This window comes from Sprattus sprattus (assembly GCF_963457725.1).
Source record: "Sprattus sprattus genome assembly, chromosome: 8".
Taxonomy (NCBI): domain Eukaryota; kingdom Metazoa; phylum Chordata; class Actinopteri; order Clupeiformes; family Clupeidae; genus Sprattus; species Sprattus sprattus.
In genome coordinates, this window is record NC_137927.1 from 13,216,702 (window position 1) to 13,345,014 (window position 128,313).

The 128,313-nt window shown below is 44.4% G+C and overlaps 4 protein-coding genes across 7 annotated transcripts; 3 read left to right on the top strand and 1 right to left on the bottom strand.

Moving 5' to 3' along the window:
- Positions 1-20,054: 20,054 nt before the first annotated feature.
- On the top strand, positions 20,055-33,822 carry zdhhc1 (zDHHC palmitoyltransferase 1). Its single transcript, XM_080843824.1, has 11 exons — positions 20,055-20,492; positions 20,880-21,109; positions 21,509-21,684; positions 22,129-22,230; positions 24,114-24,238; positions 24,939-25,094; positions 26,435-26,556; positions 28,922-29,013; positions 31,310-31,418; positions 31,873-31,981; positions 32,724-33,822. The coding sequence occupies exons 2-11, from the start codon at positions 20,891-20,893 to the stop codon at positions 33,272-33,274; spliced, it is 1,761 nt and encodes a 586-aa protein (XP_080699950.1). The 5' UTR covers positions 20,055-20,492; positions 20,880-20,890; the 3' UTR covers positions 33,275-33,822.
- A 7,555-nt stretch (positions 33,823-41,377) lies between these two features.
- Positions 41,378-47,824, top strand: tppp3 (tubulin polymerization-promoting protein family member 3). Its single transcript, XM_080843357.1, has 4 exons — positions 41,378-41,550; positions 44,886-45,084; positions 45,294-45,447; positions 46,838-47,824. Exons 2-4 carry the CDS (start codon positions 44,897-44,899, stop codon positions 47,027-47,029), a joined length of 534 nt encoding a protein of 177 aa, XP_080699483.1. The 5' UTR covers positions 41,378-41,550; positions 44,886-44,896; the 3' UTR covers positions 47,030-47,824.
- An 8,844-nt stretch (positions 47,825-56,668) lies between these two features.
- Positions 56,669-62,655, top strand: LOC308369154 (BTB/POZ domain-containing protein KCTD19-like; the record flags this gene model as incomplete). The annotated part of the gene is made up of 13 exons (XM_080843499.1): positions 56,669-56,738; positions 57,080-57,268; positions 57,802-57,924; positions 58,096-58,300; positions 58,399-58,547; positions 58,648-58,763; positions 58,946-59,088; positions 59,185-59,268; positions 60,160-60,536; positions 60,798-60,935; positions 61,752-61,903; positions 62,136-62,234; positions 62,638-62,655. The coding sequence occupies 13 exons, from the start codon at positions 56,669-56,671 to the stop codon at positions 62,653-62,655; spliced, it is 1,863 nt and encodes a 620-aa protein (XP_080699625.1).
- plekhg4 (pleckstrin homology domain containing, family G (with RhoGef domain) member 4) lies at positions 62,496-121,572 on the bottom strand. Of its 4 annotated transcripts, none has more exons than XM_080843854.1 (24): positions 121,456-121,572; positions 109,003-109,200; positions 104,029-104,995; positions 99,382-99,558; positions 98,913-99,036; positions 98,633-98,726; positions 95,522-95,608; positions 94,549-94,665; positions 94,198-94,296; positions 91,665-91,813; positions 86,448-86,586; positions 85,719-85,841; positions 85,147-85,338; positions 71,321-72,288; positions 68,738-68,987; positions 67,551-67,640; positions 66,970-67,194; positions 66,372-66,542; positions 65,809-65,989; positions 65,406-65,522; positions 65,052-65,300; positions 64,528-64,724; positions 63,873-63,932; positions 62,496-63,673 (listed from the first exon to the last, which is right to left on the bottom strand). In XM_080843854.1, exons 1-23 carry the CDS (start codon positions 121,456-121,458, stop codon positions 63,894-63,896), a joined length of 4,956 nt encoding a protein of 1,651 aa, XP_080699980.1. In that variant the 5' UTR covers positions 121,459-121,572; the 3' UTR covers positions 62,496-63,673; positions 63,873-63,893. The 4 variants fall into 4 exon arrangements, with proteins under 4 accessions (XP_080699980.1, XP_080699979.1, XP_080699977.1 ...); XM_080843853.1 differs by having other exon boundaries at positions 64,528-64,685; positions 102,700-104,995; XM_080843851.1 differs by having other exon boundaries at positions 102,700-104,995.
- Positions 121,573-128,313: the final 6,741 nt, after the last annotated feature.

The following is a 128,313-nucleotide window of genomic DNA, read 5'->3' on the forward strand; positions in this document are numbered from 1 at the left end:
AAAACAGGATGGAGCATAACGTTTGGCTACCATACAAGATGAAGTGCCTTGTTGTTTCAACTTAACTTTGTTTCACAGAGTTCATTAAAATAAACCCAGTGTCTCTAGGTACCCTTTTTTTGTATGGGACTAATTCTGTGGTCTATCAACAATTCGGCTTTGCCAATTGAAAATGTATCCATGGTTTCATGGATGTCATGAACCCAGAGACTGTGTGACTACTGTGGCCTAATTTATCATAGGCTTATTGGTTCGTAGTTGAATTCCTGAGCGTAATCACACAATATCAGTATTTTTCTTTTGGCATGACATTGTGGTTGTACCACACTAAAAGAAAATCCCTCTCACAGGTACGTGCCATTAAGCGTGTTTGCACTGATGATTTTCTAATGGTATTGTGTTGACCGGCTGATCTGAGTTCTACTAATGTCACTAAAGTAAACTAAAGACTTATAATCCATACTGACATGTTTTTGGGCCTTATTTAACTGGCCAGCCATGAAACAGATGCAGGTTAGTAGTAAGGCTTGAAGAGAGGCTTAAATTGGTCGAAGGAGTTATAGGAAGTGGACATGGATTTACATTGAGGCAAGGAACACATAGAGTCAACTAAATAACTTTACAAATAACAACATCAAAATAGACCAACATCAGATACCACAACAGGAAAATACCTAAATTAATATATTGCATAACACAGTCACATATTTCTCACTACATTGCCTACAAATTCGTTGTTGCATAAACAACAGCATTAAGATTTGGCATATTAACATTCCTTAGGAATTATAACGTGTATTACCGGTTTGAGAGGATCTATTAGCAACCAGGCCATGATAAACGTGGAGAGGTTCTCTCCGCATTTATCTGTTGCTTTCTCTCATTTTTAGTTATTGGCAGTGTTTATTGCAATTTCTCCTTATGTATAGGTCATGCATAGCCTGGATACCAGCCCGAACCCCGCCCACAAATATTTTGGTCAGGGAGGTTCGGTCCGGCTCTATGCAGTTGGGGAGAGAGTATCAGAAGTCAGGATTCTGTCGTACCAATCAAATTGTCAGGGTGGGCTTTATACGATGATGGACAGATGACCAACCAACGCTTGAGTTGATTAGATAGATAGATTATAAATCGTACCGAGATGGCAGCGTTTTGGGAGCCTGTTAATGGGATATATTTTATGTGATTTAAGCTATCTACACAACTTTTTTTATGTCTACATTGACTCGGTTAGTTGTGTATGTGCAACACGAATGTTGCCGAGGATTGTAGGTCTTAACTGAAATGCTCTAGACCATTATTGATAGGTTATTGCTTACGCTTAGAAAAAAAATCCATTGAAACACATAGTAGCTAGCTATGCTAATAAGTACGTGAGCAGGCATATCTCACAGATATTGACAGCGCATTCATTTTGAAAGAGGAACAGAGAAATGCGATCAAGGCATTTGTCGATCGAAAATATATGTTTTTGCCGTCCTTCCTACGGGATCCGGTAAAAGTTTTAATGTATCAGATGGTCATACTATGTTGCTCTGATTGGTTGTAGGTATCCAATTGAGCGAAGAGGCATTTTTTTCCTGGTTCGTTGAAACACGCCCCATAATCACAGCCCAATTAGGGTTAGTGGTTGAAGACAGTGCCTCCTCCTCTCCTCTCCCCCACCATATGTCACATAATCCACCCAGCGGCTGGGTCACCTTAACTCGTTTCATTATTTGTGCTGTCACAAGTTAAAAAAACAGTAGTTACTCTTCCAACCACCCTGCTCATCAGTTTTCAAGTTTCAACATGCACTGGAAAATGCACAGTTTTGTAGTGAAATAAACCGTTTCCCACCTAACCCTTTGATCTGCTGAGACAAAGATGTCAAGGAGACTAGATTAGTAAGAAGTTGCTAGTCAAACACAATTATGTGCAGATACTTTTGATGGAACTGGAAATATTGCTATTCTATGTAAGGGATAATGTATAGAACGCAGGTCATTGTCGGTCAAATAAGCCCCGACAGGGAGAACAGCATCCCGACGCGAAGCGGATGGGTGTTGCTTCACCCTGAAGGGGCTTATTTTCCCGACAATGACCGGTTCTATACATTATTCCGCTTATTATAAGGCTACTTGCCAAAACAAAAAAATAACTTAACACAGTGTCTTTTTACAATGTATTTGTTACTATACGTAGTAGAGATGCACCGAAATGATAATTTGTGGCCGAAACCGAAACCGAAAAATAATTAATCGCTTGGCCTAATACCGAAACCGAAACCGAAAATGACAGTTCCGTTTAAAGTTGTCAAAACACTATTTTTTTACCCCTAAATATTGCTTGAATCTACTGCTTACAATAAATGTTTAGACATGTTTTTCAAGGAAAAATGTTTATTTGAAATCTTCAAATGTTGGAGAACTGATATCAGTTTCATTAATGCCCTTCAATTCATTCTGTTTTTTTTTTTCATATTTTTCATTTAAATTATTCACATTGCAAGAACGTTTAGTAAAATGGTGCGGCTCCTTTAAGAAGAGCACGTACAGGGAGGGAGAATGGTAACGCATAGTTTGGATGCAGCGACAAAGATTTTTGTGCTGTAACAGTGTTAACCAGTATGTGAGTAACGTGAGTTTTAATAAAGCTTAGCGTGTGTAATGTGTAGCTATTTCATTCCGTTTTGTAACTTTTCCTGCTGTCTGTAAAGGGAAGGGAGGTAAAGGAAAGGGAATTAACCCCGAAGTTAAAAACATCTAACTAATCTACTTCGGCCGTGGAGCATTTTCCTCCCCTGCAATCCCCAACTACGGGCAGACAGACAGCAGGAAATGTTAACAAACGGAATGAAATAGATACACATTACACACGCTATGCTTTAATAAAACTCACGTTTTATGATACACCAACGGAGGCACAAGTCTTTCCATTGAAGATCTTTTTGCACGCCGTCGTTCGTTATGAAACTATCTACATCTAACCATTGAGAGTTGCATCAATCAAATTTCATTAAAACGCTCATTCACTAGCTTACGAACGTTCGATTAAACATTCCCGCAGTTCATGGCGAGATAAGCAAAACAACTCACAACCCATAAAAAGCTAGAGGGGGTGGCGTCATTGTTACATTTTACTATTTTGAGATCGTATAGGTGGCCTGTGCTCCTTGCTTGTGTAATCAGACAAGAATGTATAATTTTGCGTCACCACCACTTTTCGGCCTCCGATTCGGCCACTCATTTGGCTTTCGGCCGAAAGCCGAATGTGTCTTTTTTTGCGTTTTCGGCCGAATTTTTTCGGTTGCCGCATTTTCGGTGCACCTCTAATACGTAGCATAAAGCAGAGAAATAGTTCGCCAAAGACGTTGAACTTCAAAGACGTTGAACATTCTTTAGAACACAGCTGCTCAACCGTCCGCTGAAACTCCATTGATGGAGCATTCTACAGCATTAAAAAGAGCCGTGTAGTAAACCCGTTGCCATTGACAGCACAGCGGTCATTATATGCAGGTCATTATATGAAAATAAGTACCTGCGAACGTTTGGGATGGCCCATTCAAATCAACGGGGCTTTTTGGAACGTTCTGAAGAGCCGCATAATAATGTAAGACATTAACTCCTTATTTTGTATCTGCAACTCATTTTGGATATGTCTCACTGAGACCTGAACAAATGGCATGTGAACCCCTTCCCCCCCAGATAGCCTCCTTCCTGCTAAAACCCTTTGTACCCTGGTATCACCCCCTCCCCCCATAGGTGAACCCCTCACCCCACTGTCTCCCCTTCCTCTCACCTAAAGGGTGTGGTCATCCCCTCCCCTATTGTATTCTACCTGACTGACTTGTATAAATGCCTACATATTCTGCTATCAGGTGGGCCTTTCTCTGAGCACCAGCTGAGAGGGGGTCTCCACGCCGAAATAAACCCCAGAAACCTGACTTCAACTCTCCGGTCCCTTTTTCAACTTTGGCATGCTCATTTAGATTCTATCACTTTAGACTGCCATGAATTAGACTGACATTAACACAATTAGACTACTGCCCATTTTGTAAGGAGCTATCCAAGACTAAACATGAATATGCAACATTAATTTACATTTACAGATACATAGTTTTGGGTGCTATAGTCATCTTAAGGTCAAGTCTGTGCCTTTCAGAGGTGTGGTTCACCAATGCAAGAACCGGCCTCTCCCTCACAACAGGTGGTGTAAGCGATGACCCCAGATGTGTTTAGCTGGTAGCGGGGGTTGTTGCTTCACTATACAATGCATGTCCTTTGTTGTAAGAACATCAAAGAGAGGTCATCTAATAAGCTAACTTTATGACCCCCTGCCCAAAGAGTCAGAATTCTGCGTCCATTGTTAGGATTAATTTCCTCCCTTAGAAATATAAACTTCTTGAGTCATAATAAAAGCCAAGACACTATAAAATACATCCTATCTGTTCCTTTAACTTCCAGACAGTATTCATCGATGATGGTCTATATACCAATAAAGTGAGTGTGAATATTTGCTTTACCCCCCTTTAGGGTGGTTTGTGGTGATGAGTAGGAGTACATCTTGGTCTGGATGTTCCAGTGTGAGTGAAGCAGGCTGTTGCTATGTTTCCCCCCTTCTCTAATTCCTTATGATCATGCTGGGTTATGTGCAACCCACAGAGCTCCAGTAAAAGTAGGTCTATGCCATCTGGCATTTTACGTATTTCCATTAACAACTCAAGTCTTTTTAAAAGGGAAAGTACAATATGTCCAATTTGACGTCTGACCCCCCTCCAAGTCTGATTACAAGAGAAAACTGTTTTAAATCCAACATCTTCGATTCTCAAAGGAAACTACATTGCCGAGAGTCACTGCATCTCTCATTTGCGAAATCTACTTGACACCCCACTGGCTTCCTGCCTACAGACTACAGTAGTGCACAGTTGACCCTTGTCGACATTCAAATAATAGTAATGACTTCAGCTGCAGTGATTTCACAGAAACAATTTCGGATCCCTGGATTCTTCACGGGTCTGTTTCATCCTGTCCTCTCCTTTCGCAGAACTCTCCCTAGCTTGTTCAACTTAAACTGTTACATCTGTGTCCCAACTGGCCGCATGAAAACTTGTAAAGAAAGATGACTTATTGAGAAACATTAGCTTTTGTTATGTAAGGTCAAGGCAAATGGCAATAATGTAAGCGGATTATAGTTTTCATTTACAGAACGCTGCAAATCACAAAACACGATCTACAAACAAACCAGCTGCTCCACATGACTCTGTACATTGTATCTGATTACACCTAAAGGAAGGATTTGTTTTGTACTTGAATAATTTCACTTTAGCTTTATCCTCTAATTTAACATAATCTGATGTTACAAGACAGGAACATTTTTTATATGGACAAACATTTGGCCACGCACCTGAGTGCTAACATTACATGGATATTCAAAAAATTAGAGTTGTCCGTTAGCCTGATAAATTGCAACTTACCTTGTATATCAGAGGGTCAACTCACCACATAAATCTGCAATCAAATCTGTATCTAGGAAGAATTATAGCAAGCATTTGTTGTAATAAGACAAGTATTTGTTTTGGTGAGCAGCAAGTTGTCAAATTTATAACTGAACATAACTTTGTGGTTTACTGTGAGAGACTCCTGCAAGTAGGCTTGTTCCAAGGGCGTAGGTTTGCATAGGGTCGATAGGGACTAGTCACGACCAAAGTTTGGGAAAGACAAAAAAGTCCCTACCAATATTTTGTTAATTTGAGAAAAAATGATTTTGCGGGAAAGGAGTCGAAGTGTCCTCTTTTTCACAAACTCAAATCTGGTCACCCTATAAACTGGTAGGCCTATATGATCCCGGATAGTCAGTGCGGGCACATGATGGCAGCACTCCGATCCCATCCAATTCTCTCCATGGGGTCTCCATGGGGGGTTAACTGCTCTATCTCAAAGCACATGGCAGTGACCAATCTAGATCTTGGCCGTGTCAGTTCAAATCAAATGCGGAATGTTTACATCTGCTACCGTTGATTATACAGTAAATACGTTGTGAAATGAAACAAAAACACACCACAGTTAAAGTTGTATTAGTATTGATTGATTCACATCGATATGAATGGATTACATGACTAACAACTGGTGGAAAGTAATATGAAAATATTTGTTCACTGAATTAGCGTTCTGTCCCAAACAGTTGCGTTCCAGTTTCAAAGTTTCAGTTTCGCTTTCAGTATTTCAACGTGAATGAGAGGGAGCACAAGAACTGAGCGTCTAGCAGCGTTTATCATATCATATACATTATATATGATGCATTTATATGTCTGTTGGCACGATCTCAAGCACGTGCAAAAGTTGTTGTTGTCCAATTTGAATCAGATACGAGAGACACATGCGCGCCCAGTCCAATTACCAGCGGAATCGAATCGTGTGTCCAGGGGTTTACATCGGAGTCCAGTGGGACTCAAGTCGGACACAATGAATCTAGTTCTGGGGAGACACATGTGTCCAATATCCAATTTAAATCGGACTGAAATCTTGAAGTCTGACTGGACTCCGATGTAAACCCCTGGACACACGATTCGATTCCGCTGGTAATTGGACTGGGCGCGCATGTGTCTCTCGTATCTGATTCAAATTGGACAACAACAACTTTTGCACGTGCTTGAGATCGTGCCCACAGACATATAAATGCATCATATATAATGTATATGATATGATAAACGCTGCTAGACGCTCAGTTCTTGTGCTCCCTCTCATTCACGTTGAAAATGGAAATTGGAAATACTGAAAGCGAAACTGAAACTTAGAAACTGGAACGCAACTGTTTGGGACAGAACGCGCTAATTCAGTGAACAAATATTTTCATATTACTTTTCCACCCGTTGTTTGTCATGTAATCCATTCATATCGATGTGAATCAATCAATACTAATACAACTTTAACTGTGGTGTGTTTTTGTTTCATTTCACAACGTATTTACTGTATAATCAACGGTTTTGTTTCATTTCACAACGTATTTACTGTATAATCAACGGTAGCAGATGTAAACATTCCGCATTTGATTTGAACTGATCTAGTTTTGTCACTTCCATGTGCTTTGAGATAGAGCAGTTAACCCCCCATGGAGACCCCATGGAGAGAATCGGATAGGATCGGAGTGCTGCCATCATGTGCCCGCACTGACTGAGTAATACAACTATCTCTGTTCCCTGTAATGTCTCTCGACCAATGTCAGCAGTCAACTCAGCATGGTTAGTGTCTATTGAATTGATTAATTGCTTTGCAGGAAAAACAGCAGCCTAATCAGCATAAGGGTTCAGATGAGACGTTTAATTGTCCATTTTGCATTCAATAGTGTTTTTTAAAGGGATGTTTTGACAATTTTACCCATGAATGTAATCAATCACACTGGCTATTTTGAGAATACATGTTATACTTGCAGGTAGTAAAAAGGTACAATAAATTGGGATGCCCAAATGTATGCAGCATATATTTAATACATTATTTCATTGCACTGCAATCCAGATGATGTAGGCTTAGTACAGCTCCATAAAACCTGAACCAATTACCTACATATTACAAATTAATTTCAGAACAAACAAATGCACTGCATGTACTTATCATTAGGTAATTTTGTTCATTAAGGCAATATTTTGAAATGCATTCAGGAAACTAAGAAATCCAGTGCAGATGTAGTGCAGGTTGAGGAAGAAGCAGCTGGACCATCAGGGCTTCAGATGATGTCTTACTCATGTTTGTGATATCCAAAAAGGACAACGAAAACAAGTGATGTAAAAAAAATGTGGAGAACGTTTAGTTTTTTTAATTTAAACTAAGGGTTTATTATAGCCTGACGATGTCATACTCATAATTCTAGTCAGAATATGAGTCTGAGACCGAACCATTGGGCTGTGATTATGGGGCGTGTTTCAACGAACCAGGAAAGAAAATTCCTCTTTGCTGAATTGGATACCTAGAACCAATCAGAGCAACGTAGTATTATTACCATCTGATAGATTAAACTTTTACCTGATCCCGTAGGAAGGACGGCAAAAACATCTTTTCAATCGACAAATGCCTTGATCGCGTTTCTTAATTAGCACTCAAGGCTAGAAGCTACCATTTGTTTCAATGTTTTTTTTGTCTACGCGTTAGCATAACCGATCAATAATGGTCTAGAGTGCTTCAGTTAAGACCTACAATCTTTGGCAACACTCGTTTTGCGGATACACAACTAACCGAGTCAATGTAGACATAAAAAAAGTCGTGTAGATAGCTTAAATCATATAAAATATGTCCCACTAAGCTCCCGAGACGGCGCCATCTTTATCCGATGTATAGGCTATTCTATCTATATCTGTCCATCAACGTATAAAGCCCGCCCTTACAATTTTATTGGTCAGATCACTTTTCGGTGGGCTTGAATCCCTCCCAACTAGCTCAACTCCAGACTGAATCTCCCAGACCAAAAATTTTGTGGGCGGAGTTCAGGCTGGTATCCAGGCTAGGTTTATTATTCTTATTATGTTTAAATCAGTTCCAAGTTCCACAAGTTAGTACACAAATGTTAATATATCCTAATAAAGTTTGCCTGTTAAATATAACATCAACTACATTTTTTAATTCATGGGGGGGGGGGGGGGGGGGGGGGTCTGCCGGGCAGTGTCCCTACCAATGCTGAGACCAAACCTACTTCCTTGTGGGTACCTCTATATGTACCATGCATGTGGCTTATTCCCAAATTATTAAGACAATTCGACAATTGGCAAATCTGTCATGACATTCCTGTCATGCTCTTTAGATGGTAATTGTTGGCAAGCCTTCTTTAAAAGTGCATGTGGAGTTTGCGAAAAACTCTTTTGTGAGAGTATTTGTAGTTGTGTTTGTGTGTGTCTGCTTCTTTGTTTGTTTGTTGTGTATATCTGCTTTGTATATCTGTTTTGGTGTACACAGACATACTGCCTGTATGAGCCTGTAGATTTTTTGCAGGAAGGCGTTTGTACATTTTCTGCACACTATTTGCAGGGGAGGAGGAGGAGGAGGAGGAGGAGGAGGAGGAGGAAGTGGTGGTGATGGGAGAAGGCCATGAATTCTTCCACATCTGCAACAAACAAACAAACAGGCATACCCCCCCCCCCCCCCCCCCTCCCCCACGTGGCGCCTGTATTTTGTAAAAGTCTTGGGAAACACTCGCTCTGCTCTCTTATTGTTCACTTGCTCATTACAACCCAGCAGGCGTGCCTCTAACACTGTCAACAGGACAGTATGGCTGTTTGTATGTGTAAAGTTGCATCTGAAATGCGGGCACATGAAGTGTATTTGTGTGACTGCACATACAGTACATACTGTATGCAGTAACAAATATCTTTGTGTGACTGCACATACATATGCAGTAACAAATATCTTTGTGTGACTGCACATACATATGCAGTAACAAATATATTTATGTGACTGCACATACATATGCATTAACAAATATATTTGTGTGACAGCAAATAATAATAATAATTGTCAGACTTTAATCGCACAAGCGACACACTGCACACGTGATACATGGAGGCGACACAGGACACACACACACGTACACGCAGGCCTTAGGTCGTTTGTGAATTAATCTACTGCATTTATCCCATCCTGGACTGTCCTTCCTCCAGGCAGGAGCAGTGGGCAGCCTTTAGGCGCCCGGGGACCAGGTGAGGTGAACCGTCTGTCTTGGTCAGGGACCGACGAAGAGTGTTCTGTTGCATGTTTTTACTGTTGGGGTTCTAAGTGGAGGAAACCCCTTGTGAACACGGGGAGAACATGCTAACTCCACACAGAAACATACATACATACATACACACACACACACACACACACACACACACACACACACACACACACACACACACACACACACACACACACACACACACACACACACACACACACACACACACACGTCACAGAACAAGGTTGAACAACCCCCTCCTTTGCAAGCAGTTTTTATCACCCAAGGAGCGTTGGGGAGAGGACAAATATGTAAGTCACACAGATGTAAGTCAAAAGGTAGGTTCAAAAGTATTAGCAATACTGTACATTACATCAACATCACTTACTTCCATTAGTAAAAGTACAGATGGGCTGTGTTTAGAAGTCACTGTAGTAGAGAAGACTAAAAGTTCACATTGTGGGTTGATGTATGTTGAGAGCTTTTGGGAAATGCACTCCAGCTGAACATACTGTTCCTGGTTTTTATTACCTGCCATATATGGCAGCCATATGGGCATGGTAATGTCTGAATATGGCACACTACACAGACTTAATGCTGACTACTCACATTAATGTATAAGAAATGCTCTGTTATTTATGCTTTAAGTGAAATACTCCTGGGCTTGTGTTTGACTTTCAAAATTACTAAAACCTGCTACTGGGCTGCTTTTCTCTCTCTTTCACGCTCTCTTTCTCTTTCTCTCTCTTTCTCACTCTCGCTCTCTCTCTGTCTCTCTCCGGCGCACGGGTCCTGGAACCTCGATGGAACATACTGTACGGAACACTAGGGGTTCAGCACATGGAGGGGGAGAGCTTGCAACAGCATCACCCCCATGATTCACATTCAGCCTCAGAAAGTAACCTCCCTCGGCGCCCACTTCCCCAAACACAGCAGTGGCCAGAAACCTCTCCTTTGTGTGGGACAGGATGAAACGGGACGGGACGGGACCCAAGCGGGGACAGAATGGGGGTGTGACGTGATAAGGTTCCTCACCATTTCGCTCACCAACTGGGACCTGGCATGACAAGTCCCCCCCCCACCATCCAGGCCCATCTCATTCCATTATGTTGCCAACAAATAAAGACTTGGCTACTGGCTGCCACTTTCATTCTTTTTAATTGTTTGGAGACAAGACATCCGGAGGGGTTTTGTTGCGGGCACAATCACTTCTGTTGTGAGAGCGACTCTGTTGTGACAAGGCCTGCAGAAGTGAACATTTCAAAACTAATAATGACAGAGTGTGATGACTAAATCTCGGTGGACAGTGTGCAGATATGAGTAAGAGGGTAACTGTCTGCTGCGGAGGTCGTCACCCTGTAGCCACACATGCTCCACAATGAACTTCCTGTCTGCTTACTCCATCGCAGCAACAGGTCACAGCACAGTTCATGATGACAACTGATAATACTACCCAAGCCTGCTGGCACACTACTGAAGGGGGGAAAGGAAGTGTTCAGAGGACAAGCGGAGAGATATGCACCATTGTGCTTACATCACTGCGTTTATGATATTGTTTGGGTTATGTTGTCACCACAAATAGAGGAGTGACTGCGAAAAATATGTAGAACAACAGAGGTTTCAGGTTTGGGCTTGGAAGTACTCTTTGTCTCTCACCAGCAGCTACGCTCCTGTAGCAATATGCTTTGAGCCAAGAATCTGGTAATCTGCCATGGCTTGCACTTAACTGAAAGGAGAGAGAGGACACGTCCAGGGAAATAAAACAGAATGATTCAGTCATTGTCTGCTGAAGAAAAATTCCCCATGAGCCCTGCCTTTTCCTTCCTCGGTTGGGGGAGTGTGGGTGAAAGATCTCAAATTTACCCAGAGAGCTTACACTGGTCCCTGGCCACCAAAGGGAAATGTTTGAGAGAAGCAATTTCCTTTGCAGTATTGGACAGGTAAGTGTCAGTACCCAGCACTTGCATCTCAACTTTAATCATGTGTTTGAACAGTATCATTACCACTCGCAGAAGAAAGCAAAACAAAAACACCCCAAATTTAGAGCAGAAATATTCAGTGCAGGTTGTTCCAGTAAGGGTACATTTCTAAGCAGCTTAAGCGGTTGATGTGTGTTCCTCATAGCTGGGTTTTCAGAGCTTTACAATCAACAAGGTACAAGAACACACAGCAATCATTGCATTATCCACTAAAAGTGAAGGCTGTTTTTTATGATTGTACAGTCAAAAAATCACTAGAACTACCACTTGAATGCAGTCAGCAAATAGCCACTGAAGATGTGAGGTTTGACTTCATAGACTCTAACAGATGTTAGACGTGTCGTTACAATGCGCAAAAAATGGCATAACTTCATCACATCTGGCCGTACTTGAGATCGGTAATGATGAGGATAATCTATCCTGAAATGACCCGGCGTTATTGTGAGCAGCAAGTGTTCTTGGTGGAAATCTGCAAACACCGAGCATGTGAATACGTGGACCGGGGCCAGTCATTAAGGCAGAGTTGTGAGCAGCGAGGCAAAAATAAAAGCACGAGCGTACCCTGACAAGTGTGCCTGACAAATCAAATCTGGGCTCCAGTCTCTGGGCCACCAGCGTCTTTAGGTCCAGCCCTCCAACCTGCAACGCAGTAAAACTATACACCCAGCTGTCACATTCAACTGCGGAGAGAGAGCCATTATTTACCCGTGTAGAACACTTCACGTTTTGTTCTGCTCCAAAATCTAAATATATCAGGCCAAGAAGTGGAGCTTGCCAGGGGCCTAACATGAGTCCCAGGCATGAGCTCTTGCCAGCTGCACAACAGGCTGGACACTCCTCCTGCTGAGGACAGCAGCTCTATGTTTAATCCACATCGTTCCACAACGGACAGAGGCCGGATCAGTGCCATGGAAGAATAAATTATCAATGTCAGCACCAGAGCATTCTGCAACATATTCTGTCTTGGATAACAGTATCTTATGTCTTTACATCTATCTGCGATGCGAGTTACTTTCCATTTCCATCCACCATTCAAACATTTTCATTGAGCAACTCATGAGTTTGGCTGTAGGAATTTCAGGCGGTCGCTCCAACACATCTCTTTTCATTGGCGATCTTGGGAATCCAAGCACGAACGCAGAGGGATTACCTCCCATGAACTCCTTGGGCGCGCTGAGAAAGCACACTGATAAACACACCTCTGCCAAAGGAAATTCACATCCGCCTGGTTAATGTGGCAGCATAAAGTTTCCAGTGACTGGAGGAAGGCTCCTTAATTAAGTCCTCTTTGACAGAGTGTACACAGGGCCAGCCCCACCTCTCACAGAACCCCTTAAACAAACCCTGTGAAGTCCACTTGTGAGACTCTTATGAAATACTTTTGGAAAGTGTTCAGAGGACCAAGCTGGATTCCTTGACCGAGGTAAATAATAGAGTTCAGTGCTGTAGATAAAATCTGCGGCGTCCAAGGCCCCCCCCCCCCCCCCCACCCCCTTTCTATCCCCCTCCCCTCAAAAAATACCATTCTGTATTGCACCTCATTTATCAACATTTCCTTCATCACAGAAAGAGTTTCAGGAACATCACCTTATCTGACCTGATAAAATGAACAGAGGCCAAGTGTCGGTGGCTACAGTTTCTCTCGTGGACGTGGGCGAACGCAGGTGCCTTGTGAGGTCACAATGCCTTTGCCAGCGGGGGAGTTTCACAGAGTGCAAACACTGTTTGATAGACTAATCACACAGTAACGACAAGCTGCTCCCTCTCTTGTCTCTCGCTTTCTCTCTCCCTCTATCTCTCTTTCGATCTTCTGTTAAAATTATGATCGAGATGTAATCTCTAGATGAGAGGTGCTCTGTAGAGTCAGCGTTTTAAGAGCCACGCTGGGGGTAAATTACAGTAAAAATAACCTCATCTCTGTCCCAGCTGAATTAAAAAGATGAGACAATAGACGATGGGCTCCAAGTCCATTTGATTTAAAGCTCCTCGGCGCCCCGCTAAGATGTCTTTATTTTGGCCTTACTGGTCAGTTGAGGTGCAGTGTATGGGATTTCACTCAGAGGATGACAAGCCTGGGAAAAAAAAGCACAGAGTACACGCTTGGGAGACCGCAGCTGAAGTGAGCCGAGTTGCAAGTGACAGGTCCCAGCAGAACGTCTCCCACCCCCCACCCCACTAGCCATGGGATATGCCTGCACTTCTGCAATAAAATGAGACAGACATAGATAGTGGTCTGAGGCCCCACCCCGCAAAGCATACTGAGAACACACACACACATACACACACACACACACACACACACATGAAACAGAACCACTGATTGGAAACACATGCAAAAATCTCCAGCCTCAAAGCCCCCTGAGTTCCCGTGTGGTTTACAATCACTGGAAATATAATTACTGGAAAATTGCATGTTTGTGTGTGGGGGAGGGGGGTGGTGCTGGTGGTCTTTAACACCTCTGAAAAACAATGCAACTTTACAAAATAACGGTTTGGTTTTCTATACATTAAGGTCCAAATGTTCATTATACAAGACTTATGAAAGCATTTACAAGGTTTCATAAATCATGCTATAACACACAACCAACTTTTCCCGACGGTAACATATGGCATGACGTTGTAAGAGTCTAGCAGAAGTTCTGTTGCACTCTGGGGTCTAACAAACACATAAAAATACACAGTTTATTAATTCCTCACATACTATACCAACAACTGCAATAAATACAACTGTTCAGATTTCTGTTCAAGAAATATATGGCGCAGAGATATGTAAGACATTAGTCATTAACAATGAACAAGCACAGAGATGAGTGGATAAAGTGTCCATCTATACAGTAAGTCAGGGAACATAACTTTATTTCACCACACCTGATATAAGGCATCTAGTTTGGACCCAAACCCCAGTTCCATCTCTGTCACCATGATTGTGGACTATGCCATGGCCAAGTGCTGCCCCCCTCTGGTGATATTTTCTATTGCAGAGACCCACCCCTCATTACTTGAATTTTGACACCACCTTACAATATCTTCAACGTTTTTCAGGCCAGGGACCCCCAAACTGATGGCGAGATGAGCAGGGACCCCCTACTATATAAATTGCATAACATTTTGTTTATAATATACTGGGCCTAGTGCCAAATAAACATAGTTACCCTGTTATTGTGTATTCAATACTAATCTATTCAAATAATACAAAGGTTGATATATTCATTTACATTTTAATTTTTTTACATTGAATTTAAGCTAACATTTTTGAACAACGAATTTAACTTAACATTTTTTAACATTGAATTTAATTTAACATTTAACAACATGAAAGGTACAGGGTGGCCGTGCCACTGCCATTTATAAACATACATCTTGCATACAACTCTGAGCTAACAATTAATAACAACTTATTAAAATAATTCACAGATATATGTTTTTATTTCATCATACATAAAAAAGGGACAGTGAATCCTCAAGCATCCGTCGATGGCACACATCCTCCCACATTAGTGAGATGTATCTTCTTTTCAATAACTCCTGACTGACACGATCCAACGGATGACAGAGGAGGAGTCTGGTGCATGGAGTTGTGTTGACAACATAGATGTTATAGTGAGATTGACAGGTCAACAAACCAATCACACCACTAGCAAGTTGTTAAGATTGTAGGTAGTAGCATGCTAACATTAGCTAGGGGGCTCATACACCTCGCAAATCCTCTCAGACTTATTTTTCAGTTACAATTAACGTTTTTTGACCTTGTACAGTGTCTATTTCCCTTTATTTATTTTTTAAAATCTAAGCAAAAAAAATTCAAACTAACAATTTATAGTAAGAACAAGACCAGCTATGGAGTTCTTCTCAATCAATTTATACGTTCGCTACAATTTGTTGGATTTATGTTAATGTAAATTTAAAGGGAATAAATAGAATTCTGATTCGGAAGACATTTAAATGTGAAAAAAATTGGTTGATTTTTTTTTTTTTATATAAATATAAAAAAAAATTGTCATCAACCAAAGATTTTGAGACCCCCCTGCAGTACCTCCGCGGACCCCCTGTTGAAGACCCCTGTCTTAATTAAAATTACCTGTGTCTTAAAACAAGTGACCTGATATTGGATGCTGCTTTGTTTGACAGCATTCAATTACTGTAAATTACTGTTATTTCAAATATAATGCAATGTATTTGAAGAAGATACAAAAAAGAATAGTTAGCTAATGAAGAATGAATTCATTCTTCATATTTACTTCATGACTAGCCTGGCCACCTGTCCTTTAGCTGAATACTTTGAGTACTGCCATATTGAGGTGCCTATATGTGTGCTTATCAGTGTGTGTGTCAAATGTGTGTGTGTGTGTGTGTGTGTGTGTGTGAAGTCATCACTTAAACTTCTCCTCACAGCTCCATGATAAATCTGATCAGGTACAAAACTTTGTTTAACAAACTGATCTTTGATCAGGACTATATTTCAGCTGTGCAGTGAGCTGGCAGTGACCGGCTAACGCTACTGTGTCAAAAAAACAGAGAGATGCTAAAACAGGCCGCCACTCACACCACATCATATACATTTAGCTCATGTTGTTGCTGTTATGAAGTGCCGCAGTGGGTTTAATAATAAGGGTTCAGGTTGAGGTTGCGAGGCGTTGACGTTGGGCAATTACATCATCAGGTTAGAAACTGGGCGGATCGGCATTTACACGAACACGGATCCGCTAGCGGGTTCGAATCTACTCACTCACTCTGACCGTATTGAAAAGGTTGCGGATGCAGCGACCCAATCAGCTGTGTTTGTGTAAAACATTTCTTTCCGGATTCAGGCAATAAAGGTGTAAACAGCACCTGAGTCTTTTACTGTGTATTTGTATCTTTAACTTCCATGAACCTGACATCCACACTGTAACTTTGGATAACAGACCGTAGGCCGTAGGATTAGTATCCGGAAAACAACTAATACAAATATAGCTGCAAGCAGCGATGGCGGTTTCCTCCTCCAGACATTGCGAACCAGGGAAAAATGTATTTTTGTGACAATTTGTCATTGTATAGAAAGATCCATGCTGCAGACTTGCCAATGGGATATTACATTTCAAATGCATTACTTTGAAGATCCTCAAGGGCCATGGCTTCAAGCTAAGAGTGAGAAGGGGTGTGTTCATCCCTACATTTCCTTAAATGTTGTGTGTGTGTGCTTGCACGTGTCAAAGGAGCCTGTCCCTGTCCCTGTGTGTGTGTGTGTGTGTGTGTGTGTGTGTGTGTGTGTGTGTGTGTGTGTGTGTGTGTGTGTGTGTGTGTGTCTGTGTGTCTGTGTGTGTGTGTGTGTGAGAGAGAGAATCTGGAGCACACACGCGCGCAAGACCAGAGGGGCAGGGGCAGAGAGGCAGACTTGAGAAACACCCTAGCAATAAGCCAAGCATGCGTATTTCAAATATTCACCAAAAATCTACTTTTCATCTTACAGTCAACTTTTTTCAGATTTGTGTTCTAAACATTCTCAAGTGTCTTCACATGACCTTGTGATTCAATCAGAGTATCACTTTTTGACCTGTTGATGTGTAAAGCATTGTTTTAGCGTTAACAATCTATCCAATTTGCTTTATATCAATCATTTTTCAAGATATGAAGTTGCCTTTGCACATTGGAACATGTTGTAGTGTCTTCCAGTGACATATCAAGTTTGGTGTTGATTTGTCAAAGATTTGCCAAGATATGACCTCACTTCCTGTTTGGCGACTTTTCTGCTGAATTTGAGTGGCTGTACCGGACCAACGGTTGTGAGGATCAAAATTCTTTCCATAACTTTTGTGAGGCTAGGTCTGAAGATCATCTCTGGTGATTTTGAAGAAGATTTGCCAAAAATTGTAGGAGGAGAAGGCTTTCAAAGGTTTTTGATAAAACCGGAAATAGCGGAAAATCTATATAACCGGAAATTGACGCCATAGGGTGTGTTGAATTCGTCTTGATCTAGGGAATCCAATGGTACCTCATTTTTGAAAATCGGTCATACGGTTCAAAAGTTGTGTGTGTTACAAAAGTCCAACTTTGACCTGTTGGTGGCACTAGAGTGGTCTAATGAGAGCCATGAAACTTGGTGTGAATGAAGAAGGGACTGTCCTTAATGAGTGTGCCAAATTTCACAAAAAGTTACCATATGGTTCTAGGGGCTGCCATTGACTCCCATTGCAGCAACATAATAAATATAGCTGCAAGCAGCGATGGTGGTTTCCTCCTCCAGACATTGCGAACCAGGGAAAAATGTATTTTTGTGACAATTTGTCATTGTATAGAAAGATCCATGCTGCAGACTTGCCAATGGGATATTACATTTCAAATGCATTACTTTGAAGATCCTCAAGGGCCATGGCTTCAAGCTAAGAGTGAGAAGGGGTGTGGTCATCCCTACATTTCCTTTAATGTTGTGTGTGTGTGCTTGCGCGTGTCAAAGGAGCCTGTCTGTGTGTGTGTGTGTGTGTGTGTGTGTGTGTGTGTGTGTGTGTGTGTGTGAGAGTGTGTGAGAGAGAGAGAATCTGGAGCACACACGCGCAAAGGAGCAGAGAGAGAGAGACCTTCTACTGAAAATCACCCTAGAAATTAGCCAAGCATGCATGTTTCAAATATTCACCAAAAATCCACTTTTCATTTTACAGTCAACTTTTTTTCAGATTTGCGTACTTAACACTCTCAAGCGTCTTCACATGAACTTGTGATTGAATAAGAGTATCACTTTTTGACCTGTTGATGTGTAAAGCATTGTTTAAGCGTTAACAATTTATCCAATTTGCTTTAAATCAATCATTTTTGAAGATATGAAGTTGCCTTTGCACATGGCAACATGTTGTAGTGTCTTCCAGTGACATATCAAGTTTGGTGTTGATTTGTCAAAGATTTGCCAAGATATGACTTCACTTCCTGTTTGGCGACTTTTCAGCTGAATTTGAGTGGCTGTACCGGACAAACGGTTGTGAGGATCAAAAATATTTCCATAACTTTTGTGGGGCTAGGTCTGAAGATCATCTCTGGTGATTTTGAAGAAGATTTGCCAAAAATTGTAGGAGGAGAAGGCTTTCAAAGGTTTTTGATAAAACCGGAAATAGCGGAAGATCTATACACCGGAGGCTTTCGCGGAGCGGGGACCGTTTATTCGTCTTGATCCAGGGAATCCAATGGTACCTCATTTTTGAAAATTGGTCATACGGTTCAAAAGCTGCGTGTGTTAAAACAAGTCCAACTTTGGCCTGTTGGTGGCGCTAGAGTGGTCTAATGAGAGCCATGAAACTTGGTGTCAATGAAGAAGGGACTGTCCTCAATGAGTGTGCCAAATTTCACAAAAAGTTACCATATGGTTCTATGGGCTGCCATTGACTCCCATGGTACAAGAATTTTTGCCTACAATAACAATAGGTTACCTCCCTACGGAGGAAACCTAATAATAGGAAAGCCTACAATAACAATAGGTTACCACCTACCGGAGGAAACCTAATGATCATCCACTTGGAGCCTCTGTTGCATAATATTTTTTTTAACATTATATACAGTGTGGCTTGTGACAAAATGCTGCAAACGTTCTATAATAGGTAGCTCGCTCAGTTGTGTCCTCTAGCATCAATGGGGTGAAATGTAATTGAAAAAATAATAATAAAAATGAATAAATAAAAAAAATCTACCCACCTGCACTTATATTAACTTTCTCTTTTATGGACAATATTTCAAAACATTGCCATAATTTGATTTCGCGCATTGTGAAACCAAGGACTGTTCAGCAAGGTGTCCTTGGTTGTAGTACCTTTTATTCATGGAGAATTCTGACATGCGCCCTCTGGCCGAGCTTACGTAGTCTACTTGGATGTATGTGGGTTCCACTTAACATGGTGCCTTTGGACACTCAACGTAATCATCACCAGGATGCGCGCTCTAGTTTAGTCCAATGAGCTCAGTGGTATCAACAATGTTTTGTGACAACAGCTTGCCTACTAGGTGTGTGTTTGACAGGTTATCATGAATGAAGAAATCAGTGGCGAGGATAGAGAATATTCACCATTTTTTTCTTTGCGTAATGTAACGTTTGTGCCGTGCTATGCTAGCTAGGATAATCGCATCCTCTTCAGGCTTTGTCAAGTAGCTTTACTAACATTAGCAGTGGCATTGATCTGGTAGGTTTTTGCCGTTGGTTACTTGCAAGCGTTAGCTTGGTTCAAACGTAAACACTAACGTTCACGGTTGCTAACGTTTGATAAGTCTGTAACATATTCTTAGTTATTTGGTAACACTGAGGCTAGGCAGCTGTCTTAGCAATCTCTTGGTTCCATGGCAGATAATTAGCTCAACGATGGCTAACCTATTCCCAGTCTTCTGTCTGCTAAACATTGTATAATGCAGTATGGTGACTGTGGTAAAGTCGAAGGAACCCCGTCTGCCAGTCGCGACGTGTGAACAGTTTACTCATCCAGTGACGCTTGGTTAATTGGCATGCTACTGAAAGTAGCAATACCGTTAGCAAACTAAATGAATGCTGGTTGCAATGGCATGGCTATACAAGTATTAGGAGGGTATGGATTCGCCTCGGCAGCTCCGTTAATACTCTCCTTATGCGGAGACGTACAAAACCGTGGCCATCCTGAAGTTATAATGAGAGAATGGAGTCGGAGGTAGCTCAGTGAGACATGATAGGATTTCGTTTCGGAGAGCCACCCTGTTGGCCTAACAATAAGTTAGTCGTAACGCCGCGTAAGTCAGAATTCCTGGTTGTAACAGAAAGCAGTTTGCCATCATGACTAATTAGAGAGTTCATTGTCATCAGTGCCTTGAACATGGCTATTCTTCAGAAACGCTCCTAACCCTTGCCGAAAGGTAAGTAGGTTTTTTTTGTATTCAAAGGGTAACGTTACAGTGTGCACATGCGACTATCGAACGACTTATTTTGATATCGATATCTAATGTAATTATGAAAACGATGACATGGCAGTTTACCTAGCTATTATTACGGCAGACTGAGTTTGCATGTGATCTTTTTTTGTAATGGGTAAGCAATGCAGCAGTGAGTCATGAAACGCAGTCAGTCATTCATTTTTATTTCCACACCCAATTTAAATGGGTCACACTCACCTGCTCCAGACGTAAGCGATGTGACCGGTCGACAGTAGGCTAAGGGTTAGTAATAGCCCAACTGAAGTAAGTAACTGAATCAACTGTTTTGTGTGCAATTCATTTTGTTTTCACGTCTTCGAAATGACATAGTGTCCATATTCATGGACGTCTGCAGCAAGAATCCTAACCGAACAGCCCCAGTGACTGAAGGAGGACAAAGGCAAGCAGACATACCACTTTGCTCCCGCACGAACGGATGGAGCTGGCCACCCCACCCTTTCCAGCTTCTGGCCTGGATCCTTTACCTGTACTTCGCAGTTACAGGATTTGGGGTGTTTGTCCCTCTTCTACCCCCTCATTGGATTCCAGCCGGCTACATTGTATCCTTTTCAGTGCTTTACAAACGGTTCTGATGTGGTTAATATTAACTTTTCCCTTTTCTCTATAATTACTATGTAGCCACTTGTGTGACATGGTAAAACATTTTATGAGCATTTTTTGCAGTACCTTTGCATCACCTCGCAATATTTCTGTGTTCCCTCAGAAGACTTGTGTGTGTTAAAAAAAGCACTGATGTGAAGTCAAAACTATTGCGAGAGAACACAATCGCAACCTTTAAAAATCACCACCGTGACCCTTGGGAGGTACACCTTAGATTACAGATGATGTTCAAGGCATTTTTTCTTCTTTTGAGCCTGAGTCTGAGTTTTGCTTCTGAGCCAAAGTCTGAGTTACTTAGTGGAAACTGCGTTTTGTATCTTCCTTAATACAGAATACAGTGCACTGGCATTACATTTGTCTGTCATTTGTTTGTCCACCTTACTGCCGTTTCCATCGACCCTGCTGACTATAATGTCCGGGCTAAGAGCTACAAGGGTCCAGTGCCGTTGTTCGATCGGACGAAGCATGCTCATGTCATTGAGAACTGCCACTGCTACCTCTGTGAGGTGGACGTGTAAGGATCAGACCTCTCTCCTACCGTGCTTTCCTGCAGAATAGTATTTATTTAATTTTTTTGTATGCAGATGTTGTCAGGCATATATACCAAAGTGTCACAAGCAGTTGGACTTGGTGGAGATGCCTTCCAGGAGTACAACCACTGCACAGTGCACACAGTTACTATATTATTTTGTATGTTCATAGTAAATAGATGTAAAGGTAGTAAACCTCACTCCCGACACCGTAAGACACGTGCTAGCATTCATGGTAAGACACGGAAGCTAGCATTCATTAGCTTTGGTCTCCTGCACGCCGCCTCCCATGTTCAAGATTGCAAGTACGAGACTGTGCTTGTCAACATTACCCAGAGTACATAGACATGGTACTGAAAACAGAAAGAAAACTACCGTGCACAACTACCTTACACATCTCTTATGAATTCCTGCTTCTGTGTTTCCAGGGGGCCAAAATCAAAACACTGCAGTGCCTGTAACAAATGTGTGGCAAGCTTTGACCACCATTGCAGGTGGTTGAACAACTGTGTGGGAAGTCGTAATTACTGGTGAGTCCACATGAAAACATCTCTGTCAAATATTCATATCATTTTAATAAACTGCCAACTCCTTCCTGTTAAATAGATATACATTTGGCTTTACCAACCTGGGTGTCATACAATAGCTAATCTACTACATTAAAAAAAAAAAAAAAAAAAACATACCTTTTGAATTGTATCAACCTGTCAAGCCATTAATGGTAACTGGTAAATACTTGTGCAAGTGATTGTACTTTATCCCCAAGGTTACTTTCTCTGTGAATATTGGATAGTCTTCCTTAAAAATAACTATCAGTTAGGAAGTAGGTCAGGCACATGTTTTTCTCCAATAATGCCTTTCATACTCTGAGTCATCTGATTAGCCCTAGTCAAGAGAAATCCACAAGGACCTGAATTATTTTTAAACTATGCCCTCGCAATGAAAACTGTGTCTCAAACTGTAAAAGGTCGGGATAGCCTTCACGGTTAGAGCTAGATGGAAACTCATGGAGGACTCAGGATGTAGAAGATGTTGGAAAGAGGTGATTTTATTTCCTCATCCTTAGGCCCATAAGGCTATAGATCAGTGAACATATTACATAAATAATTTCAACGTTGCAAAATGACAATACATGGGCAGCATAGCCACCATACAAACAAACCCGTCAACTACATAAAAAGGACCATCTTAGCTGGTCAGTGAGAGCTCCTAAGACTAACGTCTTAATAAACAGGAAAACTCTCCCGAACAAAAGAAAATGCGAGTTAAAGTAGCCTAGACAAAAACCTCTAATTGGCTAAAACCAATCTAAATCAGCAGGTGTGTCATCGGCACAGGCACCAACACCTGTGGCTCACAGCAGCCATACATTAACAAATCAATCGGCTAATAACAGCCAGCAACTCACTACTCTACACCATGGTAGTTATAAGGCTAGTGACGGCATAGTCGGCACATAATAAATCAGCCATTTACTCGAAAATACTTCGGGGTAACCCGGTTTAAACCTCGCGCTTAATCGCGCAATAATCGCTTCACTAATTTAAACAGACGCACGCAAGACAATACTTAAACAGTAAGACAAACGCTATGCAATATGATATGAGGTGATTTTACACTAAATAAACGGAACATTTATATGACAAGACATTGAATTTGTGTGGTTATTTGAACAGAATGCCATGGTTGACGGAACATATAAACTGTACATGTACTCGCACATCGGGCATGCCAAACATACACAAAAAAACCTGCACCCAGGCAAGTAAAGGCAGCAGCCTACAGGCTGCAGTGGCGGGTCACACAAGTGCCCCGTCACACAAACAGAAGTGCTTATTTAGCCATTCCTTAGGGAGATGGTATTTCAAATGCTATCTTTTTCTTTTTTTACTCAAAGTAGTGTTTATAGCGGGTGGTCTGCCTTAGATTTGTGTAAAACGCATCTTGCTGTATTAATTCTCCATCCATCACATGGTGATAAGAATGTCGACCACTTACTTTGGACAGGAATTTTGGAAACAGGCCATACAGTAGTTGCCATGCCAGGGTCTTTTAGCTTCATCTCAAGCCTGTGCACCGAGCCCAGATGAGGCTTTCTGTTGGAGCCCCATGATGCACTGATAATGACAGGCTAATGTCTGCTGCAGGGTACACAGCAGAGACATTAGAGGAGAACTTGTTGTTTTCAAGCAATTTCATGCACACGTGCATCACAGTTCCCCAGGGTAATGTTGTCCCTGAAGACTAGAGTTTTAGGCCTGAGCGGGATCCATTTAGCCTGAAGTCAAAACATGGATCTGGGGTTGATTTATTCTGGCACTTTCTGTTTTATTCCTTCTGTTTTACATAATTTCAATACGCTGCAATTTAAAATAACATGATTTCCCTACCATTTTGTCTCTTCTTATTACAGGCTGTTCCTGACCAGTGTAATCTCCGCTCTCATTGGTATAATTCTGGTGGTGATCATTGCCAGTTATGTGTTCATCGAGTTTTTTTTGGATCCCTCAAAACTTCGCTCAGACAAACACTTCCAAGGTCAGTGTCTTTGTTAATCAGGTAATGCAGCTCCATTCGTTTCCTCACACTTTTTCCATCAGGTCACGTTACTTGTATGGAGCTGCCTTGCACGACATTGCATTTTCATTTAAGGTTCCTAAGTCTTAGTGACCTTCAGTTCTGTGGCTTGCTGTCAAAGAAATGCATATACTGCATTTGTCAGTAATTGGAGTTTTGTGTTTTTCCTGAGGCTGAAGTATGTACAATTAACACAATGCATAGCAGTTTGTAGGTCAAGCACGTGTGTTTCCTATAATACCCAAGATATTACAAATCTTTTCTTCATCTGACTTGTCTGAAATGGGAAAAGTACATGTTATTATAGACAATTATTATATTTTTTTTGTTGACAGTTTTTTGGTCTCAGACTTGACAGCTGAAATAAGATTTGCTGAGGCTTGAAACAAGCTAGCTGCATAGTAGTGTATAGTGTCATCATGTTGCCACTTCATAGAATTTGGACAAATTCTCCCCTGGCGATTATATCTGTTCTTTTGTTAAAATTGGAATGGACTTGAAATGAGGTTGCTGTATAGTGCCATGTGTTTTTGATGTGTTTTGTTGGCAACCATATTTATAACTTTTACCTATACACCACGGGGTTCTGGCTGGTTCCTTCCTCACGACTACCTATCCTCCATGATGACCTTGTCCCTCCCTGTCTTCCTCTAACTCCCAGTGAAGAATGAGTCGGTGGTGTGGTTTGTGTTCTTGCCTGTGGCCCCCGTGTCCACCGCTGGCCCTGCCATCCCTGCCCTGGCCGGCATCACTGTCGCCTTCGGGCTGCTCTCGGCCCTGCTGCTGGGACACCTGCTTTGCTTCCACATCTACCTCAGTGAGTCTTCCCCCTCCTCCACCTCCCTCCCTTGTGTTCACAACAGCATCGTGACAACTGCTCATTACTAACCGTTGCTAATTGCTTGTTATTACAGTATAGTTAAGAATTGTCTCTTATTGATGGAAATACCTTTGAAACATTTTAACATGTTTAACATTAGTGTATGTTTATGTAAGCTGGCTTTAGAGAATGAAAGTCCACCTCATCTTAGAAATCTGTTCTTTCATTTAAGTGGCAACATTAAAGTTTATTTATTTTGCTCATCTTAATATTAACTAACATTTTGAGGCTGTACAGAACATTGGCATGCCTGAAGAAGTTCAACAAAACACTGTGAGATAGCAGTTCAGGGTGGGGGCCATTTCAAAATGTAACGCAAAACGGTAAAATGTGACTGTCATCAGCTTTGTATGTGTGTTTGTGTGTATGTGTAACATTTTCATTCTCATTGGTGACTTTGTGAGGACAGGAAATCCAAGAGGCGTAGTCAGGAGAGCTCTGTGTTTCTGTCCAGCTATGTTCCTCGTCCTGTTGCTATGGCCACAAGAGGACTGAAACAGGAATGCCACATTTCCCCAGGCCATATTCTCCCAAATGTCAGCTTTCAATGAATATAGGCAGCTCTTTCTCTTAGGACACTTTTTTATATCTTATTTGACTCACAGTTATTGGAATAATTATATAACCACACGTTTAAAAACATTTAAGCAGGTTTAGAGATCTAGTTCATCAAATATTATTATTAATTAAGTGTTTTATTTTAATTTAACTCTCTGGTAATCTTTGTCAAAAAAGACCAGGAGATAGATAGTGTTGAATGCATACCATACGCACCAAGTCTTCTGAGAATACTGACTGACTGAGTGTCTGTCTAAAATAGAATGTGTTCCCAGTAGGGACATCAGATTCTTCACGGGCCCTCGTTAGAGCCAGAGTGTGAATTTATTCCTCTGTGACATATGTGGCCATGATTGGCCATGTGATTAAGACCGGAGACTGTTTGTTTCATGTCTCACTGTTACCGTCACATTTTGTGTGTTGCCATGAGAACAGAACTAGGCCTGTTGGCAGTGTTGAATGGAGGTTGCAGTGACATTCAAAGCCACTAGGGGACAGAAGAACTACTGGTCTGGAAATTACATCTATATATGCCAAGTTGCACTTGTATTTTTGAATGTTCTCTGTGTCACAACAACTTGTTAAACCATTCACAGTGCAGTAACTGATGGTTATCAAAACCAGAGGCACTCTAAAAAATGTCAGATGTATTTGAAAAGTGAATGGATAAAGCTCACTTGCTGCTTTCCATCCTGAACCCCCCCCCCCCCCCTCACCAGTGTGGAATAGACTCAGCACATATGAATACATTGTGCGTCAGCGGCATCGTCAGGAGACTAGAGACTCAAACAAAGGCTGCTCTGTCAATGAGCCAGGGCCTCCACAGATGAACCTAATGAAGGTACTGTATTTTAACTTACGTGTAAAATGTATTATAACATGACATTTATTAATTCCAGTGTTGAAATGCATAGTCATTCATGTACTGTGATGCTTTGAAGTGGCTATCGCTGTAAGACTTTGTCATTATACTTTCTGTTCACCAATGTTTAGTGCTTCAACAGTTTTGTGTGTGTGTGTGTGTGTGTGTGTGTGTGTGTGTGTGTGTGTGTGTGTGTGTGTGTCGGCGGCAATGGGTTAACCCTGGAGACTAGTTGCTAATTTGGTCCATGACTCAGGCCACGGCGGGGTGCTGCACATAGACACCAAAGCTGAGCTGCCATGGCGACCCACCATGGTGATGAGGCAGAGCAGTTACACCGATGTGAGCGCTGCTCCGCCCAGATGAATTAGCACCACCCCCCCAGTTGCCTCCCCACGGAGCTCCCAAGGAACACTGGAGGGGTGGCGTCCGAGTGTGGGAGCGTGGCGAGCATGGGAAAGTCTGTCAGTATGGAGCATGAGGTCACTTCCATTCTAAGATGAGAGTCCATTCCAAAGACAATGTCTCCATGCTGGTGCGTTCTAAGTGTTCCGACAGTCAGCAGCAACAATGTGTGGACCTTCTGTCTGGTTGGAACAGCACAGAACCATGTTCTTCAAAACTTAATTTTTTTTACCACTTAGTTCATAACATGAAATAATGTACACTGTTAAAGTGGATGTATTGGGCAGAATTCCGTACCTAATCTTAGAGCTATGACAAGACCGTTAAAGGACTGCCCAGACATCAGCCTGGGCTTGTATAGGCCGATAGATTTGTATGAAATACCAGAAGGCAGTGCTGTATTTTTGCATGTCACAGCAGTTATATAATGCAGCCCATGCCTCTCTGCACTTCCCCATTTTGACAGGTCTCTGAGAAAAAGGAGGACCAGTTGTGTGTGTCTGCGTGTGTGTGTGTGTGTGTCTGCGTGTGCATGTGTGTTTGTGTGTGTGAAGCTCAGCATTCTCTCCTCCTGCCTGTGTTTGTTTGGAGTAGCAGTGAAGCACTGCTTGTTTGTGTGTGCATGACCTCACAGCGCCTCAGCGCTGGTTGTTGTTCTTGGCTAACAGTGGGCAGGCCTGCCTACCGTGTGGGGCAGGGCCACTCGTGTCACCCTCCCTGGAGTCAGTCCAGACGCAACGCAAGGAGTCCCTCTACTGCCTCACTCTTGTTCCTACACATATATGCATTACTTCAATAAAGTACAGGCTTAACAAAGTAATGCCAGAGACACACACGCACGCACACACGCACACACGCACACACACTAGCCTGCTGTCTCCTTGCCCTATGGTCCTGGGGCGCTTTCCTGCTCTCTGTGGCATGCAAGAGTAGCCATGGTAACTCTGTGTTGAGCTTGGCACAGGCCGCTCGTGACAGAATGCCATTCCGGCTGGTGGACCCACCTGTGTTTGGGAAAGAGCCCGCAGAGGCAGTCAGACCGCATGCTGTTCGAGACCGGCAGCCATTTTAAAAGAGCACCTCTGGTCCTGCGGGAGCAGTGCAGAAACCCCTGCATTAACACAAACCACACTCATGGCCTTATTAGCCAGGCTTAGCACATACAGTTCAGCATCTGGAACAACTCCACCGCTGACGGAATCAATAAAAATGGCAGCAGACATTAAAATCAGTCTGGAAAGTGTCGCAGACCTTGTTATTAATACCATTATGAATTATGCCGGGCATTAGTCAATGCAGGGTGCAGTTATATAAAGTTGTTTTTACCTCAGTGTAAGAGCTTTTTCCTAATACACGGTACGCCAAAATGTGCACAGTCAAGTACACATTTCATTTTGCTATTTGGCTCTTTAATGGATGCTGAAATGGGCAGATTGTTTTTTATTAGGCTGATGGCTTAATAAATAACCTGCCGTGCAGAGGGGTCATCAGTTGTGAATGGAACATAAAGCGGGTCTAATGGGCTTTCATAATCATGTTGTTTCACATTAGGACAATGTATCAGTTGCAACCCCCCAACCCCTTGGGGAAATGACATCTGTGAAAAGCACTAGGTTTGATTTAACTAGCACTAAATGCCTCCCTTTTTCACCGTCTCTGTTCTACTAGGAGGAGCTCATAAAGTATTTGTACTACCAGTGTGTCTTACTCTTTACCTGCAGAATATTAAACTCCAAACACAATACTTACAAAAAACGACATAACGTTGTACAAAAACTAGTGTGAAAAGCTTCTAATCAATAATAAGATGTCTTCTAATAGTTGTCTTTGGGTAGAGGTGGAGTTGGTTATAACATATATATATATATATATATATACACACATGTGCATGCTACAACATATAGCTTATCATCTGCGTTATTTCCTGTTGGTCTGACAGGATGTGAGTTACTCTGGGACACTTGGCTACACAAACCCTGAGATGGATGTGGAGGACCCTGCCACTATGTCATCTCGAGAAGGAGCAGCAGAGTAAGAACCCCCTTCACACCAGCAGTACATCAGCTAGACTCACAGAGGGAGAAACCCACACTGAACAGAAATGGCAAAAAACTTTAGTCATGAGCATTTAGACACAGTATGATGTTGAATAGGAACAAACACTAAGGAATGAGATGAGATTCCTTTCACACTAAAGGTTCTACTAGCAACACAAAGTCGGTATACATATGATGTGATGGTGCATATGGACTCTACCCGTCCTTCACACGTCAAGTGTTATAACGGGGTCAGAGGGACATTGTGATCACGTACTTCCTGAATCTGCTCTTAGTCTGCCTGCTGCTTTAACTGACCTCTGAAACCAACACTAGTAGTAAGCCTAACCAGATACCCCTGTACCTCTTCAAAGGAGGCAGTTAATGACTTAAAGACAAGGGCCATTTTTATAAGTTCTTAAAATGTAACAAATATATATATATTGTTTAATTTTACATGAATTGGGCAATTACGGTATTAGGGTCTTTGCGACAAGCTATATGAAACACCCCCAAGCACTGGTAGTGAGTGAGGGAGAAAAATGAAAGGCGTTTTATTTGGCTGTTAAAAGCGCAGCACTGAAAAGCCAGCCATACTTGATGGAAAGTGACTGTGCATCATTGGGCCTGCGTAGTGCCAGCCAGTGTGTTTGCCAGTGTTGTCAGTTCTTATGAGTAGTTTTTTTGTGAGGAAACCCCCATAAATGTATGGCTTGTGGATTCTTATTTACAATCCAGGCTTTACAGGAGAGGTTTACAAGGCAAACATTACTCCAGGACCATGTATATTTAGCGATTGGTGGTTGAAAGGAGGCTCTACACCTCTGAAGTGTGCCAGCTTAATTTAAGCTTGTAATTTGGAGTTGATATTCAGTTCAGTGGCCATTCACCGAGTCCTGTTTGTACATGTTTCAAGGGGCATAATAAACCACAATCGGCATTAACTGTAATTTCATAACGTCAGTGACAAAATAAGCTTGTTCACTGTTGTCATGGTGACCGTTTTCTTGGCAAAAACAAAATGTGCAAGACAAAATTATTTTCCCATGACTTAAATGCCACTGAGAAGGAAGGAAAGCACTGTCTGCTTTTTGACCTCTGAGTGAAAGTCTCTCTGAAAGGTAACATGCACACAATATGTTTAGTCCTATTTTCTTTAATGACCAATATTTGCAAACGTTTGACTTTGGTTTACCTTGTGTATGCATTTATGACACACGTGGAGTTTCAAGGGATGCATGCACACATTGACACTCTTCCTCACACGTATTCCATTGGAACCAGATACCCTTTCATTACGTCATTAACCTACCAATTCCGATCCAGTACCATTTGAGCTCCATGTAACAACAACCAGACACCCCACACACATTACTAATGAGAAACTGGGTCAGTAAATCATCAGTGATGTGCTCCCACATGAGGTGGGCATTTACCTTTGAGAAAACAAGTCTGGAAAACAACTACTGTGGTCTGCTTGTAAGGGAAGGCCAGTGATTTTTATACACAGTAAATTATAAATTATCTGTGGCTTGTTTAGAAAACAAACATATGCCCATAAACATTGTATATTGGAATTAACTGGTTTGACTGACCACTCTGTCTTACCTCTCTACTAAAATGATAATGCAGACATTTCAGGACGAAATGTTATTGTGTAATTGTCCGTAAAACATCAATTAATGTATTTGTGATATATGATGCCTGATATAGTGCACACATGATGTTATTTATTAATGCCAGTTAATGCCTTATTGCCAGTTTTTGCTTTTTTTTTTTTACTTTGTTCATTCCACAGGGTTAGAGTTTACCGTGAGCTGCTCACAGAGCTTTGGCAAGTTTAGGAAATACTAGTGTGGAAACAGTGTTGGTGATTCGTTGTAAGTTAGTTTTATTAAGTACTCTGCCTTCTGTTGCATGGAAAGTGAATCACACAATTGTAGCAGGTTTACCAGAGGGGACCGGTCACAACACTGCTGTATAAATAGTGGCTTAGTGTTGATGTAAAAAGGCCAGACTCGTCAGCTGTTGAGGTGGTTGTGGAGTTTTGACTTAAGGAAAACCTCCATCCTGAACTGAAGAGGACATTGTCTCAACACCAGTTCAAATGCTACTGGAAAAATCACAGAATCATCTTTGTTCATTTGGTAACCCCAAGGGTAATTGTAGATTCATGAAAATGCAGACAGGAATGGCATAATTGAAAGGCTCTGCTTTGAAGTGGAACATAAAAGCTCAGAGCCTGGTGTCAAATCCTTTAATTCACCTCGCTCCTCTCACTCTTGTCTAAGGTACTATGGCAACGGGCGGGTGATAAGTTCATCCAGTCGGATGGTCGATATTGAATCCCTCCCCACTGACGCAATAGAGCAGAAGCAGCCCCCACGCCCCCAAAAACAGGTATGATATACATTTAGTCACTTTCCCATAACCCTTGTAAGCTACCAAAGCTACCAGTTCCTGTCCACAACCAGGTATGCTATACATTTAGTCACAGTCTCTTTCCCATAACCCTCGTTAGCCTCAAAATACCAGGTCCTCTCCACAAACAGGTATGATATACATTTAGTCAGTCTCTTTCCCATAACCTTTGTCAGCCACAAAGATAGCAGTTCCTCTCCACACATCAAAGTGCAAGATAAAGGCCACACCAGCCGATCATATTTCCCGAAAGGCTAAAACTCCCGGTCTTCAGACATTTATCTTGGCTTATGTACTTTAAAACAGTGACGGTAATGCCCCTGAGGTTTTGATGTTAAGATTGTGAAAGGTCTGAAACATTGAGATCGCACTGAATGGCCTATTTTTAAACGAGGCCCCGTTGACTCCCACATCCCATCACTGTGTCACGCAGAAAAAAAAGAAGAAGGTGCGCAAAATCCCGGGCGAGGTGATTAACGACCGGTCTTCGGAGAACGGCAGCAGCTTCGTTCGAGCCCTGCCACACACCTCTGCAGATCAGGGTAAGGCTGTGCCCCCTCTGATTCAAGGCTAGCATGTAGCTCCACCAGCATAGCTACAGAAACATGTGCTCACAATAACTGTTTAGGTAACTTAGGCTATGAGTGGCAGGCAGTCAGTCTGGTGTCTGCGTGCTTAGAATACTGTTTTGCTTTGTTTCCTTGTCACTATGGCATTTCTTTGTCATAGTTCAGTTCAGAGTGTGCTGCGATAAGTCCCCAGAATGCAGCTGACGCCTTCAGATAAAGTGCACTTGCCTATGTTTTGCTGTTGACATTTATTTATGCTCTTGTACCTCTGTGCCCTTTAGCACTTGACATAGCTTAACACTAGTGTGCAGTTATTCTCTTGAAGGCCACCTGCTTTATCAGTAGTATGTTATTTTAAAGTTTTTGGTATCTGTAGAGAAAGGGTCCTGACTGTAGCCTAAGTTCCTTTTCATGCCGTGTCATTATCTAGTGTGATTTATTGGTCATTGGACCACTATGTGACTAGACAAGCTCCACGTCTATGGTACACCGTTGGATTTGTTTGCATAACAGAGTAACTGTTTGCATTCATAATCTCCTTGAGGAATTGTATACCTTTTCTCTGTCCTAGTGATGTGTCTTGGTGGTCACGTGTGTCAGTTTGTGTTTGTGTGAGTGTGTGTGTATGTGTTTGTACAGTGTAGTCACCTGTGCCCTGTCCTATGTTCCTCTCCTCTTCTTCTTTGCTGCCCTTCTCTTTCCTCTACCCCTGTAGAGCCCTCAGTAGCTGCAGCCACAGTGGTAGCCTCCATGAGCCAGCGCCTCCCCTTCCCAGCATTCCCTCTGCGGGGGTCGCTGCCCCCTTTGGCCCCTGTGCAGGCAGCAGGCCCCCCCGCTGAGTATCACTCTGACTCCGCAGAGTCCCTGGAGGAAATCCCTGTGGCTCTGGCGCGACTCGGTAGCGCCGCCCAGGCTTCCACCTCCAGCACTACAGCTGCTGCCAACGCCCCACCTGCGTCCTCCCAGCATGCCTTGCTTTCCTCCACCTCTGCCTCCACCGCTCAGACCACGCCCTCCCCCCAGCCCAGGACCAAGCGAAAGGCACCGTCGTCTCGCAAGCTGGCGGAGCAGCGGTTCGAGATGGCCCCACAGCCGCCCTCTGTGTTTGTGAGCAGAAGCAGCGGTGAGCCCACTCCCAGGCCCCGGCACGCCCCAAAGGCAGAGGAGGGCGGGAGCGGTGCGGGGGGCAAGCGCAAGCAGAACAGCAAGAGGAGCCTGGACGAGCCCCGACCCCAGAACTCCAGAGCAGGAACCCTTGTGGCATAGCAGAGACTCGCCCCAGAGTGAGTGAACGGGGGGGCAGAGAGACTTACCCCAGGTCCTGCTCTGGGAGCGTCTGGCAAAAACGAGGGCAGCTACCCTTGATAGAGTTAGAGAGGAGAAAGCCAACAGTACCAGTTAGAGCACTTAGTTCTGATGCTCAAACAGCAGCTATGCAAACACTACAGAGCAGAAGGATGCAGTGTCGCTGAGTGAGTTGGGTGTTTCCAACTGACCCTCTCCCTCAGTACCACAACATTTCATTCAAATGAACCACTACAATCAGCACGTCGTCACGCAGGTATCCATCCAAGGTACTTAGCTATTCACTCTATACATTTCACTACTACTATTCTGTAGCATTGCACAAGGTATTCCCAGTGACAATATTACCCTGCTTTTTTGAAAATATATTTATTCATGTTCAATGTTGAATGCCAAAGGTTATATACTGCACAATCTTTTGTTTGTTTGTTTGTTTTTAAATGGTACATTTCCTCTCTGTACACTACCATGCTACCTTAAATCATATTTTTTCAACCAGTGTTTTTCATATCTGCATTTGTAAGCTTTTGTGTGTGTCATTAGTGAAGTGCATTAGGTGGAGATCACCTGGCCATTTGTCAGCTTAGTGGACACTAAAGAGTTAAACATGTTAGTGTCTCATCCAGGACAGGAATCAGTCAAGGGCACTTTAAGCACTAATTGGAGTGTTCATTTCTAAAATTCATCTTTGGGGTAAAAAAAAAAGAAGAAACTGTTGATATAAATCCATCCGTTTCTATCTTGACACCTCTACTTTTGAACCTCATAACATTTTTTTACTCCTCACAAAACCCAACAATAAAAAAACTATAACCTGGTGTAGCATTGCACACTTAGTGTTCTGTTTGTTTTTTTTCTTCTCATTTTCTCTCCTTCCCCTTGCTTTTAAATGCTGGATTTGTGAGGCACGCCCATCCTTTTTCACAGGTGATCACCTCTCATGAATCAACATTCCACAAAACTCACACATTCTCGCCGGGGCCAAAGCAAGCAGAGCCGCCGTGCTTGCACCCCTCTCTCCCCACGAGCGCTGGCCTCGCTCTGCCGTCTCAATAGCAACGGTGCTTGCACCCAAAATACCTCCAAAGCCAGACAGGGAGCATTAGGGACTTCTCAACAAACGAGGTCCAGAGTCATTCATGTGTCCACACTTGCATTGATGGACTTGAAGAACTGTTCTCAAAGGCTTAGCATGAAAAAGAACGCAGGAGTCTTTGTACATGGGCAGTAGACACATGAGCCATTCATGCTAGGCTTTGCAGTTACAAGCAGTGGGCTCACTGGTAATTAAGAGATCTTCATCACTCAAGCAGCGCAGTCACAGTGAACACCCAGGTAGAGATGCCTGTGTTTTCAAACTCCCAGCTCTGGCAGGGTGTGTTAAAAGAGTTATGCTTCTGCAGTAGTAGTAGCAAGTAGTTTCCCCTCAAAATTGCCGCATTTTCTTTCGCTGCAGTGGAGGGAAAGACTGAGAACAGCACAGGGTGGGAAAATCAACAGAATGTGCTGATTTGTTTCAGCGCTCATCCAAATTGTGAACAAGCATTTTTTTAGGACATAATTAAAAAAGAAAAATTATGAGTTGGGTCCCTGCAGTACAGCAAGTTGATCCTCATTTGTCTATACTAATAATAAGTGTGCAACATCTACTTTCGTCGAGGCTGCGTAATTTCTGTTTTTCTTGGCATAACTATACAGTCAAATCAGGCTAACACTGTTCTAATGATCTTCTGCTCTTGCATACTGAAGCAACATGATATTTTATCTGACAAAGCAAAAGAAAAACACCTCATATTAGCTCCATTATATAGTCTGTGGCTCAGTAAGTCTGCCATCACCATAATGGCAGGATGCTTCATGTGCAGCACTAATGGTGATTCCCTTTCCCCCCTTGATGGGTCACGTCAGCTTGGCCTGCAGAGGTGCAGTTCCAGTTTGGAAAGGAGACAAAGCCTTGGGGCCTACAGATCCTGTTTCCAGCTGAGATGACAAAAAGAAAGGGGCCCCAGTTCCACAAAAACACTTCCCAATGTTCACACTGGTCCAGGGCCCTGGCTTTGTAATGGAGCTCCCATAAAATGCATTTGATAGCTTGACCGCACGTATCTTTAAACACTGCTATGGTTTAATAATGACACTGAGGACTATATTCATTCTACAGGGTCCCTCTGCAGGGCTGTAGCCATCTCCTTCTTTGTCTCTCCCTGCACCCCCCTTTTCCCCCTCCCTGGCAGTTGCAGGGTTTCTGTTTATAGTGTATATTGTTTGGTAGGGACAGATAGTTTTATCTGGCACTGTCCTTCTCCACCTCAGCTGGCTGCCACACAGTCACCCTGCAACTGCTAGGAAGAGAGAGAGAGAGGGTGGTTTCCATGGCAATAGAACACCACGCCACCATAACACTGTCAATCAGGCCTTCTGGGGAAGAGGCATGTGGCAGAACATGTCGACATCTGAGAGGGCCCTTTTAAAGCGGAGCCTGTGGTTGGAGACAGAGACAGGTCTGACACCCCACACCACTCTCATGACTGCTTTTGTGTGTGTGTGTGTGTGTGTATCCTTAAGAACGATGGCTGTTATTTCAACACAGATGCCCACAAGTGCACATGTCTTGCATGCCACCCGTGCCTGCCTGCCCACTGTCATGTGGCCGTGTCGGGGGCATTATTACACCACTGGCTGCCAATCTGCAACAGCTTGAATTCTGAGTCCCAGTTGCAAATGTGCTTTTTGTTATTCTGTTCATGTAATTATGGTCAAGCTGGATTTCACAGGATCGCCTTCCATTGAAAAATCACAAAGTGTGCATCTGTGTGGCCACAAGGAAGAAAAACCTGACTTCAGCATCCTTACGAAGAGCTTTGACTTCATTTCTGGTGTTGCCATGTGTGTTGTGTTTTGCTCTTTCTGTGACTATTGCCTCTATCCTTCATTGACCTCTGTGGTATATCTTTGTCTACAGCCCATATTTGCGCCTGGTCTCAAGAGATTCTGAGGTTCTGTTAAGACCTCCATCCATCCTGTTACTTTGTGAGTTCAACCGTTTAGCCATTGGGTCTTGAGAAATGGCAATCGGGATCCGCAAATTGGAACAATATGTGGCATATGCTATAATGTTCTTCTCCCCAGATGTTTAAATGTTTGAGCCCATATGGCTGTGTATGGCTGTGGTCATGGGCTACACAGGTTCACTTTTATGAAAGCCGTAAAACATTCCCAGTGTGCTCTCACGTCACACGTGCCCCGGTCAGATAGCACGCTTATCAAGGCAGCCCCTCTATTTGCAACACTGTTTCCTTGGAAACATCATCTGTCTGTCTCTTTTTCTCTCAAAAAAAAGGGAAGACAAAAGGAGAAAAAAAAATTACATAAATAAGAAGTGGGATGGTAAATGGTCTGAGTCGCCGTGGCAACAGCTCAGCAAACAAACCTCTCTCGTGATGCCATTTTCTGACCTACCCCACCCCACCCCCCTCCCAGCTCCCTGTAGCATAATGGCATGGACAGGACTACTGTGCCTGGGACATCATGGGAAGTCCCAGCCTACAGTAAGTGTTTTTCCATGGGCCAGCCTTTCCCCCTGGCCCCTCTAGTTGGGCCTGGTTGTATCGGTGGGCGGTAGGTAAGGGTCCAGGCCCTGACTCCAGACCTTTTGTTCACCAGACGGAGAGAGACTGAGCTGGACATCTGTTTCCTCTAAAAGCCCCTGTATCCCTCCTACCCTTCATCAGAGGCCCAAAATGACCAAATAATGAGCAATAGCACTCTTTCAACTGAGTAGAGGAAAGGCTAAACAAGTGAAGTGAAGGGGGGGGGGGGGGGGGGACAAGAGGTATAACTCATGCCCATCAAGGTTCACCACATCCCCATACATATAAACATACTCGTGACAAGCGCCCTGTCTGACTACTTCCTCAAACGCACAAAAAGGGGCACACTAGCGAGCAGGCCTTGAGCCAGACTTGGGCAGCTACTCCAGGGTGGTATAACAAAGCAGTTGTTGCCAGTAGGCCAGCTGACTTCAGAAGAAGTAAATCAAGACAATTAAGCTATTGTTTTCATCACTCTATAATGTTTCCATGTATGCAAATAAAATGGTTAATATTTTGATCACAGTGTGGACACCTGTGTCAACCTGGTTGCCTGATAAGCCAGCTTCAACTTGGACCACCCAGGTCTAACAATTTCTCTTGCATAATAGATGGTGAAGTCATTTTAACTCAAGTGATTTTTTTTTTAATAAAAAATTACGTAAATGTTTTTTCCTTTCATCAGGAAATCAGATTTATTTCTAGATAAAATGTGCACATACACAGAGCACAGACATAAATGCACCAAGGGCAAATGCTTCAACAGACGACGCAAGCACGGTCAAAGCCATAGCTAGACTTCAAACAAACATTAGGTCAGCATATTTTCTACAGCTACAGGATTTCTTACACTCGTTAGCAACAAAATGTTGTGACAACAGAGGGCCAGGACAAACACGGATGACAATTCCCTGGAAGTGGCCCAGGTCTGTCCGTCTAGGGTTAAGGTTATCATGTATAATAACTGGTTTAGTATTGTCATTATGTGCGTTCATGACAGAAAACAACATGGCAATTTAAAAATAAACTGCAATGTAATGAAGCCTACCTGTTCAATTTTAGGTCATTTAGAGTCCAAGGGGAGCATTTGTAAGGAACTAGATGGATGAATTGGCCTTGGGCCCTTTTTATTATGCAGGATCTACTACAATGGTTTTCAAAGGCCAGTCAGAAAATGAATTAGTGTTTATAGGCTACGTAGACCCATTTTAAGCTGGATGAAAGCTTGTTCCTAAACAATGAGAGGGCAAAGACAAAATGAATCAATCCAGTTTCACGTCCAAAAGCCTGCGCTGATCTAACAGGAACATTTCAGGATATTAGATCATGGTTGTCTGAACTGTGCTTGGGACAGTGAGTATGAGAGAGAACAGGACAGTGTGTATTCATATACATACTCACAATACACACACTCACATAAATGATCTATTGTTCTGCCAAATGTTTGAATGAGCAGGCTTTGACAACAAGTTTTTGTAGTCTCATTGCTTCCTCATAAAAGTCATACAACATCCCTCTGGTGTAACTGATGAGGCCCGCTTTAACCTAAGCCAAATTACAATGTGACTGAAATATCAAACCTCCCCCTGTGGCACACTGCTCCTGCCTCTGTGGGCACCCAAACATTTACACTGATATGAATCCATGCTCAACTATCATCCCCCAGCCCTACGGCACACACATACTAAAATTGGTAGTGGTGTGCAATTTCAGCTCTTGTGTCAGCCTGTCATTGCATATTTATTCAATTTCACGCCCGCACAGCGAGGACAGTCTGCGAGAGATGACTTCATTAGCTCATTATTTTGAATGGCAACCAACAAACAATGGGGCTTTGGATGTCTGTATGCAAATCCTGAGGGAAATAAGGCATGCATACATACTGTCGACAGCTAACTCATGTCTCATAAGTGTGATTCTCCCTGTAGCGAAGGGAGAGAGCAGTCACCCCGCCAAGAAGGTTCTTACTGTCTCAAGTCATACAAGGACACAGTAGAACAGGAGGAAGGATGTTATCTTGGCACCATTTCAAAAATACATGCATTCCATTGTGGATCAGGATTCTTATTGTGGTTATTGTGGTATAGTGGTCTTATGCAAGACCAGTCCCCAAAGTAGCTGCGTTAATATCAACTAATGGGACAATGGGAATCAAATCTGTGGCTAGATTTAAAAATAATTAGAAGGGACCATGAGGGGTGAACAGCAAAAGCAGTGACTGTGTCAGACCTTCACCCTTTTAAATAAAGATTTCAGATTTCAAGGTATTAACAAAAGTTAGAAAGACAAAGTGGTCAAAGGGCTCATCTCCACAGATGTATGTTCACCCCTGACCCAGGTGTTTATGCATTAGGCTAAAGTGTTACAGTTACACCCGCCGTGTATTCACCACTCAAACCGTGCCAACGCACAGCTGAATCACAGCTAATGGATTGTTTGCTATTTTCCCTGGCAACATGAAGGACAAACATGGCATGTAAATGTCAACTATGATGTATGACGATGCCCAGTCATCTCCTCAGCTGACGTTCCTTGTAACTGACACTTGGCTAGTACGTCATAAAGAGACAGGCAAACTTTGGCAGGCTCCAGGTTGCCACTGCACTGTAAACAACCATCTTGCTTTTAACTACCCTGTAGTACAGCCTTTATTAGCCCGTGAAATCCACAACTGTTGAAAAGGAGATGAAAAAGGAGATAAAATTGTTGAGGCCATCATTTGATGCCAGTTTCGAGAGAGCTCTGTCCCATTCAAATAAATACAAGCCTGGAACATGCCCCCCTCTCTGAAGCTGCTAATGGCTCTCATCACTCCAGCTTTATGGCGGTTCTGCCTCTGTAATGACAGTAAATTAGGCTCCAGATTATGATTCACTGAGGTGCTGCTGTCTTCTTTGCAAAAAAGAAAAAAAAGAAAGCAGAAAATGGTGGGGAAAAAAAGGACAAAGTGTCTGGCTAACGGTAAGCAGGAGGAGGAAATAAATGAGGCAGCACAAAATCTAGGATTTGTTTATAACATCACAGACCATCAACTTAGGGGAACTGTTACAGCCTTGTGCATTTGAGGGGATTCAGGCACTAGGCTCTGTAAAGCGGCTTGAGGCAATTTTTATTGTTTTGGCGCTATATAAATACAATTGAATTGAATTTAGGGAAGTGGGGATTCGGGATGGGGGTGGGAGGGTGATGTTAATTAGAAGCAGAGATAATTAAAAATATATATCTTTCAATGACATCATGCTGCACTAGATCATATTTGGCGAGGGGGCTGCTCTTCCGTCTCGTGCCCGGGAGTTAATACTGCGTGAGTGAGCCCACAACAGAGCAGCGGAGAGGGAGATGAGAGAGGGGGAAGCCCTGGAAAAGGAAAATCATGGCGGAGGGCCGGGGGCTTGGTTGGGCAGGGACGGGGAAAGAGAGCTGACAGACTGGAAAGCCCAACCGCTCCATTCACACCCAAACAAAACATACGACCACTAAAATCACTTGGGATACTTCAGACCTGTCGGTTTAGGCAGTGACAACTGAAACTATTAAACTATGGATTTATACTGGACAACACAGGCACGGTGGCACCAGATAAGGTTTTTCTATTTTACAAATATTTGTAAATTTCAAGTGTTTGACAAAAGTTGTACAACTATCTGAAATTATACAAATTCTGATCATTTATATCTCCTCAAAGTGCTATATCCATCTAAAAATATTATCGTTGCTTGAAAATTGTTTGAGTATTCAGTTTGTAACAGTGTTATTATTAATCATTTCCAAGTACTTCTAAGATTTACTGTTTTTGTTTTACAGCTTCCTTCCTACATCTTTATTTGTATCTGCAGTAAAGTTAGCTCCACTTCGCTGAAAATAATTCTTAAGCCATTGTAAATATTTCTACTGTCAGACTATGGCAAGGTGAAACAGTGTTTTGGCACACCACATACATCATTGCACATTGCACTTGCACATGACATAGATCTACCTCCCTGCAGACTGCAACGTGCACTGCTCACTAAGATGCAATTCATCACCACTCAACAAACACCCAGCCTTGATAATCTAGTCTGACAGTGTTAAAATATGAAGTCCGACACCACGCCCACGGCCAGGTATGCTGTGCACAGTCAGTGGCTGCAAGAGTGGCGTGGCAGGGTATGAGGGTTCATGACTGCAAGCAGATAGCATGGGGGGAGGGGGTCATGACAGCACCCCTCTCTCTCTGTGTGGGCCAGGTGTTAGTGCTCTGCTGGAGGCGGAGCACTATCCCACCCCTCTCACCCCCCAACCACACCCAGGGCTCTGTTTAAAGGCTCACCCAATGGCCCTGTCTGAGTCACTGAAAAAAGGGGTCTAATTCCCACCGTCTGATAAATGACCTTGGTCACTCGTTGTGTCGAGAGACTTCTCCTCTCTCGCTCTCTGTCCTCTTCCTCCCTCTCTCTCACCCTTGGTCTCTCCCTCTCTCTCTCTCCCTCTTTTATTGCCCTCCCTTGATGTTAAACAGGATGTCTCCATGGATACAGGGGTAAACAGATGATAACAAGCCCTCGGCCCTTTAAAGCTCATATGAGTGGTGGAGTTTACAGGACGGGTGCAGTGCAGGACCAGTGTAGACGCAGAAGCAGCAGCAGCAGCCCAGGGCAGTCTGCAGAGGTAAGAGTAGCGAGTTTTCCTTTCCTTACGGAGTGTGTGAGTGTGTGTGTATGCGCGCTCGGTGGCGTCCTGGAGCAGCTTCTGCTTCTCGTAGCATCCCCTCACTGTCACTCTCCGAGGTTAAGCTTGCACAGATGCACGCTCTCCGTGCTGGAGATGGATGACTGTTTCCAGCGTGAGGCATTTTATTTGTGCCAGCATCAATAATTCAGGGCTGCGCTGTCCAATCTGTACACCATCAGTCAAGGCTCTTGCATGCAACAAAAGGTGGAGCGCTGTCCTGGTGCATGTCTTTGTGTGATTTAGTAGTATGTGTGCTGGTATGCCGTGATGCACTGCCGCTGAATTAATGACTTAATGTTAGCGCACTGCCAAGGATTGTCGGTAAATTTTAAATAACTATTTGGATTCCGAAAATATTTGTTAACTAGTGATTATTTTTACAGTATTTACACTTGGTGCAGAATTGCTAGTTTCATTATATCTACTGTCTTTGTTGTCAAAATGTTTAGATAATTGAATTGCTATTAAAATGCTAAAATAATATAACCTTTTGATTCTACCCTTATGCATCCATCAAATTAAATTGAATTGAATTTAATCTCAATTGCATATGGGTAAACAGGAAGGGAATTTATTTTTGCGATGGAACAGGAACTGCTTTTCTATGCCATCATAGGTGTTAGAAGCAAACGCATACCACCAAAATGCAGTAGCAGTGTAAGGCTCACTCTCAGTGGGTCACAATGATGGCATGTTTTTTTTATCAATGTTTTTTGGTAGATGCACGTGGAGGCTGTGCAGTTCAGCTGAAGTTGGGTGAAAGTCCTTCTCTGTAGGAGGGTGGGGACAGTGAATTGTCATTAAGCAATGAAGCGCTTTTTCCAAAGTTGATTATGAAATCCACATCTCATGCAATCTGTGCTTGCCACACAGCTGTGCATGACACTTAAGGCACTGGACATGCTATTCACTTATTTTTTTCAGCATAGCTATGAACAATCCCCAGGCATTTACAATACAAACACTATACATGTATACATGTGTGATGTAACTCAGAACCTGACCAAACCCTCAGCTCAACATGAAGCCTTCTATATGACTACACAGTTCCTCCTTTAACACACAACCATACACACACAGACACCCTCTGACCGCCTGGGTTTAGCCTGCTGGTTGCTGTGTGTGTTTAAGCCTAAACCACCAGCAGTGTATCCGGGCACAAGCAAATGGGATTTTGGTTTGTCTCTGGTGCTCCACAAGCTGCCGTGCCAAGCCAAGCCCAGCAGTCTGAGCTTCCAGAGTAGGAGTCCCTCTGCTGGATCACAAACTATCAGCCACTGGAGTGAGGTTCCATTCTATTACAGCATGAGCCATCTGAGACACTGCGACAGATTAGATCCATTTACGGAATTAATTTGGTACGGATGTTTGACAAACTCAAAGCTCTCTCTCTCTCTGTGGCTTTCCCATAGAAAGTAATCTATCTGACTGGGAAAGCGTTTTAGGATTAGTCCGTTACGTGATTTCTTTTCTTTTTTGGGGGGTATAAATTGATAAACAGCTACCCACAGCAAACCAATGTTGCTCCTGGAGTTTCTAGCTCCTGATCTAGGAATCTCTGTGATACAGCACATTGACTTGAGCGCCCAGGATGAAAAAGATCCACAGGATTAAAAGTGAAACCCTGTGGATTCCACAGTCCGAGTCAGAGGCGTGAAGACAGGCGGAGGCTGGTGCTCACAATGTGCCCTTTATTCTGCGGCCTGTGTTTGGGCAGGGCTGGGCTGGGTAGGGCTGGGCACGGCACTACAGTGAGGCCATCAGTTCTCATCCACATGGCAGGAGAGTCACTCTTACAGAAACTTTACAGAGGGCTGCCATTTTCAGAGAGCGAATAGGCCGCACAGTGTCCGTCTGTTTTCCTGTCACATCTGCTGAAGAGACTATGATAAGATAACGACAGTGTTAATGTCTGCTTATTAATTAATGTATTGTTGGGGTTCATTAAGAAATCTCTCTCCCGCATGCACATCCAATCAAACAAAAACGAACACACACACAAAATTTCAAACCTGACGCGGTTGTCCAGTGTTTAGTGAGTGTGAAAGAGAGATTGAGAGAAAGAAAGAGAGTGAGAGAGAAAAAAGAGAGAGTGAGACAGAGAGAGAGAGAGAGAGTGCAGATGGAGCTGAGTCCCGTCCAAGCCCACCCACTGCAACAACACCTCCTCATCACCTCTCTGTGGAGCCCCATTCTGCCAAGTAGCTGAGGTCCGCAGTCAAATATTCGACAACAAAAACCCTGACAACTTCACTGGGACAATCAAACCATCAGCAGGCTAAACTTACCATTTTGCACTTGACAGTGAAACAGAGCTGCTGATCTTCGGCACTAAAGTGACGGCTGATGGCCCTGGACTGACGGGGGCCTGCGAGGGTATTCCTGCAGGTTGCCATGGTAACGTGGTCTTGTGGGATTGCATCACCACCACGTGTGTAAGCAAAAGAACGGCACCCGAAAAGAAAAAAATCCAGGGTGAGGTCATGTCTCACACGCAGGGCTACAGTACACACACACACACACACACCATTTTACTATGGGAATGAGAGGAGGACAGCAAGCAAACGAGAGAGGGAAAAGAAAGAGACTGCTCAGGGCTGTGCAATTTTCACATGAGCCTGCTGGGCCCTGCCCTTTTATTAAACAGCTACTCCTCTCTCATGAATAAACGGCGCAATGATTAAGAGGCTGTTTGACACCGAGCTGCCCTCTAATCAGCGCTTCAAGGAGGAGGACTTCTCATCCACATAATGTGTTGCTGTTGGCAGGCATTCCATTGGGCTCCCATTCACCTTGTGTGTAAAATGTGGCTATTAGATGATTGCTGAGGTGAAAGCAGCAGGCGTGTGTGTGAAAGAGTGATATTACCTCATTACTAGCGTGATGAAAAATCCTTCATAGATGGTGGTGAGGCACTGAATATGTGACACTGTGTATAAACACCCGTTTTCATGGCATCACTCATTCTAGGGTTTCTCTGGAGTGAAAGATTCCACACCAGACACCACTGACACAGGCAACAGTCAATGACAGACACTGACATGTGAATTAAGCTAGCATTAGCATCTCTTCATGTCAGTGAGTCGACGGTTGGCTAACAATCCCTGAGACTGAAGAGCAGACTTCTGCTGCCATCCGCTTACTCATCTCCTGGCCCAACTTCTAACACTACTCTGATGCTTTCCAACAGTGGCGATTAATGTAATAACTCAGTCTGAGTAGCATATCTGGCCTGCTCACCGTGTGTGCCGCTGTTGGTTTTCGTTTGTCAGGGTTTTCCAGGATGGCTGAGAGCACAGACATGGAGCAGCTTCTGACCTCCTTCAAGAAGTTTGCCATCCACGGAGACACCAAAGCCACCGGCAAGGAGTTGAACGGCAAGAACTGGGCCAAGCTTTGCAAAGACTGCAAGGTCATTGATGGCAAGAACATCACCGGCACCGATGTAGACATCGTCTTCTCAAAAGTCAAGTGAGTTGACCGTTTATATATCTATCTATATTTTCTTTCATCTTTATATTTGTTATCCCTCTGTTTTATTTGGTTCTTTATTATTTTAGTTGATCTTAGATGTTGTGAGACAAAAGTAAATTGTGCTGGAATGAATAAAGCAAGCCGCTTAGTATATGGGGGAAGAGAATTCATTTGTGACCACTTGATTTGGTTCTTTTCACTGGTAGAGCAAAGACTTCACGGGTCATAACTTACGAAGAGTTTCAGAAGGCTCTGGAGGAGTTGGCACCTAAGAGGTTCAAAGGTCAAAGCAAAGAGGAGGCTCTGAAGGCTATGTACCAGCTGATAGAGGGAAAGGAGCCCACCAACGTTGGGGTTACGGTGAGAGGACATATGTCATATGTGATGTTAAAGGCGTACACAATATTTCATGGAATGCATACATTTTTGTCATGATGGTCCGACATAAGAAAATAGACCTCAAAAGTATAATAGTGGGTACTGTTATCTCACTGTGTGTGTGTGTGTGAAAAGACTAAGGGCCTCTCAATCCAAAGATGTAATACAGTTATCTTAATAACATTAGCCTCTTGGTGACCACATAAAACAAATGCTAATCTAATTCTCACCTGAGAACATTTTACATGTTATATTGCAAACCACTTATATATATATATAAGTCCTGACACCTGAATGCGCTACGGTCCCACTCAATAAGACGCAACCGGATTGGAGTGTGGCCTGTAATTGGTGTTAACCACCATGGAGAGTGTGTATTAAACACTACAGATAAGGATGGAGAGGCTGGAGATGATGCACAGTGCACACACAGAGCTGCAGTCAGGGGCGGAGAGAGGCGCCAGATCACAAGGGATAATTGAGGCAGCCCCTCTCCAGTTTGCTACCTCATCCAAGCAACCTCAGTGCTTGGCGAGCTCTTTTCTACTGCAATTCATTATGGGTGACATCACCCGTAATAACACGGCGGGCCTGATTTATATGGCGGCACGCAGTTATTGTGACAGCTGAAAGCTCTGGAGGTTATGTTCGAACTCGACACAACAATTTTGACACTGCAATATGTCAGAGGTTGAGGGTTTGAGGAATTTTTGCAGCATATGAACTCTTTGAGTACAAAAGCATACAATGTGTGTTTTCATGAACATAAACATAAACCGGCCTAAAACAGGAGTGATGAAATTCAATGATCTGCTATTCTTTTGATACAAAAGCATAGTTCAAAGACACTAGAGGGCAGTGGATAGCTAGACCAGCACTGTTGTGGCAAAGTGCTCGAACATGTTATACAGTAAGTCTATCAGAACACCTGTTCTGCCTTCTGAACAGTAGAGTTCAGGAGTAGGTCATTTTTTATCTTTGTCTTTCTGGGCTCTGTTCGCTCAGCACTCATCTGGTCCTCAGCCTCAACAAAAGCCTGTGCTGACAGATTGTGGTTCAGGAGTACTGACAGATTTACATATTGGGAGAGAGATTGGGGCTGGTGGCCAGGGCAAGAAGAGCCATGCTTGACGATTGCGCAGACATAACCGAGTATTACAAAACATAACAGTCATTAATGTTAGTTCCACAAGACTGCCTATAAACCACAGCAATAAGTCTCTAAGTCAATAAACAGAGAAAAAAACGCAAAATCTTCATAGCCTCTTTAACACATCAATCCAGGTAATTGACCAGTAGATTAATGCCTCATAAATCATTGATCATTGCTTGTTTATCAATAATTAATTTATTGTTATCTCACATTTTTCAGAGAGTGGCCAAAACTGGAGCGATGGGCAGACTGACAGACACCACAAAGTACACAGGCTCCCATAAGGAGCGCTTTGACGACAGCGGTAAGGGCAAAGGCAAAGCTGGCCGGGAGGAGCTGGTGGATCAAACAGGCTACGTCGGCGCCTACAAGAACGCCGGGACCTACGAAGAGAAGACCAAGGCCAAGTAGGTCTCATGATCAGCGAAACGAGTGAGGCAGAGAACAAAAACTAGGGAAAAAAGCAGAGGAAGAGGCGGAGCTCATTCTTCAGTACTTAGGTCTGGACCAAACAGCCGAACTTTGACCCCGTAAGATGGCCGCCAAGCTGACCAATGGGGATTTGATCCCCTGACCAACTGGGATGTGGTGATTGACAAATCTTTGAATCTGGAAAATGTTCTACAGATGTATAATGTTGTATAACTAGGAGGTATTGTACCAGTACTTTTAAAGGATGGGAAAGCACAATGAACCCCAGAGTTCAACAGGAGAAGGAGTTGAATTTGGATGTAATACCTAAAAAATTGATTTAAAATGTATCCATATTTTGCAGCTTGAAACGTGTGCACTGTGTGAAAGAATATGTATAAAACCCCCTAAATATGTCTATGCAGCAGGGGTTCATCAGGAATGCAGTCGAGAAACAAACAACTGTAGCAGAATTTTTTTGTTAAAATAATTAACAAAACATTAAAACATTATATGCAATTCACTTGATTGTGAATGTGGCAAATACGATCAATTCTCTACAAACAAGCCAAACTCACTTCATTCTTACAGTTTTTGCTTTTTATTCCACAAAAACAGCAGCTAACACAGCATGTTTTACTGAATTAGATTTCCCTCAGAATATTTTTCTATGCTTATCGTCTTATAAACTTGACTTGTTTTTTTCTGATTTATAATTGTGTTCTGGAAGTTTTGTAACTGGAAAACAAATGCGTTCAAATTGAAGATCTGTCAAAAAAATGTTTGTTTGTAATATTGGCCTTGTTTACAGTTTATGTTGTATGACAGATAATAAAGTTGCTTGTTGCATATAAGATAATATGTATGTTTGTGTCACGGTAATGTGGGGTTGCACCTTCTAAATGTATTTCAATGTTCATGTTTTGTAATGTAAACACAATGTGCAGATGACACAAATACTCATTTCCATCATCCTTCTCCACTAAAGTAATGCCAACAAAAGGTAATCATTTAACAAATCTAATTTCCATTGGGCATTTTGTACTTTTGCAAAACTAAATTACTGCAGAACACTTAAATCATCACATCACCATTAAAAGGGTGAAGCACTGACTTCATGTGAAACAAAAAAGAATAGTGTTTAAGAAATTTACAGCCAACCATAATCGCTTCTAAGTAAATTAGAAAGCAACCAAGGCAAAGTTGGGTGGATAACAAGCTAGGAATTTCTCCAAATTAAGTTTCTGCCCACTTTAAACTCTCTGTTCTGCTGTTTTCAGTCAGTTTGACATTTAGTAAGGCTGTTCTGTGCCCTCGCGGTATTAAAGTCCTCGCTGCTTGGCTGTCCTCCAGCAGAACGTCTCCTAGCCCACGGCAGCACACTCTGTCAGTCAGTTATGACCCTCTCGAGTGGACAAGCCTCAATAAATGAAGGAAGTCAGGGAAACAGCCTATAAGCTCAGGTTACAGTCACAAACCTGCTTGACTGCTTCCACACAGGAAAGCGTTTGGACACAGAAATAACACATCTGCCACAGTCCGCCCTGCAAGGGAAGGGCTTCTGTGTTCTGCCAGCTCCACTGAGCCACAATGAGGGAATTGTGACTGAAGACGGACGAGACATTATCCCCTGCCCACGAACAGGGTCTAATGTTCCACAATAACATCAAGCTGGGTGGGCAACGGTGTGTATGTGTGAGTGTGTGTGTGTGTGTGTGTGAGTGTGTGACCAGCAGTGCTACCAGCAGCATGCACTGCCTCTCTCCAAGCCCACACCAAGCAGCAGACTGCCGTCCCTCTGCAGCAACCCGGCTGCTGGGGGAAAGGAACAGGAAGCTGACGCCGGTCCCTTGTTGTCATGGCAGCCCAAGCAGTAAACAAAATAACACTTCAGCACCTGGCTCCAGCCGTCCTCCTCTCCCTCCACTGTTTGTAACCAAACACACACAGTTCATGGCAACGCTTGTTTGGGACATCTCCTTGGAAGCCTCTAATCAAAAACATATCTAGCGCAACCGGGCGATCCGTTCAAGCCCAATCTTTGTTGCCTGCCGTCATGGGTTGATGAATAGTATCGCAAACGAGTCAGACGTGCTCTCCAAAGGGCCTCCTCGAGTCATTGCTGCCCTGTGGGCTGCCGTAGCAGCGGTTGGCTACGGTAAACGGCCTGATTAATTACCCGCTAACTTCAGCCCGCACCAAGCCACGCCAGGCTCGGGTGGCTGTTGACATAAGCGGCTTCACATGTCAACTGACGACAGCCTGGGGTGCTCGGGGCGGAACAGCCAGCGTTTAGGGACAGCGGCGGCGGTTCGTTCAGCGGATGCCGATGACATGATAGCAGTGAAGGCGGCACTCAGGCTTTCTGCACCGCTGCCGGGGAGGGAGGGAGCCCCATCTCCAAGTCTGAGTCTGAGTTTGGGTCTGTCTGACTGCCTCTCTGGGTGAGGGTTGTGAGAAGCAACCGGGAGAGGTCAGACTAGAGACTATTCCCCTAATAGTACAGGGGATAACCAGCTGGAGGAGACGGAAAAGTGCATGCATACATTCTGGGCACTAATATACTTGTTTTTAAAAGATATAACGGAAAAGCTTGTGTTAGCCTAGACCGCTGTTTAGGTATCAGTTCAAATCACTGAGTCAAATTCTAGGCCAGTCAGAGATGCACAAATCAAAAAGCTATTTTATCTAAATAAACAAAATGTTCCCCTTTCTTTCATTTATATTTTTTGGTTTAGTTTTATGTAACAAACATGTTCCAGCAAATTAAACATTGTTTCTACTATGCAAAGACCAATAAAGAAAAAACACTTCTGAGTGCTTTTATGCCAGTTTAGAATGTAATGCTCTAAATCCCCTATAAACAACACAAGAAAAACATTATTTTATAAGGGCTGACATTTTGGTAATCCTACAGTGTTCTACAGAGTTTATTATCGAAGACAATTAAACAGCTGTCACAAATAAAGCAATTAAAGATTTATATGGCAACAGCAGTACATGGATGCTAAGATAATAAAATCATTTGAGTGCCAAAAAATAAGAATAAAAGTTAATTCAAATGAAATCAATGTTGGGGGACACAGTTGTAACATGCTTCATTTCTCAGCTTGTGTCTGGCCTAATGAGAGGAAACTCATAGACGTGTAATAGCATCAGCATGCTACATTCAACACTTCAGCTTGTTTCAATCTCTGTCAAAAGTTATAGACAGAAGTAGTTTTTGTGGGGCAACTTTGTAACTCTTAAGTGTTAATTTTGATGCGTTTTGACAGGAACATAAGTAACAGGTGGTTGTGATCAGTGATTTCCAAACTAGATACTAGTATAATTATAAGCTGCATATAATGTAATACATTCCAATTATTTTAGGAAATATTATGAGATCGGCCGGGGACATTTGTACCATGCATTACAATCGGTTTCAACCATTAAGCGTAGCTAGCATGTGAAATAGGCTAGCCACTTTTGTGACACCCTTGGTTTGTAAGTAACTATCTCACTGGTATTTTGAAAACAAATGTAAATTGACAATTAACAGAACAACCCTTATTTCAACACTATCTTGTTCCTGTAAATGTAACTTTACCTCTTGTCCTTGAACACTGTTTCAACTCTCACCGACACGTTACATCTGTCTCCAATGGCACTCACTGCATTTAAATGAAAATTAGAGAAAAAGTAAGACACATGTTCTAGGATTAGTAGTAGTATAGAGATAAAAGATGTATGTTAGACAAAAAGTACAAAAAAAGCAAAAAGTGTTACAATTATATCTGGTCTCTCCTACTTCACCAGAAGGATAAATGTGAAAGACGGCAAAAGTCAATATATGGTGAAATAACATGAAAACATTTCACAACTGAAAACAAGGTAATCAAAACAGACAGACACACAAACACACTCACACTCACACTCTCCCTCTCTCTCACACATACACACATTGAGTTCTTAACAACCTTGGGCATGCCCAGTTTTGACTGAGCAAAGCCGTATCATGTTAGAGAAGTGCTTGGCCCTGCCCTGTGTCACTGGGAGGCCTACTCAGGGCCATGCCTGACTACTGAATAAGCCTCTCTGGAGAACAGGTGTTTGCTCTCCAAACATGCTCAGCACTGCAACAATAACAGGCACCTGCAGTGGGGGGTTTGTGTGTGTGTGGAAGAGGGGCAGGAGCAGGTCATCTGATGACGAATAGTGAGCTTTACTTTTGACATGTGAGCATCCGCCCAAGCTGCCTAGGCCTTGTGTTTGCTCTCTGAATATGACACATACCCTTAGAGCCTAGGAGGAATACCAAGCCTGTGATACGCACATGCCAATCTTCAGGTAATAAGCTTGGAATGATCTCCTCTGACAAAAGTGGAATTTGCATGAATAATATGCCATGCTATTTTTGACATAATCAGTATTACTTCATTGTCATTCAATGGTTTGTGTCATTTTGTAGAGGTCACACTGTGCACTTACATAGGGCAAATAAGCACAGCCATTTAACCATTCAAAGAAATGCTATAACAGCGAAAAGGACTTACACTACGTAGGTAATTTGTTCTCCCCTTGAGATCAAACTGTTACAAAGGGCAGAGAGGGAGAGAAGGAGAAGAGATAATCAGAATCAAGCCGATTCATACATGCATCAGCATAAAACATATTGGCATACATGCAGCGTATATACATGATACATACAAGATTACAAGATACGAGATCTCATGATACATAAAAGATGTGCATACATGCTGCAAATATACACACGACATTACATGATACATATAAGATGTGCATACATGATAAGTACAAGATTGATAGTGGATAAAAATGAAGAGCCACTATTCAAAGCGTTGATTGTAGAAGTTTAGTGGGCATACTGTGTGCTCATAAATCAAGCACTCTTCTCTAAATGACTTTACCTGCGGATCCACTCCTCGTGAACTAAGATTTGCCAAGCCTCCACACCTTCACCTAGGCCAGTGTTTGGCTCCTTCCTGCTGTAGCCATGGCTACCAACAATGCTCGCATCAACGCAAGGAGGTAAGCTTGTTTTTCACAGTTTGGGTTTTTAAAGTAGTGGGTCCAGACAAGATCTTTCTGCCTTTGGTTGTTTAATGAGGGTAGGCTGAGATTTTTTTTTAAATGGGTGAGTTGTTGACAGGTACAGCAGATTGGGTATGCAGGGGTCGCTGTTATTGAATGAAAGGCATTGGTGCAGAGAAAGAAAAAAGAGCTCTTCATACCGACACTGAGAGGTGAGATGCTGTGCTAATGGAGGAATTGTGTGATCTTTGAAGGAAGTGAGGATAGACATTTGGGCCCTAATTTGATTTGTGAGCAAAGTCTTTCACGCATTAACTAAAGCTATTGTGTGGCATGTGGGAGCATTGCACTGACCCACCCGTGTCTGCGCTTAGGATTTTTCTAATGGTATTAAATTAGCAAAATTATTTTGCCAAGTTATTAAATTAGCTTTAGTTCATGTGCAGCGGACTCGTTGCCCTGCTCGTTCCCTGCAATGAGCGTGTCAGTCAGTCAGGCACAGGCCTTGTGAATGATAAACATTTATATAAAAAACAGGAAAAAGGAAAGCAATCAAAAAGGCATATTTTCTTCCAGGGTGAGTTCAAGAGCAGTTAACACAATGGCAGAGGGAGAATTCAAAACCTTGTCTGAGTCAGCCTTACTCACAGAGAAACATTTAGCTCCCAAAACAGCTAGCTCCACACAGGTATGACACCAAGCCTTTTCTTTCTTACTGTCTCTATAATACACAATTACACACACACACACACACACACACACACACACACACACACACAAATGCATGCGAGCCTTTGCTACTGTCAATCATGCTCAAAAACATGCTGTGTATATATTTACAAAAATATTGCTGTTGAATTTCAGGAATCGGTACAGGACTCCTCCAATGGTGAGAGCTTTAAAGCAGGTAAGGGCCTTGTGTGGCTCTTAGACTCTGGTAAGAGTATGTGTAGCTAAGATTGGCAATTGGGTTACACTCCAGTCTTGCTGTGTTTCAGAATACAAACTTCTTCCCAGACCCACACACTCGTCGTCACTACGCACCACTCTTTCTCCCAAACCCTCCAGAGGAGAACGGAGGGTAACCTTTCTCGAGGACTACACAAACGTCCACATTTCAGACAAGGACTTGTCCATAGATAACACCAGTCATGTGGCGCAGGATACATGCTCAAAGAAACAGGCCTTTTTGACAACACCCTCTCAAGTCAGGTCATCCATCTTCCTTCAGGGCCCTTATCTTAGTGGGCAAATACGGACTAAAAACCAAAGCCCCAGCATATGCCTCTCCGTGTCAGATCTGGCTCCACGCACACTTACTGACATAACACACTTCCAGACAGAGATGGAGGCCAGCATCAACAGACTGCTTCAACTCACCACCGGTAAGCAAGCAGAGAAGACCAACAACACAACAGCCATTAATTTTGATTGCATTTGTTGTGTAATTGTGTGATTATTTGTACAATAAGTTGTTAACATATTAGTGTTGTGCTTTGGTCCTCCATGTGTAGCAAAATGGTATATTCAAGATGTAGCCACAAGGGGGCATGATTGCAGAGGGAGACAGAGGTTTCAATAACCTGTTCTGTTCAGAGAGTGTGTTTTCAAAACGGAGGCCATACCATTCCATTACAGTAATTTGTGTATTAAAAAGAAAGAGCCATGATATGTCAATTCTTCCTGCAGATCTGGAAATAGCAACTATTGTTCCTGATAAATCTGCAGTTGACTATGATGGATGTGGAGTGTTTCCACTGTGGAATGCCTTCCAGCCAAATCTATCTGAAGACAGACCCCTGGAGGTGGATGGATATAACTGCACACTGAAGCCAAAGCAATGTGCTGAAGATAAAGCTCTCAGGTTTATGGCATTACCATCATCCGTTTCTCCCCAAGGCCTGATGAATGCACCGCAGAACATCATTCCTTCAGACCACAACAAACAGATCTCTGCATCACGACTGATGACTCACAGAAGAGAGGAACCCACAGAAACCAGCAAGGTCAATCTTATCAGCTGCCTCAAGTTTAGAGGAAACAGATCACTGAAGTGCCTCTAAATAATCAGAATTGAGTGTACACAACATGGGGAATATGTACTAACAATGTAATGGAATACTAAATACTAAACTTTTACTTAAACTTAAAGTTTAGTTTTTTAAACTAAATACTTTTATAAAAATTGTATTATTATTACATTAACAATATTACCGTCAGATAAACCAGATGACTCAAACATGCACTTCATGGGGGTATTTCCTTAGACTAGGCTATAAGAAGTTTGAAGAAGAATACCAACTTCACATTCAGGAAATGCCACAACTCACCTGGCATTTATTACAGGTGTCTGAATTGTCTGAGGGTGCCAGCGGCTCTCTGTGTGGTAGTCGTCCACTCCCGCCAAACATCTCTGAGCTGTCTGCTGTACTGAGGGGCCTACTGGACCTCATCGACAGGCACTGGAGTGGCAACATGTCACCTCATCTCAACCCAACCTTTGTAGGTGGGTGTTGCATTAAATCTGTTCCTCACAGCTACTGACATAATGTGACATGTGCCAATGTAATACTGTATAACAACTTTAACAGTATCAATGTTATTCAAACCATACAACACCATTAATGTTTGAGGCTCACAAGTGGAATATTCTCATACAGAACAAGCCCTCAATATCCTATCAAAACTGAAGGTATCCTCCCGGAATGAGATGGAGGAGAAAGGAGATGTGAATGGCAGTGAAAGTCTAAAGATGGAGGGGGGAAGAATAGAGAATCCTGACTGCACTGAGGTTGGTCATCTGCGGAGGCAGTTGGCTCAGAAAACACAACAACTGGTCTGTATGATTATAAGTTATATACACATCGATTTAGGTTTAAGTACTGATGTGCATCCCTCAGTGAAACTTAAAAAAACGTCACGTTGTTAATCAGGCATGTCTTCAGAAACAGCTGGTCACCGCCAGGATGGACAACATCCAGTTAAAACATCAGATAAATGACTTGAGAGAGGACAACTCCTCTTGGAATAATAGTGAGTTCAACAGTCACATTTCAAGGTAACAAGATTGCTGCACAAATCCTTTGGCTGCAATGTCTTTCTAATAGTTCACAGACAATGGCAGAGTTGGCTGCAACTGCAAGGTAAAGTGCTGGATGAAGAAGAGAAACATTTCAAGGGATTAAAAGATTCAATGGAAATCCTCCAAGTAACTAACAGGTGGGTCTGGCTTGCATAAATGCTGATAACAGCAGCTGTATTTATAGATTCAAGAGCAGTATAAATATCATTGTAATATATGGGTTTCTACTTAAAATAGATTAACCTGTTTGAATTAGTCAGCACTATATCCTCCACAGGTCTCTACAACTGCTATCTCCTGCAAGAGCTGAAAAGATTTGTAATGAAGCCAGTGACTGATCAGGCCTGCCTGCACCCCTATCAGTGTATGATTACAACTTTGAAAATAAAATGAATGATAAATCATTGTTGAGTATTTTGCGGTTTATAAAATCATAATATATATATTTTTTTAATTGACAAATTATCCTCAATGATGAATGACTCAGTCCTAGCACTCTCAATTAACAGCTCGCTCACAGGTTAGCTGGTGGTTTAGTCAGTATCTCTAAAGTCTAGAGTCAAGACGAGAGAGTAATCAACGCACGCGCCACCAGTTAAATTCATGGCACGTTCCATATTGAAACGGCTGTATAATTGCATACATTATGAGAGAGAAAGGTGACATTTATTTTATATATCTGATTCATCTGACTATATATCAGATATTAACCTTGTAGGAAGTCTTAAATAGGCTGTGCATTTCTAATTTATTTCAGTGTGCGATAAACGGTGATTTATGATGAGGTTAGTGCATCGGCTAGCATTAGTTAACTATAGCTAGTTTCGGCACCCTGAATAGCTAACACGCTAATGTTAATTGTTAGCTAAATATCTTGGATACAATCATTTTTCTTTCATCATACTTACGCCGATTACTCTTTCAGTGGTTTGTCATTAAGTTTAAGTTCAGTGAGGAAGGAGGCCACACATTCGTTGCTCATGGCGGAGGACACCAAAACTTGCATTTTCAATGTTGGTGGATGTTTGTACTCCATACCGATAAATCGACTCTCCTGTTTTCAAGAGTCCTTGTTACTGAAAGAATCGGTCTCAAATGATCATGGAAGATTATTTCTGGACCGGGATGGCTTCACCTTCAGACATCTGCATTATTATATACATACTGGTAAACTGGCATCCTCATGCATATCAGAGGTCAATATTTTATATGAGCTGGCATCAACTCTACGTCTTTCATCACTGCAACAGGTGAGTGACTACCCTTTAGCTAAGGTTAGGCGCAGAAACTAATCCTTGTAGCCTAATATTGATAGAGTAAAATGCACATATCTCTAGTTAATGCTTGACTCTAGTCCATATGACTTGTCAATGTCAATAGTCCTACACAATAATCACAAGGTAAGTACACATATATCAGTTAACATTATTTTTCCGTCAACCAAGGCTTTAGAGAACCGTCAGTCAGGCAAGCATTTCCTACGTGCGCGTCCAGTAGACCTACAGGTCGCAGAGAGAGCTTCGATGTATAACTGGAAAACGCGAATTTGTAACCCTAAACAACCAGAGTCTGTGGCCAGTCCGGTCTTCACAGGTAAGCAATGCCCTCTGCTGTCTGCAACCAAATATACATGACACAATGTAACTCGCCTGTACAGTCTCAATACATCTCGCAGTAGACACTTTCAACCCTAAATATTTGCTACAAATAAATCTCTGTAAATAAGAGAGACACCCTTAAATATACCATAACATACCATATGAGTCATATAGATCTGTTGATCAACATAGAAAACTTGAAATTAATTCTTAATTTCAGGGTTCTAAGTTAGCTTTGTGGACTTTGAGTTAATCATCTTCAGAGCATTCATGCTTTTCTTTTATGACTTCATGTTAACCAATATGTATGTATTTTAATTTCCATTTGGAGAGTAGTGCATGATGCCATACCTCTGGGACTGGTGGGGACGCCTCTTGTGGACAATGATGAGGAGGTGCTGTACTGTTTCATTCCAATGGAGCAGATTCGATTATATTCCAACTTGGTGACACAGGACAACCTGTTGTGGCTGTGTAATGACATGGCTATCATCGAATGTGGGAGCCGTCTTTTCAGGTTCATAGGCAAGTTCCCGCAAGCCTGCATATGGGTCACTTTAACTCTAGCCTACATTTCTCCGCCTGATAGAAACTGTGGGCTGTTTTATAGGATCTGTAACTGGAACAGTACATAGTATATAATATTTTCACAGTGTTCAAATGTTGTGAATGTTCTTTTGCATGCCTCTTTGCCATGGATCTGTGCATAAATAATAGAAATTACACTGATATCTGCAGCATATATGAGTAGGCTACTTTTAATGATATTTCCCTTATTAAGGCACTTAAAAGAATATTCACAATATATACTGTGTATATATGACGCTGGGGTTTTACATATGTTACATGATTCATGGTTGTGTGGAGCTAGATTTTTGTCCTTTTCTAAACGTTTCTATCAATAATTTCATGATCCTTACGACTTATCCATCAATGTCCCAAAGCACACATTCCATTCATATGCCCTGTCAGTGGTGATGATAGGTCAACAGTGTGAGTGCTAGCAGCTGTTGGTAGCTGATATAAGAAGGAGCTGTGTTTGTTTTGCTTCATTAAAGCTAATTTCCTGCGCACGGGAAAGATCTTACTGCCAGAGCATTTCAGTGATTATGAGCTGCTGAGCAGTGAGGCAAAAATGGTTGGCATGACCGAGTTCGTGGAAGCACTGCAAGAACACTGTGGTGAGACACTTTTAAGACTTTTAGTTTAAAAAAAGAGATGGCTCTCTTTCAGTGTTAAGAATGTCCCTGGAATCACATTTAATGGGATCTTGATTTAATTGTATTACATAACTTGATGTCTATCTCCAATATTTCCGCTTCTCTGACATTAAATAACATCTACTATCTCAGGGATAAATAGCAACTTGTCATCAATGCTTCTGGATTCACCCCAAATGCCAGCTCTGGAATCTGTTGCTCAGCCTTTCTATATCATGACCTTTGACCTGTTAGTGAAGTACCCCGATTCTTCCCTCGGTCAGCTTCACATAGACAGCAATCTTGAAGGGAGCAGACTGTACATAACAGGATCAGGGGTTGTTTTCCAACACGTGCAGTAAGGCTATTTCACAGATAATAATAATAATAATACTTCTGAGATGTAGATACGACGAATGAGGCACTCCTTTCTTATGAATGCTGGTGTTATTCTAGGGACTGGCTGGGAACATGCTGTCTACCTCTGACAGAGGACGCCTCTCAGCTGTCTGGCCTGTGTGAGTACCTGGATGGGCAAGACGGGGCCTATCAGGCTTTCAAGGAGGCCCTTTTGGAATTCCACTACAAGAGGAAAACCTCAAGAAGTGAGACATTACAAACCTAAACCAAGAGCCTTGTTAAAAAACTGGAGGTTTTCCTTTCCTGTAACACTGGGATGGTGTTTTTCCCTGGACTGTTTTATAGGAGCATTTACTGCAAAGCCATGGTCTGCTTCGATGGCGGCATGCACGGTTTATAAAATTGTAAAAGTTTATGTTGGAACACACTGGTACGCCACTTATTTGCAAACTCTCTTGAAGGTACGTGAAATGTTACAGTGTTCTGTTGCTTTCGCAATGGCTTTTAATCAACCTTTCGTAAATCTGCTAATATGTTACGATAAATAAATCATTTGTGTGAGGTTGGTTCTCTGTTTGATGACATTGTTTTAATATGTCTGGCTGTCACAGTTGTATTACTTCATTCTGTTCCTTCCCTTCAGTATCCAGAGCTGCTGTCTAACTCTAGGAAGGTCAACTGGATCTGCTTTGGTCAGACCCTGCATGTGAAAGGAGACGGGCAAATATTCCGTCACGTTTTAAACTTCCTCAGATCTGGTCGTCTGTTACTTCCAGTTGATTTTAGGTAAAGGCTCATCTTTGAAGTGATGCTGTGGGGGTAAATACTCACCCCTTTGTCAAATGCTGTCAACGGAGTGAAGTCTATACCGATGTTTTCCAGGGAGTGGCCTTTGCTCTGCCAGGAGGTTGAAGCCTTCCAGATTCCAGCCCTCACCGGAGCTTTGGAGGATTGCGCAGACTACAGGTGATGGACTAATCATGCTAACCTCTGGTTAAAGTCACTCTTACCATCACCCTTTGGTAGTGTAAGCAGTCCATGGAAGTGTTGCAGACAGATTTAGTCTAATATTATGCATATTAATTGATGTATTCACAAATACAGTATTTGCAGTAGGAGCTGAAGTGGTGAATGCACATCATCACTTATAGCTCTTGCTTATATACTCTCAGGGCATGGTGCAGAGGGAAGGACCAGACCAGTGATGGGTCTTTCTCTTCATGTTTGGCTGCTTCTATGTCTACTGATGATGAAGACTGCTGTCTGGGGATATCATCTGATGAGGTTTGTTCTGGCCAGCTTCATATAAGCCCAATTAAAAAACAATTTGTGGGACTACTTCATTTGGTAATAATAACGCAGCACTTCTCATATCATTTAATATTGCAAATGTCAACATCGAAATTAAAGCTCCTGTGTTTTGCAGCAATAATGTGATAATGTGAATGTAATGTAATCCTTGGAATTTAATATGAGCAAACTTTTGCTGGATCTCCTTGTGAGTGTCAGTGGAAAGCAGGTGAATCTCAGATCAGGTTCAATAGCCTGAGGGTGCATTCATATGGCATATGACTTCGCATGGAAAAATAAGAACACAGTAAACAGATGAAGGTTGAAAGGCTGAGACAAAGCATGTGTGTGTATGATCCATTTCTTTTCACAGGAAAGCATGCACTTTAGTGAAGAAGAGCCACAACTGCGAGACAGCCCAGACAACTCATTCTTCCTGCTGGGCGACCCATCCAGTAGACCCTGCTCAGGAGAGCCTATTTGTGTTTCCTCTCAAAGTAATTATAGTTCTTCTAAAAGTGGGAAGACAGGGCAAACCTGTGGTGTCCCACCAGGCCCTTCGAACAGCTCCAGAGAACGGCCTCCAGAGCAGCCCAGCAACACCGTTGCATTTACAGCCAACTCCATGAGTGTCTCCAGCGATCTCTCAGCCTCCATCAGGAGCTTGCTTCAAAAGATCCGCGGCACCTGCCTGGAGAGCCTGCTACAAAGATTAAGTAGCAACATCTCGGCCTCGCAGCAACACAGTACTTCTGCACATAGGACAAAGCAGGAGTCCATCCCAAAGGAGAGGTTGGTGCAGATACTGGAGGAAACGTTGAGGAGTAGGCCCAACCTGATGATCAGGAGGCTGCCGGGGCTTACGAGCTCCAGCTGCTCAGGCCAGACCTCTGCCTCATCAGAGTCATCACTATTGGCCCAAAACAATGTATCAGCAGCAGCAGGTGTGGGACAAGCACATTCCACACCCCAATTATACATCAGCAATCTTAATCATGAGCCATACATGTAAAACTAAACCAAATGCCATTGATTTTAGAGCAGTGCAATTGCATGAGTGATGACTGTTGTAGAGTCTTGCAGTTACAATGGTACAGGTTAAGATAGTGCACAGCCTGATTTGTATGGTAAGCGTCTTTACAGGAAATGATGATAAAAGAAGTGCTGGAGGAAAGTTCTCAGTAACTGTGTTTGTGTTGCCACAGGATATGAACGGAACTGGACGGGTCTTCCCATGAGAGGCTGTGTGCTCCGGCTGACCCACCCCCCGGTGCTTGGAAGAGGAGAGCCAGGTGGCTTTTTCACCCACAGTGTCGTTTACATGGGCACCTCTCCAGACAGCAGTGAGTAGAAAGGACACGGATACCGGCTCAAAACTCTGCACTGCGTATACAAAACTGCAGTCCAGCTGCCACGATGTTACACAAGACTGACAGCTCAGTTTCTTCTAGGAAGACTGGAAAAGTTGCTGAATGAAATTCCAGTCTGTCTGCGCCATGTTTTAAAGATGATAAATGAATTATGTATATCTGTCCAACCAGCTCCTCATCCACATCTGGCTGTGACTGCGAGGGAAGATCCCAGGGGTGAGTCGCTTGGCACCTGATGAAATGCTGCTACAGATTGCATGGAAAGAACTGAAAAGTACATGTAATGAGATAGCACAGGTTGTGTTGGGGAAAATGAAGACTATTAGGTTTCAGGGGCAAGGTAACAACTGCCACTCTATGACAGATGAGGTTGTTTGTTTTGGTGCAAGACAGATTGACACCACTAGAGGGGGTAATAGCATTCCTTTCATGCCATTCACTTTGAACCTCAAGTCTTTGCTCCTTTCATTATTAAAAGGTAATATATTTGAGAAAATACCTCACGGACAGCTCAAATAAACTATCGAGGCTCTTCAGAAATGTGCACTGGCGTTCCAGAATGTTTACTTTTTGGCTCCATAGTTGTATAAGAGCAAGCACACAGGTTTTCCGTAAGAATTATTCATTCAACCAATTAGAGTGGTTGAATGTGGCTGTGTTTGATTGTGGTGTTTGATTTGTGGTTTTCCTTCCTCTGTTTGGAGAGGAGAAGAACAAAGTTAAACTCTGGAAAGATTCTGTGGTATTTCCTGCAGTAGTGTGTGGTAAACAGCGAGTCCTACCTTCCAGATGTGTCCTTTGTCCACTTCAATCTGTCTTACGAGGAGATGGTGTATGGACGGGAGGGACATGCCTTCCTGACGGGTATCATCCTGGACTCAGTGCGGTTAGACTCGCTGAACTGCACTCGGAAACTAGCCCATCTGATCTACATTCTCTGGGTGAGGAAATTACTGAAAAATGTATGTGGTCTTGCATCTGCTTCATACGACCAGCATCGAGAGAAAAATTAAAAGTCAGCTGGTTTTAATATTTATAATTAATTCATGACCTTTCCATTTATGTGGACTAAGTGCCTTGAAGGATTAAAGTCTTCTGTACATTCTCTTCAGGTCACATCTTTTTGGATAACCTTAGAGAGCACCTCTAATATCTGCTGTTTTCGTACCATAGACAGGGCAGGCTACAGCAGAGGACTTTGTGCAAGAACTGCTGAGCACCATCAGGGTCAAGCCAAATAAGAACAGGGAGAAGTTACTGCAGTGGTTGCACGTAAGCTCCCTAAAGTAGCTGTATCACTGTAGTGCCAAAACACGCACGAACCCAGCAGGTTATCTGAGCTGGCTGTCTGATTCTGATCCACAGTTCACACTGCCGCTGGCGAGACACTACAGTGAGTGCGTGAAGCTGCTGGAAAAACACTACTGCCAGACAGAGACTCTGTTTCCTTGAGATACCACAACAAGCCCAGGCCACCTAAAGGTATGAGGTCAGACCCACAGCTAGCACAGAAGACAGTGAAATGAAACACTGTTCCAGATACAAAGCAATCCATCTTTATTAAATATGTGTGAACTTGTTAGGATTAAGAAATATGACACTTGAGTACACATTCATGCTCCAGCTACAGATGGAAATTGGACTCTTTTTTTTGTTTTTGTTTCTCCTGTTGCAGTTAAGAATGGCACTTTAGTGATTCCCTGGTTTTGCTGGTTAATACATACATGTACAAAGTTACCACAGTTCTCTCCTACACACTAGAATCGCAAGGCACCAAGTGGTGCAACTATTTACAGACACTGTACAGATTGTTTTTGTCTTTTTAAATGTCAGATCTCAACAACAAAAAAAACAAGAAAGAAAAGAAAGCAGGCAAAGAAATGTGAAGTGGAAAATTGAAACGTTCTGCCTCTAAAGGGCACGCTGTCACCACATCCCTCCTGCCCCCAGCAGATAGGCTGAATCACTTGAGATGAGAGGAAGACACCACTAGCCCCTGCAAACTACCACTGGCTGCACAGGACAGGAGGCTGGCACTGGATCAGGAAAGCATTACAACAATGGCAAACAGGACAGCCTGACCACAACATGGAACTGCCAACACAGAAAAAAAAAAACTCAGGGGCCACTGACCACAGGTCAGTTGCGTGTGAAAGAAAGAACAGACATGCAAAGACCCGAACACTGAAAACTGTCAGATGTGTCAAGTCGCCTTTACAGAGTAGAGAGACGTGTTGCTTTCATAGAACGGTTGAAGAGTACACTGACACATACTCTTAATCCAAACTCAGAAATAACTTTTTCACACAAAAGGGTGCATTTCTGCTTTGTCATTTTGCAGTCTGCAGCATAAGTGGTCAAGAACAGACAAAGAAAAAAAAAGTAAACAGTTCAGAACTGCATTTTAAACTACTACAATAATTATTTACAGTTAAAGGTATAGTACAGAACACTACTTCGCCAGTACTTTTTTGAAAAGAAGATAAATACAAGAATATTTTAAAATCAACTTTCTTTAAAAAAAAAAAAAAAAAGATATAAAAGCTATGAAAGCTCAAAAGTGGCTTTGATAAAACAGTGCTATATCTCCAGCTCTTTCAGTGAGATGATATCAGACGAGATGCGCTGGCCTCCAATAAATACTCGCTTGACCCTTCTTCCTTGTGTGAGGCTGACATTGTCTTCTTGGTGAAAGCAGCTGGATACTAAACCTGTAGAGACAAGCATTGGCAAGAGTTACACGCTGTGGTTGTCTTTTTTACGGCCCTAATGAAAACAAGCCAAGAAAAAAAAGCATGGAGAAATCTTTCCATATGGTCATGCTTGGTTGTCTAGGCAATGGGCATTAAAAAAAAGATGGAGGGAGATGGATGATTGAGCCAAACATGTGAAAAGCATTGCCTCACTTACTCAAAAGCAGGATTACAGCAATCACACTATAGTGGATGGGCCTATGATTTGAGCTGTTTTCTGTAGATGGAAGGAGAGAAGCGCTGGTTAATGAGGGGTTATGGGAATGTTAAAGGTCTTTTTACATGATGCAAGGCCACTGACATACACACAGCACACACAGAGGTCATGGGAAGGGTATTCAGTTGTCTGTGTGTGTGGGTGGATTATATTTTAGTAATTGTGTAAAACAGAATTAAACATCTTTCCTTGCCCCTGTTATGAGAGGATTCAAGATGGTATGAGGGCATCATTCATGCTAAAACATGCAGGTGACAACAAGGCACAACCAAGTTGGTGTACTGTTCAGTGTGAGTTAATAACGTTAGCAGTCAAAAGGCCTCCTTGATAGTAGAGTAGTGAAAGAGTAGATACGGTTGCAGAGACTTCTTTGACTGTGATGGATGATCAGGTCCCAAGACAGAGGATAACCCCACATCAAATAGTCTCATCACACCCAAGCAAGCACAGGCATCACAAGCCATAAAATGGCAGTGATGTTTATAACTATATCTGATAGCAAGGACAGCAAGCCAGAACAACCACTGCAGAGTTTTGGTTGGGGGGTATCGAAGTGCACACACACACACACACACACACACACACACACACTCACCGCTGAAATGTACTGGCTGTTGAAGCGGGGCTTGTCCTCGACGGGCGAGGCGACGGCCGAGTAGCAGGAGGGCTCATAGGGGGAGCTGGGCTCCTCGGAGAGCGCCTCGGGGAGGTGACTGGACACACAGCCGCTGTCCGAGCCGCTGGAGCCGCCACCTGACAGACATTGTGAAGATGAGCCTGAGCTCTCAGTGGCTGTGGGAAGCCAGTAGTGTGTCAGCACAGGAATCAGATACAAGTCTACTGAAATGTGTAATTTTAGTGTAGGTATTTCTAGAAAATTTGATTTGTTTGTTACATCTGACCCTGGATGCATTTGCTGTGATCAGTAAGGATGGACTAAGCAAAACTCCCCCTAGTGTTGGTTTGTGTGAATGGCAGTGCCCCCTACAAAGACCTACATGGACTAAATTAGCAGTAGTCAGGTCTTGTTATTGTTAAACTGTGGCACATTGATAATGGGTGACGGCTGGTATGTTGCTATGCTGTAGTTGTGCTGGTTATTTCAGAGTGGTAACGTACTCATGGAAGGTTGGCTGCTGGTCTCGTGCTCCAGCTCGTCCTCCTCGATGCAGGGGCTGATGAGCCTGTCCCCAGGCATCAGGGACTGGCTGATGTACATGTGCAGGTTAAGGGGCCCAAGCAGTGAGGAGGAGGGGGGTCCGCCGGCCGCCTGGGGGCCGCTTACTGACGTGCTCACCGACGCTGCCCGCTTGAAGGGGTTGGAGTGGTCGAAAAGCGACACGGCGATGGACGCCCGTGTTCTGGCTCCTGGTTCAAACAAACAGTATTTGTAATGTTGGACAGTGGACAACGAAAACAAACCATTATATTGGTAACTTTAAAAAATATAACTGTGCTGTATTTCAGTTATACCTCTGCCCTTCATGATGTAGTCGATAGCCCTGTCATTGATAGCAGCATCGCTCGGCTTAATGTCCAGAAAGGGCTTGTTCCCTACTCCCATTGACACCATCTCCTGCATGCGGAGCTCTGCAGAGAAGCAGAACAAAAAACTATCAATTCGTGCACTAGCTTAAAAGCAACACCTTTGTTGAGAAGCAATACCAGAGAATTTGCATTTCAATTTAACGCTTGACACATAGCTGCAAGCTCATGGTAAACCAATCCTTGTGAGATTCAAATAACTTTCAGCCCCCGACATGTTCCCCTTGGCCCGGAGCGGCCGAGGATTGAGCGTCTGAATAAAACATGGTTTGTGGGGAGCTGGGGTTGCGGATTGCCAGGTGTAACAGGAGAGCTCCTCTCTATAAGTCACCTTTGTTTCGGGTGGCCTGCTGCCACAGGATCCTGGCAATGTCGGAGGTCCAGGCATGTTTGATCTCAACCGTGCCAGCCTGCAGAATGTACGTCTGGTTCTTTGAAGTTCTCCTGCGGAACCAGATCTCGAAGCGCAAGGCATTGTCCCCCGAGGTTTCCGTCATGCCCACATCGGCTGTCTATAAAACAACCAAGAGGTTTTTTTTTAGGGTAAGGTAAAATACACGGTATTGACTTGGCAAGGAAAAGCAAGGGCAGCACTCTGCTTTAGGGCATTCAAGGGTGTGTGTGTGTGTGCATGTGTGTTTGTATGTATACACACTTGCGTGCATCCAATTGAGTTTTAAGGAATTACACTTCAATGTGCTTAGATCAGCAGATGTACTGAGGCATCCTGCTGGCAGATTATCCACCATTCTGCTGAGGCTTGATTCTTTAGTGCTAGCTTTGTAGCAAACACTTTCATATGCTACCACACAGCAGTTTTAGGCAAACAGTGATGTGTACTTCAATATGTATAGTTAAATACCGTAATTCTGGGACATAAAGATCTTATCTTACCTTAAAAGAGTGCTTGTAGATGTAAACATCAAGGCCTCCCACGACGCGTTTGGGTTTGCTGAACAGAACCAAGTCCTCAAACAGGAAGACGTGTCTCTGGCACTTTTTCCTCCCGTACCAGATGGTGAACTCGTCCTGCTTCACCAGCTGGCCCTGCTCCTTCAGATTGACCTTTTCACGGCAACAACAAGGAGAGATTCTTACATCTGAACTTCTAATGCTCAAAACACAACTTGGTCATCATAAATGGGTGCTTTTCCGGATGGAATAGTGTATTCATAGCAACTCAAAACAACAGTTAGACCATAAAAGTATAAATATGGCAGGTCAATTGAGAACATGTTATGAGCAGGCATACATTACTAGTCAAACTGGAATGGGCCTGAGGAAGTTAATAGGTTACATTAAAGGCTGAGGGAACAGATATTTGTATAGCACTTGTCTTTCGACTCTCCAGACTCAAGGTATGTTTTTACAGTTAGCATCTACAGCCACCCATTTAATGTCTATTGCCTTTATCACTGGACTATACAGCTGGCCAAATGAGACTCAGCTCCAGCACTGTGTAATACCAGCTAGGAACATAAGGTGCACCTACATCGCAGTCGCGGATGGCGTCCATGGCGAGCAGGTCGTTGCCGTGACGCAGCTGGAACTTGACCATCTCGGCAGCGGCGCAAAGGTAGCCCATCTCCTGCTCTTGAGCCTCACTGACCTCCTTGATCAGGTCCTTGAGCAGCAGCGCGTACTTGCTCATGCGCTGGATGGGCTTCAGCAGATAAGAGGCCAAGTCCATTTTATCGCCCAGCTCCAGCTGCTTATGCTGCGGATGAGGAGGAGGGCAAGGTTAGTCCGGGAATTAACTGTAATGTCTGGTTGGCTGCTGTTCTGTGTTGTTCTCAAATGCTGACGAAGCAGACATACCCAAGAGCACTGAGTCACCTACATAAACTGTACTTTGGCGTACTCTCAATGGCTTTGGCAGAGATGGAGGATAAGAAATGCAAAGGTCATTTACCACTTGAGTTTGACTTAATAGCAAACGTATCTGCATCCACTCGGCTCTGTAGATAATGGCTGCCTTGTACTGCATAGGTTTATGGCGAGCCTCCATGTATAACATGCCATGGTGAAGACATTATGCAGTGCAGTGCTGAGGGCTTTGGTGTAGTCACTCACCCTGAAGAAGCAGTTCCCATGGCTGGCCAACAGCGCGTCTGACTTGGGCTTGTTCTTGCTGTACAGAGCATACAGTCCAAACTGGTCTTGCTGCGATTTATGAGAAAAGACAATATTTTTAGACGTCATCCTGCAAACCAGCCACTTTCCCGTTTGACCCCAAGAATACCTCCCTTGTTCTCAGGGAACTGGGTAATAAAGAAAAGCAGACATTGATGTTCTGTGTGTTGCCACGTCAGTTTTATTTGAGAGTATTTTTTGTGATGGGGGCAAATTGTTTTATGGTGTGCTTTACTTTCATACAAAATGTACCATAATGTTAAAAGTGTCACCCATTGCCAAGACTCTGTCTGGTTGTTTTAACATTCCTAATGCTCTGTGCTGTAACCTCTCCTTGACGAGCCTTTATTAGTGTCCAACCTTTCTTTCTTCAGCGTTCCCTGCTGTGGAAAATCAGTATAATAAACCCCACCGTTCTAAATCAAAATGCTACGCTCAAGCCAGCAGTCTAAAAGGGCCACAAATATGAGGCTGGAACATAGAGGGATGCAGAGCCATGGGCACTAGAACTTCTAACGTTTTTTTCAATTCTGTCTCAATGTGGCTGTCTTCGATTTCCTTTGATTTCTGAGTGTTTGGTAGTTATGAGCGAGTTCCACAGCCTGGGGCAAAGAGCAGAGAGAAGAAGAGTGAATAAAGAAGGGGGGGGGGGCTGAGGTGTCGGTCGACGCACTGCCAATACCAGAGCCACCTAGAGTTCCCCCATCTGTTTGTGCAGCTGCTCTTTGCTTCAGAGAATAAGCCCAGGTAAGAGCGCAAAGCACAGGGAGGGTCGTCACAGCAACAATGGGCATGGGGGACTCTGGCCCTCTATGTCTCTCAATGCTACTGAACAACATGACTGCTGCTTCTCAGAACCCTGTCTGCTATTTCATTTCCATATTTTTTTTCTGATGATTTGAATCACTCTAAACTTGAACATCAAGCCCCCCTTGTCTTCGCTAAGTTCTAATATCCTTTTAACCTTCTGAGTCATTATGCTTGTACGCGTATCAGGAATGTCTGTGTGTATGATAAAATCTGCACGTATGCGTGTAATCTGCTGCTGGTGTCTATGTATGTGGGTGAATATGTGTGCAGTGTCTATATGAGGGCATGTGAATGAGTGAAGGGGAGCAAGCTCTTACGTGGCGCAGGAAGCAGTGGCTGACACGCAGCGGGTGGTTGCAGCAGCTCTCCAGCTCCTTGAGGAAGTACTGGCTGTGGAAGTCCACCAGCTTCTCCAGGTTGCCGAAGATGACGCTGCGCTTGCCCCGCAGGTCCTGTGGCAGGTCGGCGCGCTCCATCTCAGGGAAGTAGTGGTCGATGATGTAGCGCAGCGAGCGCACATACTCCCGCTCCGTCGTCACCATCTCGTCTACGATGTGACGCAGCTTACTGTGAGGAGGAGAGAAACATGGCTGTTACCTCAAGTTACCACCCTTACAATCAAACTTCTCCACTTGAAAATGTACTCCAATTTAAGACCATGTAGGCCTGTTAGATAATGTTTACTTTGGAGGTACTTTCAACAGGTCTAATTGAGAAAAGTGAATTTAAACAGAATTCACAAAAGTGTATGTTTTATTTGTTAAGTATATTACTTTTCCCAAAAATAGTTTATAAAAGTACATCATTAATGAATACAGACAATGAATAAAATGATGACCTTTTCATTAAACCAAATAAAGACTGAAAGACTGAAAAACAATGTTGGTCTTTGTCTTCTTAGTACTTTGAATTGAATTATTAGGCAGCCAATCAAATATTATCTAACCAATCTAATATTTTTGTTAACTGAATCCCGAGGTTAATCTGCAGGCTAATCTCTGCAATGAAACTTGATGCTTTTGTTTAATGCTTGGCTTGGACACTTACAAAGGGCCAGTCTGGTATGATGAAGGCCACATAAATGAATGCAAGCAATCAATCAGGGTAAAGAGATCATATCAGGAGGCTCACTCTGGAGTAGGGTCAGAAGATATGATCACAGCCCAGAACACAAACAACCCCTTTCCACTGGTCGTCTGACCCACACAAACAGAGCAGCAGGCCTTGATAGAGGCTGCCAGAGAAAAACATGCTCCGTGTGTTTTGGTGGGGTAGTGTCTATGTGGAGCCAGAGCTGCGATAGGCTGTGTTTACGGCGCGAGCGGTGAGCTAATCGCAGCCTCAGAGGACATTACGGCTTATTCCCCTCTCTATGGGGTACCGGGCATCTGTCTGCTGTCTATCGCCAGTCTGCTACAGCCAGCCCAGGCCAGACATCGAGCCCATAGAGGGGGCATGTGGCGAGCTACACACACACCAGAGGAGAGACAGAGACAGGGACAGGGAGGCGTGATGGGCAGGAACAGGCCGAGCAGGGAAAGGGAGGAAGACGGAGACGGAGTCTACAGCTGAAGTGAGAGCGGGACAGAAATAGAGCGGCCCGTCTATGGCCACACATAGAGCCCCCTCCTCCTCCTCCCTCTGCTCCTCCACACAGACCAGGCTGGGGAAGTTCACACACTCTTTCTTACACACTCACAGTGCCCCTCTGCCTAGAATGACTACCGATATGCTCATATACACTTTCTCTGTCCCCCTGTGTCCTCCCTGAATCTGTTCACACATGCATACATACACACATACACACACACACAGCTCCTTTCACACCCTTGCCCTGCGGTGGCCTCACATTCTGACGCCACAGTGGAGTAGCAACACTGCATGAGTCTGTGTGTGTGTGAGGGGACTGTCAGCTACCTCCTGGGAGTCTCGCTCCATCAAGCCCAAGTTCATAGACTGTCTTGAGGCCTGCGCTGGGGGAAGCCTTGCTCAGATTTCATTTCCAATAAAGCACGCTTGCTGCTTGAGCCCTCCGCTTCATCTCGCAAAGCGTCTCATTGCTGTGAGGAAGGCTCAGTTTCAGCAGAAATGAAGTCATCCCTTCACAAGAAACTAGATAAAGCTATCCTCCACCAAAACAGTGCCAACACAAAAAAACTAACTGAAAGTAAAATTCTTGTTCTGAGTTACGAGGTATCTCCTCGGCTAGGAGATTTTTGGGAAATCTGTTGTTCTTGCTGTATTGTTGTCTCTTTTTTTTTTTATAAACGGACAACTAAAACACTGTTCACACTTCGCTGTGTAGTTCCCACAATCCCCCCTGCCTTCTCCCACTCTCTTAAAAACATTACTAGGGTTTGGGCCGGGGGTCTAATTGGGCTGAAGTTGCTTTGGCTGTAAACCAGAGGAAGACAAACGCCACAGGCGGGACATCAAAGCCCAGCGGAGGTTCTCATATGGATTAGCAATCAGGGGCACTAGGCCTTTCTTAAGAGGGTCACAGGTGAAGGAGGGGGGCTACTGGGGTTCGCTGTGCTGGAAAAGCCATTAGGAGATGCTTTAGAGCCTCTGGGCAGTTTACATGGCCACCTCACACACACACGCACACACAAACACACACACACACACACTTTTGTGGTCTATCTTTTTCCAATCCATAGGCATGCAAACCCACATTTACACATGACTGCCCTCAAACACTCACATCTGACAAAACAGGAGGTTAGAGTATTTCAGAGTGCAAGCCACTGGTGGCCCGGTAGTCACGTTACAGTGGGATGAGCTTGTGGTGTGTGACATGACAGGATGTGGAGCACACAGACTGGCAGGGAGCGGTAGAACTAGAACTAGCAGCCGCAGATGTGTGAAGGGTGGAACATGCGGTGCGTTGCGGTACCCACCTGCCCTTGGCGCGCACCTCTGGCACCGGGCTGCTGGTGCAGCTAGATGCCCCAGAGCGCAGGCTGTCGTTGGGCCAGCCATGGGCGGGCGTCAGGCGGGGGCTGTAGGCCCGGTCAGCCATCTCCGTGCTGCTCACCTCCAGGCCCTTGATGAACACGCCTGTGTTGCCGCGGCGTGCCGGCTCACTCAGAGTCCGCTGGCACGTGCCGTAGCGTGAGGCCTCCATGCCGGCCGCGTCGAAGCTCTGCGTCTTCCGGAGTATCCGGCGATGGCCCGTTTCCAGAGAGGGGAGCCCGGGGCTGAAAGAGCACGAGGAGGAGGCTGCAGAGGAGGTGGAGGAGGTGCGAGGGAGAGGGTGGGGCTCCTCAGACGACGTGCTGCGGGTGAGACGGTGGGAGCTGAGAGGGGTGTGAGGTGGCACGCGCTGCTCGCTGCCGCAGTAGGGGCTGCCCACGGGGACTCTGCAGGGGTCCAGCCTGGCTCCTGCTGGACTGCATGGGCTGGAGGCGGCGCTGGAGATGCTGGATTGGGAGGAAAGCCGGTCGCGGCCCCAGGCCCCAGAGAAGGCCTTTCTGCAGGAGAAGGACAAGCTGCTGCTGCGGTCCTGTGCCTGGGAGTGGTTGGATACATCTGAGAGGCGTCTGGGTGTTCCTCCGTCTCCACCACCACCGGGGTCAGAGGCTAGCGAGCGCCGCGTCCGTAAGGCAGACTCCAGCTTCTTCTCAAACATCTGCTTGGTCTCCTGGCACTTGGACCAGGCAAACTTCCACTGCTTGAGACCCTGCTCGCTCTTTAGCTCCCCGGCCAGCTCCTTCATGTCCTGGAAGCGCGGGTCGGGGATCGGGGGGTGCTGGGTGCGGTACTCCTCCAGGTAAGAAATGACACCTTGGCACTTTTCTGGCAGGCTGCAGTCCTCCATGCTGACACAGGCCAGGTGACGCATGCCCTCGAGCGCCCACTCATATGCCTGGGGACACAGAGAGACAGGAGAACACGTTAAAAATACACACAGGGACACACACACACAAACACACACACATGTAAACAGACCATCAAGTCTTCACACAACCCTGAAAAAACAGGAGATATGCCTGAGAAAATGCCATGAACACAACAGCTACTGGCACAACTTCAGGATGGAACACAGAAGAGGGTGTACACTGCATGCAAAGAGAGTGATGCAGAGAGGGAGAGAGAAAGAGAGAGAGAGAGAGAAATAAGGACAGTGCGACAGAGAAAGGAATTACAGGAGTGAGAAGGGTTCTCCCTTACAATGGGACTTCTTTACGCGTGTTAGAGTGGGGACAAGAAAGCTTTTATGGGTGGTGGAAGAGCTCTCTGTTTCCCACACAAAAACACACACAAACACACACACACACACACACACACACACACACACACACACACACACACACACACACAGTGGAGGCAATTCTGTTCCGTGCTGTGAGTGAGGATGAGAGAACAGGATGGAACTTAAGGCCCTTAAAAGAGGAAGCCCTGACAATCGACAAAACGAGAAAAAGAAATGGGAAGAAGAAAGAAAGAAAGAAAGAAAGAAAGCAACCCAGAGAATTACAGCACAGATCACTCAACAAGACTGCTTTAAGCAGGCCAAAGCCTTAAGTTAAGAAACACTAAACATCCCTCCTTTCTGACATATAATCCAAATTTACAACAGCTCACACATAAATCCCCAATCATCTCAGCCAAAACCTCTAGAATCCCTCTGACAAGCAGCCCATCGGATTCACTTAGAATCCATCACTTGTGGGCCAAAGCTGGGTTCCCTCCATAAAAGAAGGACTGAGAAACAGGGGAGAGAGAGATAGAGAGAGAGAGAGAGAGAAAGAGTGAGCGAGTCTAATATCCTTCGCACAGGCAGACTCTCCACAGGCTACTGGGAGAATTTCTACAAGGATTAGAGGAGGACATCAAACACACACACACTGCTGCGACCCACAGAAAGAGCCTGTCCGCTCAGACATTCCAGCCATCATCTTGAGAGCGGGAGGGAAAGAAAATTCCTCTCTCGCTTGCTCACATTCTCTCCGTTGGAGGAGGCCTCTTTCGGTCTGTTGACACAGAGCATCTTTCTTTTTCTGCCTCTTTTCTGTCTTCCCAAGGTCACTGGGTTTTTTATTCTATTTTGTTTCGGTTTTTTTTCTAGTAGGTGCCAATTCTCAAGGCGCCCAGCACACTGACTCCTAGTGAGTCCCTGTCTCCACAGATGCCAGAGAGCGTGACCCCTATGGAAGGCAGAGGTGACACGGCGGCCACATACCAGAATTTCAGCACCACAGCTCCAAGCTACTGGAGTCACGGAGAGGTCCGCAGGGTCACCCCGCGCTAACAATGCCGGTTACAAATGGGTGACAGCACCAAAAACCAGGGAGAGCCAGGGAGAATGGGCGAGAGGGGGAGAGAGAGAGAGAGAGAGAGAGAGAGAGAGAAAGCGAGAGGACCAATTCTGTGAGCTAAAGATATGACCCTTATCCTATCCAGTCATAATGCATTTTACAGACCCTAACCACCAATTAATTCCTCAAACAGGTTAATGTTTTTAGGGCTGAACTGACTGGGTAGAAAGAGCATGGGAATATCTTTAAAGCAGGCAAAGTTAAGCAAAGAGCTTTCTAAGGAGGGCCCAAGCCGCACCAGGGGGGCAACTGGGCCTTTATTTCTGTGAAGGAAATCGCTCTCATCAAACCTGACTTGAATTCCGCCAGCATTCTCACGCGGTGAAAAACAAGCGATGGCAAACGAGTAAAACAATTCATCTGATTCGGCGTGCGCATGTGGAGAAAGAGCAGCGAGGGTAGGCTGTGGATGACATCATCTTTAAAATGGCGAGCGAGCCAGGGGGCTTTGAAGTGTGAATGGTTAGCGCGGGGAGGAGTGTTTGATTGGTGAGCGCCCGAGAGAAGAGAAAGCCCCAAGAGGAGGCCTGGGTGCGCTCCTCTCTAAAGACGCTGCTTTTCGGCAACCACAAAGGGGCCTGCACTCTATTGAGAGAGGGAGAGAGAGACAGAGGGAGGAGGGGACCGACTCATAAAAGACCTGGGTGGCAGGGTGAAAGAGAAAAAGAGAGAGAGAGGGTGTGTGTATGTGTGTGTGTGTTTTTGTCAGAAAGAGAGAGAGAGATGGCCATTGCCAGGCCTTGAGCTTTTTGTACACAGGGATAAATTAAAACTTCCAGCTAGCTAAGTGGGTTGAGTGGAGGTTTTTTAATACTGAAAAGAACTCTTTTCTTCCCAGCACAAAAGGAGGCAATCTGTGATCTCATTTCTTAGTCACGACAAGAATTTGTTTTTCGGGACCCATGGGTGTATCTTTCAAAAAAGCGAAAAGGGTAATGCCTACATCGCTTAATGAAAACACTCTTGGAATTCCATCTGTTTAGAACACTTGGCCTGGGACCAGTTACAGTGCCCTGGCACATTCACATCCCACAGCATTGGTGTGTAACCCAAAAACGGATGACAGCCCATCAATGAAATTTATCAGCACATTTACTGAGGGCAATTGGGCATCTATGTCACTTAGTCAAAGTTCAGTGCTTGTGACTGGGAAACTCACCTCCACAGTTTAATGTGATGGGCTTCAGTGACTAAACACTATTGACTGAAATCACCTCTATTCATTACAGGCAGGGGAGTAGAGAGAGACTGGCCCATTAGGAAGCTGTAAATGTGGCGCCCTTACAGTCTTGGTCAAGAGCTGTTGAGGGAGAGGCTCTCCACAGTGCCCTGTACTCGGGTCCTTCAATTGGGGTACAGGGGCTTGAATGACCTGGCTTGGAGATGGCAAGGGAAGGTGAACCCAGGGCTATGCCGGCCCTCGGGAAATGAGGGAGGGCCACACACAGAGAGGGAGAGAGGGAGAGAAAGAGAGAGGGAGAGAGAGAGAGAGAGAGAGAGATAGAGAGAGAGAGAAAGAAAGGGGCCTTTCTAATTAAGGACCATGCAGCGTGACGAACCACAAACAAGCCTGGACTACTTCCAGTGAGGCTCAAGGGAAGAGCCTCTTCTTTGCTCCTCACACGTAAGAGCCTTTTTATGAAGTAGGAACTTTATAGACACAAATAAACAAAACAAAGGACCATAAGGCCAATGAGAGTAGTGGGAATAGCTTGAGCTTTAGAACTAGAATTTGACTAGAACTGAAAATTACACTTGTGGTTTATGATTCAACATTACCACACCAAATATGCTGTTAGATGTGGTTTACCAGTAAGATTGTGAGTCACAATGGTGCATGTAATGCAAGCTACATAATATGTTGATTTGTGCCTATAACTCTCTTCTTATGCTTGACACATGATTGCAGGGGAAAAACCAAGCTGTGTTTATATTTGTGTGAGTGTGAGATCCTTTTGTACCACTACAGCTGCTACTTTTCTTGCAGACATGGGCAAAGGAATGCTCTTACAAGCAGCGAAGGCATTTCTGATTAAAAGCTAAATGAAATAACGTCACTGCACAGGCTGCCACCTGTATGATAACTAGCACCCAGATGACTTCACATCTTGAATTGTTATTCAGGATGATTTTGGAGCCATTGATCCAAGTAATGGGTGGCTGCCTGTTGTTGATACGATTCTTTGGGATGCATTGTTTGTGACTCATTGTGTACTAGCTGACAGCTAACATATGCACGTGTCTGCTGCGTAAGAAAAGTTCCCAGTCTTTGACTGGTGCTTTATGAATGTCAATCCCTGTGGAGCCGGTCTGCAAGAGGGTGTTGAGCGATGGCATGCATAAGCAAATGAAACACACACACACACACACACACACACACAAACACTTACTTAAACATATACACACACACAAAGCACAAGAACGATGGGAGAGGTCCCGCAACAGATGCGTGTCTCGCCGCCTCTCCACTATTGTCACACCCCCACCACAAGCACACTTTTTGTTGCTAAGGGGACCTTGATTCAGAAATGGAGTGTGCTGGATAATCTAATTTGATATGCAGAACAGGCTAAAAAGGGGGCCATCAGTGGCAGCTGCTCTCTAGAGAGAACCACCACTCACGCCCCCAACCCCCCAGGCCAAAAAAATACCCTCTCTCTGCCCACCCCCCACCTCCAACACTTCCACATTTGACAAAACTGTCGCCTGATGGGCAGAGTCTAAAGTGTGTCGGGACTACTTTTGTATTGCGTATCGGATGCGCTCTAACTAAGCTCTGTTGACACAGCGGAACGTAACGATAATAAAACAGGACGCACAGTCAGAGCGAAAAGATGGGCAATTACTGGGGGTATATGTACATGTAAATAAGAAGCAGATGCTGAACAAATTGGGGCGGTTTAACCGTGAAAGGGTTGCTGTTTCTGATTGTAGAATGGTTCACTGGTTTTATTGAGGCTAATGATGGTTGGAGACCAAAACGCTACGGCCGCCTTGCAGGCCTGTGCGAGGGCCCTTAAGATCACGTGAGGAACGATAATAAGCACTCAATCCAGATTTTATGACTCCTGCAGGAAACGGATTGCTGGGGGTGTATGTGTGTCAGGGGGGTTGTGGTGTTGATGCTGTGGCTGTAAACGAAGCCTGTTCTAAGGGGTTGCTGTCTGCATCAAGTTTGAAACGCTCCTGAAACGCTATATATTATATGAGACGCAACGTCCTTTTTCATTAGTCTCACTTCCAGGTTGGACTGCTTCCCAGCAGGTCATTCTTGTAGTCTGACCACCAAGACTTAAATCTGTCACTTCAAACAAGACCTGGTCACTGGCTACCATAGAAAGCTACTGTGCTATGAAAGGTTCCTTTTTTAGCCCTATTCTTTCTGTATCAGCCCTCCTAAGAACTTTAGTAATGACTCCTGTGAAGTTTCATTGAGTTCATGATGAGGATAAGTGATAAGGGACATAGCCAGTGTACGGCTGCAGCAGTTAAACACGGCATCAGTTCCACAGCCATCCAATTAAAAAAAAAATCACTAATCCTGTTTTGACTACATAACAATTCAATTTAATGGGAGAGCTATCCCATTTAATGAGAAACATTCAACACCTTGACATATTTACATGAACAGAACCATGGGGTGCTTTCTGGTCAGCGACTCAGACAACTATCCATAATCTACGAACAATAAACATAGTTTTGAGAGTTTGTTTGCCATGTGTGCGTAAGAGTGTATGATTGTAAGTTCATAACCCAAATGCATGCGTGTGAGCATGTGCATATGTGCGTGTTGAGGCTTGAGAGTGTGTTGATGTGTGTCAGTGTGTCAGAGTGTAGGGAGGGAGGGAGGGAGGGGGGGGGGGGGGGGGGTAACAGAAAGGGGTTTATGGGTAATTTGATTGAGCTGGACTTCAGAGGGGGCTGGGAACGCAAAGCCTGCTGAGCGAGCCAATCACACAGCAGCACTACCATTGGTCTGTCAGTAATCAGTCTGATTCACAATACTGAGCGCTTTGAGGCCAGTTCAGACACTAAAAAGGGGAGCAAGACCGCTTATTAAGTCACTCACCCCTTTACCTCCATGATAGAATATCACCCTGACAGCAGACTGGGAAAGGGAGGGGGAACAGGGACTGGGTGAGGAGGGACCTTAAACCTCCAAAAGTGAGTTAGGCCTTTTGTCCTCCTTTCTCCTTTCTCCTTTCACTCAAGGAAGAGGCTCCACTGCCAACAGAGTGGAGAAGGATATTAGGAAGTCTCCCTACTTGACGTCAAAAAACATGGAGTCTACACATTTAGCGTCTGCATCCATCCTTATTCAAAACCCATGAACAAAGCACAAGGAATGCACCAAAGCACAATGCATACAAAGGGGAATAATTCTGATCAATGGTGTGGTATGGTTTTAATGCATAGTGGATTTGCCCACTTTGCAAAGTTTCCATTAATAAGAGAAGTTGAAATAAAAAACGTAGCCCCTGAAAATCAAAGGGTAGCTTTGACGCTCAACCTCATTATTCACGGCTCAGGAACACATGCTAGCCAGGTGGCTAATTAGTGCGAGGTAAACTTGCTCCAGTGATTTGTTGACATGTCATTAACAAGCTGTGCTCTAAAAAAGGGTGAGCTTTGCATTGTGTTCTTCCTCTGGGTAGGTGGGGGTCCTGTCATAGGGCACATTTGTTTATCATCATTTCAGGGCTGTTTCATAGAAGGCCGTGCAATGTTTTGTTACCACAGGTGCTCACCCCCAGCTTTCCCTGTGCAACAGTGTAGGTCCCACAACTTTGTGGCAGGAAGCCCCCAGTCACCGTCTAACAATGGATTGACAGGCCTAATTAAAAGAGCATGGGGCTTGTTTTTGTCCCTTAGAGGCCAGTCCCTTGGTATCCGTTGGGGCTGGGGTGGCAGAGACAGGATTTGGAGGGGGGTTCTGTGTTTGGGGGCTCCCGGGAGAGACAGTGGCCCCGTGGGGATCCATGCCTCGAGCCCAGTCAAGCAGGATGATCAGAAGCATGTTCAGCCGTCCGTGGGCATTCAAGACGACCCAATCAGATGAAAAGGAGCCGTGGAGACCCCCACTTGGAGGGAACTCTCCTGTCCCCATCCATTATGGCCATTATGGTTTTGCAGGGGCAAGGATAACCGTCACGGACCATACAGCCTGAGCTACTCACTAATGATATAGCCTACAAGGGATCGGACATGGTGAAGGTACCACCTCCCCTGGGAAACTGTGAAAACAACTTTACCTTTCTCTTTCTCCCTTAACATCTGTATCCCTCTCTCTTCAACAGCGTGTCTCTTTCCTCTTCCATTTAACCCCCTCCCCTTTTATTCTGTAATCAGAGAGAGAAGTGAACTTTCTTCAGGGGGACACCTGGCTTGAGATATTGAGCACAATAAACCCTACCCTCAAAAACTCACTCTTTTCCTGGGGAGACAGGCGACAGCTGCAATGGCAATATCAAGCAGAGAGGATCACAACAGGGCCAGCAGCAACAGGAGAGCACAAGTAGTCCCCACAGGCCATGGTGCCATAAAACAATCAACACATCATGATGTGACTAAACAATGCCTTGGCTTTATCACGCATAATAGACGGGACAGGTGAAGAGGAAAAGCTAATTTCTGGTGGCCTCAGGCTGATTCGGCGCAGCAATATCCCAGCAGCAGTCCAAACTTGCTGCATAATTTTCAAAAGGGAAATTAACTGGTCAGCCCCTCCGTAAGCCCCTCCGAGCAAACACCCTCAAACATCTCACTGTAATTAACACCCACACCAGAGCTGACTTCACAACAGACCCCTCTCCCCAACTTTCATTTTTAAGTGCCCCACAGGCTAAGGGGGAAAGGAGATGGGGGTGGGGTAGGAAGGGAGAGTTAGCAAACTCGGCATGAGGAGTTAATAGTATGCACTGGTAAACCCTGCTGACCACTTGCCAATCCATGATTCGCTACACACTTAAGACAGAAAAGGTACTAAGTATACCGTTTAATAACATTGCAAGGTTAGATGAAATTTAACATGAATAACCCAAAAGGAGACACTCTAAAGAAAATACAAGATAGCAAATAAGGGAAATGCAGAACTTCCCCATATCCCAAAACTGATCCAATGCATGTCAACAACACCACAAGATGAGCCCAAGAAACCTTCTATCCAGAGTGCTAGCTTCACTCTGAGTGAGTCCAGTTCTACCTAACCACAGACAGAAGCTCTGTGCAGTGCTGTCCTACCTCTCCGTGGCTGGGGGCTGGCTCCTGCTCGGGTAAGGTATCGTTAGTCCCGTGAGCGGGACAGGGAGCTGCAGCGGTCATCCTGAGATCTGCACTGCCTGGGAGCACACTGAGCCACTGGCGCCGGCTCTCCCCCTCATCCACACCTCCTCCCACCTCCCCTCTATTCACAGGCAAATGCTAGTCCAAATACCAGATGAGCCAGCCCCAGCAACTGGGGCTAGCTGAGAAGAGGAGGAGGCGGAGAAGAGGGAGGGAGAGGAGGGGGGGAAAGAGAGAGGAGTGGGGGGATGGGGAGAGTGTCTGTCGCCGGCACTACAAAGCCACTTGCTTTAAGTGAAGGGTGGGGGGTGGCCAAAGGGAAGAGGAGTGAGAGAAAGCAAAACTTGGCACTGGAGTGCTACCTGGAGTCTCTGAACCCAGTAAGCGGACAGGGTGTGTGAGCTACAGTAGCAGCACTGATGTATGAGCTGAAGTGAGTACCCACCAAGCCAGCCTATTGTACACTGTTGTGGTTTGATAAATGGGTGTGAGGAAGAATGGCCCATTAAAGCTGGAATATTTTAGATCCCCCTTGGCCCTCGAACCTCACTGCTGGAGGTAAACAACCAGTGAACACTTCCAAACCCGTGGCAGACAAATCCTGTGGGAGACAATGAGAGCAGAGAGAGAGAAAAGGAGAAGGAGAGTATTTGTGACGGGGGAAGTGGAGTGGGAAGTTTTCTTGGTATGATTCCATTTTCTGAGCCATTGTCACTGGGAATGCTAGCTGGGGCTTTCAGATGCTAATTCTCCTCAGTGGTTGGCTGCTGAGAAGGAAGTGTGGCAGAGGCCTGGCAGTGGAAACTGTGCTCCTCGGAGACACAGAGTATCGATGTCCTGATCAATACACAGCCGTTCACCGGCTGTTACACTGCACCCCAGCTCTTCATATCAATATCTACGAGAAGCCCCACAGATGCACTTACAATCTCACTCTAAAGGCCACAGAAAAAGACCATGCCAGCACTGGTGTGAGAAAAAGCCTGTGTATACTTAAAAAAAAAGAAGTTGACTAATGTGGTCTAGAATCACAGGCTAGGGGTTAAATTCTTAAGTGAAGGGTTGAGGTGCTTGGCAATCATTAATAATGAGTTTTGGCAAAAGGCCTTCAACACAGAGGTGCTTTTTCCCCTCTTTTTATCAATGTATGACTTGGCTTCCTCCAAGAAAACACCCAGACCCTTCTTTCAATGAACCCATTCAAGTGAAGCACAAACAGTCCTTACTGAATTCAGAGCGAATTATGACAGCTTCGCTCATTCAAGAGCAATGTCACTGAGAAAAGGTTTCAGCATTCAACCTAAATAAATAATGGCTCTGTGTTATGCTAATGTACAAGCAAGTTTCCATGTCTTTTGTCAGTGAAATTTCCATCACACATACAGCACCTTCGAAATATTCTCATTCAGGTTAGAGAACTGTGACAGACAGACTTCACAGTTAATGTTTCCCAAGCTCATTCCGTGTTTTCGTAGGACAAGGTCGTGCATTAACTTGAGGCAAATGGGCTGTGTTTAAGCAGGTCCGACACCCATGCCCAGTCTGACTTTCTGTAGGTCCAGTGGGCACGACTGACGTGTCACAGACCCTTTGTCTTCAAATCAACTCTGTGAGGAATCATCCCAGTGATTCGCCCCCCTTTCCTTTGTACCTCTATAGAGGCCATCTGGAGCGCTGAGTGGGTCAGCGGACGAACATGCGACGGGACAGTGAGGGCAGGGGAGCCCAGGGAGGATGCCCAGCCCCTGCCCCTAGGCACTATCGCTGCATGGTTCTGCACGGTCTCAACAAAGACCCCATGCGCCTCCCAGCAAAAACTGTCACTTTTTCTCAATTGACACTTAGCCACAGGGCTATCTCCACAGACATGTCGATAATAAACCATTTGTCACAGAATGCATGTCACAAATCCAATGGGGATCTTCTGTATGTGTACCCAAGACTGATATTTAGGGACAATGGTCTATTTTGTATGGACTGTGTCACCGCACATTTGAGAAGTTAATGTTTTCCTAATCTCAATCAGAAGTGAATATTTTACAAAAATCTGAGTAACATCCTATTAGAACATTGTTGGAAATATATATTTTTTTCATTCAAAAACACACAGGGCCGTCAATAAAGAGAGCTGTCAAATAACCAATATATAAATATCCATTCCACCCCTCAGTCAGTTCTTTTGTGAGGTCTGGTTGCTAGGCATGATGGTCCAACTGCTGCATTCTAGTTTCGTATTGGATTAGGCTGTCATTAGTGACAAATTAAGCGCCGGTCTTTGGCCTCCATGGTCTCCATGACTGCTTCTGTTTAAACACACACACACACACACACACACACGCACTCCCAGACACACACACACACACACACACACACACACACACACACACACACATATGCACTCCCACACATGTACACCCAGAGGAACAATTACACTGGGGCTTACAGGGTCTCTTCTGCACCAGATATTAGACATGACACATACCATAGAGGGCCCAAGATGTACAAAAAACATCACACAACCTGAACGGTATCCTTTTAAGATGCCCTAATTACCACATGGATCGACGCAATCTGCCTCTAATTTAGAAATAAAAACAACCAGCAGCACACATCAATCATTTGATATACAGTGCAGGGTGACACCAACAACCAAAAGACAAAGTCTGCAATTCCTTGGAATGAGGTCACATGCATAGCTTGAGCGGAAGGCACCATCACCGCAGTGACACCCCCGCCAACTAAAACCTTAAAGAATTAGCATTCTTAACCCTTGCGCATTACCATACGCAGACAAAGCGCTGTCATTATGCTGGCAAAGCATGATGCATAAGCATGCGGCTAATCTGAAAAACCTGTTGAGACCTACAGCTAATAAGCAAGGTTGAAGGTTTGCAGGCCCCACGAACAACGCGTGTCAATGGGGCTGAAATAAGCGGGACACAGACTGCATTGTTATCCTATCACCCCTAAATATCTCCCTTCACATAAACATGGTGGCTCAATATGCCAACAGATGGCGGAAGAGACCCGAGTGAGCGGAGCCTGAGGTCGCTGTGGCATGGCTGGAGGGGAAGGGGTGGGGGATTTCGAGGTGGCATGCTAGGAAGGGGCAGGAGCCTGAGGTTGCTGTGGCATGGCTGGAGGGGGAAGGGGTGGGGGATTTCGATGTGGCATGCTAGGAAGGGGCAGGGTATGAAGGGTGAGTGAGTCCAAGCCGCATGATCAGAAAGAGCTATAATTATGCTAATTTTAAAATCTGATACTAGTCGATCCTTCCCAGCTGTCACAACCTGGCAGAGCCATGTAGTCACATGGGAGATTTAGGGCGTGGCTGGAGCTGAAGGTCACTGACCATCCCACAGGGTTCAGCAGGGCTGCTGGACGTATTGGACACGTGTAGAAAAGTCTTACACAGCACAGTACAACTCTTGAATAATAGTCCAGGCAAAATAGCGTTTTACGACAGACTAATTGTAAAAGATTTTTTTTCAGCATAGCTCATTTCTATGGTGTCCAGAACAACATACTAAAAGTCCTAAGAAATCCAAGTTGAGGAAATATGTTTAATTCTCATCAATCTGAGATGTATGCTAATAATGCATGGCAAAAATATGCCTCAAAAATGTAATTTTCTTCCTTTACTCCTATCAAAATGAAACTTTACATAAATGCATGTATATTCAACTTGACAGACTCAGGCTAAGCATCTACTACCTCTATATCTAAGTCTGTATTTAAGTGTGTATCATTTATTGAAGTGGTCATATGAGTCTCATTTTAGGGGTGTATCACACATATTACAATTTTAGTGAAAGTGAAGTGAAAGTGAAAGTGACTCTATAGAGGTAAAAGATAACTAATAATTCTCAATCTAGACATAGATACAACTCATGTCAGGTTCATAGGCGTCTTTTCTCAGTTAAGAGGCAGAATTTTCCAGAAGGCTGAAACCTCACAATGAGCAAAAGTGAGCCTTGACAGAAAAAAAGAGAATTCAATGAAATAATCAATACACACCAAAATTGAGGAAGCACTTCACACAATTTCAAAAGCTCTTTTTCTGTCTCGTCCTTCCATGCTGTTTCTTTTTTCTCTCTGTCTCTAACATGCACCAATGCCATTATTCAGACTGACTGCAAACAATGGCCATCTATCCTTGGTCTGACAAAAATGCTCTGTAGACAAAATAAATACTGAAATAACACCAATCTAGCAGTTTGTGATTTACAACCTGCACAGTTTTGTCGTTGTGGATGAACCCCTACTCTCAACAGACAAGAATTTTTTGGGGTATGGCGAGGCACATCTCCCATTGACCACTGCCTGTGTGCGGACCATATGAAGACAATGGAAGCATACAGAGAGCTCCGACTCCAATTTTAGAACGCTCCATTGTCAGACATCACTGTGAGGTCACCCTGCGACAACATTCAGACAGACATATCCCAGTGACACACTGCTGGTGGCACAGTTTAGATGGCCACCTCTTTGCTCACAATTCAGCTTTCTCTAAGACAAGGCCTACGTCAAACCATCCAACGCTTTGGCATTCATCTATCAAAAAGACAGGGAATCTTTTCACCTCCTAAAGCCTTTGGCAGTGTACTGTACTTCCTGAGACACGTACAGGCCTTTGTTGTATAAATTCTGGTAAACCAATGCACATTCACAGTTACCTCCATGCTTCATTTTTGAGTATGTTTACAATGAAATATGAAACCTGAGCTAGCTTGTGAATGTTAATACATTAAATGTCGTTAAACATCCAATGAACTAACTGGCTCATTAAGCCGCTATTGAATGTTTAACCTTCACCGCATCCCAGACAGGTGAAGGATCACACCCTGATGATGATTTTTCTCATGGAGATTAGACCTGTTCTTCTAGTTTATTTTGCCCTTTTGCAAAGCTGTTGGCAATCTAAACGCTGTATTCAAAGCAGCCATAATCTGCACTGACACCTGACTCGATCTACCACAATCTACCACACATTTGCCCTGATCCCATGTCTGCATACTTCAAAAACAGCCCCAAGGGTAGCAGAGCATTTAAGGGGCACACGTGAGTTAGAGTCCTCACACGATACTGGCAGAAAACAGACTTAAGTAGAAAACGAGTTTTACCTTATCAAAGAATTCGTAAAGCCTAACAGTCTTGTCAATTTTGTGGCGGGTGTCCTCCACACGCTGGGAAAAGTCCTGCAGGTGCACCCAGAAGGAGCGGACCTTCACTTCGTACACCTGCAGCTCAGCCGACGACACGTCCTCCCATCTCTCCAGCCTCTTCAGCAAGGCCTCCCCACCCTTACAGTGCTCCTGCAAAAACAAATTGTTCAGATGGATGTGTTTTCATTGGCCAACTGATTATAGGTTGAGACAAATATCGTGATTATTATTATTAATAGTCCATAAAACCCTGGAAAAATAAAAAGCATGAGTGCTGCTAAAATGGAAATCTGAAGAGAACTTAAGTTCACTTCTGATGAAAGCATTTGCTACATGGCTCAATCAAAAGCGATGCATTAAGATATTCGATACAGTCCAAATTCAGCTGAACTGGAACCCACAAAGTCAAAAAATCCAACTGAAAATCTCACTTAAGGAGAAAAAGCAAAAAAGAATTGATTGAATATGCAGTTTTTTCTCGTTAAATGCCAGTGTACTGACTGTCGAGGGCAAGAAGGAACTACACGTACGTATGCAGCGGAGTAGAAATCCCGAAATTGTGTCTGCTTTTTTCGCAGCTGCTCCAGCGAGTCCTCAAGTTCCCCCAGGGTGTTCAGGCGACTCTCCCCAACCTCATTGATCCAGTGACTCACCTGATGAACACAAACACACACACACACACACACACACACACACACACACACACACACACACACACACACACACACACACACACACACACACACACACAGAGGGCCACTGTGAGACAGAAACTGACACAGCACATCCGTTGATCTTCATACCTCCCTCCTCTTATTTCAGCATTCCCCTTGATTACCCGCCAGTGTCCGATCCAGCTGTCTGTAATTTGGCTTTGTTGATGTGCATTAAGCCCCCCTAATTGAGCTGAAATAAGAGGACCCCTCTGTGTTTGATACTAGCTAATCCCGTGCTCTGCATTCCCACAGTCATTGGGATGAGGCACTTTTCAACACGTCTGTGCCAACATTCTTGAACATGCCGTTGGGGCACATAAATCACCAAGACTCGGTAACATGTTCAATATTACAGTGTGTTGTTAAATACAACAGTAATTGGGTTAGTAGGTGAAACTGCATAATGTAATACAAAAAGCCACTCTAATCCAAGAGTCAAAAAAAAAAAGAACATGCTTCGCTGAAATGCCTGAGAATGTGATAATATAATCACTGAGTAATATGGAATGCCGCTTTGGTTGTTTCCTCCTGCTTTCCCCTTACCTCAGTGAAGCCCTCCTCCAGGCTTTTGAACTCCATGACAAACTCCAGCTCCTGTGTGCACTTGTTGGACAGCATCACCAGCCTGTGGACCAGCTCGTCCACCTGGTCGTACAGTCGCCCCACTGTTTCAATGGCATCTCTGCAACACAGCACAGCATGGCACCAAGCGTGTTAAAAACATCCAACACCCCAGCAAACAGGAAAGGGATGTTGACAAACAGAGTTCTAACGCATGAATGTCTGTGATAGTCTTCTCTTGTTTATGAAAAAAAAAAACAGTTCAGTTGTGCTGTGATTGCATTTCTGTGAAGTAAATCAGTTACAGGAGTGGAATAGTAGTTAGGTTGAAGTGCCATTGGCCGTGCCATTTTAAACCAGGGCAATGATTGGATGACGGAGAGACAAAGCATGTTCTGACTGGCTGTGGGCCTTTGCGTGACAGTGTGGCTGGCCTGACTGGTTCACTTCACTAAGAAAATGTAGCGGCTCCCACACGAGACAGCTGCACTGACTCCACTGCCACAAATGAGCAGCTACTGATACACTCTATGTGTGTCTGTGTGTGTGTATATATACGTATATATATATATATATATGTGTGTGTGTGTGTGTGTGTGTGTGTGAGTGTGTGTGTGTGTGACTGTATAAATATGTGTGTGTGTGTGTATGCTTTGTTGGAGAGTATTTCAGTATATGACTGTACCAAATAATATGGAAGTATCTCTTCTTGTGTAAGTGTGTGTACATGTCTGTAATTTAGAATTTTACCATCACTACGTATGTGTGTGATTTCGTATGTGTAGGTTTACAAATGTGTGTGTGTATGTTTGTGTGTGTGTGTGAATTTGTGTGTGTATTCTTCTCCTTCAGGGCACGTCTCCTGCTAGGGAAACATTAGCCCAGAACAGCAATACACAATGACTGAGCACATTGTAAAGGATTCCTGTGGTTGATGAGTAAGCCATGACTTCATTTCTTGTGAAGCCTGGCTGCACAGAGCTCAGTACTGTGCTCAACATTCCGACCGCTCTTCCTCTTTGTTTAGCAAACTGATCCAGGCTATGATATATTCCTTTATTACATCTATAAATCACAGGTAATCGAACAGGTACGGAAATGCCATGACATGGCCCTCAAATAACGGTGTGGCTCTGACTAATACTGACATTTAATACAAATCTACAGATGAATCATCCCCCACAATGATTGATTGTCCTTTAAGCCCTCACACTGGATGAACTCTGCCCCCTGCTGTTCAACACCCACACACACACACACACACACACACACACACACACACACACACACACACACACACACACACACACACACACACACACACACACACACACACACACACACACACACACACACACACACACTGAAACATACACCATTGAAACACACACAAACGCATGCAAACATACACACAATATGCAAGGAATTCAACATTGGGGGACGAGCCCAGCAATCTGTGGTAAGAGCCTCAGAGAACAACACTGCATTGAGCGCTGGAGGGGATTTCTGTTTGTTCGATTCTCATGCTAATGGTGCTGAGTGTTAACTGGATGGTTCTGTCAATCAGAGCCTTTGTCCCCAGCACTGGCTTCTGAAGACATCCTTCTCCATCACTGTCCCTATGCTGCATGCTTCAGCTGTACTAGAGGAAGAGCTGCCAAAAGGAAACAGTGGCAGCCATTAGAGACGCCATAGGCTGGGAGGTTACAGATGGGGAAAAAGGAAACGCACTACTTCTTTGTGAGTTGAGCCGTTTACAGAGGCATCAGTTGAATGGGAAGGGTGCAAATGGCATCAGTTGAATAGCAAGGGTGCAAACTTGGAAAGAATCTGTATGATTTTGTTTTGTTGAGCCTATACAATGTTGGGCTGGTCAAAAATCATAATAAATCTGAGCGTACAGCCTTTACAACTCTGTCTCTGCTTGGATGAGTGGATGCAGTGGTAAGATCAATAGTGAAAAGTGAGTCATCGATTCACTGCATGGGTGATAATCACAGGACATAGGTTCAATAGCAGGGCTTTATTTAATGTCGTTCAGACAGGCTGAGGGCTCATTTCTCAGCAAAGCATTAGTGTGTTCTTTCGAAAAGCAGGGGCAGGTAGACTTGTGACCTTGATTGAAATAACAAGTTAGCTTCAAAAAAGGTTTGTTTAGCATGGAGGGCATGGAGTTGAAGCATGGAACATTCTTTGGGGCTGACGGGGCTTTAGCGAGAGAGAAAAAAAGCGGGGGGAAAATCCTCAGAAACCAAAACCAGCTATGGTGGTCGGTTTCATTGTTTGACTTTAGATGGAATCCTCTTGTTATCCCTCTCAACCCATGAGTTTTAGTATGACATCACCAACAGGCAGTGTATGTGTGTGTGTTTGTGTGTGTGCGTTTGTGTGTGAGTGCAGGGGAGGTAAAATGGAGGCAGTTGAGCGGTCTAGGTGTCATCCTGCCACACCCTTCCATAATTGTCTAATTAGTCATCTCATGCACCCAAAAATAAACAGTGCCCTTCAACTAACTGCCAACTATTTCAAAGGCATTCCAGTGGTCAGCAGAGAGAGAGAGAGAGCAACAGAGAGAGATAAGAGATCAAGATAGTTACATGAGACTCCTAGTGATGAAAGTCAACATGGAATAGTCCCACTTAGTTCAACGGGACCTGCAATCAGTGTAAAGCAGCCCATGGTTGTTTAGGGTTATTGTTTGGTTGAAGAAAATCCTATGTGGACGTGGAAAGCTTTCAATGCTCGGAAGTGACTCAAGTAGGGGGAAAAAACTGAGCAAAACACTTGGCAAAGATTTCCCAGCTCTCTTGCTGATTCACCCTCTAGGCTGGTGCATTTAGATCTGGAATTTCTGCCTCTTTATTAAAGGGATCTGTGTAAAACAGCAGGTAACTCCAACTTTTGGCAGAGGGGCATGCCATTTACAAAACTCAGAGACATTATCACCCCATTCCACACACACACACACACACACACAAACTCTGAATCAATACACATTAACAAAAACCTTCAGGCAGAAATCCAGCTGCATTGAATTGCTAATGCGAATCGCACGACAGGAGCCTAATCACTGAAAGTATGTCACCTCTCCTCCAAGAGTAACCCAAATGAGGACTGGAAAAGGAGCTCAGGTTTAGAGGAGTTTTCAACTCTTTCCAATTCTCTCTCTCCCTGAGCCAGGTGAATGGTTGAGGTCCATAACGGCTCATTCAAGTTTCAGATTGCTCATAATGCTCCAAGTGCAGGAGGATACATTAAACTGTTCTCAAATCAGTCTCCTGATGGGAAAGCCCACCTTGGCGAGAACCACTTCAAACGCCTTGCTCTTGGAATTCTGTTTCTTCAACCTGTCACTCACAGTTGGAATTCCTCCCTTATCTCCCCCATCAGTTATGACTTCCTTAAAAACAAGAGCTTAGCCTTGCATGAAACGACCCAGGCACATCAAACCAATGCCAGCACACTGGGGGGCAGCAAACGAAGAAGAAAGGAGGGGAGAGCTCCAGAAGAGAAAAAAGGGTTTTATTGTGTCAGGGGTGAGATTTGTGTGTGTGTGTGTGTGTGTGTGTGTGTGTGTGTGTGGCTGTGTCTGTGAATGAGAAAATAGAAGTCTGCAGGTGAAGGCACATTCCAAGGCAGGCCAGTGAAGGCCAAAGGTGAGGAGAAGAGAGTGAGGGAGGGGAGGTTGTCCGGGGGCACACCCACGCCTCCCTGCTAAATGTCTTGACACTCAGGGAACAAAAACACCCCAAACGCACCAGTTTTTAAGATTTTTTTTTTCTGTCAGACAAGAGAGCATTAAAAGGATAAAGTGAGCAATGTGTTGTTGTGTTTTCTGAGCTACCACGGTTCCAGACACACCTGTGCAGACTGCCATTGTGCCACTGTCACTACAGAGTCTGCTGTACTGGCTAAGTGACACACACAACAGGAGGTTAACAGGTACGGTTACAGCACCACACCAAACCAGTTCAGCGCTGAGACGAGGAAACACAGGCTGGCTTAAGGAGGGCATGGGGATGTTGTTTTTCACAAGCCGGGGAAGATTAAAGAACCTGACCTTGGTAAGAAAAGTAAGCTTGGGAGATTAATGTGGGTGGCGCAGACACGGGGGGAAGCCTTCTCCTGATACACTGCTCTCTGACCCTGGAGGCCTCTGAAGAGACACTGCCTTTGTGTGTGCATATGGTTTGTATCTTGTGTTTGTGTTTGTTTGTTTGTGTGTGTGTGTTTGTGTGTGTGGTATGCTTGTATGACATCTAATCAGGTTATCTTTCTGGTCTTTTCAAAATATTTTTGCCATTTAAGTGTTCCTCATGGTCATGGCTACAGAGGAAAAGTGCTTGAGCTAAAAGAGTACACACAGAGATAAACAATGACTAGCCTTCATGTGCACTTGACTCCATTACAGGATGTAGCTTTATGGGCTGTGCATACAAACATAGATATATCAGCGAACCTTTGATATGAAGCAGGAACATCTCAAAGATAGAGAGAGAGAAAGAGAGAGTGGGCAGATTTTAAAGCTAGCGGAGATAAGAGTGTTCTACTTGGCTCATGGAGAGGAAAAACACTTACGCACTTTTGCTTCTAAAAGAAAGTGCTCGCCTTGCCAACCAAAAACTCTGGCATGTTAGCAGGTTTGTTCTTTTTCTTCCAAACCGACCCCCCTCCCCCCATAGTTTTGTGTTTTGGCAGGTGGGTCTCCCTGGCTTTTAAGACAGGGATAATGTTCATAAACAATGCTGTGGTCCAATGAGAAATAACTGCTTGGAGCAGATCTTGATTTGGTGTAACGGCCCATTTAAATCAACCAGATGGAAGAGAGGCGAGGGTAAGCACAGGAAAGGGGGGCTGGGAAGACAGAGCCAGAAAGCGAGGGAGAGCAGGAAGCACCGTTCTGTTACTTAACTGGACATTGAAGTCCATGTCCTAATTCAGGTTTAATCGATCAGTCAAAACCACTGTTTTGGTATGCTAATACCATCCCTGAATTAAAAGACAAGGAAAGGAAAAAAAGGATATGACAGAATAAAAAGAGGGAGGAGGTTGATGGAAGGTACTAGGCAGACCAAGTTGGACAGTATGAAAGACACATGTCAGAAATAAGGTATGAAGATATCTTAGAAAAAAGAAAAAAAGAAAGCTAGAAAGAAAGACATACAGAGAGAGATAGAGTGACAGCTCTGTTCAGATTACCTGTAGTCTTCGGTAAGGCTGATGCTGGACTCCTCCTTGCGCAGGCGGGACAGGGACGCCCCCCCCTCCAGCTGCAGGCGCACAAGCCGGGTGTCCTCCAGCACGCTGCGCATAAGCCCCCTGTAGCGGCCCAGAAGCACCTGCGCCTCCTGGGGAGAAGGGGAGCGGAGAGGGGAACGGGACACTTGAAACTGTCTGCATCTAGAACTTTCCGTTTCTATAACTCTAGAACTTAATTTACCAAATAGTTCTGCAATGAAACTACAAACATTTTCATTCTGCATTCATTTATTTCCTCATTTTAAATCTGCAACTACCTGAATTTTTCAGCAAACTAAGTGCTTTTCGGCAAGCAATGACACTGATGTGAACTAACAAATGAAACCATAATCTAACAGTGAAACTACAGAGATGAAATAAATAAACAAAACAATTCTTACGGCAAAAAGAGTGCATTCTCTGCTATAGTCGTTGGTCCCAGAGAGAGAAAAATGTATGACATCCACCACTATACCTTATACACTTCTAATTTTGACGACTTCTACTACTGATGACCTAAAAGGTAAATTATATGACTAGCAATATGTGAACTTTGAAACTACCAGATAGTACATTTATGGTGAGGTACAGTACATCCCCTCATTTATTTATACTACGTATAACTCACACCGGTACTAAAGGCAACTTTGCTTTGAAGGGATTGGAAACTGAGTTCTCTAGTATATAACAATAAGAGTCTAAAGTTGTTTTTAGGGCAAAAAATGTCAATCGGTAAATTTCTCGTTCATATGCTATATATGACTTCCCCAGAGCACATCATCCACACGTTATTTCCTTTTTCTCTCTCTCTCTCTGGGTTGGGATATTTCATACGGCGGCAGCCACACCCTGCCCCGTAAAACCAAGAGCTCGATAACTCACAGGATGTGGCCCCAATTCCAAGCCAGCTGTGTGGATTTGTTTGACTCACTGCCACATGGCTGAGCCGTCAGCTCAAATGTCTTCTGACAGCCAGACCAACTCACACAACATACAAACAGAATGTGTAAAGGCTGAGAAAGAGACAGGTAGGGGATTCCTACAACAATTCAATTATCCAGAGGAGACAATTGGCTCTGAGTAAAGTATAAAATACTAAATCAAACATTCCGCGGCACCTCAGGAAACACAATCATTTCATCAGCGCACATAAATGATAAAAATGCTTTGTTGGGGAAGAGCTGACGGTTACAGTCTGGCTGTAATTAGTTTAATTACACCTGTCACTGTCTGCACTCTGTTGTTGGAATGTGGAACGGCGAATAGAAACTGCTGAATGTGTTCAGGGGAGAAATGCTGCAGCGACTTGCGTGCCTCCAATGCAAGCTTGCTCCTCTGAGCCTTAGATCGTGAGAGTAATGTGTATGCTGTCAGCAAAAACAGCCTGGAATTGAAGGACGGGTGGGCGAGGGCCCCCTAATCCCACAGAGGGAGGGAGGGGAGAGGAGGAGAGGAAGAGAAGAGAGAGGGAGGGAGAGAGGCAAGAGAAGGAGGAGGACCTGATGGGCTAACATGTTCAAACAGGCTGTTTCTTTGCTTGTTGACCTTAAAAGGTAGGGGACCCTGCTCTCCACAGGTAGGTGGAGGTTCTTATTTTAAGCACTCACCAAATCAATACCCGATCGGGGGTCTGTGAAAGCAGATGATGGTGACTAAGGGAGCCACGACTCACCCAACTCCCTTTAAAATAAAATATGAGACATGGAGAGATAACTGTCCCCTTGGGGAGGCCTCTCTAAGCCCCAGAACCCCCACCCCCCTTTCCGAGGTCAGCCTATTCCCCGTAGACCCGAAGAGTCGCTTTGTGTCCTTCACTGGCCCGTGCTGCCACGCGAAGGTCAGCCCAATCAATGCACAGGCAGTGCTCCATCACCCAGAATTCATAGCAGGACCGGTGGCATGGGCCAGGGTTGCGGTGAGTCTTTGCATTTCTGTGCTTTTATGTTCCATTTTTCTGTTAGCTTTATTTACATACATTCTCCATCCTTCATTAAATCACTGGCTTCTAGACACAGAAAGGGATCCAGTGCACCGCAGCAACCGACAGTGAGAAGGGAGAAGGGAGGAAAAGTTCAACATCTGAATTGAAAATTCCAGCATCGTTACGGGCCCTCTCCAGAGGTTTGTTTCATTAGCAGGCATCCTCTTCCAGACTGTAATAAAAGCCCCTGGCCCGGTGGCTGCGGCGGGTCTGGGTAAATTTAGCCAGGGCCCCAGTGACACAGTTTAGACTGAGCTAACCTCTGCGCCTGCCAACTAAAACGCTTTCCCTCCCCCCCCCCCCTTCAAGTTACACCGTGGGAGGTAGAAAGATAGCTAGCGGAGCCAAGAATAGGGCTTCTAAACCTTGTGTTGGATGGACAAAGGTGTTATAGTGTCAGCAGGTTTTTATTGGAACTAAACACTGGAAATGGACGTGCTGCAGTAAAACAAAAACAATTAGGAGTAAGCGGTAGCTACTAAAGTGTGCAGGGTCCTGTAAAGGTGGCCTTACCTCAGCTGTGGGGGGCAGAGGAGTGGACTCCAGGCTGGAGATGGTGCTCTGGAGGAGATTGACAGCATCCTGACAGTTACTGGTCAGCTGTTCCAATCTCTGGAGACAAAGCAGTAGAGGGGGAAATGAGAAACATACGCTGACCTGATGTTTACACACATGTATAAATGTCAACACAAACAATCTGTGGTCCTCATTATGTAAACATCTTTAGATCATCCCTGTTCACAGTTAACAAAATCTACCCAATCTAAGTAACAAATCCCTACAGGAAATTCAAACGAATTGGAAGCCATTTATATACTTATTGTCACTGGAATCAATGACCATGATAAAGCCAATGTGTCTCACCGTTCTGAAACACACCCAGCTGGCGTGTGAGAAGGGGAAGGTGCCATCGTACTCGGTGGGCAGCTGGGAGATGTCGACGTGCTTGTGAAGGGATTTTAGCGAGGTGAGGAGCTCCAGCTGTCCGACACACATGATAAAGAAAGGACGAGAGTGAACGAGCAGCAGTATGTACAGATACACTAAGTTACCACACAGCACAGCACCCATCTGTTTCTCCAGTAACAACGACAACACTACAAACAGATCGGAGAGTGCTGTGGCTTTTAAATGCAGGTTGTTATAAATAAAATCCGTTATCGCTCTTTACTTTAAGCTTGAAACAGCTGCACATGAATCAAAAGCTTTAAATGCTATCTGTTCTGAGGCCTGAACCTCTATGGTACGCTTAAATAAAGCACATCCTCAGAGGCTGGAGATCACTAGACGTCAAGAAGACACACTCAACACAGCCATCTGCTCTTTTAAACAGCACTCCATCTCCAGTAAGAGGGGTTGAGAGCAAGGAGCTCCAGTTGTGAGAGTGCTCTGTAGCCAGCAAAGAATATGTGAAGAATACAGAGGCAACATTCTTTACAAGAACATCATACTTCCATCATTTAATAAAATGATTCATCCACCTTGATGTCCACTACACTGGTGGCCTGTATTTTTGCTTCCCATACATATGTCTATTACTATATTACATACAGACATAGGCGCCTTTCCACTACGGGAACACCGCTGTGCGTGTTTCGACTGCAGGAACCGCCCCTTTAGGACCCCTTTAGGACCCCTTTAGGACCCCTTCGAATCGTGATCAAAGAGGAAAGTTGTTAGGCTACGTGTAGGTCCAGTAGTTCCTGCACTGTGGTGAAAATGCAAAAGACAAAAGGACCGAGCAGTGGGCAGTTCCTGTAAATGTTCAAGGCACTTGAACTTGAGTACCACAAGTTCATGCAGTTGATGGGTGCCTTTGGTGATTCTGTTCTCTTACCTGTAAAGATGGGGTCTTCTCCATACGTAGAGCCAGATCTCTGTCTGCCAGCAAGAGCACAGTATGGATGCACCCTGGTATAGCATCCTAGAGAGAGAGAGAGAGAGAGACAGAGAGAGAGAGAGAGAGTGTGTGTGTGTTAAAGGACAGTCTGAACAGTAAAGCAGGGGCCTAATATTTGCTAATTTTTTGAAAATACAGAGTGAAAGATCTTTGAAGTAAATGTATTGATCATCTATTTTCTTCTTTAAAGTGTTGGACTTCTTATTGTTAAACTGGAGAGCAATGCCTACACATACAGATACAGAAGTCAAACAACAGCCAATAAAAGGAAGGTCAAATAAAAGGAGGGTTGTTTTCCCATTCAAGAAAAAGACACATACACTAAAATCTACCATCATGGAGCAAATTACTGTAAAACCGTCTCAATGACACGTCCAACAAATTCATAACAACTGGCAAACAAACAATGCACCGAACACTGACGAGTTTCCTGGCATAGAACCCAATGCTTCTCTGCGTCAGAGACGAAGCTCCGTCTATTCCAACTCCACACTGACTCATGAATGAGTGCTGTATCACGCTGGCCCTTCAAGGCATATTTACTAAGGTCTGTTCATGGCTTTGTCTGCTGTGCACCCTTGAGCTCTAAATTCATGGATATTACTAAGAGTGTGACAGGTTTCCCTGTCTTCCTGCCATCTGCGGGTGGACACATTAATCTTCAGCAGGACGCAGTGACGAATGGACCCCCAGATAAATGTGCTCAGGGCAAACAAAAGGCTTGGTGAAAGGCAGAATTTGAATGAAACTTCTACACACCTACGCAAACACGCTTTAGACATACAGACCTGCAGCTTCTTAAAATAACCCCGTTGGCTGTAAATGGTTCCTTTACTGTTGAGTCTATTTAAAATTTCCATTCTCTCAGCTATATTTTCGTGTGTACTGAGGTGAGTCACTTCTATTTACAGGGAAGCCAATACTCTGCTACCAGAACATTTACTGCCCATAGGCATATGATGACATAAAAATGGTCTGTACCACACTGCCTACACCATGTGTGACAATGCAACTGGAGACGGACTTGGAAGGACTGAAAGAAGGAATTCGAAGGAATATTGCTATAGTATGAACAGTTCCTGCTGAAGACACCAGAAGAAATGTGCATTGTGCAAGCATTGTGCCAATCACATACAGCTTTATCTCCTGTTGTGACATGTTGAGATGATTATTCAGCCCAACAGATCAACAGTTCTTAATCAAAGTACCAAAGCAGGGTGAGTATCAAACTATGGTGTACAAAAATATCAGAGTCTTTTTATGGGCAGGGTGATACCTTAAGGGTAAACTGGCATAGATACACTGTCTGTTACTGACTGATTGTCCCATCTGTGTGTACTGTTGCAATAAAGGTAAATGGCTGGTCTAACCACTCTGAAACTTAAGAACACAATTCCCAAGGATAACAAGAATAAATACACTATCTAGATATCTATCTCATATGCTGAATAGAGCTTTGTATATGTTATGGATTACAAGGCAGGATAACAATAATTTTCTTCATACATTCACTCCCTTTTTTGCAGACACAACCACAAGCTACAGGGCTGTAGAACAAGCAATAGCATCAAAATGAATTGCATCATAAAATCCATTGTCGAGGTGGCCTGCAGTTTAAGCACACTGCGGCATCTTGATGAACATGCAGGGAAAAGATGGAAGAGGCCTGTAATTTGATGATGGTATTTGGGGACAATGAGGGTCGAAGACAAATAGTTTATGTATGCTGGTGTATATGCGTGTCTCTACGCATGTGTGCGTGCGTGTCTGAGTGTGTCTCTGAGTGTGTGTGTGTGTGTGTGTGTGTGTGTGTTGGGGGTCACCCCAGAGGGCCGGTCCCTGCGGGCGCTTTCATTGCTGCGGGAGGCTCTGTTGCCTCCTCTGTCATTGTTAGCACTGACCCAGAATGGGCTGGAGGGCAAGCTCAGCACACGTGTGCCTTCTGCAGAGGAGCACAGCTCTATGCTGCCAAAAAGAGACATCTCATTATCCATGCACTGCTGGTGTCAAATAAGCCAAATGTAATTATCTGTTGTGTTATGGAGCAATAAGAAAGACTAACCTCTTAAAAAAACCGTGTGTACATTTAAGTCAATACAGTCATTATGCTTTAGGCATAGTCTATAACAGACAGGACAGATTAGCCTCAGGTATCTCTTGAAATGCGTCATAAATTGTGCTAAAATGAAGTAAATAATCTGTTCTATCAGGTAGGAATCACCTCTATCTAAGTATGAATGGTTTATTGTATTGCTTTTCTCACTGACTGACATAATCAACAGATTGATACCACATAAAGAGGATATTATACACTGTGACTAAAGAAATGCAAGCCTTTTCAGCTAAAGGCCCTTTTCCTCAAAGAAACCTTCACATGACTCAAAAACAGTAGACATGGCTTAACAAGAAGCATGGCTAGTAAATTGTACCCTGATGAAAAACATTCTCTAATTTGTTTTCCCTCTCAGACACAGACTGCCCTCTGTTTTTGTTTGGTTGTCTTTTTTTTCCATTCCGCAATCAGACTATTTCACTGGTTGAACCCGTAGTTGGCATCCACAGGCATGTGGCCTAAGCCAGAGCTTTTAGATGGATGTCTAAAGCTACGCTGGCACAGACATAAAGGCCCAGAAAGAATGAGTCAGGCCCTTTCAGGGATGAGGGCTGGGCCCCAATCGCCCGGCTTCATGTTGGTGGCTATGACAGCAATGCTAATCAAAGCTAATGCTATTGTTTAATCCAGCCTAACCAAATGCAGCTGAGAGTGGGAAAGATTATTGGGCGAGAATGGCTGAGTGAGAGAGAGGCTGGATCAAGCAAGGACAAACTCACATTTGTTCACCCACACACCACAGATCACATTATGGCTCATTATTTTTGTGAGTAGATGCAACTGTAAATCCCTTGAACGCAGAATGTTTCAGCACACATCTGCCATACTAGTTTATTAAAGGCCTCATAGACATTGCGGTAGATTTACGAGTGAGGTACATTCCCAATGACTTTGCACGGTACCTACTTGTCAGCGAGTGATCTATGGCAGCTTACCTGCAGGATATTAAAGGCTTTGAAGAGGGCAGGGACAGGTGAACACCGGCGGGCATCTACTAGAACAGTCAAACCCAGCGAACGAACTTCCTTCCTGCAAGTATGGGGAAATGTCATATCAGATAACGCACGTTTCTCCCCAACAACTGTAAGTGTTATTTATTGAAGCTTTGAGACTTTCAGATAATACTGTTGATAGCAAAGAACAAAATTGCATAAAAATGGGCACGTTAAGAAAAGGATCAGGGACTTAAAACGGTTCCAAAGGGGCCTGCATTACCTGAGGATGGTGTAGAAGTACACCATAATCCGCACAAGCTCACTACTGTTGCAGTTTGGGTTTAACCAAATCGTATTCCTGGTCGTCACAGTCACCAAAGCATGCCCAGATTTATCTCTAGTGCCTGTTGTGATGATAGATGATAAAATTATACTCAGCCTGGCTTACCGTCTACATAGATCTGTAACTCAAACCAGCAAACATAAACAGTGGTTGCTTTTTTACTTAGCTGTCTGCAGAAAAATGGAACTTGCAAAGACAAAGGTGTAATGGTTTGCCACAGGCCAAATGGTAAATGCTTTCATTGTAAAACAAAGTTGGTTGTGACAAGAAAAGAAATGTAAAACGACTGAAACTGAACTACTGAATATTCTCCACAATACCTACAGCAGCATAGAAACACTCACTAAAAATAAGTGAACATGTCAAAAAAGAAAAGAAGAAATACAGAGGTCCCAGGTGTACCCACCAGGCAGGCAGAGTACTCCTGAGCTCAGCACATCTGGGTTGATGTTGTGGGCCTCGGTTAGCACAGGCTGGCTCTTCAGGGAGGCTGCGGGTAGGGGAACTGGAGGATCCTGCTGGTTAAGGCTCATTTCACTGACTGGCTTCTTATGACTGGCCTGCTCTTCTGTTGGGTTGGAGGCTATGAAGACAGGAATGGAGCGTGAGTGGCCCAAGAAGAGAAAACATAGAAAGAAAAATAAATAAATAATAACAACCCCACACATATCTTGTCCATACTTACTCAGGAAAATTAAAAAAAAGTTACAATACATTTTCAAAACTCTAATCCTCTTTAAGATACAGGGCTTTAAAAAGATGTACAAATACATGTAAGGGATATCTGGCCCACATATCCAGTCAATTATGGGGCCAGCAATCTTCAATGGATTATCCAACTAAATGACCTGCAACAACAGGTCAGAAGCCACATGTGTCTTGGCCGACAGCGAGGGAAGTCTTTGTTAGATATTCAGGCAGATGCTTTTCTCCATTGTCCTTTTAACGACCAAAATCCCACAGAACAAGCCTATGCACTTAACTGGTCATTAGTCATTTTGTGCTTAATTGGTTTGATCACTGGTGTGAGTAAGTTGACTAATTGGCTCAAGCCAGTGTCATTATGCTTTGATGGATCTACAACAAATTGTCTTTGTTTGGCAGCAGAGCAATAATCATTGTACGAAACACAACACAGCACATTACCTACACTGGAATGAAAGCAGAGCACGAGACAGCAGGTCTACATTCCCCAACAAATCTACAAATCCTCCCTATGAAGCACAGCGAGAGGTCCAGCTAAGTCCAGGGGTCTGCAGATCCTGTACCAGAGCACGGTGAAGCACAGACACACACACACACACACACACACACACACACACACTTGTAGACATCTTACAAGTAATAATCTAGAACATTCCAGGCGCAGAGCACTGGACCTCCAAAAGGCTAGGTCAGTGAGGCCTGACAGCACACCGGAGCGGGGTGATACGGAGATCAACAGTGCTGTCCGGAAAGCACAGGGAATAGCAGGGTGGGAGAAGAGTGGTTCTCTGAGATCAAAAGCAGATGAGCAAAATTCCGAATACTGTCGTACGGCCATAAAACAGCTTGCACAAGGACAAAGACAAACAGGAATATATCAACCTAATACATAATCCTGCTGAGATCGCCATTTTTCAAGGAGGATTTGAGTTAAAATGCTCGAAGTGAGGTTTCGAGGCAGGGGGGCTTGGTGATGGGGTGTGCAAACCAGAAGGAATGTTATTCCTCCTGAAGATAAAGTATCAGTAAATTTGACAAATAGGACTCCATTATACCCTCTACCCCCTGCAGCCGCTCTCAGGTTCTGCCTTTGCAGACAGTAGTTTTTCCCCCCTTCAGTGACGCCCGCAGACTGTTATGTTTTGACAGAGCAAACGATACCAGCAGTTTCTTATGCTGGATGTAGCCCCTAGGGCCTCCCACCACCAGAATGCCAGAGAGAGCCTCAGCAGCCAATCACGGGGAGACATTCACCTAGCTGTGAGGAGCACTGGCAGGGTAGAGGACCTCTCCAGCCTGCCTCCACTCTCTCTATAGGCAGGTGGATGGACCGTACGAGGACCCATACTGCTATATTTATACTGATATAATGCTATATGAATAGGCTTGAGTGGACTGGGTGGAAGGGTGTATGTGCGTGTTTAAGTGGGAGAGATAGAGAGGAGAGAGATAGAGAGAGATATGGAGAGTAGAGACAGAGAGAGGGAGCCAGGGGGCAAGAATGAGAGACAGAGGGATAACCAAAATACGTGAGAATGCATATGTGTGTTATGTCTGCCATTTAGATCACATGTGATGAGGACCTGTGCCAGTGTTCTGTGTGCTGGTGTGCGAGCAACATGACACAGCCATGGAGCGTTTTTGTTTTACTATGGAAAAGCTCAACCTGATCCGTGTTACCGTATACTGATTTCTACATCTGCCAGGCCCATCATAGCCATAATCGCAGACTGTATTGTCATTATAGGCCCCACTTCTAACACAGAGGGGGGATATAAATTAGAGACCTTAAAAGTCTGTTTCCAGATATAAGACCATGGGGAATTTTCAGAAAAGCAGTGGTGGTAGCTCATTTAACCAGTCTCTGGTAACATTGAGCTGTGCTTTTGGCGAATAACACATCCTCATATTAACAAACATATAGATGGCTTTTCAGATGAGTCTTGTGATGAGATCATGAGACAACACGCTGTCCAAAACAGTGTTCTTAAAAATCTCTTACGTTTACTGCTTCATGGTAAGTGGTTAACAAGTGTCATACGCTTTAGCTTGTATAACACCAGATGACACAGATGAAAGATGGGTTTAACAATGGTGCCTGCAATACAGCTGGAAACAATAACCAGTGGTTAAGAGTGCTCAGCGCGCCACAACTACCCACCTGAAATAAGGTGCCTTAGATCAAGTAACCCTGACAACAAACTGACACAAACAAACTACAGTGGCTGTTTCTACCATCTCACGTTCGTTTGCACCATCCCTACACAGCAAGCTATCCCATGGCTCTACGGTAGGCTGTGTATGGAAATAGATGACCTTACACAAAAATGATGAAACCTACACCTATCCATCATCATCACCGTGCCTTCTGACCTTATATATGACACCTGTGTCATAACAGGTTAGTGAAGACTGAGCCGTGCTATGCAAAACACCTTCACATAACACATGACACAAAAAATACATATGGGTAACACACAAAAACAACTGCAAACAAGACTTCCAGGGAGAAAACAAACACAAACAAATAAACCAAACATTCGCACTGAACGACAAAAACACATGTAGCCGACACTGTGTTTATAACAACTTATAACTATAGAAATTGATGAAAATTAAGGGTGAAGGAATTCTGGAAACTACACCACCAGAGAGACATTTCATGAATATGATGGCATGACATCATGAAACTAGAGCAGGGTTAAAAGGAGGCGAAAGGAACAGAATCTGGAATGAAATGGGAGGATTCAAGGATGAAGTTATGAATGAGTGATTAAGTGTTTTAACAACATCACTTAAGAGGAGAGGAGCTGGTGAACTAGGAGGTAAAAGAGGAGGAGAAAAGAATGTAGATCATTCAACAGAGGGGAAAATAAACAGGATTGTGTTTTCATTTCAGCAAGTCTCCAGTGAAGAAGGGAGAAGTAAGGGAGTGAAAAATGAAAAGGGTCTTAGTGCAGTTACAGGGCAAGGTGGAAAGACAAGAGCATTCCCTCCTGGACGGAGGACTCAGGTCTACCTGGCAAATGCTGGGGTTCCCCTGTTGCTTCTTGATCCGGCACCCCACAGGAGCCATTTACAGTAGGAGCCTGGGCAGACTCCTCACTCGACTCCTCTACTTTCCCCTCCTCCTGCTTCTCCTTCTCCTTGGCCTCCACAGCCTCCACTCCAGATTCCTGCTCCTCTTCTGCAGCTGCTGGTGTCTCGGCTGTATGTGTGTGTCCATCAGTGTGTGGGGCAGTGCTGTGTGAGGCTCTAGCTTGTATATTGGCCTCAGACTCAGAGTTGCAGTTTTCTGAAGCCTCCTGCTTACAGTCTGGGACACTTCCCACGACTGCACTCTCCTCATTCACAGTGCAATCTGTCTGAGATGTTTCTGAGTTCTGAGTCACACAGTGCTGTTCACCTATCTCACCTCCAACTATTTTCTCCACTTCTTTTTCCTCTTTCACACCCTCATCTTTCTCCTCTTTCACACCCTCATCTTTATCCTCCTCCTCCTCCACCCTCCCCTCCTTCTCTTTATCCTCTTCCTGGCAGCATTTTCCTAGCTCATCCTCTTCACCTACTCTCTCAGAAGGGGTAACCTCCTCTTGAACCACCTTGGATGGTGCCTCTGCAGTGATGGCACCAGACGTGGTTGCCGGGTCCACCAAAGCTGTTTGTGTCATCTCCTCCTTCTCATCCACACCACCATCTCCCTCCTCCACCTGCTTCTTCCCTTCTCCTGCACATGTCGTCTCCCTCTCTTCCAAGTCTACCTTAGCTGGCTCTATCTTCTCCTGACCCTGCTGGCTAGCTGTAACCTGATCCTGAGCTGGGGCAGCAGGGGCAATGGGGGCACAGCCTACACTCTCCACTCGCTCCCCCTCAGGGCCTCCTGAAGTGGGACTGCTGTCTCTAAGGGAGCCACTGTCTCCTGGAGGAGCGACAGGCTTGACAGGAGAGTTAACCTGCTCATTCAGTGTGCCTGTTTTGGTTTGACCCTCAACTCTATCCTCTGGCTCGCCTGTCTGCTTCTGGAGTGACTCAGTGACTGGGACAGGTTCCGGATCTTTCCGGGAATTGTCCATCTCGCCTTTCTCAAAACTGCTTTCAGATTCTTTACCACAACTGCTATCCTGGTCAAGTGAGGGCCCCTCCTGACATGTTTTGACCTCGATAGCTACCTCAAGCCCTTCAGGGACAACCTGATCTTCCTGAGGTGAATCTGCACTGTCAGAGATAGCTTCTAGTTTGCAATTGAAAATGAGAGATTCAGATGGTGCTGAGTCATTGCAACCTGGCTGTTCAGACACAGAGCACTCACACTCAGGCACGTGTGTGGCATTATTGGCGGAAGAGGTACCTTCCAGGCTGACGGATCTCGTTCCAGATCCATCCGACTTTGGCTCGTTAGCTGATTCAGCGGGGGTGGGAGTGTCTGATTCTGCGGGAGTGGTTGGGGTCAAAATCACTGGGGGAAAACAGTCGTTCAAGTTCTGCTCTATGAGCATGGTGCACACCATGGTCTGGGAGCAAGCGCTGTTTCTGAGTGGGGTTTCCAGAGGCTTAGCCTTGGGTGGCGAGTGCTCCATAGTCCTTGGTTTGTGTAGGTTTCTGTAGTTCATGCTTATAGACTGGGTTAGCGAGCCTTTCTGAGGGGAGAAACGCGGAAGTGTGATCTCGGCCAGCTCCACGTACTCGCCCTCCGAGTCGTCCGCAGAGCCCTTCTCCATGCTGTCCCTCTTTGAGGGCGCCATGGCAGGGAGGAGCTTAACCTCATTGCTCCGACCACTGTCCTGTTGGGTCATTGAAGTGTCAATCAAAAGCGCTTTGTTTGTCTCCGCAGGTTTGTTTCCCTGCTCCGACACAGTGTCCCTCTCCTCGTCCTCCCCCCCATCCAGGCCTTCCCCATCTCTCTCCCTGCTCTTGGCCACCGCAGGCAATTCGGCGGCAACCTTGGGTCTTCTGATGAACTCGGGGTGTACCACGTCCTCCCACGGCACCCGGAAGATGTCGCTGTCGGCTGCGAGGAGGCAGTGCTGCAGGCGGGCAGTGCCTGTCCGCTCCTGGTTGATGGAGTTCAGCCAGGCCATGGTGAAGATGGAGGTGTAGGCTAGCTCAGGCACCTCCAGCTCCTCCACATACTGCCCGTTCACGGCCAGACACTTGACAGCAATGCGCGGGCTGCTCTTCGGGGTGGGCGCAACCTGCAAATAGAAGTCTCCAGGCTGCAGCACGCGTTGGTCCAGGGATGAGAGCTGGATTATGACCTTCTCATGAACACAGAGGGGCCAGCCTTCGTGACGGAACAGGAATCCACAGTAGGGGAACTGTATGGGAGGGAGACACAAATAAAAGCACTGTGACTAAAATGGTCTACTGATAAAAACAACACACTGTAAATGTGTTCAAATTAGGGATGGGCATTCGATTAAATTGTCTTAATCGATCGTCGGGAGAATTAACGATCGATTTTCGATTAATCATTAAAAAAAATATATCAAAAATGCACTATTTATAGGCTATACTAAAATGCAGTGAAAAAAGATCAAACACAGCGTGTTCCTCAATGAGACCTTTATTACAAGATTGACAACTCTTGTGGCAGTTAAACCGGATCCGTTTAATGGTTACACTTGAAAAATATGCGCTGCTGTACTCTTAATCAGCGGCGCCGAAAGCTATAGAAGCTGGTGCTCATAAACACAACTTACTCGGTTAGCCTACCTAACAATGAATTAGGCTAATTAACAAAGCTCCATTAATACAACCAGTAACAGTATCATCGACAAGCCATTCAATTCACCGGTAAAGAGAATATTAATAGTTAAGCCCTAAACCTACAAGTCCAGGTGATTAGAATAACAGCTGATAGTAAACGTCAACTTTTAAGATGATTCTTGACCAGTGCCAATTTCAAGCTATGTCATTCCCCGGTTTTCTAACCAGAAACAATAACCCTGGAAGGTATTGAAAACTAGTAACTAACTGTTAAAGCACACGTTTTTAAAACAACCAGTTAGCTAGCTTGGCTACCTTTTGGAATCCTTCAAGCCAAGTTCGCCAGCAAACCTAGGTTAGGTAGGGATGCTAACTTAGCCACGGTAAGCTTAGTGATGGAGGCTGGTATAATGGCAAGCTATTTCCAACAGTGCTGATAAATATGGTTGGTTCCAAATGTTTAATACTTTCTTAGTTGTGTACTGTCACTAACCAGGGTCGGATGTGCGTTCAAGTGGTACATCATTTGAGTTGTGGCCGAGTTGTACTTACACAGCTTCGCAGTGTTGTCAATGAACTAAGTATTTTTTTTTTTTTAATCGAAATAGTCCCACGCTACACTTCGCCGTGACCTCTTCACTCATAAGCAATGTTTACTTTTGAAAGACACGGAAACTCGCAGAGTAAGCCTGTGGCGTTTTTTCAAACATTGCCCCTTGTTTGGTAACATTTTTAATTGCGGCCACATAGCGAAATCCATTGCATTCCTTCAAGACTCACACTATGCAACAGAACATGCATTCGTTTTATCGATGAAAAAATGATGACATCGACGAAATTCTTAATGATCAATTAATCGATCGTCGATTAATCATGCCCATCCCTAGTTCAAATGTATGTCTCACATTCCTAGCTGTTGCTGTGACTGAGTCGTAATGAAGTGTAACTGTAACCATAACATGCTTTTTCTTCTTTTTGAATGGGATTTACACAATAAAAGGCTGCCGTGCAGAAGACGTGAAGCGTGAGACTAGGCCAGTCGCAATGCTCACCGATATCATATGTCCTCTGAGAGCAGACTAGGCTGTCAGGAGTGGGTAATGCAATAAGGGTTTAATCAAAGACTAAGACAAAGCCATGTTTAACGTGCTTCTAGGATGGCATCCAATTTATACATTACAGTGAGTAACTAGATTTAAAGATCACAGGAAACCGAAAGAGTTCTGATGATGGGAAAAGCATTCAGAGGCACATATAACAGTGATGTGGATATTTTCAGCTGAGCATTGTGTGACAATGTACAATAGAATCCTTTATACCAAATCTGTTCCAGTAGGGCACTCTTAGGGAGCTGTCTCCCTCTTTTCACTCAAGTCAAAGAGGGGAGATTCTCTGCACAGCTTGACCTGTTCCTACAGTCTCCAGAACTTCTGTTTCCTTTAGCAGCGTGGTAAACAGCAAAAATAGGCTCCTCTCCTCTTCCGCTACTCTCACCCTGGCACTCGCTGCTCTCAGTGTAACATTGTCCTGCTGTGGAACATGATGCAAATAAGTCCTAAGAAGAGACTTGACGATGAAATTAAATCGTCTGTGAGAGGCCTGACTCAGGGTCAGCTAAAAATGACCCGTTTCCTTAGAAATGCCAGTCCCTGAAATAGTTCATGGGGAGGAGGGAGGCCACTGGCCTTGGATGGTATAGCGCTACCATACGAGGGAGAGGGTGAAAGGGCTCTTTATTCAGCCACGCAAAGCCTCTGGTTCCCATTACTACCCGCTAACCCGGCTAACCACCGCCACACCACTGGCCCACCAAACCCCCACCCTGAGTGAGGCCTGCTGGTAGTGGGGAGGCTGAGTGGAGGCACTCTCCTGACCTCAGGTGCCGAGCTGGACTGCTTTCCCACAGTGCTAGAGGCTAAACTCACAGAGACGGCCTGGCCTCACGCACGCTGACACCAGAAAGGAGGGACGTGTAAACAAACCCTGTGTCAAGTGATTTCCGCTCTGAGGTTGCCTTTCAGCTCAAGCGCACTCCGGAACAAATCCCAGCCGCCCGCCCGCCGGCCCTCCCTCCCTCCCTCCCTGCCTGCCTGCCTGCCAACCCCCACCTCCCTCTTTTTCCAAACCTGCTCCTCAAGACTGCTCTACTTCCTAAATGTGTCTGACTATGAAGGGCAAAAAAAAAATGGGTTACCCACAGACGTTTCCTTTGTGTGCACATTTCCCTCTTCTTGATCTTGTGCGATGAACAAAAGCGAAAGAGGTAAACGTATGCTCGCCCCCATCCTGGCTGCAATCAGTTTGATCTAGCAGGGTCAGTGAATCCATTCGATCTCTCTCTCTCTCTAAGGTTTCTTGTAAAAATAAGCAGTTTTAGGGAACTGCACGCAGCAAGATAGCGATGACAGTGGGGGCGAGAAAAAAAAAAGCGGCCTCTCACTCCTACCGTTTCCACTGTCCTTTGATGCAGGCGTGTTGTTCACGAGAGCTGGCCTGATAAATAAGGAGAGAAGCGCTTTCTAGGTAACGGTGAGAACTCTACGCTACAATTGTATGTGCATTTCAAAAAACATTTCTCTCCACCGTCTGAATGAACTCATCTAAGTCTATTCAACCTTCAAATCCTCCCAGTGCACATAAGGTGACACCTAGGGCCAATGAAGGAGGCCCAACCACAGTAGATAGGGTGTCACACAGGGAATTCTCTGCAGTCTGATAAAGGCAGCCGCTGACAGCCCCTTTTTCTGACAGGACATGGGAAACAACAGGCCTCTCCAAGGTGCCCTTTAAGGGCTTGCTTTAGGATCCATTAAAAAACAGCACAGCATCTAGTGGGAGGGGGGCTAGAGGGGGGTCAGCTTTTGTCGTCTTTAAATGCAGAGAACGCCAAGCGCTACAAGCAGCAGACCAGGTGTAAACTCGCCTCAAGCTCCTATACAACAACTGCAGAGCAAAACCATCCAAGAGGTCGAGTGGGAGTATAAATAGCTAGCAGACATGGATGTGTGATGATGAGGTGTTGAAACTGGGGGAGCCGCTACTGAAGTACAACATGGCAGTGGCCAGGTTGCACGTGACTCTGATAAGGCATTTGAAAAAAGTATTTTGTTTACTTTCTTTAACCGACGTCTCAGATAACCAAAACAAAGGGAGTGGGGGGTGGCTTGGTGGCTTTCTGTAGCTCCTAGCTTTTGTTTGACTTGCATCTGGCAACACCCCTATGACTAATGACAGATGCAGGGGAAGCCAGTTCACCTAACTAAACATGACAAACGAAAGAGCAATGCCGGGCTGAAGCAGGGCATGCTCAGGCAAGAGCTTGGCCCTGGGAAAAAAAAATGAGAGGAGAGGGTTGGGTTGGGTGCTGTTCACCTTGGAGATGAAGAGATTCACTGAAGTGACTAATGGTGACTAAAGAGACAGGGTCGCTGACAAGATATGGCAGAGGTGAGGGAGGGTGTATTCCTGCTGGAAGCCATGTTTCATTGACGGTGAATCACCACTGGGAGTATTACTCACAGGGAACAAACCACAATAGAGAGAGAGTGGAAGCGGGAGCAGTGAAGGGTGGGAGAAGGAGAGGGAGAGGGAGAGGGAGAGGAATGTAGGCACTCACACAGGCATCCTGCTGAATACTCTGGAGGATGCGTTTTGCCGGGACCAGGAAATCGACGAGGTATCTCAAGCCGTCGCCACGGTACGTTGTCTCCACAACGTCAAACACCTGGCAGAGTACCGTGGCAGCGGTGGCCTCGAAGGGGGGGTACAGCACCGACAGGGTGCCCTGGATGCAGCTATCCAGAGACTCAGAGTCCTGCGTGGACAAAAACAACAAAACAAAGCATAAGAGCTCAAATTCAGCACAATCCACACCGAATATATCACAATATGACATCACAATATGATCCTCGCTGTGATGCCTGGAGAACCAACTCATACTCTTCTCCAGAGAGTAGTTGAATAATGAGGAGAGCACTACACACAGAGACGTATACATACTATCAAAGGAAGGCCCATGATTTCATGAATGCCAAGTGCTTTACCTCTTTCAATCCCAACAGACAGAACTGAAAGCAGATGGCTGCTGTTAATTGGTCATGGCACCCCAAGGTGCTGTTAAACACAAACCCTCCGATTGAAACGTGACTCCTGTTGGCCAAAGAGAAACAGGCCAGACTAGGCTAAATATATCAGTGCCGCTCACAAGCCATAAAACCCAGGCCGCTGGATCTTGCCGTGGACGCTCTCGTCTCTTGGCAGCTTTTCCTCGTCTTTCTCTTCCTCTCTACGGATAAATGCTTCCTCCTTCCTTCCTTTGATTTTTATCCCCCTTCTCAACACTCTCCCCATCTATCTCACTTTTCTAGCAGTCTTGTCCTCTGTCTCTATCCTTCTCTCTCTGAATCAGACAGGACAGACAGCCTGGCTCTGGGTTAGTCTTTACCCTAAAAAGGGGGTTCCCATGGGACACACTTGTAACCCAATGACAGGTTCAGCTGTCTGAACACAGATCCTGGCTCAGTGTTACCACCCCACAACCCCCCTCTATACATACACACACTCACACACACACACCCACAAACACACTCTCTGCCTCCCTCACCACAACTGCCACACACATAATTTATCCTATAGTAAGCCAGCCTTTATTAATGGTCCACACACATGTCACTTTCATGTGACTCATCATCTCCTCTGAACAGCAGACGCCATGACAACAAACATTCATGTAAGTAGAACGGCTGTCTAACTTAGGAACTGTGACATTAAATCTTATACCACCACTAGCCCCCACACCCCACCCCACCCCCCAAAAAAAGATGTGGACACAGGCAACCAGACTGGGAAACAAGGCGAGGGAGGACTGGATGTCAGCTCGAGGCCCCGAGCTGGCTGTGCTAGAAAGTGCTGACTGCTGTGAGAAGAGAACCATGGGTAAGGACTGTGTATTTATCATACGGGTGGGAATGCAGCGATAAGAGGCACAGCTGCTCTTTGCTTTGCTTTAAATATTTTAATTTTGGGGTGCATCTGAAGACAAAAAAATGCTTCGACACAGGAAATGGAATTAGGGGTATATTTTATGAAAGGCTATGGAAGGCTTTCCACCAGTGATCCTGGGATTTTCACTCCTGTCCACTCTGCAAGAGGAAATATCCCATACAAGCAGTGGCCATCAGTGTGAGAGGCAGAGAGAGAGAGAGAGAGAGAGAGAGAGAGAGAGAGAGAGAGAGAGAGAGAGAGAGAGAGAGAGCGGGCAAAAAGAGACTGCCAGACAAATGCAGACGCAACAGTGTCAGATAAGGCCAACCGTGTGACCGTTCGAAGAGAACAATGAACCAGCATTATCTTGTGTATGCAGAACTCCATCAATATCGGCTAGGCGCATACTGTGCACATGCACTACACACACACGCACAAACACACACAGGTTAGCAATTAACCATGGAACCACTGAAAAGTTAATGGTAGATGAAGTTAAATAGACATAAGATAATTAGAATCAGCTTGTGCTGTGCAGCGCAATGGCGAATGTTTATTTTGGACTAATAGGAGGAAGCCGTTGTCCTCCATTGAGGAGGACTGTGCTCCTGGGCTGAAACTGCGTGTGTGTCTGTGTTTTATTATTTCAGATGGCTGGGCTGAGTGCGGGCATACAGTGATCAGTTCCCAGACTGACTGAGGTACAGGGGCAGATAACAGCAGCGTGCTACTCCACCACATCCGCCCGGCCCAAGACCTGCAGGGAACAAAAGCAAGAAAAGATAGCAAGAAGAACCTACAGGTGTCTAAGTTCTCAGTGTAGTCTGTGTACATATACGTATATATATCTTTATCTGTGTGTGTGTGTGTGTGTGTGTGTGTGTGTTGGGGAATAATAAGGTGAAAGACAGATAGGGAGAGAGAGAAAGACAATCTGTGTCTCCCCAGATGTAAGACTAGGCTTGCTTTGGAAGTTGAGGCTTTCAGCACATTTTAATTAGACTAATGCAGTGCTGACCCCTCCTCGCTATCTACTGTTCCCATGCAGAACACTGATGCACATCTACACCCATCAGTAACACACACTCATTTGGCTCATCCGGTTCCTATCTTGATCCCTATCAGTCTTTTCAGCAAAAGTGGCCATTTGGGGCCACCAAAGGGAAAAAATGTGTCCATCTGCATCCATTAACTACATTTAGTTTTTAGTTTTTTTGTGTTTAAAAAAAAATTAATTAATGTTAATTTAAGTCCTGATCTACGTAACCCACTGTTTACTGCAGGTCTTTCAACTGAGAGAGGAAAAGGACTGGACTGAGCAGATCTAAGCTAAATGAGATTCCAGTTCTCTGCTCCAGAGGGGTAAAATAAAGTCTGGAAATCAGAGAGGATTCCATCATGAAATCCGGCCCTGCTCCCTCTCCCCTGCTATGTCGAGTGAAGTGCCAAATAAGCGTCCATCACGCCAGGGCCCCTGTCGGAGGGAGCTTAGCTCTCTAAGCCCACCCAGGGCACTGAGATATTCTGAATAATGCATCTGATCATTAGGTCTTAATTCAAACCCCTGTCTCTCTCTCTGTCTCTGGCAGGCCAGACCGTGCCTGGTGTCTCTCCATCATGGGACCAGCAGTCATATAAACCTGTCCTCCCCTTGCCATCACTCTCACTCACTGGTCACCATGCACAATCAACGTGTAGTTCGTTAAAGGGATCACACTGATGTGCATCGTGTATGTTTTTGAGCGAACAAACCCCCCCCCCCCACACCTTTTGAGGTTTTATGATCAGAACCCATGTGTGGTCAGACTTGGGCATTTTAGATAATTGCACAGGAAGGAAAGGGGATCAATATGCACTTCCCCCTGCTAAAATGTGTGAAGGCAAACATACTCAGCAACCAAAGTCAAATATACAACATTCCTCCATTACATTTTCAGAGGTACTGACACAATTTCCTCTACTGTGGACACCTTCACATGAGTTTAGACCTAATTTTGAAACCCCATCAGACCAACACAGCACACTAGTATGCAGGCTTTGCGGAGAGACATTTGGAAGGGAAAAAGTGGGATTCGGACGGAATCTGAGTCAGACTGCTTAGTATTCTCCCGAGCTGTTATAACCACACAGCCCAATCTCTTTGTCATGCATTTCTGCAAGACGGTTTAGAAAAATCTGGGCAGTGTCCATCGCGGGCATTATCCTGTACTTCTGTATCCATGCCTACAGGGTAAACACGTAGGCAAATGAGCCTATGAGAAGAGTCTGGTGTCTCTCTCAGACCTCAAAAGTCTTTCCCCTCTCTCAAACTCTGTCTGGCTCACAGAATCTTGAAATGCATTTAGAGAAACCCGGGTTCTTTTCACAGAACCTTGGCAAATGAGAACTTTTTTTAGGGTCAGCTTTTAAGTGTGTGTGACAGACAGCCTCTCTGCATTGATAATACTGGGGGAGCTAATGCATGGGAGAGATGCCTAACTAAGCACAAGCTGCTTCACCAAGCAGCCTGTGCCACAGCCAAAACACTATTAGATTACTTAACCAATCCCCCCTCTCCAGGTTACTCTCAGTTCAATGAATAATCAATAGCAGCCTATCCCTCAGGGACCTCCCCCTGTAAACAGGTTTATTCAAAATGGTGTGTGTGTGTATGTTGGTGTATGTGGGCGGGAGGATGGGTGTATGAAAGAGGGATGTGGGTCTACTACTAAACCTCAAAAGCACTTGAAAGCACAGCAAACAAAGAGTGTGGGGGAACAAATAAATACTATGGCATTGTTTGGCTCAAGACGAAAGAATCTCCACATCACAAATGCCAATCTGTTAGATCCAGAGACAAACCATAATTCAACAAGACCTACTTTGTTGCATGATCCTTCTGTTCCGTACAGACTGGCGGTCGAGTCCTACAACTGACATGGCCTTAACATCAATCAGACCTTTTGCATGTTTACAAGGCTATTACAGCAACTTGCCTATGGCTAAAAAAATGTTGATCGCCAACAGTTGGGAGGTAACAAGAGACACACATGCGCACACAAAAAAACACACCCCACAGTTACCCACCTCAACAAGCTGCTTTGGGGGTAGACCACTGGAGACATGCCCTTTAACCCCAACACAAGACAGAACCAGCCAGCTGTCCATCAGGCAGAGAGCAAGAGAAAGAAAGAAGCCAAGGGGGAGTTGAGGAGAGGGAGATGAAAGAGATAGAATATTGCCAGTTGTTTTTCGGAACAATAGTGATTCGCCATTGTACAAAGGGTAGAGTGTGCCACAGAGGACAGCGGGTTGGAAATTCTGTCTCTGCTGTTCATTTGGGAGAGGCTGGGGGTGGGGGTGGGGTGGGGGAGGGCAGCAGGAGGTTTCTGGGACAGTTGGCAAAATAACACATGAGCAGCAAAAGGCCTTCAAACCAAACGTTAATCAACACAAGCTGATGCCGACCCGATATGAGGAAAAGACCCTGGATGGGTGTCCATCTTGCATCTGACACACTTCCTGTGGGGTGAGGCAGATGCTGACCCTCTCACACCTCACAGGATCTGTGCCTTTAAATCAAACAGCTGCCACGTTTCCACCAACACACTGGCTGTTGCCCTTCCTGCTAGCGAGGTCAATCCCACCTGGAAAATCATTCTTTCTGTTAAATATAGCGAGGGGGTCAAAAAAACAACTTATTCAGGAAATATTTTATCAAGTCAAAAAGGCTTACTTGACAAATGATGTTTCGATATAGAATTTTCCCAAAAATATAATTCCCAGAGATACTTAAAAAAAATGTATTTAGGGGAAAGGTTCAGAACATGTAATAACAGCAGCTAACTTCTAATTTTCCAGTTGACGTTCATCACAAATGCACCTGAACATCACGCCCACATACAGCCTGCCGCTGTTATGACAAAGGTTGTTGTCATTCTTGTAGTCAAAAGAGCAGGAACAGGCAAAGAACTGTGGAGATTAACTGTTTTCACTGAAGCATGCAATAGCATGACTGCATGCATTTTGAAAAGGTTTTCTTTTTTATATCCCAATTGTGATCTTATAATCACTGCATCGCCTCAACTTAATACGGTATCATCCAATTTGGATGTATGACTAGCTTCTAATGTGGCAATAACTGTAGCAGAGCCAAAGTTGTGAAACACGTCCGAAAAATTCCACGAGTGAATCAGGTTGAGAAGAATTGGGCATGAAAGAACACTTCAGCTGTCAGCGCAATCAAATCAAAACCCAGAGGAAGGAATTCACGAGGGAACTGCTCACCTCCTCGTGGTTTGTTTTGGTTCACTGATACCAAACACCAGATAGGGGCTGATGAGAGTCAGCCCTGAGGTCCTCTCAACAACTCACTCCGCAGATGTAATATCATTTTGAAGACAACACAAGTTGCCCATTCTGGGGAAAGTCCTCACAAAAACATTGGTGATTTTCATCTGAACAAACCCTCATTTGTCTTTGTTCCTCTCAGTCCAGTGGCATTTCACATGCTTAATTCCCCAAACACCCCCGGAGCAGGGGCAGCCATTAAGAGGGCTTCCTGCTGCTGGGTTGGCTCCTTCATGCTGGAGCTGATGATGAAGCCCTCCTCCGCAGCCTCTTACCGCTGACTGCCTGCGCACACCCGCCTGACTCTGCAGAGACAAAAGCAGGAGGCTTTTCTCACGAAGGCCACCGCCAAGCTTGCCCCCGGGCCAGTTTGACCTTCGGTAAGACATGGATTGGGGCATCGAAGCAAGCCATTATGTGCCTCTCTGAGGCAGCCTTTCTACAGAAAACAGCACAAAACTAGTTTTTTTCAAACAACATATGACTACAAGTTCTAACAATAAAGACCTCAGATAAAATAATTCAGTCTTTCATCAAGAAAACAGGGCACATCACAACCACAGAGATCATATGGCCTTTAGCAGAATGTTTCTCAGGAGTGTCTTTTCACACGAGAACAAGGCACAGGGGAAGTGGAATAATTAACTGTTACGAGTCATCCACCAAGATGTTGGAGGCCTACCTCCCACAAAAGGATGCCATGTTGCTCGGTTTAAGCAAGTTGATAACACTTAATGAGAGTCTCATTAAACCACAGGGATGAGGATTGAAGGGCCCTCCAGCATTGAGTGTTCCCTGAAAATGATATGCTAATCATAATCCAAACCATTCAACAGAACTGAGGCTGATAGATGTATCTACCAAAGCCTCCTAAGACTCCAATCTCAAACCTTTCTCTTCAATCAAACACAAGTGCATAACCCCTGGTAGATCAAAGCCTTCACATAAGCGGGTTTGTGCTGTTCAAAAAGTTCTGACATTTGGCCCTCTTCCAGTGATGGATTGGCTCCATGTCTGGACTATTGAAAACAGTGTCTCCAAGAAATGAAAAGTCCACTGTGTCTGGGCTGTATTGGAGTTGAACTCAGCAGGATATGACAAAATAAGGTCACAAAGGAGGAGACCGCCTACATGTGGGGGGTCCGGCATGGGCTTTGGCCTGCCTGTTTCTAAACATCGTCAGAGTCCTAGCTCGCTCGTGATAGGCTTCATCACCTCTCACAGCTGGAGTTTTCCAGGGCTAGCCACGCGACCAGGCTGCGGTGGTTACCAGAGAGCTCCCTGTTGTTTTTGAGATGAGCAGCCACACAGGACTTTGCAATATCCTGCACATGAGATTAACACCCTACTTGCCCTGCTATCTGTTGGGAAATATGTGAAACCTGTCTCAAGAGTTGTAAGCTTTCTGGCAATATCAGATAGCATACACTGAGTGCAGTGTCATTCCCCTGGAGCACAGCAAGTAAGGTATTTAAAAAAATATTTACTTTTAACTTTCGATTAACTTCCCCTACCTGTTATCTGTAGTCTTTCTGGAGAGAGTTCTCAGCACATTGTTATCTTCCAGACAACAGACATGACCCTTTCACCTCTAAAAATAGGCCAGAGAGAGTAATGTACCAACAGGGAATAGTCTGAAACAGTAGACTTTACAGCTACACAAGGGTGTGACTATCGACTATCTCTGTTTCAGGAAGTCCATTGAAAATGAACTGTTGACACATAAGCATACAGATATAGACGGGCTCACTTTTCTGCCACCCAACACTGAAACTGCAAAGACGAAGAGAGAAATGCCACATGTAACTATACATGGTGCAGAAGATAATTAATAACCTGAGATTACTATATCTGTCACATATTGGTAATAACCTTTTAAGTTCATGACCTTTTTTCGTTTTGTCTATTACTCCCTCACAGTCTCTGCCCTCTGTCCCAAATGGCAAATGTTCTAAAGCCATCCACTGAACAAATGGAGAATTCCATTTCCTTGAGCTCACAAGCCTATCCGGTAGGATTGTGTTTATTCATGAGTAGCTGTATTCAGTCCTACCTGCTGTTTATAATACCAGGAAAGGCACTTTTATAGCAAGGCTAACACGAAGGACTAACAGGGCAAAAGTGGGTTAGTGAGTTAGTGTGTTATCCTGTTAGCAAGCTGGCGCTGCTAAATATGGCACGAATAAAGAAGAAGAATACATCTCCTTTATACAACAGGGACAACAAACAATCCACTGCATAAGCACACAAGACATATTTCTTAGATGCATAAAAGGCCACGCTGTTCAGGCACCATAATTTGAACACCCTCAAATGAAAGCTGAAGCTGAAGCTCAGCTCTTTAACCTCATAGACACCACCCGTCGTGTGACTCTCACTGCATACACAGCACCTTAGCATTTGTGCTTCTGTTTGGGAGTGTGCGTGTCAGTAAAAATGGGGAGTACTCAATGTGATCTCCACTCTTAAATCATATCTTCATGCCTACCCGGCACAGAAGCTCAGGTGATCGATCACTGTCCCCGACCACGTCACGGCTGATTTGGGGAACTCCCTTTCCCTCTTTGGCCTTCCACTCATCTCTTTCAGACCACATGTCTTGACTTTGCTATGCATGTCAGTTTAAGACTGACAGATGCAGGGGGCTCAGAAAGAATGCTCTTTTGATTTCTACAGATTTCGGAAAAAGTTGAAGTGACACGTTTCCATTTACAGCTTCTCTCATACCACCACTCCCAGGTTTTTCATGCCATTTCCATCTGTAAAAAAAAAATGATATGTGCTTAGAGCTCATCTGCCTCTTATCTTTATGGGGGTCATATAAGAGGAACCGTTACGTCAGAGAGTGCAGATTGGTAGCTCAGCATTCCTGCTGCAGATGGTAGCATGGCCCCCTGGGGTCAGAGGGTAAGGAATGACTGCAGAGGGGACATGGCTAAATTGGCCCCCTGCATGCAGCTGGCCATTCACATTTTGTCCGCTGAACACCTTCGCAATACATCACCAAGCAATGCCAGGAACGAGAAGCTTGATTTGACTCTAAGTTGTGCTGGAAAACTTTTCGCATTCATGGCATGACACGGGTAACATCAGTCTTTCTGGACAGAAACACTGAGATGACAGCGCTGTTTACAACGCACCAAAGCTCCGGGCCACAGAGCAGCTTGAGCTCCGTGTTTAATGGCAATCACGGTTTTATACACAAACATTTTTTCACAGGTCTGATCTGGCTGCTGGCATGAGGCGCATTCCTCTACATCAGCTAAATAAACAGCAGTGTGCTGCTAGACCAGTGCTGCTCCAGCACTGAGATGTGCTCATGTTGCTGAGAGTGAAAACAGCACTGCAGTCATCACACACAAACACACACACACACACACACACACACACACTAGGGCTGGGCGATATGGAAAAAAACATATATCACGATATGGATTATTTTATATCACGATAGCGATATATATCACGATATGCCCTCTTGCTTTACTGGATAGGGGTGTACTTAAAAGTGTGATCCATCACGACCTGTACCACAATTACGCAGATTGTACTGAACGTTTCCATTGAATCTTTAAATAGTAAGATTAAAACAAAGTGCATGACATTTAGTCCAGTGCTTGTGACTTTTAGTGGTTCTTTAATGTAGGCCTACTTTCAGAAGATAAATCAAGTTTAATTTAATTAAAAAACTTTCTTTTCAATGTTTGTTCATATGCTATAGCAATAATGATGAGAAAAACATTTTCTTATATGGCCACGTATAAAAATAAGAAAATTAAGAAGTTGGCCATTACACATACGCCCCATTGACCGCTTCAGCCCGTTGGTGCAACAGTGAAGATGGTCCTGTAAACAAACGCAAGTAAACGATGGAGCTGCGTTTTATCTGGATAAAAAGCATATTAGCGTTTACATTTCCCAACCAATTTCATTTTTATCTTCAAGGGTTTATGATCTACGTGGAGTACCAAAAAAAACCTCCATGCTACTTAGAATCTAGATAGTTAAGCTATAAACGCCAAAGACATATACACATATGCTATGTCTATGATAATCGCTGCTAGATGCTCACTGTTCTTGTGCTCCCACAGCTCCTTCACTTTTGAAATACTGAAAAGAAATCTAAACTAACGAAATAGTGCATCTTAAACTACAACTATTTGACCATCATTGAGAAAAATGGAACAGAATCTGCTAATAAATGGCTACACTTGTATTATACTCGTATTATACGGCTCTCCAAAATGTTCAAAAAAGTTCCGTTGATTTGAATGGGCCACCCCAGCATTTGCACGTCTATAATGTCTTGATTTTCACTGCTGCAATAAAGTAATGACGCTGTCATTAGCAATGGGTGTCGATGCCCAATTGTATAACAGCGGCTGTGGTAACAGTTACACCTTCCTGCAGCGCGTCCATTATTCATTTTTTTAAAAAACCAGAATTAAATTTCGCGGGCTCTCACCGTCAATCATGTCGCAAGCGTATGATGCAAAGCAGCGTAATGTAAAGCGGTGTCGTGTCGCAAAACCACGTTCTCTAAAATGTATCTTAATATTCTTTTTTTTTACAGTTGTATAAACTTAGAGTTTGCATAATAAGAAAAGCAAAATGTTATATTAGGATGTGAAATTATATTAAAATGTATATTAGCTGTAATAGTGAAAAAATAAGTTTATCACGATAGAAACGATAGAGGAGAAAGGTCACGATAGACACGTTTCTATCGTCCTCACGATATATATCGTCATATCGCCCAGCCCTAACACACACACACACACACACACACACACACACACACACACACACACACACACACACACACACACACACACACACACACACACACACACACACACACAGGTACATACACACACTCAGGACAGGATGTTTGCCATTATATTTGGATAGTCAGTCATCAGATAGAGTATCTTTTGATGTTAGAGCAAGGTTACTAATGGGGTCCTTCATGGTCTGATCACAGCTTGAGGGAATGGCCGATACGTACAACTAATGCACTCAGCGCTATTGAAAAGCTTCGGCGAAACAAGTGGTCCATCCTTTGAAAAGTTAAAATGTAACGTTCCCCGACTGACCTGTGGGAAGATCGCCGGGCCCTTTCAGAGGAGAGCCAGATGAGCTGAAAGCTCTTATCCCTTTGCCCAATGAGTAAACACAGGCATCAAACACTGCCAGGGCTGCCCCGCAGGAAGAACAACAAATCAAGCAAAGGACTACCAGATAACCCCACGACCTTTTGCAAAATAGGATAGTCCTCTGGGGTAGCAAGACTCAAATCCACCATAGGACCAAAGCCAATCTACCTTCTCCAAAAAGCAGAGTCGGAAGAAAAGGAAGAAAAGAGAGAAGAAGAAAAAAACGTAGCTGTGAACAAAAGGCAACTACTTAAAGATGCTTATGTCATGAGTAGCAGGACTGTAACGAGGTGAAACTGAGAACCTTCTGGGGCTGTTCTGCAGCATTTGTTTTCAGTTACCTTCCTCAGATCCACTCACTCTATAAGAAGACGTGGATCAGTGGGCCGGAGCTCAGGGACTTCCTGAGGCCCTTCAGCAGAAACAGGGGCTTCTCCATCACTCCCTCCGCAGGAGACTTAATGAATGCACGTGTTAATGCACAATTTTTAAGACCTTTAAAACACCAGGAGTGAACATCACTTCTTTTGTCTCTCTCTCTCTCTTTCTCTCTTCCTTTCCTTCCAGGACCAGTTTGAACCCGAGCTCCTGCTCTGGGTCTGCTAACCCAAACACAGAGGATGTCTAAATTGAATCCACACATGTGAGGGAGCAAGTTCCCCAGTGATAAGCCTGCCTGTGTTTCTCTCTTTCTTGTGCAGAGTTTAATATCCTCTCTGCTTTTCTCCTGCTCAAGGGAGCAATCGCTATCACTCTGGGGAGAAAGGGAAGACCATCTGACTCCTCCATGCCATGAAAACTCTCTCTTGCTTTCCTACCTCCTCTACTGGATCTCAACCATTCAAGTCACTTGTTCAATTAGGGAATTTTAATACCTTACACCTATGCACAGCTGACCTATTAGTCTACATGCTTGGACATCGGTGAGGACAGGAATCAGATTACACAAGCACACAGACCCACACGTATTTGAGTCTTCCAGTAAAAATATCCTAACATACAGTATACACACAGTTCTCTAGGGCACAAGCAATGAAATCACTGAACAGATTGCCTGAGTCAGGGTTTTACCTTACTCAAGGACACCCAATCAAGATTCTGCAGATACACTATATAAACGCACACACACTGACACACACACACCTAAACACATCATACACACACACACAACCACACACACACACACACATCAAAACATACACACATAATTCACTACAATCAGACATTGAGAGCACAGGACAAACACCTGCAACACTTACTCTTAATTCAACTTTTTACTTTATGTTTTACTGTTGTACAGCACTTTAGTATCCACACCTCTCTGCTCAGTTGGTTTCACCACAGATTGTTAACTAAAGCAACTCAGATAGAAGCACCTCCCTCCCCCATATATCGCCCTTCCCCCGTGTACCGGTAAGGTAAAACCATTAGCACCTAATGCCACACACACTCTCTCTCCCCCTCACACACACACACACACACACACACACACACACACACACACACACACACACACACACACACACACACACATACACACACCACCCTAAACAGACTACTTTCCTAAATTTCCACCAGGCTCCGGCTTGCTCCTCACTCACCATTGTGTGTGAAATGTGTCCTTCTCGGTAGAGTAGTTTTCCTCAGTTGGGTCATTTTCTGCCAGTTCTCTGCAGTAGCCAAGGCCACAGCTGTCCCTCACCCACTGCAGGTCTCTGGCACACTGATAGCACCAGCGCACACTGCAGCAGCTCTCACCAGGAAGAACCCGCCCCCTCCTATGCTCTGCCTGTCACTCGCCCACGGCTGGCCCCTCCCCAGCCCCAACCCTAGCCCTGTGGCCCCTCCCTCCTCACTGACTCGCTCTGCTGCTGCTGTATCCTGCTCCTGCTGCTGCTGGGGGTAGTGAGCATAGGGCCCCCACAGGGGGGTCTGCACAGCCCACTCAAACACACTCTAAAAAAATTCACTACACTGCCACTGACAATGCTTCGAAAAGAAAACAGATCCCTGAAATGCATATCAGGGTTCAGCTGCCAAGTGAAGGCTACAGGCAACATTTAAGAATTGATTTTTTTCTTCCGCATGGGGAAGGTTTTGATTGTCCAAGACCAGTCATACAACAGTAGCAAAATGCTGCTGGGGAATGCAAATGTTGCTGTTCAAAGTGAGGGCCACCTTCTCCTCTTACTGGGTAAAACAGTGCAGAACAGGTCTGCAGTCAAATTAGAAGCCTGCAGAGGCAGGTCTAGAAACAGCAAGGGACCGCCTTTCATCTGCGGTCCATCAAGCCTACATGCTACTCACACTTTAAGTATCACATCATTTGAATCCCACTATGCTCAACTCTGGTGTAAGCTAAACAAGTGCTCACATTTACACACACACACACACACACACACACACACACACACACACACACACACACACACACACACACAGCAACACATGGCCAAAGGAGGCTTTAACTCCCCTCCCCTCTTCCCCTGTGGGCTTGTTCAGTGTAACATAAGGCTGTGCTGAGATTCATGTAAACATAGACTATATACACATGCTCACAACAGCATACAAGTAGTCAGACACACACACACACACACATACCTCATATACATGCCCACACACATGCTCAAAGGCACACATACACACAGCCTTACATCAACAGATCAAGCACACACGTAAACAAACACACAAAAAGCCTCATAAGTGCACGCTGTCGACACATGCTGGCTGGGTTCAGACTGTTGTTAAAGGGGCTTGAATGCACACAGCACACCACGAGATGGGAAGAACAAAATTGTCTGCATTTGACTGATTGGCAAGCTGGCAGCTCCTGCCGAGGCTCGTTCAAGAGGGACTGTTAAGGGGTGCAGGGGGTGTTTTCGGGTTTGAGTCGGGGTAAGCTCTTGGCCAGAGCAGAAGGCAAGCAGTGGGGGGAGGCAAGGGATTTAAAGCCCTCCCATTTGACCTGGCTTCCTCTGGGGGTTCCCAGGCCTGAGCTGGCAAGACACACTGCAGAGATGACTGCTGCGGTTTAGAGGAGCACAGCACTCGGCCTCACACACACCCCCTCCACTCTTCCCCTACAAAGACACACTTATGCTAGCTCTTTCTCCCTCTCCCTCCCACACCCCCTCTCTGTCTCTCTCCCTCTCTCCCTGTCTGCCTCTACAGTTCCTTTACACAGACTTCTCCCTAAGTGCAGGGAGGCAAACCAAAAGGTGGCTGGTCAAAAAACAACCCTCCAAACCTCTAGCCCCAGGATTTTTTTTTTTTTTTTACCGTGGATCTGTGTTAGAGGAATGCTGAAGAAACACACACACCCTGTTGGACATTTTCTTGTAAAATCTTATATCTATTGGACAGAAAGCTCCAGGTCCAGTGACCCGTTGAACTATGCAGATAACAGATTTCCATGATTTACATGCATGATCAGCATATGAAAATACTAACAGGTTTGCCCTGCTTGCATATAAAAATGATCAAACAAGAACGGTAGTTCACTAACAGACCCAGAGTGCCACCTGAAACTGCTCCAGGGGGAGTTTGCACAAACATAACAGCCTCGGCTCGACACGTGCGCGTCCAATAAGTGGGCCCCAGTGCCATCGGCACTTCTTTCATCTACCCCAATGTGTCCTAAGGAGTTGTTCCGCCGCCTCTCATAATGAGGAGGTCTTATTCAAACAGCTGATTAGAGGTCCCCAGGATCAGGCAAATCCAGGGTTTGGAGCAGTGCTTGGTGTCGCTTGGAGTGGAGCTGGAGCGGTGAGGGGCAGCACAGGTTAATCTGTGTGGGGCAGGATAAAGGACTGACTTCATAAACCCCGTGGCCTTTTCGTTCCTGTTGCTCCCCCTAGGCAAGCTTTAATTCATGCGTCCACACAAGCCTCTTGCACTTACTCCTGTACACACACTCCAATCTCAAGGTGACTGAGACACCTACAGGTTATGCAGTGTAGTCAAAGATATCTGAGTTAGTACATTCAGGTTGTTGAAAACAAACATTTAAAAAGTGCTTAGCAACTTTACAAAAGTAATTTTTCTTGTGATGGCCAGACACCTGGTTCCAGGTCAAGGAGGGCAATATCCACAGCGGAAGTCTTTCCTTCTCTAGTCAATCAACAGACTTCCTTTACAGACTCTTACAGTAAGACACGGGCGCTCTTTATGTATTTTATTCAGGTGACTAGGTGTGGTGCATTTCTTTAACTTTCCCTCAACTGAGAATTAACAAGGTCTATCTGTCATGTCCACAAATTTAAGTTTTTCACAAAATAATATAAGAAATAATACGTTTTGTTGCAAAATAATAAACAATGTTGAAAAAATAAATGTATAGAAAAAGTACACTTGAACCTACTAAATTCTCAGTTGACCTTTTGAGACAAATCTTTAAGGCAGAATTAAATTGCATTGCATTCTTCTTTAAATGAACGGCTCTAAAGGACCCCATGATTTCAACAAAAAACGTGCACACATGCACACAAACTGGGAACCCAACACCCATCCATAACCCCATTTCGAGTTGACCTTCAACCAGATGAAAATATACCACCACAACCAGCAACTCCATTAGGGTCAGCTTATTTAACCCAGTTATGAGGGTCTGTAGGCTAGCATGCTGATCTCAGAACTGTGACAGTCTATTTATACAGTCTATTGCCTGCTTGGGCCATGAGGTAAACACTGCCCTGCCCTGCCCTGCTCCGGCACTGTAAGACTGCTCCTCAATTAACCTCCATTTAATTTTAACTAGGGCAGTGCAAACACATGCCCCACGGCTCCATACCATTAGTGGCGCTGGACAAGAATAAAAAAACTCCCTTAACATGCTTCAGATGGTTTGAGTTAATGTCTTAGAATAACTCAGAAGGTGCTGCATGACAACAATGCACTCAAATTAGACCTACTGTCCATTTATGTTCAACCCGATTCTACATGGCTGGCACTTCAAATGGAGAAAAAAAATAGAATATATACTGTATTAGTGCTGTCAGTTTAATGTGTTATTAACGTTGTCATTTTTTTTCTCGCGAGATTACCGTTTTTTTCTTTTTAATTAACGTTCGCAAACTGTGTAGAAGGATAACGTTACGGTTTGAGTGAATGGTGAGCGTGATACGGCAAAATGGATGATAAAAAGCTTTGAATGGAAATTTTACTTTAAAAAGTTGTGCAAAAGAAGCGAGCATCACTGTTGTCTGAAAATGTCAACAGGAAGTAGTAGTAGTAGGCTTACCTTTTATTGGTTACCTAACTGTTACGGTTCATTGTTTCTGAAATAAGAGGCCTGACTGCTATGTTACCAGCAAACTTGAAAAAAATAAAATATTAAGCCATGGTTTAACTGCACTATAGGCTGAGTCCTTGTTTCCCTGAAATCTGCACTTTATAGTTAGATTTTGTACCGCCCTGTTTGTTTTTCAATGATGTTTTTCAATAAAATAAAAAATGTCCATAAAGCAAGCCAATACACTTTTCTTTGGTGATAAGAGCTTTAAAATAAAATTTAAAAAGTATGGAAAAAAATGTAGAATAGATAAAAAAATTGCGATTTATCACGATTCATTTTGAGTTAACTACGACATAAACGCGATTAATCGTAATTTTATATTTTAATCGTTTGAAAGCACTATATATATATATATATAATACATACAACAAATAAAACAGCACATAAATAAGGTGAACTGTTACATTAAGACACTCCTGCAGGGCATAGAGTGAAATATGTGGCAAAAACCATTACTAACATGGAGCCATATGAGCTGTTGCTTAAGCCACATTTGTCTTTCTATGGACGCCGACTGACACAACTGTACAGTGGGCAGGTCCACACTGGTCTTCCATGGTTACAAAATCACCTAAACGTATTGGGTCAGTGACACCAGTGAGAAGGAAACCGACTGGATTCTGTGACAGCTTGAACCATTGTGAGGAGAAGTGTCCTTTTTGCCATCAGGCAACTAGCAGACATGCCAATTGTTCCAGCGCTGAATAGGTGACATGTCATGTTATATGGTCTCTCTTTCAGCACTGAAGGAGAGAACAACCACTTCCTGTTAGATTAAAGCGCATCCGACGTCTGCCACCTAATGCATCCTATCTTAACGCCCAAAATCGAAGAAACTGGTCCGCCAAGTAAAGGGAAAAGAAACGGCCTGCATAAGCAGTTTGCTAAATCACAAGGGCCGATGGATTCAACCTTGATCCCCCTCACACACCGCCTGAAGCAGTATGCATGGTGACGTTTGTGTTACTGAAATGAAGCCCTCGGCATTGCCGGAGGAGGAAAGAAAGTGAGCACTGGCCTTCGGTTTTAAATCTCAGCAGCTGCAACGCACAGCGATTACACGTTTCACAAGGAGACGCCTGCCACACAAAGACTTGCCTAAACCCAAAACATTGCAGGACCTGGACAGCCATTCAGGTTAGATTATGGATGAGTTCAAGGTGGTTGCATCCTGTATAATGAGCACTTCTCCAGAAAAAAAAGGAGGGTAAGATAATTATTCATTCATTGTCTGGGAAGTCCTTGGTGCAACATAAATATCAGTAGGGACGGCAGACCTTGGCCCCCACGAGTGCAGGACCACCCCGGTGTGATATACGCTCTTTCAGTCATCCGTGAGCCTCTCTCTCAGTGCAAACATAAAGCTCTGCCACCTTTTCAGCGGTGCAGGCCTGAGCCTGGCTCCACCTGAGCCCCTGAAGCTCTCCGTCTGACAGTGGGGGCCCGCTCCATCACACACGGGGCACTGTGTTTGGACATGTCTGCGAGAGCACGCCATCTGCAGCGCGTGACACGCAGTGTGCCCGTGTGAAATGGACTGTATATTTACACGGAGGGGGTATAAATAATATGAGCGAGACAGCCGTTTGTCGGAGCCAAGGAGCTGATTGGAGGAACGGCCTGTGTTTGGGATTGGGAAAATCAATCAGCGTGGGCCGGAGGGGATGAGTGTGCATGTGTTTGTGTCAGCTTGTTTGAGTGTATGCACAGACCTGCCACAATTGGTTGTTTACTTTAGTACGAGAGTGAGGGTGTGCGGGCACTTGTTTGTCTGTTTGCTTACATGAGGAGCAGATAGAGGGCGATTTCCAGCTTGTTAAGATACAGACAGTCTGGACTTTACAGGACTGATAAGATACGATAAGTGGAACAGTGTAACACTTCTGAACTACCTGTGTCTGTAGATGTGTGTGTGTTTGTGTGTGTGTGTGTGTGTGTGTGTGTGTGTGTGTGTGTGTGTGTGTTTACACGTGTGTGTGTGTGTGAGAGAGAGACTGGGACCGAGAGAGAGGGAGGTAATGGTGCATAAAGCAGTTAATTGCTCTCAGTGAGTCACACACACATCATTATAGGAGGGCTCAAGCGGAGACACCCACTGACAGCAGAATGAAGATACAGGCGCAGTCTAACTCGAATGCACATGATAGGGGGAGAGAACGTCAGCAGCGCAGGTGGGGAGAAAATGGGGCCTTGGTTTAGGAAGATTGTTTTAAGTGATCAAGTGAGAATGCAAAGAGCATCTCCAGACGTGTTAGAGAGATGTCTATCTGTGGAGCTTGGGGGTAGGGATGTGAGAGAGGAGGGGGATGTGGAGAAATTGCAGAGTGACAGCTTCAAGCTTCAGGCCCTGACCTGCAGCACTGCTGGGGCACCAGAAACAGAGTGCAAACTTGTGGTGGGTGGGTCAGCTCCATCAGTGAGCTGAGACTCTCTCTGCCTTACACAAACACACAACCATACACAGCCCAGTACCAAACCTTCAGGCAGTGGTGTTTCAATAATTCAATCACATACTCTCTCTCAATCCCTCTATCACTCAGCCGCTCTCTCTCTCAAACACACACACACACACACACACACACACACACACACAAACACACACACACACACACACACACACACACACACACACACACACACACACACACAAACATACACAATCCTAAATATACACTCAGTAGGTTGCCTGGCCTAGAGGGCACTTTTATTAACCTAAACATCCTGACAAAGGGATATGTCTTACCACAAAACCTTTCGCAACCCAGTTGGTCCGGCCCACCTATCTATCTCTGACGGGTGCAATTTCTGGACTGTAATACATCTGACGTCTAAAATACAGACCTCTACATAAGTAAATATACGCTGTTTAAATATGGAATGTAGGCCACTATACTGTATATGATCAGCAGGCTGAGCATTTAGAGCTAGCTACAGTGCAGGGTAGTTATTTGCGTTGGAATGCAACAGATGCCAGGCAACTGCAACACTTTTGTGGGACACCAAACAGGAATATCGCAACCTAGCAACCGATTCCTAATGTCGTCAACAAACCCAAGGGAGATATAACACTCATATTTTATTTGACCTTGATATCGAGCTGTGAGGTCAACATTTGTCAACATTCTATTGAATTTTAATATGGTTTCCAAACACTGCACAGACAAAG

Bases quoted from the DNA above. Each gene is read 5' to 3' on its own strand.
- plekhg4 (XM_080843851.1), bottom strand. The intron at 95,609-98,632 runs GTAAGCTGCCAT...CTCTCTCTCTAG, and splicing joins AAGCCTTTAATATCCTGCAG to GATGCTATACCAGGGTGCAT. The intron at 85,339-85,718 runs GTACGTGTAGTT...TTGTTTTTGCAG, and splicing joins ATTTCTACTCCGCTGCATAC to GAGCACTGTAAGGGTGGGGA.
- zdhhc1 (XM_080843824.1), top strand. From the start codon at position 20,891: ATGGACGTCTGCAGCAAGAATCCTAACCGAACAGCCCCAGTGACTGAA. The intron at 21,110-21,508 runs GTATCCTTTTCA...TACAGAATACAG, and splicing joins GGATTCCAGCCGGCTACATT to TGCACTGGCATTACATTTGT. The intron at 21,685-22,128 runs GTAAGGATCAGA...CTGTGTTTCCAG, and splicing joins TACCTCTGTGAGGTGGACGT to GGGGCCAAAATCAAAACACT.
- tppp3 (XM_080843357.1), top strand. From the start codon at position 44,897: ATGGCTGAGAGCACAGACATGGAGCAGCTTCTGACCTCCTTCAAGAAG. The intron at 45,085-45,293 runs GTGAGTTGACCG...TTTCACTGGTAG, and splicing joins ATCGTCTTCTCAAAAGTCAA to AGCAAAGACTTCACGGGTCA. The intron at 45,448-46,837 runs GTGAGAGGACAT...CACATTTTTCAG, and splicing joins CCACCAACGTTGGGGTTACG to AGAGTGGCCAAAACTGGAGC.